Source organism: Platalea leucorodia (genome assembly GCF_965183815.1).
Source record: "Platalea leucorodia genome assembly, chromosome: 5".
NCBI classification, from domain to species: Eukaryota; Metazoa; Chordata; class Aves; order Pelecaniformes; family Threskiornithidae; genus Platalea; species Platalea leucorodia.
Genome location: NC_138827.1, coordinates 9,836,904 through 9,980,382, shown reverse-complemented (window position 1 = coordinate 9,980,382; position 143,479 = coordinate 9,836,904). Strand labels below are relative to the sequence as shown.

Sequence of the window (143,479 nt, the reverse complement as noted above, 5' to 3'; positions counted from 1 at the left end):
TGCTCATTTGAACAAGGCTCAAGGACTGATATAGTACCTGTTGCAGCCTCGGCATGGAAAGCAATCCTGCAAGCTGCCAATATTCATATGTTTTAAGTTGTTATTTAAGAATGCGACCGAGACAGGGGAGCTGGAGGGAGGCTTCTTGAGCCAAGAACAAAAGCAGCATCTTTTCCCAGCTATTTCAGTTATGGTGTCTAAAGACTTTCAAGTGCAAGGCCAAGTCCTGCCTGATGCAGAGCTCCCACTGAAGCTGTTCTGCAAGGTTTGGAGTGATTACAGCCTTCAGATTCCTTCTTAATCGATAAAGATTCTCAGTTATCCCCCATGTTCAGGCCTTTAGGGATTAACATATAAAGCCTCAACCTCAGATTTTCTCCTGACGGATTATGCCATCCTATTGCAGATTTGCCATTTAATTGTTAAAAAACTTTGTGAAAGAAATCCATTAAATCCCCAACAGCAGTAAAAACATAGATCAGCTTGGACTAAGGCTTTTAAATATTTACCTTATTTAAAGTAGCTTAACTTCTCTTCCTTGACACTCAAAAACCAGCATCCCAGCAATGCTGAGAGTAGAAAATGAGAGAAGAGATGTACAGGAAGGCTGAAAATGCATTTCTTTTAATTTCTCTCATTTTCAGATGTTGGCATGTGGTCTCAGCCACGTACCACAACCTTTTTACTTCTATATTAGGCACTTAATGCAGCCTTACTGAACGTGAGAGCAGACTTCCTTGCATGGTGAACATGAACACAAGCACAATGTGGTCAGTGGCAACAGCAGCTTCTCAGTAACTGCAAATAAAAAGCAGCCCGGTGCTAGTACTGCGTTTGTGCCTGTGCCCATCTCCATTGCCAGTAGGGAGCTCGTGGTGACCAAACATAGCGAGGTCTCCTGAGAAAGGATCCAGTCAATCCCGCTTTGGTGGGATCTGAGGGCTGAAAACATCTCTCAAACCCATAGATGGCTCAGCTTTGGTGCATTTTCCCTAAGAAACACCAAGTCTGCACAAGTCCTGCTGAGGACAACAGCCTGGTTCCCTTCTGCCACAAAGGTTGCATTTGCACACTGACTTATGCTGGTGTCCTGCAAGAGCAAAACCCACGCCAAATCTGAGCACGCCTTCCCCAGGAGGGAACAGCAGCAGAAGGCACAAGCCATGAAGACCAGGACCCCAGGCAAAGGCCGGTCACATGTGGAGGGGCTTTCTCAGGAGAGATTGAGGCTACTCAGGTCAGTCGGGAGCGGCGGAGGCGGGATGCCCAGTGAGCTTGCACCACCTGGTCCTCTCCCACCAGCAGAGCCGTCGGGCTGCACGATCTAGCCAGCAGCAAGAGCTGCTGGGCACTTCTCTGTGAGGTGCTGAAGCACCCCATGGACCATGCTGGTTAGAGCAAGGAGCGGGGCACATCTGGGGGGGGAAGCTGAGAGCAAAAGCTGACCCTTCCCACCCTCACCTGCCGAGGGGATGCTACCCACCTAAATCTCCCCAGGTTCAAAGGGAAATGAGGAGCCCCCTCATCCTGCAGGCTGTTTGTCCCTGTGATCTCAACAAAACTTCACACTTACTTGCAATAATAAAGCGTAAAAGGGATGCTCAGCCTTGCTGTATTTGTCACAGCAAGGTTAAAAATTATTGCTCCCTTTACCAGTGTTTTACAGGATTAAGTTTTGCGGCCATGCCTTCTACCCTCCTCTCAGAAACCTCTCTCTGGTCTTTGTCAGTTGATAGTAACCAAAGTTACCTTATGAAAAAGGTACTGTATGTTTCATTTTGGGAAAACACTGTATTTATAACTTATTTTTATTCTAAATTTGTTATGAGGAATGCTTGTCTGAGTTACATGTGAATGAGTCTGAAGTGCAATATCTATATAGGTAAGTGGTTCATTTTTGAGAATGTATCTACTGAAAAAATTATTTATACAAGAAATTCACTATTCTACTTAATATAATAGTAAACTTACAGAAAATAGTGAATGTTTAGGGCTTTTATTTATTAAAAAATTTCAATTAAGTGCATGGCATATGCTGCCATTCACATGGTGTGATTTATTAGTTTTTGTAACAATGTTTATCCTGCAAACTAGCAGTGTCATCTGATTTTTTTTCCTGTCCTGATGATGTATTTTTGTAAATTACCATATTTTAAAAAAATCTTTCTGCGTGAATATTTTATTTCCCACTAAAAATAACCCATTAAATTGTTGTAACTTCATCTGAAAAAAGCTCACAACCCTCTTCCGTATCATTTTAGAAATGATGAGGTGCAATTTTCATGTATAGTGAATGGGTCATTTCATTTCTGATAATTTAGGGCTTTAAGAGCTTACTTCCAAAGCCCCTTGAAGTCAAAGGGAAAGTTGCTTGTGGGTTTTGTGGTTGGTTTTTCCAATCCCCATCAATTTTGGAGGGCTTTGCATCAAGCCGTATCTTGTTGACAGACATTTGAAGCCTTCTTAGAGTCTCGTTTGGATAATAAAGCCTTGACTTTTTGGTCTGCCATATGGGAGCTGCTGTTGATAATACTTGCCTTATTTTTGGTTGTGTGAAGCATCTTGCAATGACTGTTGCTAACTAGCCAATGTCTTGCTGTATTATTCGTACCTCCTAATTTTCCAATAGTAAAAACTAAACCAAGCACATATAGTGTCATTATTTAGGGAAAAAGAGAATTCTGGAGACAAAACCATCTTTGTTGTGGAGATGGTCTTTTGTACTCTATTTAATTTATATTTCAAATATCTACAATTAGAAAAAATAAGCTGTGAATGGACAGTTTTACAATTACTTATAGGTATATGTCCTTGAAGACCACAGCTAGGAACAAAATACTTTTTAGATGAGTTGCTGGTATATAAAATTATGGGACCTATCACCTATTTAAATTGTGAATATTGATATTTTCATAAGTAGACAATATATTGTGTTTGACAAACTTGTTTGTATTATAATAAATTACGAGATGGTGCATAACTTACTGCTGTGTTTGGAGCTATCATTTGGTTTATAGATTCTTATGATATACTTCTGATTTATAGGTATTTATGATATACCACAAATAAGACCAGTCCTTGGCAACCACTACTCAGTAAAACATGGCCTTGGATTATGAGTGTTCATTCATTTGTTGAAAAAAAATCTGAAATGATGTTTAAATTATTACTGACCCAATTCTTCATTTTGAACCAATGTCCCAGGTGTTGTAAGTTTAGCTGTTAAAGTCAATGCATCTCCATCCCAAATACCAGTGGGAAGTTGGACCTGAGGCAGTTGACACCTGTGGAAAGCAGGCGTGGTGCCAGGCAATCAGGCTGCCGCCCCCCGTCATTGCAAGTGATGAGATACCCAGTCAGGCCCAGGAGAGCAAAACATGTAACCCTAATTCCCACCATTGATCAATGACAGAATTGATGGCATAAGCTCCCCTGCAAATAGGCTCTACTCAGTCACAGGAAGCGGGGCAAATGGGATAAATGGCAGTCTGATTCAAATTTGAGAACAACATGGGGCATTAAAAAGGAAATCCTCCCAATCCACTCTCCCTGTGGATGCACAGGGTCCATATATTTTACAAGCTGCTCCTCTTCTGTCTTTGCAAGTGCTCACATTTTGCAAAGACAGAAGGGGACCAGAATTTCAACAGAATGCTCGTCTGGAGATGAGCATCCAGAGCCCCTGCTCCATCATCAGCTGGTCCCAAACATTTTGGATTTCATACATTCCTGTAGGGTATTTCAGTCTGTTGAAGAGAAAAGGATCCCTCATGAAACACTGCACTTAGAGATCTATATATTGTTAAATAGCTGAACATGATAAATACATTATACCTGTTGCCGGAAATAGAAAGAATAGAAAGTGCAAAAAAAAAAAAGAACTGAGAAAATACAAAATACTAGAGATAGAAAGTGGGTTCAGGACCTCAGGGGACTGCACATGGAAGAAGCCCAACATTTCTTCAAATGAAAAATACTAGCGCTACGCAGAATTCATACCCCAGTCAAATGTAAAACTTCATGGGATCAAGCTCCTAGCTTCTCTGGAGAAGTAGTAGGACATTAAAAGAATATTAAACAATTATTTAAAGCAAGCAGAGTGTGGAGTAGAGAAGGAACTAATCAGAAAAGTCCACTGTCTCAGAGATCAAGAAATGGAGGGTTAAACGCAGGAGAGGAGAGGGTGACCCAGGTAGTGCCAGACCTGCTCCTCAGATCTCCCTGGTGTGAAAGGCTTGGGAACAGATTTTAAAGGACAACATCAGGGAGACAAACAAGGGGGAAAGGGGCACTGCTGAAAGGGGCAGTGTCAGATTTGATGGAGCTTATCAGAGTTGTTCCTTACGGAGGGAGCCTGGGATCTGCCTGTCTCAGTACTTTCATTAACAGCTGCGGCATGAGAAGTACCGATGAAGTGTACAGATTATTAAAAAAGGCATTGTACTGCCGGTGGAGGACTGAAGAAAAGGTATTTCATGTAAGAACCAGATGACCTTGAAGATTCAAGTGATAAAAATGGGATGAATTCAATAGTAATAAACACAAGGCTTTCCACTTGTCTGCCTGTAACAATACATTTGCTATAAAACCTCAGTAGTCAGAAACAACTGAGAACCCAGTTGTGCCAGCTGGGCTTGAATGATGATGAGTCACCAACAGAAAGCAGCTGAGGAAAATCTCAGAATTCAATCACAGACATTTCTAAAGATACAGCATAATATTAATTGCATTTTGCAAGACTTCATGTGCATATGCACATATATATATATATATATCTCAAGGGATAAATAGCAGTAGTTAGAGAAGAACTTGATAAAGAAACAGAGCTGGAACGAGAATAAGTGGTTATGAACTTTCCTTGGGTAAATTTACCATGGAAGTTAGAAGACAGTCTCTAACTACCAAAGCAGGGAGGCTCTGCGAAAGCCTTTCCAGCAGCCCAGATCTCCCCACTGGTTTTAAATGGAGCTCAGCGTGCTCATGGACAGGATTATGAGACAAGGCAGGCAGCAGGGTGGACTGGGACTGTGCATCCTCGGAGCTGGCAGTCCCACAACCTTAATCTGCACCAGCCCCGTGCACTCTCCAGGCAGCTTGGCAGGTCCCTAACTCAGCTCGAAGGACAGCAGATGTGACCCTCGAGTCTGTTCACCCCACTGGGGCTGCTTCAAGGGAGACGGCCAGCATGAGAGCCACCAGCTGCTCAAGGCAATTCCTGCGTGCAGCCACGATTAACTCAGCAGCACTCGCTGAGGATGCTACAGACAGGACCACTGCTAATGCAGTCCCCATTGAACTCGCACTGACTTCTGCCTCAGCTGTTCAGTTCTTTAAAAACCTTTTCAAACCCACCAAGCAGAGTAGAATAAAAAGCAGCCTCACAGTCTTGAACTGTTAAATAATAATCCCATTATTAGCAGGCTGGGGCTGGATTTGCGAGATCTGCCTTTCTGACAGCATGCAATTAATTCCCAGGAGCTGCCAGACACAACAAGGGGGTTGAAAGGCTCCAGCCTTTTGTAATAAATAGGCATCACAAATGAATTTACTATTAGCTTGCTACAGTGGACCAAAGACACATAAATATTTATTACAATTACAAAATTGTGTAAAAAAATTAAAGACTCATGTTTTCCTGCCTTACCAACAGGCTAGAAACCCTGTTCCACCTATTTCTCACTCAGCACCTTCTTTTAGTAGACTAAATGGACAAGACAAACCACAGGCAAAAATATGATATTGAATATTACAGTCAGAAGATTAATTTGCTGTAACACAGCAGTACCAAAGCCCTTCAGCTGAGCACGGCACCTCGTGTTGGCTGGTGCTGTACAGCAGCATAATTAAACAGCCACTGGCCTGAGGACTTTGCAGGGACCTACAGCATCCAGGCAAACAGCTTAGTGCTCCAGCAGGTCGATCAGGTGCAGGTTAGCCTTGGAAACAGGTCATGGGAAAAGCAATAAAGTAACATGGAAGAGAGAGGCACCCTATGATGCTGACCTCACCATGGCAAGGAGAAAGACCCCAGGATGGGTCCTGCCACCAGAGCCTGACTCCTAACAGGGCAGTGACCCCCAGGTATGGGCACAGCACTGCAGATGGATGATTTGATGAACAATGGCCTTCACATCCCCCAACAAAAAGCAGCAAAGGGTTAGTGTCACAGAATGGATCAGCTTCTGGTGGTTTAAAACATCAGTGGCTCCCACCCTCAGTGTCACAGCACAGCGAGGCAGCCCAGCCACGGGACAAGTGCCCAGTCCCTTTGCCATCCCCACAGATCTGCCTCACAGGTGGGGTTCACCTCATGAGATGGAGATACCTGTTGTGTAGACAGCTCCCCATCAGCCATTCATCCTGACCAGCAGAGAGAAATTCATCTCAGCTGCTGGAAGTGCTCAAAGCACAGCAGAGGAGTGCCATGTGCCACAGCCCCGAGTCGCTGCCTTCGTTGCATGAGTGAGGCCAAACAAGCCCTGCCTCCACTAGCCATGCTGCCCACTTGGAAAAGGGCTTAGAAAAAGGGTGCAGAATTTAAATGAGTCGAGACTTCTCCCTGCTGGGTTTTATAACTGAGTTTGCAGCCCAGCCTCAGGACAGCCAAGCCTTCCAGCAACAGGATTAGAGACATTCAACCTTGTGAATTAAATATCGCTATGAACCTGGTGATGGGCTGTGGTTTCCAGCAGTACCTTCTATTCGTTTGTCACAGTCATCTTTGTAAATGTAGCTGATTCTGCTGGACTGGGAGCTCTCAGGTTTCTGTCCTGCAGGTACAGACCTTCAGCATTGCTATGTTTCTGGAATAAAAAAAAAAAGTAAAATAAGCGTCTAAATCTGAGATGTTGTGTTCACGAGGAAATCCATCAGAGCCTCCAGCTGACTACCACACATCTCAGGTATTGGGGTAACTTGGGACCACACGACACTAAAATCACACAGGGGTACAACCAAACCAAATCATGCATTTTAGCAAATGTTGCTTAAAATGGCCCTTAGCAGAGATGCCTTTCCTTGATTTTCTTCTATATGTTTTTAAGGGACACCGTGTGTCCCCCCCCCCCCCCCCCCCAATCCTTTAACGAAGAAAAAGAGCACACACTGTGGAGTTTTTCCTCCTTTTTATCTACTTAGGAGTTCCACAAAAAGCTACCTAATTGAACTGCAGACAGTTTCAAGGAAGGGATAATTATGCCCAATAACATGGGAGCAGTAGCAGAGGGATCGTTCATATTACCTCATCTTTTATCTCTGTCGCTGGGGGGTTCAATTTAAACAGAAACAACCCAACCCCCCGTGTCATGCTATGAATCCTAAACAGGCCCTACTGAACGGGGTTGACCGATGTTAGATAAATGCTTTGCTTGTGTTTGAGACATGAAATCCACGTTGGTGATGTTGAACTGTAACATGCAAAATGCTCCGGCTCCCCCAGCAGCTCCTGCTCTCTGAGCTACCAGCCCTGCTTCTGCTCCAGGCTGGCCCTTGGGCTCATCCACAGCCACCTGCTCTCCAGTCCTCCCCCTCCTCCCCTCGCCTGCACAGCCCCAGCACCCCCCCCCCCCACACTCCCCTTCCCTTCTCACCCCGTCCCCGGCTCAGAGCCAGGCAGGGCTGCTGCATTGCTGCTGGGCTCGTACACACCATGTCCTCCCGTCCGGCCACCGCCTGACTTTGCTGCATGACATGTTTTCATGTCGGGGGAAAATGGAGGCATTTGGGGAGGTGCTGCTACGAGCAACCCCTTGTCTCTAAACCAGAAAGCACAGAGCACTATACAGAGCCCTGGTGTACAGAAACCAAGACCAGAAGATGTTACTATTTTTATTTTAAATTGTAGATGTCAGATGAATCACATCTACATCTTCCTGATCAAATAGTCTCTTTAAAATAGCATCTGTTATTTATCACAATAATAGAGGTTATATGGCGAAAAATTAGCTGAAAGCTGCTTTATAGATTACACCTGACTCAAGTTAGAAAAGCACAGACTAAAAGAAACACAAGGTGCTTCTCATAGTTTTTGCTCCTGATAAATCCGGATAGAAAAAAAACATTTGAAATGGGAGTCCCCTTCAGTGTCCAGCAGAGGCCATGCACCCCAGCACTCAGACAAGTGAGCCAGAGGTGGTTCTTCCCCTTCTGATGCTCTGCGCACCAGCGGTGTGAATGACAAGCAGCCCTGTGCACGCTGGCAAGCAGCACTGTGCCCGACTGCAGTAAGTATCACGAGTCCAACTGAGCCAAATAGTTCAACTACAAGTCATCCAAACAGTCTTTTAAAGCTGCATGCATCCCAGAGGATCTCCAGCAGACACCTGGCCACAGCTGGCTGCTTAATCAGCTGCCTGCAGGAAGAGCCACATGCATAATAAACCAATTTTCATTTAAGCCAATATTGCACTGGTGTGACCTTTTCCAGGAGTGCATATGTGTAAACTCCAGCAATCAACAGCACTAAAGCGCAGCAGCTGCGTGCAGGAAAGCTCATGCCTGACAATTCACCACTCACAGCCAAACCCAGCATACCCAGCATACACCAAAGAGGAGAACAGCACTTTGTGTTTGCGTCTGCGAGCGCTGAGAGGGTAGCAGTGCTCACAGGGTGAAGATAAGGATACACACCTGCAGATTAGCTGAAGAAGAGACCTGCTTAACATGCAAACCCATCACGCTCTGTGTGAGCAACTGCACCAGTGATTCAGAGAGGAGAATGAATAGGGAAGGGATGAAATTTGCAGTTGAATTCAACTACTAGGAATTATCAAAGTGGGGAAAAACAAGAAACAGCACAGGGGAATCCATGGGCAGAAGGCAGTGGCTATTCTGCTAAGCTGTCATCTAATACAGGAGTACATGAGTATAAATAAATTAAATCTCAAAAGCATCAGAGAAACCCAGGAGATTTCTGGCAAGAATTAGGCCACCATGGTCCAGAGGAGCAGAAAGGCCAATGTTCCTCTGGATCACCAACTCAGAGGGGTCCTACCAGATCCCCACAGACACCGAGGGCGATGCAGCCTGCACAGAAGGCGCTTTCCTTCAGGAGCTGCCTCAACCTGCCTCGGAGCCAGAGAGGGGCTTGGAGAGTCTTTCCTTAACCAGGGCCAGAGCAGGTAGAAAAGCACCACGAAGGAAAGTGCTGCTTCCATATGTGTCCATGCAGCACCTGGAGGCATCTCAGCAGCTTCCCTCCCTCCGCAAGCTGCGCCCTGCAAGCCACTGGGATGCTACAGTGCTCAGCAGGGCCCTGCCTCTGCACCGAGGCAGTTACCTGCGCTATCGCAGGTTGGTAGCTATAGCAATGAATGAGTTGAAGAATCAATAGGTGTAGTTATAATGAATAAAACTGCTGGAGTTAACCAGTCCTAAGATTGGAGTGTGGTATTTGCTGCTGCTGTTCCTTTTGCTGCTTAGCAAAGCAGGTGTCCTGTTCATTTACTTATTTATTCATCTTTATTCTGACTTTAGCATCATTTACTTCCCTTCTGTCTGAACCAGCCCGTGCTCCCCAGACTCTGGGTATACACAAGCATAGCCAGTCTCTGGTTTAGACAACACTGGAAATAGTCACATCACTGGTTATCACAAATATCCTTGTACAACTCGAGATTTCAAGCTCTCACTTTATAGGGCCTCCCAGGACTACCATGGGATTTCTGTTCCATGTTCACCACTATGCTCCTTCCACTTTGCCAGTTCACATCTGCCAGCTCTGCCCCTGTGAAGGGGCACCAACGCTTGCTCAGCTCCCTGCCTCCCACCTGGGACAAAGTCCTCTGGTCCATCCTGGGCTGGCAGGGGGTCAGCCCATTAAATGCCCAACACAAACATGTCAGAAAACAGACATCCTAGAGAAGAGCAGGTACGCTAAAACACCTCGCCTGGAGCTCTGGAAAGTGAGCGATACAATCCATATTCAACTCACACAGCTATGGTCCTTCACTGCCTGTCCAGCCCCTTCTCAGCATCCTCTACGTAGGAGCCTTGTCTGGACTGAGAGTTGTTGGCAGCTTTCTCTTGGGAACAGCTTCTGGCACCTGCCATGCAACCTGTCCTGTCCAGGAAAGGCCACTCAATAGGCATCGGCCAAGGCCATCAGTCAGGCATGCGTTTGGGTGCAGTCCCTGCTGGAACAATCACTGAGCAACCCCAGCACCCAGCCAAAAAGGGGGCAATCAATGTAAAACTCTCCTCAGCTCTGTTGTCCTGGCCTGGGACCTCCACAGCAATGCCATGTGCCACAGCTCAGCCAGCACAGGCAGCAGGAGCTTAGGGAAGCCATTGAGAGGCATATCTACTTCTGTCCAGCAAAACCTGCCCCATTGTGGAGTAACCTGCAGCCAACAGCTCAAAGGAGCCTTTTCTTCCCCTGTATTTTCAGCGTTTCACTATTCGTTTTATTAACCATAAAAAGAAAAATAATCTGAACTGAAACATGTGCCAAAAGGAAAACGTTGGGCAACACCCATAAGTCTCCCTGAAGCAACAGCCAGCGGTAGATGTGCCAGAAGAGGCTTTGCTCTTCTTCAGGCCAGAAGCAACCTCGGGAAGGGACAGCAGTTTTGGAGACTAGCATAGCAAAAAGGGGCACGTGAGGGTGCCTTGATTCCCTGTCTCTGCATGTTGCTACTAACAGACTCCATGCCCACAAAACCAGACCTGAGCAAAGGCACCCCAAGCCTGCACAGCAGCAGCGCTACCCGTGTCTGCAGGGGAGCGAGAGAGGAGGTACAAGCACATCTCCTCCCTCTGCGCCCACCGAGGCCCACAGCCACCCAGCAGCACAGCCTCCCGTGGCCGTGGCCGTGGCCGCACTCCCCTGCTCCTCTCCCAAAGCAGAGGGAGCTGCCCATGTGGCACACCGCCTCCCTCAAGAAAAGCTCATCATCACATTAATGTTAAGGCTCTGTGTATAATCACAGACATTAACTACATCACTTAATAAAACGAGAGAAACTAGTGCTCATTCAGTAACCACCCCGTGTCTGCCAAATGGTACCATTACTGCATTGCACCAAGCTGACACACTGCAAGGTACCCCCTGAGCACAGATTCAGCCACAATCTAGCACGTAAAGGCAATGGCAGAGATGACAACTAATCAGTGCTGCTAATGTACATTAAGCAAAACAAAAAAAACCCAACACATTCTCCACTCAGGCCTCTCTGCACCAGTTACCCTCTTGAACTCCATATAGCAGCAAAGGAGAAATATCAAATAGACTCCCCCCCACCTTTTTTTTACAGCTAAGTTTGTCATCAGCTTCACCTGTCTGTTAAAGTCTTGGGGAGATATATGAGAACAAGTTATTATCTCTGCAGCAAGTCATCCCTAGTCATGTCCACTTAGAGAGTTTTGATTTATATCAAGGAGAGAAAGCCCCAGATGGTGGAAGATGCTACCCACCAACACCCGCACTGTGCCCCCTTTCAGCAATGCAGGACCTGCCTGCAGAGACCCAGGATGAGATTTCTGAACACCAAGAAATTGGTCTCTGCTCCCATCGGAGCCTGTGGGTAAACTCCAGCAGAGGTAAGTGTGGCTACGGCTGTAGCAGCAGTTTGTTGCCCTGTGCAGGTGAGCACCAGCAGGCACCAAAGCACTGCACTAACACTCACCATAAAAGCAAGCCCAGCACAAGATGTGTTTGCTTTCCGATCCAACTGCAGATTGAGAACTCTTGGCATTTTCCCCTCAAGCAAGTCTTTGACTCAGGAACATCAGTGGAAGGTTTGATCTGTACCACATGTCCAGGGCTTGTCAAGAAAAAACCCAAAACTGGGTGAGATTCCCTCCTCTCAGGTTCCGACAGGGTGGAAACACTGCTGATTCAGCAAATATTTGCTCCTGCATCTGGGTGTGATGATGCTCCCACTCCCAAACGTTCATAAACCTAACTGCGAAGGGAAATTGCTTTCCCAGCCCCACTCACAGTCAGGTGCCTGTAGGAAGTCAGTCACATATAATGGCTAGACTGAGGGGCAGCTGGAGAATTTTAATGCTTCTTTCATGCCGAAAAGTATATAAAAACTTCATATAAGAGATTGTCTCCCCTATCTGCCCTTTATAGGCTGCTCACCTCATGTTTATAAGCTTCTAAAATCCACGCCCCTGTCCTAACACACCAGCACTTTTTGTTTGTGCAGCAGACTGCCAAAAGCCCTCCTCTTTTCAGAATCAGCACATGCACCTGCATCACCTTCAAACTGGTGTGGGTCCAGACCTGCTTCGAGTCTCTGTGTCTTCCTTTGATGGGACCCTCAAGCATGAGGTGCAGGGCCCACCCAGGCGCTGCCGCAGGGCATCAGCATGGTGAGGAGGTGATCACAGCCTTGATTTTGTAGCTGCCACTGAACAACAGAAAACAATACAAGACCTCACAGGAAAAAAAAATTTAGACAAACCATCCTTGACTGTATACGTTGCCTGTGAAAGGGCTCAGTGTTTACACAAATTATTATTTTAATGTCTGCCAACATCTAGGCTTCTATGCTTACAAGGGAACCACCAGGACTGTATTGAATTATCACTAAGATCTTTCTCCTTTTCTGTGTTGAATACATTCAGGTGAATAACTCCTTTCCAAAGATGAAATTGCAAGTTGGGCTTGAACATAAAGCAGTTTTCCTGCTTCTGTCCCACTATTTACAATGTCCAATACCAGGTTCTAAAGCTTTAAATGTTCCAGGAGATGAAAGTATTAACTACTAAATGGACTCAACAAAACTCATCTTCACATGCTCAGAAGAGACTGAGCATTTAAAATTTACATTGCACACATTTTTAGTAATTTTCTGGAAAACAAACTAATAAATTCTAAGTTAGGACACTACTATTCCTTCCTTTGTCTAACAGACAAAGCTCAGCGTGCAGCTAGTTTCCACCGTATAATCCTCCTGCGTCTGCAGCCATCGTTCCTCCTCCCCAGGCCATCGGACATCCTTCTTGGTTGATGAGCCACACACCTACCCACAGCACGTTCCCTCCACATCCATTTCTCTGATGCATCAGTGGTTCACAAAGAAGAACACAAACCCCTTTCTGGTTAATCAATCACTTGTGGCAGTAGGTATCAGATAAGGAAAATCCAGCTTTTGCACTCTTACAGAAGATATTCTGACCTTGTCCTTAAGAGCCAATTTCTACATCAGCACCTCCACGAGCAGCTACCACCCTCAGTTGGAGCCACACCAGCCTTTTGTAGCAAACTTCCACAGAATCAACACGAATCTCGCCGGCCATGAGAATTTGGCAGTCTCAAACACAGCTCTCACATTATGGGGAAAGCAGGTGGAGAAATGAATGCTGCCAGGGGTTGTCAAACCAGCATACCAGCCTCTTGCCAGTTATAAGTGCCACCACCCCGACCTCGCCTCCCGGCAAAGCCATTTCCTGCACCTGCAAAGCCCCATCTCGTCAGTCAGCACGAGCCCGTTCCCACCGGCCACGCGATGCTCATTGATGAAGTTTGTGACGCAGCTCAAACACGCAGGGGCTCAGAAATCTGAGCTGCTAATGTCCAGTGAGCTCCCAGCTAAGCAATGGATGATCAGAAAAACTATCCATCAAAATGATATTTCAGAAGCAGCTCATCCAGATCAGCCTTTTAAATCACATTGTCCTCACCAAGGCATCTCAATTTTATAATTCCTAAACCCAACCTTTCCTTCCCATAAATAAACAAGCAGGAGCTGAAGGCAGAGTTTGTACAGAGTTAGACAAAGGACACGCCGATATCTGCAGGCACACTAACGCTTTCTGAATACAGTTTATAATGAACTATGCATACTATTAAGGCTTCGCTGGCCAGGCTGGCCACTCAGCAGGTATGGAGATTTGCTTCAAGACCTGGGGTTAGGACAGACAGCTGCTTTCCAGGACTGTGGGGATACTCCCCAGGAGCACAGCCTTGATTTTTTTTTTTTTATAAATACTTTGAACTGCACTGATGCAGAAACCTGCTGTAAGGATTACTGCAAATAGATGATCCAACATTAAAAAGCCACTTTAAAGCCCATGTATGATTTCCAGAAGAACCCTGCCCTCCATCCGGAAACCATGATGTATGCCCTGGATGCAGGGACAGCTGTGGCAAAGCCAGTGTTATCTGACAAAGCTGTACCAAGTTGAACATGGCTCCATCAATACCAAATGCTGCTAGCACCATGTCTCGTCACATGGAACAAGTTTCTGTGGCAAACACACTTGACTTCATAGCTTCACTGTAGAGAAAAAGCTGGGGTTTTTTTAATGGTTTAAAGATTCAGGAACAAGCAATCTACATATTTCCAGGGAACGTGTACCAACATCCAGGTCAGCAATTTAGGTCACATTGGCCTTGTTACGTTGCCATCTTCTGCTCTGTAACAAGCAGCAAGCTCCAGAGGACAGGGCCTTAATATGCATCAAACCAGGTCATTAAGAGGGGGAGGCCAAGAACTTCACGCTACGCTTTTTGCACTGAATGCATGTGAAAGATGAAGATGAAACACTAAGAAGTTACAAATGGACAGGAGGCTACCAACTGTGAAAACGGAGCCAGGGCTGTAAAATCCAGGAGACCAGGATACAGTATACTTTTCCAAGATGGCTATTAACACATTTTAGCAATTTCTACCATCTTGAAATCCCTGGGGGGACAGTGGGGTAGAACAACCTTGCACATCCTGAACAAAATTAACATTCAAGCACAAAAATAAGGTCTACCATTGCTTGCCATCTTAAAACATCACTATGCTTATAAGGAAAGCCAAGGAAACCAACTGTGGTTTTAAATGTTAATAGGGTAATTATAAATTCTCACATGTTAAAAAGGAGTGCTTGAGCTTTATTTCATATCAAATAAGAGCTGTAGCCCCCCCTCTGTTGCTGCACCCCACCAGAGGCAACAATGGTAAAAATGGCAGGTGAACAAGGAAGACCAGTTGTCCTTAGAGGACCATCTACCACCAAAAGCATGTGACTTGAGTATTCAAGTCCCACTTTTACTCTTGGGGGGGGGGGAAGAAGACCCAACAAAAAACCCCCACACACTTGTTTCTGGGCACAACATAAGTTTGTTCAATTCCAAGAACCAATGCTTCATCTTAGTGTAATTACACTGTGAACAACTCACATGGAGAAAAGCTGCCTGCTGCATTGAGTTTGGCAGGTGTCAGTAACTGGAGCAAATTCCCTGTAGCATTGCTACATGTAAAATGATGAAAGAATATGAGCTTAAAGGTGCCAATGAGGATTTAAGTCTCCAGTCACAGTTCTCAGCTCTGCCACTGACTTCTCAGATAACCTTGAACATGTCCCTTAAGCTCTTTCCCGCCACAGAATCGTTTTAGGACACAGAATCTTTTCAGGACACTACAGTTTTCTGCACACACTCAAGTATTTCACTTTTGAGAGATAAGTACCCTAGACATGAAAGAGAGGCAGGAAATTATGCTGAATTAAGTCTCTCAATCATCAGTGACTTCGCTTCCTGGCTTCTCAGGACCTTTAAGGCACTCCAGTGTTGTTACTTATCACTGACATCCCTGGATGTGTTTTCTCAGCAGACTTCCCCATAAGTTATAATATTTTGATAACCTACCTATGGAACAGAGTCTGCTTCCCAACATAGGAACTCATTGACGTACTGCTGATGAGATATATACAAATTTTCAAAGATTGCTTCTAGAGGTGTTTCAACAAACACATGCTGGAAATCCTCTTCTGGACAAAATACAAGTCTTATTTTTCATTACGTTTCTGTTGCCAGTCTGAAACCACTACCAGGCTATTTGGAAATACTTTAACACCTGCTGAAATGAACCTGATCGTTCCCCAAAAATAAATGGCCTAAAACCAAAGTGATGGACTTGCTGTTTAAGTACTCAGGAGTAACAGCAATAGGAGAAGCAAAAACATGAGAAGGTCAGACCAGCTCAGAAACAGAGGACAGCATGGTGGTTCCCACCAGCATCTGGGACCACGTGCTCTGGGACCAGCACTGGATGCCTTTTGTGCTCCTGCTGACCTTTAAAGTGTCAGCTGGGATTTCCAAACCTCCACCAAGACCTCTGCCTGTCCCACCACACTGCACATACATCTTACCAAAAACCAATTTTCAATCCCAAGACGAGACTGTGCTGGCCTGTCTTGCGGCCCAGCACAAGGTGGGAGATCCACAAGCAAGCATGGGACATCTCAGCCACCCAGCAGCAAAGCAGTGACACTGATGGCAGCTCTCAGCCTGGACTGTGTCCCAGACCTGGCACCTCACCCAGCTCTTGGGACACAGGCAGTCAGATAATCTTGTAATCACACATCACCAGAAGTTGTGATAACTCCACTGTCCTGGAAATAGCCACAGCTAGAGCAGATATTCCCCCACACCTGCATTGCATTTGCTAGCTACCTGCCTGCAGTATGTTGCACATGCAGAAGGTTACCGCTATGCTTTATGTATGTATAGGTGCATATATATGTATGTGCTTGTGTGTGTACATACACATCTGGAAAGGACATGGTGCCAAGTGCACTGTCAGTGACTGCTACAGTAATGAAGTCCAATGAGACGGTCACATTGCAGATCTGATCCTCCACATGGCTGTCGGAGCCGGGTGCTCCTGAGAGCCTCCAGATGGTACTTCTGGCACTGCTTTATTTTATTTGCCAGGGCCACCCCAGAAAACAGTATGCAGGCATTGAGTTAATAAAACTAGCTGCTAGGCATGAAGGGTTAACAGTTCATCTAGAAAGATTAATTTATGCTCAAAACCCATTCTGTTGTCACTTACCAAGAGAAAAAAGTTAAGCACTGTACAATGGGCAGCAATAATTGCATTTCCTTAAGGACGTGCCTGGCAGGAGGTCGCTATCTGTTCCATGAAGTACGTGACCATGATACTGTCATTTTGACAGCATCAATGTATGTAGCCATTAATCTTACAAGTTAAAAACCCATAAATCTCTGTTAAACCCACTGTCATTGATTAAGAATTACATTACCACAATACACAGAAGCCTTTTAATTTTGTTTTTCCTCCAAAATGAATAAACAGGTCTGTTTGGTTTATCTTCTCCTATGCTGGAGTGATAAAGGGCAAAGCCATTTCATGGCTATGCATCATTGTTTTGGAACAAAATCATACCTAAGAAGCTTGGGAGAGGTGGAAATAAGAAGAAAAATAGGTTTCCAGGGATGTAATTTAGCCCAACTACTTACTATCACTTTTCAAGAGTATCAAACACTGAGGCAGAATTTGTCAAACCTTGAATCTTGTAAATTTGGTTGATATAAACCCAGTGAATAATCCAACAGGTGTCCTAGTGAGAAAGATAAGCACATTTGTTGTGTTGGATCTTTATCTGCTTGCCTATTTTTTTTAATGCTCCCAGCTATTGGAAATATTCCAGATTGATCAGTTGTCCAGTGAATCAGCCTTCCAAGGCAACGTAGATAATTACTCCTCATTACAGTAATGACTCAATAATTCACAGAAATGACTAGGAAATCCACTGCTTTCTACTGAATTTTGACATCTGGGTGCTGCTCCAAAATGCAAAAGCGGATGTGAACTTCAGCATAGAGATAATTCCATTAGGGTCAGGGATTGACGTGCTGAGAGTTCAACACACAAATGCTCTACTAGACCAGCCTGACTCCATCTTCACTGCAAAACCCCTGCAGTTTTGGTGTGATCAGGTCACCACTTCATCTTCTTCAAGTGTTTGATGAGTGTGGGAGGAGGGAGGGAGGGAAGCAAAGCAAGGTCTTTTTGATAATGAACTATAAAATTGGGAACTACTGTTCAGATTTAACCATCTGTCAGTTTTATTGATGAGAGGGTACATATAAAAGAAAACTTCTGAGAATAAGGACTCATTGACAAGAGCTTTCTGGATGATGTTTTTGTGACCAGCCAGTGGGTACAAGAATGGGAGAGCAAGCACCCATGGGTACACTCCCACAGCAAAACCCAACATCCCAGCTGCATTCTAGTAGTTCCAGCAGGAAATAAAAAGGGGTAAAGGACTGAAACTTGTTCAACTTTTCTACCTTCTTCACTCATCTTTTCTCGCAATGCCCATCTCCTTTAACTATCCATTGCTTCAAACAAGGGGAAAAGAAACTCAACCAGCTTGTCAGAGTTTGGATACAAGCACCTCAATGGAGGGTAATTAAATATAGCATATGTTCTCTTTTAGTAGTTGTTTACAGCTGGAAGATCAAATGGTTTTCTCAGACTTTGATCTTGATGCTTCTCCTTGAAAAAACACACAGGCAAGTTCAATGGACCCTAGTTGCAACTTCTTAGGGATGATGTTGATTGGATGCAGTTCCCCATAACAGAGCTGCACGTCTTCAGGATGGGAAAACAAAGTCAGTTTTTCCAGTCTAAGGGGAACATACTACCAGTTAAGCTACAAGGGAGTGGAAGTTCAGGGTGCAAACCCCAAAATGGCAGCTTAGGAGCAGAAGTTAAAGCAACAGCCATTCCACATCTCATCCAAACCTCAGGGCTGTTCTCACTGGTGTGCCAAGAACTGCTTCTGCCAGTTCCTGCTCTGAAGTGCTGGCTGATCTGGGAAAGGACCAACCACACCATCATCACTACAACTGCCACTAAGTGCAGTAGCACTTTTTTTTTATAGAAAAGGACAGATATTTTGTGTAACCTTTTATTGGCACAAATAAGCTTTATGTAAGAATTTTGTAATAGTTTTATATAATTACCATCAGGAAGTTTTTCCTGATTTTCTGGCTAGGCTCTTGCTCTAAGGACACAAGGCAGGTTGCGTTACTTAAATAGTCCCCAGGACCCAGCCCGGCCAAAGGAAACTATGGGAGACTGACAAGAGTCAACAATTTAATTTGCCTGAGGGCTAGAAAGTCAGAGAGTAGTACAAGATCCTCTGAACACCAAGTGGCCTTAATAAATAGCCCCCTTCAGAATCATTACAGCTGAATCTTGCTTTTCACTGTATTACCCAGACACCAGGAGTCACTTAGGAGCTTGCCAGCTCTCAAATTGGCCAGTAAACCAAAGTCAATCCAATTGGAATTGGAATAGAAACATTTGCCAGAGTGAACCAGACCACACGAGATCAATACTATAGATCATGGGACAAGGGAAAATTACTGTGTCTGAAGAAGGAAACAAATGAGAAAAAAAGTCCCAAATCAATTATTGCCAGGATCTGGGGAAAAATGAACTAGAACATGGAATAGCAAAATATTAGCTGTGTGTGTATGTGTGAAATGAGTAGACATGGGGAAAAACGCGTATTTACTATTTACATGCAGAAGACTAACTCCCACTCCACATTCACACAGCTCCTTCCATGGCTGTACATGTGTAGAGAGAACACATGCATTGGATTCAAAGGGAAAACAGTAAAAACCATGATAAAAGATGGGAAGGTTCATTCCTGCAAATACACCTTTCCAAAGAGCACAGAATGAGTAACACCTGAGCAATCACCACAGGGCTTTGAAGAGAAACACTGCATCCATTTGCTGAGTCCACTTCAAATGCTAAATACAGGATTTGATAACCTATTCCTTGCAAAAATATACAGGTGACAGGTAATAAAAGCAGCAGCTGACTCTTAACCACCTACTAGCTAGTGACAGAAACAGGTTGCCCAAAGATGGGCTTTTGGTATGGTTCAATACAGCAATCCCTACAAAAAATGGGATATGATATGCAACTCCATGATGAGGCCAGGTAGATTTTCAGGGATACACACACATTCAGGATAACACCTTAATCACCCAGCTATGATTTATAGTGCTTAAGGTGGCGTCTAGAGTCTACAGGATCAAATTTCAATAGTTTGCCTTTCTAAACACCTAAAGATGACACCTCTCAGATGCCAGAGGAGAAGAGGGGATGGAAATTCCATTTTGAACACTGTTCAGTTTAGATCAAAATAATTATGCATTTTATGCCTTATTTCAATGTGTTCAGCAGTTTTTCTATAGGTATCATCTCAGAGACCTGCCCTTCCAGTCATAGCAACAAGTAAAAGGTTTCATTTTCTCTCTCCATGGTCTTGAGTTAAACTTATTGAAGTGATGGGGTATCTTATCAAAGATTGCAATACAGTTTAGAATGGACCCTGGCAAACGAATGTTTTGCCAGTGACTAAAGCCAGAGTTTCTTTCTGTTTGTGGATTAGTCAGCTGCTAAAGATAATTCCTCTATGAAGCTTAGATTGCCAAGGACCCCATCATTTGTAAGTCACCAGACCAATCTGCTATCTTTCTATAGCCAGATTTCTAATGATTGCAACTTCAAGAAATCCTGTGAACAATCCCTTCCTATTCAGACAATTCCCAGGATCACCCGTGTGCCAAATTCAAGTCTTTGCAGTCTTGTTCACATCAGAATACAGATTACAAGCCAACAGCTATCAGCTGGCACAGCCCGCACTGCATACAGTGCACTCCTATTTCCTTGTACATGTTCACTGAGGCAACAGGATTAATGGATGCTTTTCCCACACCAAATACGATTTCCATGCACAAGGCGCATGTTTAGCAAGCATTCTGGTAATGCCTATTCATCATCGGTAGTGTCAGTGCAGAGACGAGCGTCCTTCAGACACACTCACTGAAACCATGCTGACGACAGCAAGACTGTGGTTTTGTCCATAGCCATTTGCTGAGCTCCTAATTTCATTTACATGAAGTTCAAAAATTTCACCACTTTTTTATATAACAGGATTTACTAGAGCATAAAGTGGCTGCTAAAAAAAAACCCCAATGTAGTAAGAGTTGGAACTAACGGGTGCCTCTGAAATAGAATACCAACTAGTAAGTTAGCCTGTGTACAGTCAACTAGCAATAAAGATGGGTCTGTGACATGAGACACCAGATCATTTGCTGGCACAAATCACAGCAGCTCTATGGAAGAAGCTCTAACGCAGCTGATTAAAGGCAGTTGAACATTTGAAGCAAAACTTGTGTCTAGGGACAGCTTTCAAAGGTGGAGAAAGACTCGTGGTAGAATTAAGAGCTTATGCTATTTTAGAATTACAAAAGAAAAATTATTTTAGAGTAGTGGCCCACATAAAAAGTTGTACTACATTGCATTTCTATGTATCTATTAGTACTGATTTGATGTTAATATAATTATTTAGACAAATAAGGACTATTTCAAGTCCCTGAAATCAGAAAAGAATAAGGCTGAACCCTTAGATAACAGGCATGAAGCTAGTACAAGTTACCCGAAATGGAGACCCTGCCCTGGAGAAGGTGCAGTGCACCTGAGACATGATTTAGTACCTCTCAGGCAGTGTCACTAGCAGTCCCCTGTGCTCTCAGCAGAGCAAGCAAGCTGCCTCCTGAGCCGAGCCCTTCCAGGGAGGGCAGCATCAGCCTCTCCCCTGTCCTGGGAAAGGACTTCTCTGCCAGGACACTGCAAGGAGACAAACAAGACACCTCCTCTAACATGCACCACTGTTCCCTAGCGTAATCTGAGGATACATCCACACCCCCTCAACCTTACAACCACTCCACAGACTCCCCAGAGGTGCAGCCAGCCAGGCATACTGCTGCCCTGGGCTCCTCTGACAGCAGGAGCAGCACTGGGACACGCTGAGGGCTTACAGCATCCACCCCGTTCTGTCTCAGAAGGAACCTGGAAAGGACACAGGGAGCCAGATAGCCCGGCTGGTTGAGGGAGGGGTGGTACAGGGCAGTGCTAGGGAAGAGAGGAAGCCAGTACCCAAATCAAGACTTCTGAACCAGAATAAGAGCTCTGCCTTCAACCCACCCTGTATCAAGGGGGGAGAGGGATGCAGGGACAACCTTGCAAGTTTACGGCATCATCTTTGGTGACATGGATATAATTTAAAACAAAACCTTCCCATGTGTCTCAAACCCCCCTCTCTCCGAATACTGAACCTGAAAGCCTCAATCCCTCTCTCCTCCCGTCAGGGCTCCTTCTTTACACTGCAGATCCACACCCTATCTTGGGAGTCCCTCTGCAGCACATTTTACCATGATGTGCTCCTGCTCTAATCCTGACTTATGCTAATGTTGTTCTGGGATTGATTATTAGAACAAACTGCTTATTGGTGTCTCTCCAAATCAATATTTCACTGCCTTCAAACCACTCAGTTGTCCTTCCCCAGAGCAAAAGCCCATGGGAAGTGCCTAGTAACTTTAGCAGCATTTCAGTAAAGGCCAGCAGTGCAGATCCTCCAACATGGTCAGTCAATCAATCTTTATGGATTTCAGTGGAGTTGCACTGATTTGCACTAGCTGAAGATTTGGACCAGCGTCTTTCCCCAGTAGGAGCCTAAAGAAGCTGTTATATTTTTTTCGTGTCACCTGTAAAGCAAGATCTGGTGACATCTGCAGCGAGCAGATCTGCAGCGGTTCATTTTGAGTAGTTAACAGCCCACACAGCAGCAAATCACCACTAATGTCTGGTTCTCACACCACACAGGGCTGTAAAATTAAACTGCGTCTTGATTAAGAGAGTTGCATTCAGAAATGTTGTAGCTGGCACTTCAGCCATGTCCACAGAGGTCAACTCAATACTGCCTCCAAATCCTTCCTTGCCTCCCCTTCGAGGTTCTCCTTCGGAGCAGGAGCAGGTGCTCTTTCTCAGCACGGGGGCTGTGGTGGTGGCGGTAGTCACACAAGCAGGACAGGAGAGTATTTCCCACATCTGTTTGTGGGGTGGAGAGCCTGTGGCTTTACAGGTATTTCCACTCACACCAGTGCCTGGGATGGGCAGGAGGTATCGAGCAGCTCTGGACCTCCTGCATCCCTGTGCCATCACGTGGAACAGAAAAACATAACTCTGCCTTTACCACTCTTGTTTAAAACATGTGTAGAAGAGAACCTCTTGTCTACTCAAAACAGACATTTGTAGGGTTGAATAAAAAGGTTAAACAATGACCTAAAGGTAATTTTGGTCAAAAAATAGAAACATCTAGGACATTATTTTTCGTCTGGTTTGGCAAGTCTTGTCTTCCAGTGGTTACCCTGGCAGACAGCACATAATACCTCTGTCATAGCCAGGTGATTTCCAGCAAATTGGACCTTGGCACTTTGAGCTTTAAGCTGGGAATACATATATCATTTCTCCACTGCAGTTCTCTATGGATTTTATAGCTCTGTGGAGACTGGTTGAGAAAGTCTAAGGATTTGTGAGCTTCTGGCTAGCAGCTTCGATGCATTTAATTCTTTTTTTTCAGGCTGTCAAACTGACTTGAGTGAGCATTTTAGGAAACGGACACAGTTATTTCTTCCTATCCAAAAAGAAACAGCTATGGGAAATCCAAGCACCTGTCAGAGCTAGCAACGGGTGGCCAAGAGAGCCAGCCTGCATGAGTCCTGGGCTGCAGTCACCGGTGCCATCCCCTCTGTGCACCACCCACATCCACCTGTGACTACACCATGTGGTCAGACCATGGGACACATTCCCCACACACCATGTCACCTTGCTACTGATCTCCAGCAGCTCTGCCAGGTCAGTCTTCAAAGGAGACCATCCATCCCATTGCCCACACAGGGGTTTAAAGACAGCCTAAGGTACCCCACAGAAGAGGAAAACTATCAAAGTCAGAGAGACCATCCACAATTAAGCAGCCATTACACCCTTCTGCATCACCTCAAGCTTTTTGCAGCCACTCCAGCCCTCTGCATAAGGACTCTCTTGCCCCAAGGTACAAACATTTCACAGGCTTTTTTATAGACAAAGTAATAGCATATCTACAGGTAGTCCATCCTGGCCAACATCTCCACCCAAAGGAGTGGGGACAGCCAGCCATGCTAGGCCAGTTTAATGTATAGAAGTAATATTCAGTCACTGTAAGCCAAAACTTCCATAGTCCAGCACACCTCTGTCTGGCTGAAGCATTACTCTACAGTCTGAGCATTCATCATGGCAAAAAAACAAACCTCTCCCCAACAGAAGTGCAGAAGGAGCTGTATTCTCCAATGGAGGTTTGCAACCAGGCAGATTTTTAATTAAGTGGAAAGGGCAGAATCCACAAAGTGATTAAACATCTGCCAGGTGCTCACCCACTTGCCTGCAATTCCCTGCAGATGGCCAGCTTTTAACCATGACTGGCTCTGAAGGCAGGGGACCAGCTTTGTCACTTTAGCTGACACTTAAAAGACATTACTGAAACACACCCAAGCTTGTTTTCTCTCCTACTACCCATCATCAGATAGCCTTATGAGCATTCATACTTTTTAAAAAGTTAATTGCAAAGTGGACAAATACACTGGAAGACTGCAGTACCCAGCTGCAGCACCAGCCCTGCCTGGCTTTGCTGGGGGTGCCCATGGGTGCAACTCCCAGCTCACACCCTCACATCTGTAGTGTCATCTGGCTGTGCCCAAATACAAAAGTTGTCCCCAGCCTCATTAAAAACCAGCTCACTTTAGGCCAACAAACCCATCCACGTGCTGAACACCAGTGTACTACAGGTCAGAGCCAGGGTCCCATCTTAGCCTGTTCACAGCTGCGGAGGAAGCAGCAGGAGGTCCCCCGAGTGGCAGGTCTGGCCACGGTGCAGCCAGAAACACAAACCATTGCTGTACCCAGGACAAAGCCGTTCACCCTGACGTGGGCATCAGCAGAGCAAATTAAGGGTTCAGGCTGCATCCCCTTCATACTTACCCAGTGCTCCAGCCAAATCCACACAGCACTGGGCAGCAGAGCTGGATTCAAGTTACATCAGGGACCTCCGAGGACTACACCATGCTTTTGAACATCATAAATACTCAGAGCATACCCACCTCAGGGCAGCAAACCAATAGGTTTGTTCTCCTCTATTTGTCCAAGTCATTTGTCTGCCCTGTCTCCAAAATAGCAGGAGGCATCACAGACCCCTCTGCAGGTCTGTGTTTGCTCCTAAGCACGGACTGTACCAGAGCACTCCCTGTACTGCGCTAACGCTCATCACAATATTTGCCTTTAGCACCCTAGCCTGTCTTAAACCACGCTGGCTGTGCCTCCGTCTGTCTCGTTACACATTATTCTGTTTACACACAAGCTGTTAGTTCTTTGTGCTTCTCGGTGCTGTCTTTGCAGAGTGTCTTCCCTGGGGATTGAGGCGTACCATAAGAACTGCTTTTGGTTTATATCACCTCTGCTTTTTGCATTCAGTATCACACACTGCCCTATGATCTGCCAAGGAAGGACTTATTCAAGCCAAGATGCCCTTATCACACCAACTGTACACCAACACACAGCAGCATTTACCACTCTCTGTTTGCACCAGACCCAAGGTTTTGACTTCAGGCAAAACCACCACAGCAGGAGCTCAGAAACAGGGTCCAGAAGGATGTCTTTGTCAAGGCTGGCACAAGCTTCACAGCTAGATAACTTTGCTATTTAGATGACTGCCACACCTCCCCCCAGAAATGGGCAGTGCCAGTGCAGACCTGGCTCTACACCAAAACCCTGTTTCCTCCCCACACCATATTCCTCAGAGCTTTTCAAGGAGTCAAGAATTTAGCACCAAATACTCATTTAAACATAAAGCCTTTTGAACATTCAAGGGCTCCTTTGTACTCCAGTTTTTAATCCTAATTTCTCACATCCTGCAGTTGACAAAAGCGACGTGATCTGCTGCCCAAGCACACTGGCACATCACCACTTACCCAAAGGGTCTGGACGAAGGGCCATGAAGGAGGACAGCAGCATTTCTGGGTGTAGCTGTGGTTAGTATTTTCCCTTCCCTCTGCTCCCAAGACACAAAAAAGCCCTGACCTCTGTCCCCCTGCAGGGTAGCCAGCCTGGGCAAAGGACAGCAACTTCTCCCTAGTTTTTGTGCTCCGAGCCTGAACATTTACTGTCCATAAATGGATTCATTCATTCTTCCCTTTCACCAAGCAATAAGATAAGAGAACTGGTCAGTGTCAAGTACTCCTGAATAACAAATGCAGTTGGCATTGGGATTGCTAAAGCTGGTGAAGAAGAATTTTTTCACTTGGCAAATGTACTAATCAGCACAGGTCAAGCACTGGAAAACATTTCCAAAGGGGAATGCTTTTGCTGTTCAGGCCTTATTATTTCTTCACACAGAGATAACCAGAGGATCCCATCAAGAGTCTTCAAAAGCATAGAAGAGGCTCTTAAGCAGTGTTCTCTGCTATTTGCTTTAGAAGGGAAAGGGATAATTAAAGCTTCTCCCAGACATGCTCTGAGCCTCAGAAGGTGAGCTGTAATAAATACCCCATCAGAGACAGGGGATCTGCTGAGCACCCCATTCCTCTCCCTGGCAGCCCCAAGCGGGGCTGTGCAGCAGGAGCTCACCTCCCCACTCACTGCTCGGCTCACACCGGGGACGGGGAAACAGTGCAGGGTCACACACCCAACATTTTTGTCCCAGCTAAGACCTGGATGCTCTCTCATCTGTGTCAGCCTGTCCCCAAGGTTTGGAGCAAGAGAGCATTAAGTGAGAAAGAACCAAGTGCTGAGCAGTGCCAGGGATCCCTTTGCCAGGCATCCCTTTGCCAGGCTATACTAGCTGAAGCCCATATGCACAGCTACAGCTTTTGAAGGGAGTCTGTTGGGCAACCGAACAGCTCTGGAAACAATCACCACATTTTACACATCCCTCTCAGCCAGGAAAATATTCTAGTGAAAACAAATATTGCTGTGATCCCCATGTAACATCCACAGTGACCATGGGTTTTCAAGGGATATGTGTATTTCCCCAGTCAGCATGAGACACGGCCCTCTCCTTTGTAAGGGACTTTGGTTGGAAGCTGCACCCTAAAACTGTTGCTGAAGAGAGGATAGAACTTATGTATTGCAGAGAAGGACTGCTGCTGCTTCTTTTATTGGCTTTAATTCAGTAAAGTACTTGGATATGCACCTAAATACTGTCCTGATTTAGGTCGTTATGAAGAATGTGATTCACAGACCTAAATGTGAGTGAATTGAGTTCAAGGATCTGCCCTAACCAACAGATGTAGAAGGTGCTAAGGTGTGGGTCCTAAAGCAAGTTTATTTCTCCCATACAGAATGTGTCTGGTCCTGAAGCCAGCTACTTTAGTGTATATATCATGCCAATATTTAGGTCAGAAGCAATCAAATGACACAAATTCAAACTCCATTTGAATTTTTAGTCTTTATTGTGGTTGTATATTTGCCTTAGAAGTCTGGTTCTCAGGAACTCCCAGGCACCTACTCAATAAATTGGGGCACTTACAGTCTCAAGCTGGGCACCCAAAAAAAGTGAGAAGGAAGCCATGAGCACTGCTGCTGAGCAGAGGTCTGGTAAAAGAACAAATGCTTCCCAGCTGCCAAACTGTACTGAATTTGGGTAGAGTTCCTTATTTTGTAAAAGTGAATTTATTTTAATTAAAATCATTTGGCATTATTTCAGCTATACACAGCATTCATGTTATATGCCTTGCTTAAATTATTTTGGCCAAACTATTAGATCTGATCATTCAGGACTGGATATAACCAATTAGATGTACTGTATGATACACCATAATCTGATCAAGCAGTCTCAAAGGATTTGACTTCTTAGCATTTCAAAAGCATAGGAGGTTTTTGAATAATTTATTACATTTCTTTCAAGCTCATCTTTGTTAATTAATTATGTAAAGATAAGGCAGATGTTTTACAGAGACTTGTGCCATATCTATTTTAACTTGTATTAATCTGTTTCCAAAGACCCACCTTTGACAGACAGCTCAGCTGAAAGTAACAGGTACTGAAAAAGCTTTAGAAGGAGCTGAGGGTTGTGGCTTTCAAAATTCAGGTCCAGAGATACAGGGATTTCCCCCACCCTCCACTTTCTGAGAAAGAAGTTCTTGTCGTTTACTTCTCCCTGGTCTCCTGTCTCTAGCCTGTCTATAAACTCACCTAAGTTTAGTTTTTACACATCCACTCATGCTTCTGCTAGGAGCTACATTTCTTGCATCAAAATCTCTGGAAATAGAAATATTAGCTGGATTAAACAAATCCACACAACCATAGTTCAATCTGATAGAGGCATTTTTCACCCTGCCCACTAACGTGATTTGTGAGCTGGCATTTGCTCGCCCTGTTAAACACCAGACTGCACAACCCGCCTTGCTACAACAGCAGTAGTTTCCAGGGAGGTGGCTTGCTCCCTCACCTGCATCCCAGCAGGGCGCCTTCCACAGGTTATTTTTGCTTTGTTCTCCTTCTGCTCAGGAACAAGTTAGTCACCAGAGGTTTGAATTCCGGTGAACAAACTTTACTGAGTTCATCTGGAAAAGGGCACACATTCATTACCTGATCTTTTTTCTGGGAGCTCAAGGCAGAAGGGTAACTCCCAAGGGCTGCAAAACCACATCTTTCAACACAGGTCCCTCTTCTCCCACTCTGAACCAAGCAACGGCACCAGAGTGGCCCTGTGCCCAAAGGTACCATCTTTAGGGATGCAAAACTGAAGCATAACCTTCTCTTCCTTCACTGAGTAGGGATGCCAGCTTTCACAACTCACACAAATCTGACCACTCAGTGTAAAACACACTTACTTTGATTCCTTTTGCAGCTTAAGCCAGATACAAAGGGTATTTTTGTCTCACTAAACTGTTATTAAGCACTCTTACCAAAAATGCAATTATATTTGGGGTAATAGGTTATTTCTTTTTGTAATGACCTTTCTCCAGGAGAACGTGCCCATAGTATCAACCTCCACATACACCTGCATTATAACTCCCTATATATTATTTTTTATATATGCTGCTATTCTGACTTTACTCCAAAGAACCAGCTACAGCTGGGTGCTGCACACACTGAGACTGACTGTAAATTAGGTCTCAGCACGGAAAAGGAGGTCAGCACCAGGAACCAACCCAATGCAACTCACAACATGATCCTCAGTGAGAGGCGCTGTGTCCCATGTGGCCAACTGAACTTACTTGGTGCATGAAAGGAGGATTAAGAGTCAGATATACTCATATCAGGAAACAGATATGAGCATCCTTCTGAAATACCTGTTCTACCTGAAGAAAAGCTTCGAGAAAATTCAGGAACATTTCTCATGCTAGGAGCCCATCTCAGTGTTCAGGATTTCCTGACTAGCTAAGCTGACAATCGCTGAAATAAGTGTGCGGAGTCACTCTGAAAATACAGAGCTGCAATTGTCAAGACAGACTAACAAGCAATCTGCTTTCAAGGACAATGTCTGTAGAGTCCTGTCTATCTAGAGTGCTTCTCAGTGTTTCCTTACTGGAAACACCCAAATCTCCTAACAGCAGGCTTCCTCACCTTTGTTGGCTGGCACAGAGTAACAGAGAAGACCAGGTAACACAGGATTTCTCTTCCCATCCCTTTACACCCCCCCCCCCCCCCCAAAGAAAAGCATCATTAGCTTCTCATAGAAACTCAAAGTTCACCACTGTAGTATAGTAACCAAAACAGAGCCAGGTTATTTAATATCTTTGTTTAGATACCAACTAGTCACCAACTGTTGTCACCTGGAAATCTAGGGTGAAATTCATCCCGCCTAACTAAGTGGCAAATAGTTATCACAGTCTAAGCAAGCAGCTGCAATTTAGACACTTCTCTTGGGATACGATAGATCTGGAGCTGTTTCTCTCTACTAGCTGTTGGAGTGTAGACAACTACCTTAAACTACGCAGATGTCTAAACTTAGGGTGATATGAAACTTCAGCTAGAATAGTGACTAAATTCTGCAAATTCTGCACATTCACACTGCAGTTGTCTACAAATAGCACTACTGATGTATGCAAGCAAGATTATGGTCTTGCCCATGGGGTGGAAAAGGGAAAGAAGACATTACTTGGATATTTCCTAGAAGACAGAGCACTTCTGCTGCAAAAGATGCCCAAGTATGCCAGGTCAAGAGATTTAGGCACGACTTGAAGAGATGCTAGCTGGAACTAAAGGCTACTTGAAAGCAAAATTGTATTAGCAAAAGCTACAGACATGTAAATGAGAACACTGTGACCCAGCAAGCATACTTCATGAATAAGCATTACTTCTTTAAGTGAGGGTTGGGCCCATCTGAGGAAGTTCCTGTCATTTCCAGTTCAATACTGCACTACCTGACAACCCTTCATGGGAAAACAGCTATTTAAGCATCCTTTGAACCAAGGCTTATAGCACTTACTATCACAGGTCATGCCAAATGACTTCTCCATTATAAGTCATTGGTAACTTTTGAGGGTCAGCAGTTCAAGTTTGGCAAGGCTACATGGTGAGCATCTGCACCAAGCAGAAATATTTCTGTATGCAGGCACATAGTAAGATGGCATTAAAACACATACTGCGGCAGTGCTCGTGCAATATTGACCTAAAAAAGAAATCCAGTGATAAAGCTGGAATGATCCCAAAATTTAATACTATTCCTTAGTAATCTAGAATAATTTTTTTGAAATGATAATGAGCTTTGAATTAACTCATTAACTAGAAAGCAAATTCTGATCCAGGAAGCTGTATTTTATCTTGATTCCATTTTCAAAACCATCTGGACATAAATCACACAGATAAACTAGTATCAAAAATACATGGCTATTACTAATTATGGTATGCTGTGCTGTCTCTCCCACCACCTGCTAGTGATGACACAACATTACTCAAGAATAAAGCTTGATAAGCTTGATGAATAATTTTTAGACTATTTTCTTCAGCCTGCAAATGATCTCTGAGCAGATTTTTCTCCCCCCATATCTAACTTGTTATTTAAAATTAGTCACAATGGTTTTGGTGACTAATTCCTGATCTGTAACTTGTTTATGAGCACTGAATTGCAAGTGTTTGAGATCTGAAATTCAAATCTTTGGTGCACAGCTCAGATTTGACACGTAACTCAATAGTGGTTTACTCCCTGACTAGATAGATACCAACACAATCACCATCCCAGGATGAGCATTTGCATTTGTAGATTCAAAGCTCACTTTCTACCAACTTGCAATGGTTCCTTACAGCTTGCTGCACCCTCATAGATCATTCAAAGAACGCAGAAACAGTGCAAACATCAAGGAAGCTTGTGGGTTGGAGGAAAAGGTGGGAGAGGTAAGGAATTGCCCGAGATTACTGCTATTTTTGAAGCCATTCCTGTAAAGCCAGAAACAGAGTCAGCTATTCTTAGCGATGCTCCTAAACAATATGTTCACCACTGGATCAACATAATATGAGACTTCACAAGCACCTGCAGACAAAGGCAGAGACCTTCTGAAAACAACTGTTCTCAGCACTGCTCATCTCACAGCCCATCTTCCTGCATAGGTAAGAATGGCCTCATTAAGAAAGAGCACTAACCCCATGAGAAGTCACACGTGTGCACTGTTCACTGGATGAGGGCTTCAGCTTCCTCACATCTCCCATCTTTTAACCTCTGTGACATGCACCAGTTTCATTTTGAAGGTGGATGTATTTGAAAGCACAACATATATAAGCAGGGCATGTTCCACATGGGAGACAGCCCGCTGAAGTGAAGCAGGAGTATTTCTACAATCCCCCCAGCTGTTTAGACCCAAGCCTACATTTTGGGAGAGAGGTTATCACACCGTGTGTCAAAGGAGACACCACCTCCCCCTTCCTCTGTAAGCCCCTTCCAGTGCAGCACAGGAAGTCTCCCAGTTACCATCCCCTTCAGTTCCATCCAGCCCTGTGCAACCAGAACTACAGCCCTCACCTCCTGAGTTTCTAGACATCCTAAGATCAATCTTTTTCCTCTTGGTTTATCTTTTTTAAAAAAGACATTTGCTTCCTCTCAGTCAGGGTCCCATGGAAGAGTTTCAAGTCAGCACAGCCAAGAGAGCAAACACCACTACAACTTCTGCAGTTTCAGAGTCATCCCTTGCTAGCCGGCCAAATCCCTAACCCATGCTTTTGAGATGGCATGCTCCATTGCCAAGGAGCAGTCAGCACAGGGCTGGTCCCCAAGGGAAGGATAAGCTGGGAGCCGAGGGTGACCCCAGGGCAGCAGTGTTCTCACCCACCATCAGGCAGTCTCACTGGCTCCAAACACAGTGAGCAGTGCTGGTATCAACATCCATCAGCAGTCCCAGCAGATAGCAGCCATCAAATAGGCTTCATTGTCACTAATAGACTTAATTCTCCTTAGTAACGAGTGATAGGACAAGAGGAAACAGCCTCAAGCTGCGCCAGGGGAGGTTTAGGTTGGATATTAGGAAAAACTTCTTCACCGAAAGGGTGGTCAAGCATTGGCACAGGCTGCCCAGGGAAGTGGTTGAGTCTCCATCCCTGGAGATATTTAAAGAACGGATAGATGTGGTGCTCGAGGACATGGTATAGATGGACTTGGCAGTGACAGGTTAACGGTTGGACTCGATCTTAAGGGTCTTTTCCAACCTTGACAATTCTATGATTCTGTGATTCCATGATTCTATAATATCAGTCAGCCCAACTATGCAGCATCAGAGCTTTGGAGCAGAGGCCTTAGAAATAAAAGTTGCCATCGTCTAAGTGCTTTTCCCTGCCAGGCCATCAGCTTTGCCCACGGGCTTCCCAACCACCCTCAGATGGTATTGCAGAACTTGGTCATTACAACACCCAGTGCTACAGACCTGCTTGTAACTTCTGGGCACCCGTCAACTTTAGGTACATCTTCACATGCTCCTCTTGTTTCCCGGGTACATTCTGAAGGAAGCTTAAACGCAAGACATGCACCTCCAGGAGAAGTACTTTCAACCTATTCACATGGAGCAGAAAGCTGGGAGAAATAAGTGCTCTGCCTGGGATCAGGGAGTTGAGCATTGGGAAAAAGCACCACCACTGCAAACCATGGGTGATCACGCCTGCTGCCACCCAGCCTCCACAGGCAGTGACACTATCTTGCAATCAAATATTTCTGGAAACTAGCCTGTAGCTCAAGGTGGATAAAAAAAATCACCAGACAGCATCCCCTGGCCTTCATTTTGCAGGAGGTCTGCACTCTGAAGGGATGATAAATGAAACTTATGAGAAAGAGCTTGCACCTTCAATACAAAACAGACTGGCCAAACAGTAGAAGAAATAGCCTGTCAAGCAGCTGTAGCATCTGCCTCATCAGACTGTTAACTACACCTTCTATAACAACGCACTGCGCCTGAATGCTCCGTGCCATGTTACATCTCAGTCCACTGATCTTATAGGACTGGTTACTTACACAGGATGGCACAAGCAGATCATAAAAGTCCCTCCAGCCTAAAGTTTATGAATGTATCATCATATAAGTTTCTAGAACTATGTTCTCCTGACTGCCCTGCCACAGGTCCTTTGCCATGCAAAGATGTGCCATAACCAATATTAAACTTAATTATTAATTAAAACACCAGAGAAGAGTTAAAGTTCAGTTTTAATTTTATCCTATTAATTATGATTAAAGTACTTTTCACAACTTGCAAGTAGCATTTTCTTCATTAATGCAGTAATTCCACTCATTAGTTTTCATCTGCAAGTCAGCCTCACTTGGGCTTGCCTTGTAAAAATAAATGAATAAAAAAGAGCACCCAAAGCCACCCTTTCCAATGAAAAGTTATCCTGTGATTCTACTCAGGGGGTTAATTTAGTCATATGCTCCCAATCTGCAGTTCTGTCCTAGGGAGATGAAATGCATGGTCAAATTTTTTACAAGTTTAATTGAATAAGACAGGAGCACTTTGATGGACTGATAAAGAGGGGGAAAAACCCTAAAAGATAGCTTAACACTCCAGTGGTTGCTTCAGCTTTACTCACATGTTCTGCCTGTGTCTCAGCTATGTAAAATAGTTGTGTGCTTGCAAGTTGCTTGGAAAAAAAAATCCAGAAAGTTTTTTGTCCTGGTGTTCCTGGGGTGAAGTGCTCAGGTTTCCACCTTCATGGTGATGTTTCCCAGCAGTGCACTAGATCTTTAGCTATCCGTCAGGGTGACTCACACATTTAGACTTCTGGAGCCCATCTCACAGCCCAGGGAAGCTTTCAGGATGGCAGGTCTAGGGCAACATTGTCCATCCCATCTGTTAACCCACTCAAAGGGCCCGGCAGAGGCAGCTGGGCACAGCAGGGAAAATACAGCTCTCCTTAAAACACTGCAGGCTAGGAGTCCTCCAGGCTCATCTCATTAAACCCAAAGTTTAGAGTGGGGGAAATACCACAGATCAACAAAAACTAGATCAAAAGAAGTCATGTTGATCTGATGTCTAGGCAAGAGACCAAGGTAACATGGGACTTACTGAGACTGACTGCTAGTCCTGTGATGGCACAGCAGGAATACAGAGGGCACTGGGCTAGCTCCCGTTTGATGTTACTCATCAGGAAACTCCAAGCTTCTGCTTTCCTTTGTATGACCTCTTTATCCCCAGATGATAGTTTATTGACTCCTCCTTACCAAGGAAAATTTTCTTTAATAGAGAATGAAACAAACTAGGTTTTAAAATAATTTTGGAAATAAAATGCTACATCTGGCACAGTTAGGCACTGGCAACATGCACTTTACTGGCAGCAGCAAGTGGCTAAAGCAAGGATAACAAATGGGAAAGGACAAAACCCAAAAGGTGGAGGAAGGACCTCGGCAGTAGGACCACGGGCTGTAAATCTGTTTCCTGTTGCTGTGTTTAACCCCAAGAGAAAGGTGAAAGTGAAGAACTTGGGTGGCTCTGTGGGACTCCAAATAGGACACAAACTGTTGCCTGCAGATAAAGACTTGCCCTGCAACACCAGGGCAGCAGTCACAGGTTTTACTCCTTGCAGTGCTGGGGGAACAGAAGTCAGAGGGCATTTCTGGTCCCAGCTCAGTTTCTTGCTTACACACCTGTCACCAACACTGCTGCTGTTAGGGGATACTGGGACCAGCTCTGTACCTTCCCAGACAGCCCTTGCCACCCACTGCCTGTCCCCAGGGGAATGAGGACCCAGACAGCAAGGCATTAACTGCTTTAAATAAACACTGCATTAGTTTAAATCATTAGGGAGGGGCTGGGTTTCAATTGCTTTTTTATTTCCTTTCCTACTTGTCCCTGCCACCCTTTTTTTTTTTTTTTTTTTTTTTTTTGCTCCATTTTGCTCTCTTTATGCTGGTATGAAACATGTTTTATTGTCTCATTTGCTAGTTTCCATTTCTCTGGGAAAACTGAACATTTTGCTGTAATATGTCCCCATTCTCATGGTCTGTTTCATACAGTAAAAACAGCCAGATGACAAAGCACACAGGGTACCATACATCTTGGGCAAAGACGTCCTCACGAGGCACAAGGTGAAAGGCTCTGGTCTTCACTATAAATTGCAAACTACTGTTAAGGGCCTGAGGAGGGGAAGGAAAGAGGAGAGACTCATCTAATTGGTTAGACCTCTGCTGCAGCTGCCTAACTATTATCGGCTTGGGAAATTACTGTCAACACGCCCAGCTCTCCAGCCAACTCATTCAGTGACGTTACTCCACTTGCAGTGTTTCTCACAGAGCTCAGGAAGAAAGCCTGTGCTTAGACCACCGAGCCACATACCTACCACCAGCATCTGGCCTGCAAGAAAGACTGGTTACTTCAGCAAGCTAAAGGCAGAGCAGAGCATCACTGACTATCAGCAAATAAAAATTAACAAGTGATGGCTTAAGAAGAAATCCTTCACCATCCAGAGCCAGTAGCTCAACAGTAACAACAGCCTAAAGGAGATGCTGCAGTTCCAGCACAGGACACATCAGAGCAGGAGGTCAGACTAGGTGCCCCTTCTGTTCTCAGCAGAGCAAGGATCCACCAAGGGACAGAACTGGACCCGATCTTTGTGTGACACCATCTTCAGCTCCATAAATTCCTCCTTTTGCACTGGCCATGTGAAGCACAAAAGTCCCCTGCAGCTCAGACCCTGCCACCAGTTAGTCTTAACCTGCAGAACTGCTGAAACTGATGGGAAGACAGTTCCACACAAGAGCTATGGCAAGCCTAGGACAAAAAAATGAAAATAAGTTCTTAAAAGTACTTTGGCTCCAGTTGCCAGAGCAACAAAAGCCCACCTCTTCACAAAGTAGCTTATGGAATTAAATTGAAAGCCAGGAGAGAAGGGAAAGTAAAAAGCTGCAGAGAACAGCAGCTGAGTTTGGAAAAGGCAGATGAGAAAGCAGGTCTTTAGCAAAGGAGGTCTCAGCTTATCTCTGCATGAGCCAGTTCCTGCTGATGGCCTAAAAAACCTGTGTATTGGAGAGAGGAGGGGATGGGAGAAGCAGGAGGCCACAGATCATGCAACAGAAATCCTTAGTGAGGCCAGAAGCCTTGTTAATGCCCCCAGCTTCAAGGGCAACTAACCCACAGGACACGAAACGTTGCAAAGTGATACCTGCAGATCCACCCACCAACATCCAGCCTATGCTTCCCCCTCCTATTACTTGTCTCCCTCCAAGCTGAAAATGGCCACTTCTAATGAGCTGACACGTATCAACAAACTAGATTGAATGCATACAATGTTTTCCATGTGATGGTGAACTAGTAATCATGTACAAGATGTATGCTCTTAGGTTGCACACGGAGCACATACAATACACCACAAATAAAGTGACATGTCTATTCTACCTGCACGTCATGTATCTTAAACTGTATGAAAATTGTCCCGTACCAGAGACACCAACTGTGATCGCTTGCATGTCAAGGCTATAGAAACAGGGTCTTTCCCTCAAAAGCATATGCTCAAAACCAACCTAATTAAAGTGTCTCATTTTCAAAGTAGTTGAGTCCAGACACACACACCCCTTTAAATATGAACCTGGACTTCTCCAGGGCTTTACACACAGAGGGCTTCTGAAGAGCCAGAAAGTCAGAACGCTTTGTTCTTGGGGAGAACAGCCCTGATGCCATAGGAGCATCCAGATTTAGCACAACTCCCTTTAAGAGCACCACTGGCCACCAATCTATAAACCACACGTCCATGCTCTAAAGACAGTAACAAAGCTTGTAGTGCTTACAAGCCACAAACATTAAATTATGTGGATTGTTTATTTAAAAGCATCTCAAGGTTCTCATTAGTGTGATTAACTACCTGCTCAGTGCTATAATCAAATGAAAAGCCCGGATCTCTGCTGACCCCAAAACACTTAAAACAATCAGTAAGAGCTAAATAAGAACTGCCCTCCATTTTACTTTCCCGTTTTACCTTTCCATATAGTTTACTCCCCTACACAGCCCCCAGTGCCCCAGCAAGATGACATAAGTCTTTCCAGGTCCTTAAAAGCATTTTCACAGACCTATTTTTAAGTTTACTAAAGTCACCTTGTTAATTGTGTCTTCTCGGCTTCCTCAGATGACCACTACTGAGGATGACTTCACTTCGAGGAGGGATTTGACTGTTTATGTGGATATTCACACAGCACAAAAAAGATTAGCAGAATGAACATCTCCAAACTGAGTCTTGATGCTTTATTACACATGGCATTAACATCAGCAAGGATATATTTTTGACGTTCAGGACTCGGTGAGCACCTGTGTTGATAAGGAAGGCTAAACAAACAGCACATGCTCAAGGTGATATTGCAAACATGGCATCTTAACCTCCTTACCATCTTCCCCAACAGCCAGGAAAATGCCATGCATGACTCGGGTGTAAGAGTCAAGTATTGCACCTGAGCTAATTTTAAACTAGCTTGAGCTGGAATTAATACAAGCCAGCCAAAGCAGGAGGGAGCCTGGCTGGCAAAGCCCACGTGGGGAGCAGGGCCTGTACCCAACAAGTTCCCTTATGGTGGTCTTTGCTGCTGCAGCCATGCTGCTGGCAATAAATTAGTTGGCCCCGACAGAGCCCACTCAGGGAGGGCAGCACGAGCCGCACTCGCTCCTCTGATGACAGCCTCAGCAGGTCCTGCGATGGCACCGTTTCTTATTTGCCCTCAGACCCACCATCCTGATTCATCGTGTCAGCTCTCCATTCATCAAGGCAGCAGGACAGGAGACTGTATTAGCTCTGTTTACTTGCTCTCATCTTACCTACTCCTCTGGGAAAGTTTCGAGCCTCCTAAATCTTGCCATCAGCTGTCAAGATAATTAGAGTTATTGTTTATTGCAGCAAAGCACTTTGATTGACATCCTTGTAAGAGCACAGAGCTAATGTCCTGTGGCAGAACTGGAGAAAAGCATATAGTGCCATTAGTTTTGAGACAGGTAGAGAAGAGCAGGGATGTTATTCCTCCTTTGGCTTCCCCTTTACAGTTCTTATTTAACAAATGACAATGCATTTTCTTGAGTTAACTTTATCTTAAGTGGGTCAGACAGTCGCCGACCGCTGTTTCTTGATGCGGTGTTACATCCGGAGAGGGAAGAACAAAGCCAAGCAAAGCTTGGCAGGAAGATGCATTTAGCACACTTTCAGAAAGGGCCCCAGTACCAGTTTTGGGAAGCGTCACCAGAGCTTTTCTGACTCCAGTCTCAGGAGTTTTGCTAGGTCATTGCTTCTCACTCATGCATATTACAAAGCAATAACAGACAGGAATGGCTTAAAAATACCTTTCCACAGGTCAGCATTGCTCCTTCCCCTGGGTTACATCTGAGCTTTCCTGCTCTTTATCTGTATGAATCTACTCCCGAACTAATGTTTTGCTATGGCACAAACCCCCCAAGAATAAAATAAGAACAAGTCTGCAGTAATGAGGACAGACCTGCTTACATAAGAAAATGCAAGAGAACAAAACTTGCCTTTTCAGCTAAGAAAATAACATTCAGAAAGACTGCGTTTGGAACCAAAGTTGTACCTGCTATAGTTTAAAGAAGGCTTAAGGTGATGTGAGATACCATCAGGTGGTTGTGTTCATTCAGGACAGGCATGATTTTACTTTGATCTCAGTTCTTTCTCCTCCACGCAGAAAATTAATACCTTTCCCAACATGCAAAGGTGACATGGAAAGTTTCACCTGAAATGGCTCAGCTCTTATAAAGTTACAATGAACCCAAACCCTACCCAATAAAGCAGCAAGTGTTTGGTAACCCCATAGAGTTCCATTTTTCAATAGATGTCATGGCATGCAATGTCTGACCCCTGAGCCCAGGATCAGGCTCGGACAAACACCCATCCTGAAAAAGTCACAACCCTTCTCTGCTCTGTATTTCCAATATGCATTAACAGGAAAACAATGCACAGCATTTGGCCTCTCCAGATAAATTATTCTAATTTGAATGACTATGAACCTCCAGCTTGGATGCATTCAGCCTATAGGCCTGTCTTAAACAGCTGCTCCCCTACCACCTTTTCTCTCACTCAGTACAAGGCTGGTGGAAGTGCATCTCCTAAGTATTTTTTACCCTAGCAAGATATAGAGGAAAAAGCAGATCTCATTTTAAGAGGCATCCTCATCAGCAACAGAGACATCTATGTTCAATGGATATTTACTGTTTATAAAGAAAAAGTAATTGGCTGGTCTGTGCTGTGCAGATTAGAGATTTTTCAAAGGTTTAAAACTGAAGTTGGCACAAGCCCAAAGACACTGTAATTAGTTAAAAGGCAAGAAGGAGGAAGAATTTTAATAACAGGGGCACACTAGTCCATTCCTAATTAACAACATTATGGGGTTCACACTACAGCAGGGTGACTTTGGGTAGGGAAAACATTATGTAGGGAAAACATTTGCATAGCAAAGCACACCCAGAAAATACAAAGGAAACACCAGAGTTCATTACTGCTCCAGCAGTTTTTGCGCTCCCCATTTTCTCCTATTCCTCTGCAAGGAAACTCAAACCTCTCTGATGTGGCACTGTCGGCCATAAGCTCTACACCTCCCCAGGGTTTCAGATGGACCATGGAGCTGAACCACCTGGTGGCTCTGTGAGCGGCCTACTTCCCAACCACAGCGCCAGAAGCATCCAAGCCCTCTCTACATTTGCACTGAACTCCTCCTATAATAAAAATAAAGTAAGTCACATTACAGCTAGCAACAGCCAAAGCTCCTCCAACACTTTTTGCTAAGCAAGAAGAACAGGCATGCAGAAACCTTCTGCTTAGTTGCATGTCCATGCTGTAGTGACCTGCCATGCCCTACCTGCGTTGAAGGCAGTGGGGTGGTGTGATCCCTTAAAAGATATTGGCTCTCAGTGCAAGATGAGTGTCTGCAATTAGCAGCACATATCTGTTTCATCCATCTCCAGTGCCCAGGGGAGCCGACTGCCAGAATAGCTCCAGCTGTTTTAATAAAGCTCAAACCTTCTGTCTAAAGGTTAGTCCCCTTCTAAACCACACTTAAACACTTCAGGTGGCCTGGCTTTGTGGGCCACTTGCACAAAGGACTCTGCTCCTCTCATCCCTTTGTGATTTGGTGGCACAAAGTGAATAGAGAAAGAGGCAGAGCTGGTGGGGGCAGCCCCACAGCCCTCAGAGGGGAGGGCAAGGAGCACCACTGCCAAAAGCCCTCCAGCAGCCTGGGAACACATGTGGTAAGTGCTCTGATGCAGTATACAGAGAGCAGGATTGATAATACACTAAAGGGCAGCTTACAGGCTGCAGAGGGAGGTGGAAACATGAAGGAGGCAACCTGCACACGACAGCAAGAGCTGCTGAACACCTCCATGCACCTCCAGCAGAGTGGCTCTCCAGGCCACCTTCCCTCTGCCTCCCTCCTGAGCAGGCCAATCCCAGCTCCCACATCCCACTCAGTCCTCCAGTTCCGTGCTGCAACATCCACAGACCTGGGGAGAACGGTTTGCCTCAGGACCAGCACTTGCATTGCCACAAGTCTGTGAACCCACTCAGGGCCAGCTCCCCGCTCGGCTCTTCCATTTGTGACCAAGCAGAGAAGCAAGCATCAGTAGGGTTAGATGGCTGCATAGCTGTGCTAGACCTGGCCTGGAGAGCTCAGAGCGAGGGACTCAGACTGCGTTCCTAGAGCTAAGTCACCTATTGACCTTGACGTGTCTGTCTGCAGGAGGTCAGTTCACAGCAGCACAGGCAGGAGTAGTCATGTGTGTGCCCCCCCCGCCTTTCCAGAAGGCAGCAGGTTCTTGTTCTATCAAGAAACTTCATTAGCATAACATTGTGCCACTTCATTAATGTATGATGCAATGCCGTCAAAATCAGCCTTTAATGATTTCTGCCAGCAACTGCCTTCCAGCACACAATCTCTTCAACAGGATCCTTTGCCATCCTCCCTCTAGACATTTCCTCACCACTCTTCTAGTCATTGACATCTTTAGGTAAGTTTATAGTTTGTTACTAGCCCTGAATAAAATACCCACCTGAATGAAGCTTGAAGAAAACACCCTTGCTTTGTGCTCTAAGGGAAGGCCCATCAGCCACAAACAGCCACCATTCATTCTCTGGAAGCAGTTCATGGCAGTGCAGGGTAACCCTTGAAGCACCACACTTGGCCCCAGGTTTGTAGGAACAGGGCAGGTTAACACAGCTACAGGGAAGGCTGAACTGGGAAGCCCGTTTGCACTTGCTAATTATTGACCCAGCATCACAGCAGGAAAAGAGTACAGACACTTGAGGCTGGCACTCTCAGTACCGGGACCAAACCCAGCAGTGTCAAAAACTGCTCTCGTTCAGAATATTTCTTGCATATATACATTGGCTTGGGGCAACAAAGCTTCCACCGACTTCTGAATAGAGGGTCAGGGCTGAATTTTAAAAAGCACAATCAAATCACTTGCACTGCAGCATCCTATAAAGAATATCCCAGCGGATAAAAAAAATCAGAAGACTGCAGTTAATACCAGTCTAATGATGGACTGTACAACACAGAACAATACTTGGCAAATTGGTGCGCACTGTAACAATGGAAAGTCTAATCAAGTTAGATTAGAAAAGGGGGGTGCTAGTCATAAGACAACACCAGAATTAGGTGCAGCCTCTCAATGAGTTGCCATCCTCCCCAAAATGGGCAGCCCATCTCACATGTCAAGCACAGAGCATCCATCCTAGTTTAGACCAGACTGACAGGCCTTAGTGCAGCCTTTGCACTTCTCAAGGCCTTTTCACCCATTTCCCAATCTTTCTGATCTGAAAACAGGCACTATTCAAAAGGAAAAGAGGCAAAAATGGGACAGCATTTTAATGCAGAGAATGGGGAACATTTACATAAAATGAGATTGGACAGGCTTTCAGCAGCACAGGCTGTTTCTGGGTAGATGAGAGTGGCTGCTGAGGGAGGCTGGCTGATTTCAGTGCATCAGAGCCTAAGTGGAGCAAGACTGGATGTTTTTGAGACAGTGGCCTTGACAAGACCATTATTTCTTTTTCCTTTACCCTGAAACACTGGGACATACGTGCTGTGCAACATCCTGCTGAGGCTAATGCAGCTGCCAGACACCAACACCAGCAGTCCATGGGGAAGCTGAGCTATTTGTGCTCTCCTTAGAGCCTCCATTGCCACACTGGGACAAGCACCTGGTGCTTTGCATGGTTTTGGTAAAGTACCACCTACTGTCAAACCTGCTACCCTCAAGCAAGTCCCAGGGACCTCAGGCTCAGCTTGTTTAACTCAAGCCTCTTTTGTACAGACCACTGCAGCGCACCTCTCCGGCAACACAAACCACAGTGTCCACCACCATACGCTGGCTTCTTAAGTGACGTTCAAGAACAGTATCTTTCATATGCTCCATACCTCACCATGCTAAAAAGGTCACCTTCCACTCCTTGATGAAGGCTGAGATGGGGAGATATGTTTCCTTGGTCTATAGAACTGGCAGAAAGCTTTTCATTCAAGGGGATCCAAGGAGTCAGGGCTTTCCTGGACTTTGCCTCTGCTAATGAAGGATGATTGCCTTAAGAACCAACAGCAGCTTACCATTGGAAGACACTCACTGCCCATGCTTCTCCTGAGGAACAGATGAAGGGAAACTGGCCCATGAGTGATGTTAGCCATGTTAATGCCTGGAAGACTCCGAAACTAAAGATATGCATCCACGCAGCACAGGTACCTGCATGGAGGAGGACAGGTTACAGGACCATCCTCTGGTAAGCTCACCCTGCTTCTCAGAAAACACAGCAACAAGGAAGCATTCCCAAGTTTTTCACCTGAGGTCTCATTTGAACACTAGTTTCCCTAAAGCTAAGGTTCATAGCCAGCAATGCATTTGCAAAGAGCGGAACTGCACAGCAGACAGGAGAGCTCAGGCAAGCTTGGACAAGGAGGCAACACCCAGCAAGCTGAAATTCCCTTGGAAAGCAGCAGCTACAGAAAGCAGCGTTATGATCACAGACTCACCAGCCAGCACCACTGACACCAGGCAGCACTAAATACTGCCACCAGCATGCAAAAGTGAACAGAGTTCTGATTTCAGTGTCTCTTCTGCACTTTTTAGATGAAATATCCTTTTGGTATAAGGCTGGGTCAGTCTGTCTAATCAATTAGGGGTTAGGCAAAGAGCAAAATGGGAAGAAAGAATGAACAAACAGTGCCAATTATTTTTTCAGCTCATTTCAGATTCTCTCCATCCCCACCTGAGTCTCTAGCTCTATCCCTTGCAGCTTCTAGCTTTTTTCCCCACCATCATGCACCACTTTTTATCACTCCTACCATTTGGTTTCTCAAGTCCTCCTCGTCTAATCAGTGAAAACTTTATCTGTCTCTCCCCAAAACAAAGTCTCAGTGAACTATTTTGGAAGAGATGCCAAGAGCATATCTTTCTGCTGACAGGCAAAGTCTGAGAAACTGCCTTATCATTGTCCTGATACCCTATATGACGATCTATTCATATATATTAACTGATACTTTAAGGCATTAAAGAGATAACATAAATTTTTAAAAAGCTCGTGCCTACTCATCCATTATTATTCCCTGTCACACGTTTTCTGAATGGGAAGTCAAAAAGCTGAACACATTTTAACCTAAATAATTATGCACTGACATCAACAGCAGCAACTGCTCTAAATCACTCACGTTTTATATTTTAGGGGTAAATGAGTTCTTTTGCACTGTATTTCAGCCAGTGCCCTTCCCAGGGAGAGGAACCAGTCAGGCAAGGCCAGGGTGAGTGCTGGGCAGGCAGGAGCAGACAGCAGGCACACCAGGAGGGAAGAGCTCAAAGTGATTTTCCATAGAGGGATAAGCTTGAATCAGACGTAGAAAAACTTACCTAAGCATATGACATATTATTAGTATATACTTACAGTATTATAATGGGTAATAGGATAATGTTTTTATACAATAAATGTAATAACCACCTAAGCTTTGAGTAATACATTAGCAGTAACTATAGGGTTTTCACACTGCATTCTCTGAGTCATCCCAAGGTCCGCCCTGGGCAGCCCTGGGGCTGGTCCAGCTCGGGCTGCAGCCAGCAGCCTAGAAGGGGAAGATGGATAGAGTCTCGCTTCAGGTCACCTTGGGTTTCCCAGCTCGATGACCGCTCAGCACTGCTGCAGAGAGTATCTATGGGAGCAGCTAGGCTGCAAGCACAGACTTCTAGATCCATCAGGGAAACACCTAATTCTGCCATCGCTGCACTCCTGTCTGCCACGTGGCCTCGGTGGGTCCCCTTTGCTGGAGCCCCTCCTGCCACCAGCATGCTGGGAGCAGCTGGCAGACTCCCCAGGGTTTAGAAACCCTGAATATCCACCGTAAGGAAATTATTCCCAGCTGAGACAGTCTGACAGGTCCTGTAACACTGGGCACCAGCACTTCATATCAGGCACCACGCTCTGCTAGGTGGAGCACACTGCACAGATCAACAGCAATACTTGTTGAAACACAGACGCATGAGTGAAGATTTGGTCCTCATCCAAACCAGAATACCAACTTGGACAAACCCAGACACTGGGAAAAGCTCAGCCCTGAACTTTGCAGCTCATTTCCACCTGGGTTGTCAGTGTAGAGCTCCTCTGCACTCCAGGGGCACTTGGGTACTCACTAGCTTAGAGGCCACCACCTACCTTTGAGTCAGCCCACAAGCACTCCCAAGCTTGACTGCAAACAACATGACAGCAGGACAGACTCACTGGCTATTAGCCCCCACACAAGCTGCTTGCTCACCCACCCTTCTTAGGCTGGGACTATATCCAGGCCTAGAAAGTTGTTCTTGGTTTCCACTAGTACAAATCAGAGGACATTGAGCCCCACCACCTGACAGGACCCTCATCAGCACGATCTTTGATGAGCCAGCACTGAAGAGCAGCACTTTTAAGATGTGTACAGCAACAAAAGCCGCAGCTGACTCCCAAATAAGGATGCTCATCAATGTGCAGAGCTGCAAGGCCACACTGCCCCACATGCTGCTGCTGCCACCAGCCCCAGGACTCACTGTAGGCTGCGTGCACTTCCCAAGGAGTTACAACTAATCCTACCCCCTGCACTAGCATCCTCCAGAAACAGGGGCCCCATTCCCCTCCCGCAGCAGGCTGGCACAGCGCCACTCCGCTGGGATTGCTCCTGATCATCACGGTGTTAGCGAGGGGGAACAAGTGGGCAACAATCATTTTTCCTGCAACAAAAGAATGTTTTATGTATTACATTCTCATAACATAATAGCAAATTTTAATCAATCACTATTCAGTTATAGCAACTTCTTATTTTAATTAGTTTTGATAATTAGTCTCAAATTTTCTGTGCGTAGTCTATTATCCCTTCCTACTCCCAGCACTATTTTTTCCATTACTTTACACTTGGGTTCTACAGCAGAAGTGTGATGTTAAATATTTACAACCAAAATACCCCCAGAAAGTATTGATTTCCAATTTCAAAAACTAGATATTCCAGTGAATGCTTTGATTAAAATTATATTTAATAAAAATCTAGGAAAAAAAATCTTTTTGGAGTAGCTCTTCCTGCAGTTATTGCTTGCATAACTGTCGGTATGCCCACAGCAAGTTCTCTCGGTACAGGTTGGCTTTGAGCAAAGCACTAGTTTCTAGCAAAGACCCTGTAATGCTGGATAAGAACAAGATAAAAAGCCAGAAATTGAAAGACGATAAAGTGAAACAGGTAAGAGGAAAACCTCTCCTTCCCACTGCCACAAGTTGCTGACAGAAGAGCTAATTACCCAGCAAGACCGCAGGGGTGCTGGTGAGGGACGAAGAGGCAGCAGCGATATTCAGCAGTCGTGTTTTACTCCTGCTCAGATGAACTCACAGCTCCTCCAGCCCTGCTGGGGCCTGTCCCCACACTGCTTGGCAGGGAAGAGGGGAGAAGCTCCAAGGGCCAACAGCACAGAGAGGCCAGGGCGAAAGGCAGCTCTGGTGTTCAATTATTCTGAGCATGAGGGGTGCACATACCCTCAGCGCTAGGAAAAGGCACACAGACTAAAGCTGTGGCAGAAGAGGACACCCCTGAGCAGCTCTCCCTCTCCCTGGGTCCCTTGGGAGACAACTGCTGGCTCCCGAGTCCTGCGTGTCCCTTCTCCTCGCTCCTAATTCAATGGTGCCACCTAGTGCCACCAGCCCTGGCATGGGACAACCCGGGTCTCACTGCAAAGTGATGCTTCACTTGCATCCTCTTGGGCAAACTCACTTCTCCCTGGGGCCCAGCCCAGGCCAGTTGTTAGCATGGTTCTTCTGCAGAGAGTCCACGGTGGGATGGGGTTTGTCACCCACTGTCACACTGGTGAAGGTGGTGCTCAAGAGAGGGAGCCATCAGGAGCAAAAGTCCTCCTGAGCTTTAGGGTCCGGGGTGGCAGGGACATGCCCTGGAGAGGGCAGCTGTGGAGGTGCTCCTGCTCACTGCGAGGGCTGACTGTAACCTGACTTCCCATTGCCTGCCTTCACCATGCTTTTCCCAGAGGAGAAAGGGATCATGGCCCATCACTACAACTCGGCCAAGCTTCCCCCCCTACAGACCCCCACATTCCCAGGAGGGCCAGCCACCACTCACAGCCTTCCAGGAGGACTGCAACTCAAGAGTAGCCAGAAATCAGATCAGACACAAGCAACAGGCTAAAATCGTACCTTACAAGCCTGAAAACCTGCAGAATGTAATTTAGCTGTCAGACCTCCCTGAATCAGAGGTTTAACATCTCTAACAGGGGCTGCAGGGCTGGAATTTCACAGCCTGTGCAGACATGCTGGGCCAAAAGGAGATGAGTTCATGGTGACACCAGCAGAGATGAGAATCTCCAAGAGGCCCATCCGTGGGAGGTCCACGAGTGACAAATAGTCATCTGCACAGACGACTGCAGCAGCAGAGCCACATGAATAATGACGCAGTTGCTCCAGGATTGCAAACATCAATCCTGGATGCATTAGCCAAGATCCCAAACACCAAAGTCTGCACAGAGCACTGGGTGTGCAAGCAAGCCCCAAAGCTTTGGTGCTTTATGTGAGCAAGACCCTGTGCAGAGACCTGCCAGATTTCAGTGTTTCCCTGTGCAGGCAGGGGCCAAAATCCTGAAAACCAGGAGGCAGAGCGAAACCTCAGCCCCACCGAGACCAGAGCCATGGTGCACCAATGCTGCTGTAAGGGCAGGATACAAGAAACAAGTTAAGATGAGGCAGCCTGCTTCTCCTGAAAGCTGTGGTATGTGACATAGGCTGGCTTAGGCATAAGTTACTGCTCTATACCCTGCTGAGCAGATATTTTCCTCTGGTCTCATTGTGCTACGAGCCGGAGCTCAAAGGCCAAAGGCAGAAGAACAGAAGAAAGGAGACTGGCTGCCTTGCTGAGCTTTTCACCTGCCACACAAAAGTACAATAAAACCATGACTGCTACCAGGGCTTTCCCTCCAGGATGGTACTTCAGCCCAAGAAATTAAGGATAATTTTAACAGACATTTGTTTAAAGGGATACAGTATTCAAAAGTGTTTTTTTCCTGAATGCAATGAGACTGCATCCACTGGGAAAATATTCATGCAAGAATACAGCCAAAAAGTTCTTACTATTCCAAAGTGGAACCATGCATACATCCAGGTAATTTCAACTAAATTAGGGTGAATTGATCTCAGCATCATTTCCTCTACATGGAGGTGGGGATCAAATTTTACTGTCAGCATTAATTAGGGGAACCGGTCTCTTGATTGTGCATTTATTCAAGGGTTCCCCTGGGTTTCTGGAAAATCAACCCTGTCTCTGCTTTTCAGGGGTGCACATGACCTGAAAAGGAATCACTTAATTTCAGAGCCTTGAGGTACAAAAGGGCAATTGCAGTTTTTGGCAAGAGAATGAAGTTGGATCTGAAAGATGGGGCGTTCATTTAGATCAAAGTCCTGGCCAACTAGCACAGTGTTGTCAGCTCACAGATTGATGCCCAAGCTGCTTTTTGGATCTCTTAATAATTAGATTTGATTGATGCTTGGAGAGGCTGTTCATGGCTCCAGCATACCTCATCTCAGCAATGCTTGCTGGTGATGGGAGCCCTGCAGGCTTTGCAAGAGGCTGAGTAGCGACATAATGAACTACTGTAACGTGAATTTACATGTTCAATTCTTTATTTGGATTATTTTCATATTTTCCCTATTGTCTTCTTTAAGCATTATTACTATTCAACAACAGCAAATTCATCATGCAGTGCAGGCAGACAGCAAGGACACAGTGCCCAGATAAACTGGCACGCAGGGAGCACGAGGAAGCCATGTGAGCGGGTTAGAGTGTTTGTGCAGCTCTGCGCTCAGGCAAACAGCAACCCCAGCAAGGCAGAAAACATCCCTCTGCTGCTGCTCCCAGCACCACCCCCTTAACACCCCTGCCACATCTGCCGTCTCTGCGTTACCACCTCTCCAGGATTAATGTCACCATAACTCAGCATCACACCACAGCGAGACCAGACACCAGGATGCTCCTGATGTGTTTGGGGCTAGAGAGCGGGGAATGGACCTGTCAATCCCACCCACGGAAGGACCAGGAGTACTTTAGGGAGAAGTGGGTGCCACAGCACACCCCTGGCCAGCAGCTCCTGACCCTGCCAGACACAGGCTTTGCCCAAATCACATGCAGCATGTCTACAGCATGCTCCCTGGGCAGACACCTTCCTCTCCACCTCCCTGAGGCATCGCCAGGCTGCAAATACTCCTGAGCAAGGCTGTACCAAAAGCAGGCGTGATTTCAGTGTGTGTCCTCTTCTCTCCAAGCTAAGGCGAGGGAGCACCTCGCTGCCAGGGCAGGCTGAAGGCAGCAAGGCCAGGAAGGTCCATGCACACCCTCCTAGACCAGAGCCAGCTTTACCTGGCCACGCTGCAGTCTCGGTGCTTCGGTGTTACACACAAAGTGACCGCATATTCCCCAGGATGTCGCCATTTAACTGCACTCTTGAGGACCCGTTGTCCCCTCTGCCACCGAGGCCAAGTGCCACTGGGTGGCTGCTCCAGCCTGCAGTCCCTCACCCTGCACCCCCAGCAACACTTCGCTGCAGACTTCACAGCAAAACCTCCCTTATTACTTAAGGTTTACCAACTTCTTTTGTTATTTACATAGCTCTTCCTCTTGAGCAAGCCCTGTGAAGCACACACTGCTAAGCCCTCTGTGGGCTGCCCTGCAGGATCGCTTTCCCCAGACCCTTCTGCAGCCAAGCCATGAGGTCAGGGCTGGTGAGGTACAGAGCATTGATAGCATCTCACACGACTGCGTGTCTCTGGGTTCAAGCATAGGCTCTGTGCAAGACTGTGGGGATTAACAGGTACTTACTTGTTTATGCTAAAGCCAGCAGGAGCTCTCAGTGCAGCCACAAAAATCCCGCTAGCCAAAGCTGCGGAAACATTACGCAGCAGTGTTAAAGCACTACTGGCTTTACCTGTGTGCTCTACCTGTGCACTCACTGAGACTGAGGCAAGAAGCAGAGTCTCCAGCCCTTATCAAAAAAGCTCAGTTTCAGTTCAGTTTCCCAGGATCATTCTTTGGCAGCCCATAAAGATTACTTGATTTGTTTGCAAAGTGCTTTGAAAGTATCAAATCTTTCAGAGGAAGGGGAATAGAAGAAGGATATCAGTTTTAAATGAATTAGATAAGAAGCACAGTTACACATGTTGACCCCAACAGTCTTTCAAAATCATGAACGGCTGATGTTGCACCAAAGCTTGCATGTGGGGCCCCAGCAACTGCTGGTGCTCAGCCCAGAGCACATCCCCACAGCAATTCCCCCACTGTCAAGGGGGAAGCTCTCCACCACTCACAAATTCTTTGTGAGCTTTACTCCCTGGCACAAATTTTTCAGATCACAGAGGGAAACTGAGTTTCTAAAGTCATGAAGAAACAGGAGCAGGTTCAGAGAGGGGCAGCAGACGGGCACCCTGCACCTCCAACAAGGCCAACAGCAAGGAGACACTAAGCTGCTCACGCACAGCTCCCCTGAGTAACAACAGCAGGGAGCAGGCAGGTACGTACTAACAGCACACACATGGATGTGCTTTTCTCCCCTTCCCCAAGCACTGATAAAATCAAACCACCTCCTCCCCACATAAATAGCTTCTTCCCTTGCCCAAAGCTTTTGCAGCATCTCTTGGGTTCAGAAATAGAGCACAAGCAGTGGCAGGGCACAGCGAGGGCCACCTGCACCCTCAGGACCAAGCACGATGAGAGCCAGCAGGGCAGGGGGACCGTCCCGCAGTACCTGAGCGCGGCAAGCAGGGCAGGCGCAGAGACTGTGGCCAGGTTGCAGCAAGAGTTGAGATCACCAGGCAAGTTCATAACAATGAAGCAGCCTCTTGGCTGGGCAGGACATGGCTGTGGCTCAACTGGAGACTACCACCTTTACAACATAGCTTGAGAAGGGGCTAAACCCCCTGGGCTGAGCTCAAATAGAGCTCCCAGCCCACAGCTGGGGGAAGGGGAGGCCCCAGGTGGGGCTGATCAGGGCCAATGAAGACCTATTAGGGTGCTCAGGCCCTGACAAGCAGCTGGCAGGAGCGGCAGCCTTCCCCCCGGCTGCAGGTGGTATGTGACCTTTATTGCTCCTCAGTGGCTGTGGAGCTAGGGAAGTGCCTCCTCGGGAAAGTCCAGGCAACAGGATCTTACCACCCCTCCAGTATGAGCAGGTGGGCAGAAGATTTGAAGGAGTCAGGAAAGAAAAGCTAGGACACAAGAAACATCCCTCCATGAGCCAAACCATCCAGGCAAGGATGGCTCCCTTGCCAACATAACTGCTCATCACAGCTTGACATGAAGACCCCACTGCTAAACCCTAAAACCTAACTCAACCCTAAAACCCATGAGTCTTCAAAGCCCCGGGACATCAAAAGCTCTGCCACTATCTCAAGAAAGAAAAGACTCAACAACGTAAATAACATTTAGACAGAAGGAGGGGTGGCAATGCCAAAACACAGCCATGCAGCGTGGCAAGGGGCTGGCTGAAGCCCCTATGCTGATGGCACGTGGCATAGCTGCTCCTGCATCACGGGATGCGGACTGTAGCAGTGATGTCCACATCAAGCTCGCCATAAGTCTGGGGTTGGTCACGGCTCATCTGCAAAAGCAGGTGGATTAAATGGAGTGACCAGAAAGGTGGAAGATCTGCAGGCTGGCTCCTGCTAGGCAGTGTCCTGTTGGGCTGTTAGGGATAAACACTGAAGCCAGGGAAAGTCTGTGCAGATTGTTGTGGGGAAAACAAAAACCACTGCAACTGGGAAACTGGGGGAAAGCATGGGGAACAGGGAACCGTCTCTAAAACCTCTCCTCCGTGCATGCACTTAGCTTTCGGTGGCATCACAGCACCATCTGTTGGAAATGCATTAAAATTGGCCAGCCCACACTTCACGTTCTCGGCTGGTGCTGAGACAGACACAGACAGTGTCATGCTTTCGTGCACGAGCAGGCACTTTGGGGACAGAAACCCCAATGCCCCAGTTCACCCCGGTGGTTACCAACCAAAAGCTGGTAAACGTGTGTTTCCTCAGGGAAGGCAACCTCCTGAAGCCCCACCAAATCTGACGTCCACCCCCCCCACGGGTGTTCCTTACTGCTGCTGAGCCTGGTGCCTGTAGCAATATGAAGACATAAACGTGGTCCTCAGCAGCAAACTGCGAAACTAAGGAGTCTCATGAAGAAGAGCTGTGTCACAGAGAGGTCACTATGCCCCAAGCCCATGCTGCAAGCTGCACAGACAGCATGGCTCGTTGGAAACTGCACAGCGGGCAATGATATATTTGCTCTAGGGACAAAATTTAGCCCTTTGTGACCCTTTGGTTGGTCATAGTGCTGGACTTTACACCTGGAAAGGTTGACATAGGTTAAAACACATGAAGTATATACGCATTATGGCTTTCTCATGGGAGATGTCTGATTTCTTGTCTGCAATACAGGCCAAGTGGCACAAACCTCCATCCTCTCTCCCTTCCCGCCAGCAGGCACAGTGCCATTCCACCAGTGAGGCAGCAGTGATGCCAGAGCAAGAGTGTTACCTATAGAGAAAAGTAAGCATGCTCTAGCAGTGAAGCCCTCCTTGTATGCTGAGAAGAGTCCACGTTTGGATTTGGGCTGATTGCCTACCGCCTGCCCAGACAAGTCTGAACTTCATTTTCACTGAGAAAAACTTTCCTCAACCCCATGTGCCTGCTTCGGGGATTTCAGAGCTGTGGATCCTACCCTGGGGGCTGAGCTCCCGCAGCCTGAGCATATGCTTCACTGGCCATTCCTGCGTATGTCCTCTCTGCTGTGCACACGCTAGAACATTAAACAAGCACTAGTACTTCTCCCCCTCCTACCGCTGCAGTGGCAGAACCAGCTGTGCCATGTGTCCTGCAGCTCGGTGAGGACCTTTCTGTTAAAAATATAACAAAAGAAACAGCTTTCCAAAGATTGCATCTTATTAACTGGGATGCTTCATGGCCTTATTCCTCCCCGGTGCTTACAGAGGCATTACCATGTGGTTGCCAATGGCCATTCAATGCAGGGGCTGCAGCAGGAGGATTCCTGCTTCGCTTGCTGAAAGTCAGCAGCACCTGGCGATTACTGGACAGACAGAACCACGATCAACCTGGTGACCCTTCTTCCGCTTCATTCCCATCACCTGCGGTGACACAGGCTCTACAGATTCCTTCTCTGCATTCATTTGCTGCCTTCCTTTCCAGTATTATAATTTTATGTAATTGGCCATGTCAAAAGAGCCCTTATATAACCACAGCCACCCCAGGCACATGTCTTGAAACACATGCATGCCTCCCCTCTCTGTCAATGGCAATATTTTGCACATGGATGGATTAAACCCTTCTCCAGAAAATACTAAAAATAAAGAAAACACACTTGCAAGCATCAGGGACTCACTGAGCTTGGCATAACAGTTTTTCATGTCTCTCACAGTCAGTATCTGTATATTACAGCTCAAAGAGACATAGAAACAACACATGCCAGTGGGATAATAATAACTTCCTTTTCTCATAGTCACCTTCTCTGCATTCAAGCAGAGCAAGTTCTCTTAATGAAAAAGTATTTTTCTAATCTTCACAAGTGCACAGATCTGCGTACAAGCCATCCATACAGACCAAGGACCTGTACAGAGGCTAGAAACACTTTGGACAATGTAATTTTAATCATCTAAGTGATTCCATTGATTTTCCTGGGCTACTTGCCTATCTAAATGAATCTGAACATTTGCATGACTGCTGCCCAAAAGTTTACTGGCTAAAAGCATTGGCACAACAACTTCCCGTGAGATCAGCTTTATCATTGGCACCGGGAACCATACTGACTTGCTCACCACTCCGCTCACACGGATCGTTTGCAAGGGGCAGAGTATCACTCACGGACAAAACAAGCTGGAGCCTGTTGTGCGATGGTGAATCAAGGAGCACTTTGGCACTGACTTCAGGGAAAGCAAGATCAGGGCATAGATAACTAAGGTCACGGTTTGTTTGCAAAGCAAAGAAACACTTATTCCACCTGATTAATCATTGCAACCTTACTCCTGCCTGACAGCAATACTTTGTCATTTCTTTTTCTCTTCATCTCCTTACTCTGCTACCAATTCCCATGCATCCTAGGCAGGTGCCCCTACCACCAGTATCTGCAAAGGTACTCACTCCAGGGACATGCTAAAAGGAGTACGGATCAGATCACATCTGTTAAGCTGATTTTGGCTAAGAGCCCTCGTACATGTTCCTGAATGCTGAAGGCAACCACTTGTTTCCTCCATTTTATAGTCAGCGTTTTATTTTCATTACGACAGCCCTTCAATGCCCACGTAGACTGCTGAAGTGTTGTCTGGCCTGAAAATCTTCCTAATTTATGAGATGATGTCAAAGCCTTGGAGTTGTGAGGCTGTGCTGACATCAGTCCAGCTAATGATGGTCTTTTTGGAAGGAAATTGTTTTACTTTTCTCTTGGGCTATGACCACAGATTGTGTTAGGGTTATTGATGGTGACCATGGAGTCACCAGACAGAGGCCAATCATTTACTAATCATTTACTTACATGAATGACTTTTCCAGCCCAGCTACTCAGCTGGCACAGCAATGACAGTGGCTTTCTCCTGCCTGGATTTGGGTAGAGCTGGGCTTTGGCCAGGCCTGGACATCAGCTCAGTGTCAGCCCCTGAGGCATGATTTCCACTTGACCAGCAGCAAGGCTGCAGTGCCCAGCAGGTCACACTGTCCGGGCCAGTGGAGCTACCCGGCACTTACACCAGCAGAAATGCCAGGAGAGCAGGGAATCTGAAGACAGGAGATGCACTGTTCCGTGCAGAGATGCTTTATTTTGTTATTTTTACTTTTTAAATTAAATGGATGTGATTTGAGTAGAACAAAGTCAAAATATTTAATTTAGATTGTCCACACCAGAAAAGTCACCACATTTGGACAAAACTGTTGTGTTCCTGTTGGAAAAATTCAGCCAACCATGTGTTCAACACCCTACCTCGCCCACGCAGATACCCAGCTTGGCACCTGTGGCTGATCCCTGGCTCCTGACCATGCGGACACGACAATACTCCACTTCTTTGGGGTAATAAATGGCTGAAAGGAGGAGTGCCTAACCCCAGCCCTGGCTCTGAGAGAAACCACACCAGTCAGTATTTTGACAGAAAGTTTTCAGCTAGCCATAATGAAAAATCAGAAATCCCCACGAGCCGCACTTGACTGTCATCTCCCCACCCCCTCCCGGCTTTCCCAGGAGAGCTCACTGTCTTACAAACATTAATTAATTAAGCTTCTCACACACTTCAAATGCTTGCTGTGAGGTAAGTAAGAGATTTCTGGATCACTTCACTCACGCTGAAGCGCAGTCAGCCATCCGGAGAGGAGCGCGGTGGCCGCACATCAGCTGCAGAACTGCCCCTGGCAGGAGGCAGCCGTCGGATACCATCTGCTCCTGCTGCAGCAACCCGAAACACCTTGCTGAAGCCATGGCAGTCACACCAGCAGGAATGACGGGAAAATGTGGGTCTGCACCCAACTGCACGTGCTGGGGAATTTGGAGACAGGTGATGCAGCCACTAGAGTTTGCATAAGTCCAGTACCTTCCTCCTGTTGAGAAAAGTGGACAGGCTTTTCCTAAACTAGCTGAACTTCCCAGCGCATATTTCATCTGCACATCTCTGCAACATGTTGGTGGGCTGAGATGAGAAATTTGCTGGAAGCTTTAAAAGCTCATTGCTCAGGCCCAGCAGTAAGTTTGTCTGATAATATAATTCTGACAAAGTTATTTTTGCTTAAAAAGTTAAACTTTCTGGAGAGAGATTTCCTCATTCTGAAGGACTGGCAGGCAAAGCACTGATCTAAGCATTTTCTTCTACTGTTAACATTGAGAGAAGATACTGCATATAATTTACTTTAACATTTTTCCAAAGACATAATTTGCTCACACTAGGTCTCGGTTAAAGCAAAGCAAACATTGGGCAGGGCTCGGGAAGAACAACACAGTGCACACAAAGCAAAACTCGACACAAACTAAATCCCGCTTCTTTCAGAAAGTCCCCTGGCTTCCCACAGGTCCTCCACATCTCTGCTCCCAAATGCACACGTCTGCTATAGGAATGAGTGCATGAAGACTGCATGTCCTGAAACGTGGTGGGAGGTAGGACCATACAAGCAGAGCAAATGCCTTGCCATATTTACAGAAAAAAAAGGCATAGAATTGCTCATACAAGAGAAAGCAGGGCTCATTTAGTTTCAAATAGCATATAAGTGAGTTGATCTCCCCCTTCTTCCTGAGGCACAAGAACCTTGCCTGCCAAGCACGAGCTGCAAGCTCTGGTCTCAAATCTGGGTCCCTCTTCAGAGAGGACTTGCCTGCACAGGGGAGCTCCACCAGCACAGGTCCATGGAGACAGTGACCCCGCTCTAAGTCCTCCCTGGGGACGTTTGGTGACATATCAGCACATGAAAGCACCGAAGCTCTTTTTCTACCAGAGAGGGGACTTCTTTCAGAGGGGTTGCTATTTAAGAGATTTATTCATTTTGGACCCCACCACAGGAGAAGTTTCTAACCAACTGAATAATTCTTATAACATAATCTTGCTCATGTGGGACCTTCTCTACTGAAGTTTATAAAGATCAGATTAAGGCTCACAAACAGCTCTGGTGGGGAGCAGCATTGATCTCATTTCACAAAGGACAAGCAAGGAGCCGAGGTGCAAAGTGCTTTGTGCAGAGCTTGCCAAGCAGCAAGCAAAAAGGTACTGAGTTTTTGTTTTAGGTTAAAATGTTTAATTCACATCAGATTTTTTGTGTGTTTCAGTATGAAAAAGTCTCTTAGGGTTGAACAACAACAAAAAAAATTTATCAAACAAACAAACTAACCATCTTCTGTGGTCAGTCACCAGCTTCCCCATTTACCCTACAAACCCCAGCTGCTTACTCAACCCTGCTCTTAAACGTTGCTGTGGGATCTTTAAGTCTGCACTTGGGCATTTTATTTTAATATCTTTATTTCCCACCTTCCTTTCCTTTCTCGTGTAATTGATACCATTAGATCAAAGCATTGCAATGCTTTGTGGAGTTGCACTTTTGCGAAATCAAAAGCTGGCTGGTTTGAAGCCTTCCTCAGCAAGCTTTGTCAGCTTCCCCAATTCTGGGAAAGTAAAGCTGGGTCAAGCCAACAGCACAGCTTGTTACAGCACAAAGCATCCATCTCCGAGGATAAACAAGTTGTTTGCATGCTTTTTCACTCTTACAGCATCATACTCTCCAGCCAAATGTAACACTGTAAATAGTAAAACAAAGCAACACTTCATCCTGCTGGCTAAAGACCTTTATCTTCTGAGGTTACAATGGCAAACAACAGGCAAATGAAAACACCCTCCCAAACCCAAACAAAATAATGGTCAAACCCAGATGTTGTTTTTTTCTATATGGGTATACAAATCCACCTGGCAGATTAGAGAAGCATAAATATTATGCCTGTAGATAGCTGCCTGCAGCACCTGGAGCTGTATTTGTAGTACAGGTCCAGCTGGAAGCCCCTTGCTCAAAATAGGAGGGGGACTCTTCAGTTTACCAGGATGTAAAGGCAGAGTTTGAAAATACTTGAAGTGAAGTGCCATGACACCTAAGGGGCTTGCTAACTATACACAACGCTACTTGTATAAATATTTGCAAAATCAAGATATCTTAAATGCACTTAAAGATTCTGATCTACTGGTTTGTGGCAGCCCAGCTCCTGCCCTGCTGCAGAGCTCCTGGTCCTCCTGCCAGCTGAAAGCAGTCTGAGTTCGGGGCACACGGGCCAACAAATGCCTCCCTTCCAGGGATGCTACAGAGACAGCCTGTGTGCACACATCCGATTTAAACCAGAGACTTTCTGCATGTGCAACACCTATTTGGATAACATTCTTTAAGGCCAAGAAGTTCATGAAACTCAACTGCCAATATTTCTAAAACTAAGTTTACAATTTTCTTCCTGTTCAGTTCCTTCATCTCACATCCTAAAGAGGGAAAGGGCCTTTTATCCCTCCCTACTGCAATATAAAACCCAAAGGAGGCTAGAAACCAGAAGGAACCTGGAGGAATGTGGCCCTCTATGGCCAGGACTCTCAGGAACATCGGATGTCCTCCAAAGCCCCTTTGAGTGTTAGCCAGATTTGCAGCCTGAGCCTGAACCTTAACAAAATAGAATTCCTCTGTACCACGTAGGAGGAACACCAGCTGGCCAAAGGGAGGGGGAGGAAAAGAAAAAAGCCACATTTTCACAGCTGTATTTGACAGGTAGCTTTGCTAATAATAATGTAATAAATAGCCTCACCGCTCTGGCCGTGTCTGGTAGTACCGAGTGACCCTTCAGAAGCTGCTGTCTCCTTGCAGGCCTCAGACTCTTCACTTTACCGACTGGCTGCAGCAGAGGACAACCTGCCCTACCATAACTCCAGGGGAGGCAGAGGAAGGACCGCGAAGTCCTGCCCAGGAGGCAGGAGGGAGCACTCTGGGGCTGCCTCTTGTCAGCGGGGCTGTGGCTCCTCTAAAGACATCCTGCCAAATGAATGTCTCTGGCCTTTCACTGCCTCCGAGAGCGTGACAGCAGTGGCATCCTGCACTGAAAAAGGGGGTGGAAGGTCCAGAGCTTTGAATTAGGTACGCCTAAACCTCTCCCTCGTGGTGTGCTCCCTGAAGAAGATCAAAAAGCTTCTGACCTCAAACGGACAGTCTTTATCTGAAAAAAGATCAAAAAACTTAACTTTCTAAACAAATTCAAAGTCAAACTATCAGTGACTGAACATGCAGCTCTCTGCATACCCTATTTCAAGGCTTGGCTGCAAGTCAGTGACTTTTTGAGCTGCAGCCAGCTGTGCCTATCCAAGTGGATCCCTGGGGAGCGCTGAGCCCGGCTGCCTTCTGCCCACTGCTCTGCAGTTTCTTGGTCTCTGTGCCCAAGCTGTTCCTGCTCGTGGGCTCTGTTCCCTGTCTTCAGTCCCCTGCCCAGGTCGCAGATCTTCCCCCTGAATGGGCTCAGTAGCACCCCAGAGAAAGGGCAGCCTACCCCTTCTTCCAGAGGTAACACCAGATCCAGTCCTTGCCTTAAAGAACACAAACGTAACTGGGGTAAAAAAAAAAAAAAAAAAGACTGTTTATGACAAAGGGCATGAAAGATCCCCCTTTGAATCTCGTGGCTTCTCCTGCACTACACTGCAGTCCAGTCCCACTCATGATGTGAGATGGAGGTGACTTCTAACAACAGGGTGGATGCTCTGCTGCACATTCCTAGGCATGGCTGATTTTGCCCAGCAGACAGCACCTTCTTCCAAGCTGCACAGCTCAGCTTGCCTGGTTCTCACCTTGAGTGCTGTGTGCAGTTTTGGGCGCCACAGTACAAAAAGGATACCAAGCTACTAGAGAGTGTCCAGAGGAGATCCATGAAGATGGTGAAGGGTTTAGAGGGGAAGCTGTACGAGGAGCAGCTGAAGTCACTTCGTCTGTTCAGCCTGGAGAAGAGGAGACTGGGAGGAGACCTCATCGTGGTCTACAGCTTCCTCACAAGGGGAAGAGGAGGAGCAGGTGCTGATCTCTTCTCCCTGGCGACCAATGGTAGGACCCGAGGGAAGGGCAGGAAGATATGCCAGGGGAGGGTTAGGTTGGACATTAGGAAAAGGTTCTTCACCCAGAGGGTGGTGGAGCACTGGAACAGGCTCCCCCGGGAGGCAGTCACGGCGCCAAGCCTGACAACATTCAAGAAGCATTTGGACAACGCCCTCAGACATATGGTGTGAATTCTGGGGTTGTCCTATGCAGGGACAGGAGTTGGACTCGATGATCCTTGTGGGTCCCTTCCAACTCAGGACATTCTATGCTTCTATGACTCCCCCCTCTCCTCCCCAGCCAAAGGCAACACATCTAAGGGCATCTGCAAAGGCACCATCCTGCATCCCACAGAGGTGCTGCCATAGCACAAGAGCTTCTCTCTCCTTCCTCATCAACCTCAGTAAAAAATGCTTTGCCTTGAACAAGTCCCAACAACAACAATGGTGTCAGCCCCAAGCGGTGAGCAAATGTTCGTCATCATAACACTGAAATACAAGACCCAGGAGGGAGTCCTGTCAACCCCAGGACTGTTTTTTGCAGGGAGGGACAAGAGCAGGATTTGCCTTTCTCACTGTGATGGCCCTGTCACCAGAAATATCAACTAAGTCCAGACAAGCTTCAGATGATGAAAACTCTAATGCAGCACAAGGAATTTCTTTTTGACCTTCAGTTCTCCCTTTTGCTGAGATACCTCATTGCGTTTTCACAGCTTGAGCAGTCTCTCTTTGCTGGATCCATTTGAGACACGTAATGTTTTTGCCCAAACTCCATTTCCTTCCTTCCAAAGCAGTAAGATCTGCTTATGACTCAGCCTTCAATAAAACACACAGCAAGGACCATTAAAATGAATGCGCAGTGCAGGGATAAAATTCATAGGCTACATTTTTTAGGCTAGAATCTTCATTGCCCTTTATTTACCCTCCAAAAAAAAATTAACTCATGTTATGTCTCAGTTCAAAGTAAATCTACCAGCAAAAGAGCAGTTTTAAAGGGAATCTTTCTCCAGTGGTAAGAGAATATCTCGATGTGATAAATAAAGCGATAGACAGGACTGAAGAGGCTGCGTGAGGGCCCTGAAGAGCCCACGCTCCCAAGCCTCCACGGTACTTACAGAGACAACGCTCCTCAACCATCTTCTGCCTGAATAAAGATCCCACCAGCTCCAAAGAAATGACTTACTGAGAAGTGTGGGCGGATAGCAGAGAAGGAAGCCAGGGGGATTTTTTTCTCATTCTACATTCACAAATTTGAAAAGAGAGCATTTCAGGCAAAGACTCATATTCCCGATGAAGTCGGAAAGGCTGTGGTTCTTCCCTGGTGATGTTTGTGAGAGCTGGCCCCAGGGTCTACCAGGCTGTGAGACAGAGGTTTCCAAGTCCCTTGACACCAAATGGCCTTGAAGCATTCTGCTCTTTTACAACAGTGCACAAGTGAGTAGTAGGGTAACCTATAGGGGAGGTAAATAGCATTATCCTTCCTATACAGTGGGAGGGACTGAGACTCAGCATCCTATATTAATCCATCAGTCCAAAGCCTCTCATGAAATGCATTTGAAATCTGATCCTAAATTCTTTGAAAAGACCCTTTTCACTGAATTTAGTGGAATTTCACGCAGACTTCAATCTCCCTGGTTTTCTTTTTAACCAGCCACTTGCTTTCATAAGAGAGACATCCAGGCACCCAGTGCTCTCTGACAAGAATTAAAGCTCTTAAGTGTCCAAGCACAGGAATAAAGTGAAGGGAAATAAAGGGAAATGATGTACCCATTTCACAAAAAAATCTAATAAGAAATAAAAATATGGCCACTTTGCATAAATTCAGTGCTAGGGATTGACTCCAGACACGGTCAGAAAGTATTTCTAAAGAACATGAAATCTATTTTTTACAGATGTGAGCTAAGAGGCATATGAAAAACATCCATTAAAAAAACCCTCCTCTTTAAAGTTTCAGGACAACACACGGCAGTGAGCTTGAGGGTTACTTTAGACGTGCTTTCAGGCAGCAATACCCTTGTGTAACACCAAGTGAGCTGAGGATACTTGTCGTGAAACAGCTTTTATGGCACTAGCTTTCCTTTCTTGTCAGCAATCCTGCAGGATGCCCATAATACGGCTCAATCACATATAAGAAAAAAATACAGATTTTAAGAAGGGCTGTAGAGAGTGATGCTCCACTGGAATAACCAGTAAAGAGGCGGTTTTGCAGTTCGGCACCTGTTGTCCAGCTCAGCAACTCATTTCTGTATCTTAAACAGAAAAAGTCCCAGCTGAACAGTGCGTTTCAGGCAGTACGTTAACCTGCTCTCACTCGGGTCTGGGGAGGAACAGGGGGGCAGTCCTCGAAACTGGGAGAATAAACCACCCCTCGGTCCCATATTCTAGCTATGAATTCAGAGTTACTCTTGTTTACACCGGTTGAGGTTCTGGCTCAAAGACTGGCAGAAAATGAGTTAGCAGTGACAACAGATGTGAGGGCAGGACAAGGACAGGCCTAAAAGAGCTTTTTAGAGCAATTCTTCTCCTTTCCTGTAAAAGCTGTAGCGTAGATCTTCAGCAAAAGTCCTTTGATTCCTGTTGCTCTGCTGGTCAATACTAAAATGTGGCCCTTTCTTAAGGTCGTCTTGTATCCATGGTCTAACGTGACGAAAATCCACCAGAGACCAAATAGCTGGTCCTTTTTTATCTTTTTTTTTTTTTTTTTCCTTTCCCTTGAGCGTTGGTTATTTTGCTCCCATTAAGTTTACTGGAACTAGCATTTTAACCCCACATCTCCACTGGGATGAGATCCTGGTTTGCTTTGCATTAAAGCTCCATGAAATCTGGACATTTTATAAATGAGAATGCTTCCTGGATTCCTGATCTACCTCCATTTACAGAATTACCGCCCTGTTTACAGTTAGATATAACAGGAATATCTCAGTGGTGTAATTTCTAAAGGCAAAGCTGAATATTTAATTCATCAGCCTGACTTTGCTGCTGAGATCCTGGTGAGCTGCTCCGTGGCCAGTAGGTGACAGTCTCAGCAACAGAAAAACCTGGGCAGCTCACAGAGGAGGTTTGTTCAATATTCTGCCGGGATGTAAATGTTAGTTATTTGGTTTTAGACAGATAGACAGTCCACAACAGGGGGCAATATTTTTCACCAAACATGCCAATAAAAAGGAAGGCCAGCGAAGCTTCTGAGTGTGGTTTCCTACTTCCCCGAGGAGATATTACAGATGAGGGCATTAACGATACTGTGCTCAAGAGGCGCCAGGAGGGTTCTTAGCAGCATTCAGAAAAAAACCCTTTGCATCTCAGTGTAGGTGTGAAACTAGCAGATATAAATAAAAGCACTCATAAGCCCATTTGAAGCATAGGTACATTCAAGCATGGCACGGTTACACCAGCTGATACCTCTAACATCTCGAGGTGGGAACAGCATGTAGAAAATCTCTGTGTGCATTTTAGGTGATGGCAACACGTTCCTTGCAGCAGCCCCTGACAGGGCTTGTGCACAGCCTGGAGCACAATCGCCTCCTGTGAACACAGGCATGTGCTTACAGCATGACTGCTTGTGACGACCAAGACGACCTTTGTAGCAAAAGCTAAGAAAACATTTCTTTTGTTCATTTAGACACACACGTTACTTACCGGAATGGCTGCATCTTGGTTAAAATCTAAAGGAATACAAGAACTGCTTGAGTGGCTCAGTCAGAACGAGGATGTGTGATTTAAAGGGAAAATGAGAACCCATAGTGGGTAGCAGGAGGTTTTCCCTACTGTAGAGCTGTCGCTCTAAGAACCCCCAACACACCCACTGTCATCCACAACTCATCACTAGAAAGAAGCTCTAGGTTTTCAAGCAGAAGTTACCAGCCTTGGCCAGGGTCACTAGCTCCCCAACACATGCCATTTTAAGGCAATGTTCTCATGCCAGAAACAGAAAGCCACAAATCATTTGCCAGATCAAATTTACTTTAACCCAATTGGGACTTTGCCTGAGCAAAGGCCAAGTATAAACTTTTTAAATTGAAATGGTTTGGCCAATTTGAGAGGTATCTAGCTAGCTAGAGCCTCAGAGAATGTGTAACAGTAATTCAATAAACCAGAGATACGCTGATTTAAATATCTATCTTTGGCAGTTTTCCTTGTGAAAGGAGGATTTGAAGGTGTGCACATTCTCAGTCATAAGAATTTTAATCACATGTGCCTGGTGTCACAGACCATCTTGATCCAAATTGTGTTTTAATCGAATTCTACCAGTTGCGTTAGATCTTAACACTTGTCCATGTTTCTCTACAGTTTAAAGTACGCATTTATGCATGACTAGTGTGATAAAGAAATGTTGTTGAGAAAACAAACGAATATCACATTGACTGCGTTGTAAATCTTGCCTGCATTGCTACTCTCCTGTCCTGGTGTCGGGAGCTGTGACTGATGAGTGGGGAAGACACTGCCTTTCCATACGGCGGATGTCAAGACACATGATGGGGTGAACCGCAGGACAGGTTGCATTTATTACCAAACAATCAAAGAGTTATTAGCGGGTGCAATGCTATAAAAGGTGTGTTCTTACCTTGGTTTGTCTAACCCAAGTTGAAAAACAGGTATAATTTGGATCTGAACACAGACGTGACATCCAACACTATGGCCATTTACCTACACTATCCATCCTGAGAGCACCTTTCTTTTGTGCCATGGATATAAGTTCTTCGGGATTACATTTCTCCTTAATGTTTCAATAATTCTTTCTTTCTCTCTCCTCCATCCATCCATCTCCTTCCTGCCATCCATCTTTTGCTTCATATCGATTTCAAGACTCGTTCCTTCTTCCATTTCCCCTTTCCCCCTTCTCCTCACTAACCACATTTGGCCACTCAGACCCATTTAACAGAGTACTGTGGGGAGCGGTCTCTGCCTTTGGCAGCGCAAGGAGCAACGTGTGAAACCCTCTGCCGCTACAGAGAAATCATCTTGCAGTGGTCACTCCAATCTCGCCGTCTCCTTGATGCTGCCAACCAACGGGAGCACCAGGATTTGTATCCTGCCCTGAGAAAAAACAGGGCAAGTATTAGGCAAACTAATCACGCTGCGGGGATTTGTGCAATGAAAAGTACCTCTGCTTGTGGGTCAGAAACGGTGTAAACCGTGTGTAGTTACACAGCATTGGCTGGGGCAAATCCAGCCGGTAGCTCTTTATTCTCTTCTGCCATGTTCATTACTGGGACAGCTGAACACCCAGGAAGCAATACCACAGCCCGGTCGCCCTACGGTTAAGGCGCACGGCTTGTCTCAGGGTGTTCTTTCCGGGACTGCTGGAAAGCAAGCTGGTTTATCGACTGCACTGCACGCAGGAGGGCTGGCTTCATCTTGCACCGTGCAGTCCTGCCTCTGCCTGGGGCCTCTACGTGCTCCCTAATGCAAACAATAGTAACGCAGACTTAATGATCGCTGTCATTTCCATGTGCCTACTGCTGATCTCTTAATGAAATATGCTGTTTAAATTGCACTGGCACAAGCACAGTTCCATGCTGGCAGGAGCTGCAAGATCAGTCTACCAAGTGAAAAGGTTCTGCAGGACCTGCCGTACAACAGGAAAGCTGTTGGTGAAATACTGTTTGACAGTTTTTCTGCCTGCTTCTGCAGTAAGCGTAACACCTTCCTGGCGTCCTGAAGGGAAAGAAGAGAAGAGAGGATGGAAATTGCCTTTATCTCAGGTCGGGACACAGAAGGAATTCTGAAATGAGGATGACAGCCTGTGGCAATATGGATTTGGCATTCGTTGATGGGTGAGCGCTACCCACTCAGCACTGCTGTAACACTCGCTCTCTGCTGTCAAATCCTGCTAGGAGCGCTGCTGCAGGAGAGAAAAAATTGTGGACATGCAGCATCACACAGCCACTCTGTTTACCCACTGTCACAAGCAGGAAGCCAAATATTGAGGAAAAAAAGCTAAAAATCAGTTAAATTATCAAATGCATGTTGTTGAAATAGAGAGTAAAATTACTGAAAAGTGGTGGGTTTTTTAAGTTGAGCATACTATATGCCCAGTGTAAAATAAAGACAAATTGATGTATATGTATTCTTCGATCTTTCAGAGATGAACAAAAGCATTGAGCTTACATTTTTTTAAGTCCTTGGCTATGGGAAGTATTGCATAGCATATTGCATAGCATAAGTGGAGTTCTCTAAATTTCCCCTTTTCTTTGGCCTTGCACACCTCGCCCCTTCCCCAGTCTCCTCCGAGCAGTGCTTGTGTGCAGGCAGCCACTGGCTGCAGCCGCTGCAGGTCCCAGGCAGCGGTGTAGGAGCTGGGAGCACCATGTGAATGCAGGGAATTCAGACAGTCCCCCTGGGCCATAGCACCTACTCCATCCTTCCACCAGCTCTCTCGAGGCGAGGAAATGCTGAAGTTGCTGGTGAGTTAGTGGTTGATCGATGGAAATACTTTTCCCCTTAATAAAAGCATATTTTCAGAGCATATTTTCAAAGTTAACTACTAAGAAAAGTAATGCAACGGGAGCTGTAATTTAGTCCAGCTACTCTACAAAGTCCTCCTATACCTTCCTTGATGATTCTGTGTTTTATCCTACACATTTTCATGGAAGCTAACACTAAAAACTGTGTCAGCAGGACAGAAATCAGCCTTATTCGCTAATGATCCACTAGTAATGGTTGAGAGGGGCATTATCTTCCCTGTTCCGTGATAAATGGAGGAGCCATTTCCTTCACTGGTACCGCTGGTTGTGTTAGAGACACGCAGAAAGAAGGGAACAATGACCAAGATTTGCATTTGCTGAAGGGCTCGGTACATTGCTCCGTTGTGAGCGGACCAAGACCTTCAGCACATGAGTTCTTGTGATTCATCCTTCCCTCTGGTCTACCTCGCTATATCCAGCGTGGTACAGAGAACTCTGTGGGGTTATTTATACAAAAAAAGGCCTTTGCTTGTTACTGTTGTACTTGGGTGCTTGGCTCAGGCTCCCAAGCCGGAGGGGGGTACCGACTGGTCTGGTGAATCAGTATTTTTTACACTCCTGCCATTCTACGGAGTGACCTTGGGCAGTTTACAGCTGCTTCACCTCTCACCACCTCAGTTTCTGTAAAATTATCCTCTTTTACTTTGAATAGCACATAGATATCGACTGATGCAGGGCCAGGGTATTATCGTTTACCGGTGACTCAAATAAAGCCAATGCCTAAAATCCAGAATCAGCAAGGCAGAGAAACTGAAAGAGAAAAGAGCAGAAACGTGAAATTGCTCCACTGCTTCAGCTGTTCTCCCCCCGCTGCCCTGCCTAAACACAGGCAATTACAGCCCAGCCGCACCATCCGATTTACTCCATGTCAGCCCCGCCGAGAAGTTCAGGTAAGCCCCCAAGGCATAATAAGTGACATCTAAATAAGCCCACGCAGGTTAGGATGAGTCTGTTTAAAGGTTACAGCTCTTCTGTGCTGAGGAATGCACGTTTCAGAGCAGGCGTTTCCCTTTGGAAGGCTCTGGATACGGAAACCTGGCAAGAAGGGTGGCGTGCTGCCCGTGTTCGGGAAGGACAGGCGTCAGTTGCTCCCCACCGATAACCCATGTCAACTGTAGCTGCTCAGTTTGTCATTAGTGGTTTAAGTGAAAGCGTAAAACCATGGATGCACAATACAGCGTGGCTGGCAGTCACGGCGGCGTCCCACAAATGTACTCTAACCAGTTGAAAAGGCAAGCAAGTTTCTGCTGTTCATGAGCATCATCGGCTGAAGCTGACTGTCTTTCCCTGCTACAGCAACTCCTCCTGAAGTTCGCAGGGAGCCCTGCCCTGTGCAAAGGGTTACAACTGTCTCAGAACTGAACTGTGGAGAAGCTGTAAAGCGGGATATCAGCTGCACGTGCGGAGGTGGGAGGCAGATACCGAACGGTTCCCAGCATCGCCTTTGCAGGGCCTCACACGCTCCCAGGGCCTGCTCCTGAATTTTGCTGCATAAGCAGGCTGTAAAATATCACTTGCACAATAAAGATGCATTAACATTTTTCTCTTCCAAATGTTTAGCTGCTAAGGTAGCAGCAGGTTGGATGCACGCATTTGGGGCAGATTTGGCGAATGCATCCAGCCCATTGCAAAATCCTTATCGTCACAGGGCTGCAAAACTTCCCCCCGCTGAAGTCCCCGAACTGGCCATAGGTGCGCACAGGCAGCTAACGGGCCTGGCAGGCGCTGCCTAACCACACCGCCCGCGCTTCTACCGCACTCGCTTGTGCAGCCCAGGGGCACACGGAGCGCCTGCACGCACCCGTGCCTGCTCACGCCTCGCTGCGTGTCCTGCGCTCACGCCACCCTGTAGGAGCACGTAGAGCTGCGACCGTACGCGCGTCCGACTGTGCAAGTCTACGCGTAGAGAGGCGTGTACGTGCCAGGCTGCACAGGCAGCTCCGCGCGTGTGTGCGCACCCCTGCCCGGTGGATGCCCGCCGCCCCTTCCCCCGGGGGTGCGGAGCAGCCCCGCTGCCAGGACGCCCCGGCGCCGGGGGGGTGCGCTGCCCCGCGGTACGCCCGGCCGCACCGCGCCGCGCCGCGCCGAGCCCGGCCCCGCCGAGCCGAGCCGAGCCGCGCCGAGCCGAGCCGAGCCGGGGCGGGGCGGGGCGGGGCGGTGGGAGGGGGCTGGCCGCGGGGCCGTAGCGCAGCGGGGCGGCGGGCGCAGAGCGCGGCGGGCAGGGCACCGCTCCGCTCCGCGCCGCACCGCACCGCACGCCGCGCACCGGGGCCGGGCGCTCCATGAGCCGCCGCCGCCGCGGGGGGGGCTCGGCGCTGCGCTCGCTCCCCGCCGCGCCGCCGGGGCCGGGATGTGACTTGCGGCGGGCTGGCGGACAGGGCTGCCCCGCCGCCCCCGGCCGCAGCAGCCAGCGGGTGAGTGAGTGAGTGAGCGAGCGGGCGGGCGGGCGGGCGGGGGGAACGGCGCGGCCCCCGGTCCCGGCTCCGCGGGGCTGGCCCGGGGGCGCGGCGCAGCCGGGGCAGCACAATGGAGCCGCTGGCCCGGCTGGGCGCCGTCCGCTGCCCGCGGAATTAGCCCGGTGGCGGCGAGCAGGCAAGAGGCTGGATGGAGGAGCCCGGGAGGGGGATTAGACGGGATATAGGGCAGGACGGGGGGGAGCCGGAGCAGGGGGCTGCGCACCGCGGCGGGGAGCCGGGAAGGACGGGGGAGGAGGGTAGAGGAGTTGGGAGACGGGATGGGGAAGGAGCGCGGGGACGGGCGGGGGAGGGAGAGACTGGAAAAGAGACCGAAGGGACAAAAGAGCGGAGGCAGGAGCGGGACAGACATCGTGCGGGAGGAGGAGGAGGAGGAGGTTGCAGGCGGATTAAGGGGAGGCCGGAGGGGAGGCGGCCGCGTACCGGCCCGCGGGAGGGGGCCGCTCGGCCGCGCTCCCGGGCGGGCACGGGGGAGTTGCGGCAAAGCCGGGCACCTTCGCGCCGTTCTCCGGCTCCCTTCTGGGCGGGAGCCCAAGGGCAGCGGCAGCGGGCTCCGGGCCGAGGGGCAAGGAGAAGCCTTTCGCCGGCCCCTGGCTGCCGTTGCCTGGCCCCGGGGCCGGTGGGAGCCCCGGCCGGGGCGGTGGGTGCAGTGCAGCCCGCAGGAGGGCTGCGCAGCCCCAGCAGCTTTCTGCCTAGTTAATCAAAAGCCCTGTCTCTAGGTCAGCTCTCCCCAAAGCCAAATAGCCGTCGGATTTAGCACTTATGTGAACCCTTTGTTTACACCTGACCTAATGTTTATCCCAAGGCTAACAAGATTTCCTGCCTGCTGAACCTAAACGCCTAGGTTGGTTCTCATCGCTGTAGTACTGAGTATCTGTGTCGGTGATCTGCTTGCTACTTACCGGCAGTGAGTATCGGTGTTGAGGTGTTCTCTCACTGCATCACAAGAAATCAGGTGAAGGAAACCCATCTGTCGTGAGGCTGTGACATGAACAGAAACAGTCTGAGAATTAGCAAAGAAAAGAAAAACATTGATTGCTGTCAGTAGTATAATGAACGTCAGGCGTTACAGTCAGAAGTATCTAGGCACAGGCGATATACAGAATCCGACCGAAGGGAATTGTGAGCACCTAGAACATTAGAAAGATCATTTCATATTATATTGAGCATTGCAAAGTATTTCTAAATGAAAACACTACTTTTTCTATGTGTCCTTTTTGGAGTGGGGTCTTGCTCTCTGTAACTGTGAGGCTGTGCGTAGCATGACGTGTATTATTCTAACGCAGGGGATGTCTAAATCACTGCTGTATTTTTGCATACAAAGCACAATTGCACTATTAATTATTATTCTGGAAATACGTCTCTTGAGTAGTCTGATCTCGGCTTGGCTGTTGCTGCTCTGGTATCAGTCCTGAAGCTCGTTCTTCAGATCTGATCCAAAGGAGCTGGCAGAGATCCCGTGCTGTGATTAATTCCTCACTCACTAGCATCTCTCCACAACACTTTGTGGTGGGGGCGGTTTTCTTTCGGAAATTGTACAGTGAACGAGTCTTCTGCCTGTGCGTGGCAGAGCAGGTTACTATTTGTGCTACTATTGCTTTTATTTACTAGATTGTTTTTCTTCTCTGTGATTGGATGCGTTTTCCTGTATCAGTTGATTAACATTAGGACTCTAAAAAGGGGAAGAGATAATACATCTAACCATGAATAGCCTAACCTTAAATCTTTGCATGGTTACAGATTTATTCTTTATATGTATTCTCTAGCAGCATACAGCAGTATCTTTTTGACCAGGTAAGGCTTATTTGCAATCTTTGGTCAGAAGAATTCAGTTATTTTTCAATTGATTCATTGATTTTTAACTGTGACAACTTTTTGATGACAGCTGTGAGATTTTCTGTTTCTGCTTAGTTGCTTGTAATTGTACTTCGTACCCGCTGGGGCAGCGCTGTGTCTGCCGCTTCTGTAGTGATTCTACACCAGATAACGTAGGGGACTGAAAACAGTGGAGTTATTACTGTTGTCATTGAGAGCAGATTTTGGACGAAAAATTGAGGACTGGATTTGCAAGCTGTCCTGCTAGTTGTTTGCTGCTTTTGCCTGAAATGTCTAAGGCTTATTGATTCATTTTAAGTGCTCGTGATTGCTCTGGGTTCAGGTATGTTGCCTTAACTACTTGTAATGAGATATAATTTTGGAGGGAGATCTGGGAACAGCAACAAAAAAATCTCAAGCTGATTTCCTTCTGTATGAACAGTTCCATTCAGCCACGCGGGGAATACGTTGGTGCCGCTTACTATATCTGTGCTGGAATGTTTCTGTGACATTTCTGTATTACTCGTGCTGTAGCTCTCTGGTAATGGTAGAAGTGAAGTGCCAGTCAAATAGAGCGTTATTGTTACTACATGAGGTTGCATAACTTTGCTAAGAGCTAATCTAGACATAAATTAGCGGTATTCCCTTGCTAACCTTGCATGTTGTAGTGCAGCGTTTTCCCTTGCCTGTACAGCTGCCTGAGCTCAGTGCTGAGTACCAGTGCTAGAGAGAGGATTTTGGCTGGTATCGGTCATGGGGGTTGATCATTAACGTTGCCAGTTTTTACCTAGTCAGGCAGAAATACGTAGTAAACAGGTTGCAAACATGGCTATATTGATAGCAGCGGTGAGGAAAAGATTCCTCGTTTGGAGATTTCCAGCCCTGCTTGCAAGCTTCGGTGTGGACAGGATCCACTGTTTAGCCAGACTTACTGACATTCGGTAGGAATATGATTTCACGTCAAGACCACCTGTCAGCAGTCCTAGAGATTTCTTGATCAATACTATAGCTATCTAGGAGATTTCTAAGAGAACCACTATTTATTTCCATCAGCTCTCCCAGAAGTAATTTCACAAATGGAAGTAACTTGGGAAAACTCCTCTTGAGTTGAACGTGTCAGCATTTCTGAATATATATTTTCTCTGAATTCTCAGTGTATTTTGTCACAGCTTAATTTCCCCTTCCAAAAGAAACTACTTCTTTGTACTCAAAATTCATTAACCCTCCCTTCCCCCCTCCCAAACACTTCCAAATAGGAAGAGGAAACAAATGATGGGCTGACAATATGACTGCTTACCCATGCAGCACAATCTCCATGGAAACAGACTGTCCTAGAATAGCTCAATCACATGAGGGTTACATGACATGAATAAAGTAACCAGAAAACTGGAAAATATCTTAGAACTGGAGATACTTGCACTTAATTCATTACCCCCCAGGTCTTTGGAGAGTAGCTCATAAACAAAGCTAGTATTGAAACCAATTTAGTACACGCATATCATAATTTGTAAGTGATGGGATAGTGGAAAATTAACAGGATCCTCACTTAAGGGCTGTTTATTGTTTCCAGTTTGGGAGACATTTAGAATGAATTTTGAATAATTTTCCACATGACCTCCTGCTTCTTGAAATTGGTACCAGTGGTTTGCAGCATTGCCTTAGTAGATCCTTGTGGGTTTCCTCCCTTTGTGTCAGCAGGCACTGACCATTTCCCACTTTTTAGGACATTTTGGGTATTCCAAAGAGCAAATGCACTAGTTGAAGTAGGAACAGCCTGTGCATAGAAGGAATTGCAAAATTACCTTCAGAGTGTTTCCTTCTAGTTAATTATGTACTCGTAGGGCAAGGAGAATCATTGAGTGTGACCATATTCAATACAAAAATGAATATATTTCACTGACGATTAGTTTTCTGTCTGTAAAGTCAGTGTTTTTAATGTGAGTGTTGTGACAGAGTCATTGAGAAACCTGTTATATCAATCAGATATAAACAAGTAAATATTTTACCAATTCACCGTAAAGTAAATTACAGCTAGGTAGGAAAAAAAAAATCATTAGTCATTAGCTGCAGGTCATTGCATCATTAGAACATTGTAGCCCTTTCAGCAGCGCAAGCATACTGTAATTTCTATGAGCAGGCAAAGATATCGATTACCCTGTTTGTCCAATCCCAGATCACATTATTTGTCACAGTTTCCACTTCTGAGATGAAGTTTTGTAATAAGCTTGTTTTGTCTGTTGTACGAATGAAGGCCATAAAGTCATTACGCATTTATATTAGCACATTTGCTGTCTTGGTGCCTCTAATAGGCAACAGCATAATTTCCATCATTTGTCTCCTGGCAGAGGCCGAAAACGGGTATTGGTCATTACTCAGTGAAAGGGGAATGAACATTAGTTTGATATTGAGATCCTCAAGATTTAACTCTGATCATGACAGGACTGTAATGTGCAGGAAGAAAACCCATAGTTCTCAGCTGTGAGACCGTACGGTTTCGGACAGTCTATGTAAATAGCTTTTGTATTGGTTATGACTGATAACATTCAGCGCAACATTGCACCCTTATGTTAAACCATTTTAAATTCTCATTAAAGTTTTCAGTGTTTTCATTAAATGCATTTCTGATCTATGAAATGTCTTTAGATGGGCCATCATTTAGGGCTGTGTGTGTAACTTACAAAAAAGCTACTGATAGTTTCTCTGCTTCTCGCTTTATGCCTTAAACACGTCACGTGAGCTATGCGACGAACGTTATTGCCTGCTTATGGTGCTTTTCTTCCATACGGTCGTACCATACAAATGGAAGCCTTGCTCTGAACATTTCCACCTTGGCACGTTGCTCACGTCAACCTGCAGCGAAGGTGAACAGCGTCAGGTTTCAGATCTGGTGCATGTAGCGTTGGCTTCAGACTGCCTTACAGGGCAGCTATCGCTGGGGCAGCTTGTTCATTTAAAGGTTACATTTTTAACAATCTCCTTTGCCCTGCTTTGTTTAATAAAAGCAAATGCCATAACGTAGGTATTTTTAAAGCACCTAACCCATGTCCTTCCTAAAACTAAGTTGGAATTTGTCCAGGCCTTTGGTCCTGATGGTCGAGTGGAAAGTGTTGCGTTCCTAGAGAGTTTACCATTGTTCACTCTCTGGGTTGGGGAAAGCGATGCTCTGGTTTTTGTTGTTTGTTTCCTTTGAATGGCTTTCGACTTGCTGAGCAGCACAGTGAGTCATTATTTTTGATTAGTTGATTGATGACACTGCATGTGTGCACCATTGTTACAGAATACGGGATTTCTCTAGCCAACCGTTCCTATTTGCAAATGCAATCTAATGCCTGGGCTTTGGAAGAGGATGAAAGGAGTGAATATTATAGCAGCCTATTGACCGAGCATGAAAACAAGATTTTCCTTTTAAAAAAAAGCACAATGTTTATTTTCCTGGGACTGCTCTATCCTTAAAAAAAAAAAAAAAAGTGTTTTTGACTCAGCCTTTATTCCAGTAAAAGGAGCAAGGCTGTGAAACAGTCTAATGCTGATACAACTTACACTTGCATCAGGCCCAGTGCAATCTACACATACTTTAAGCACCTGAATTTGAACAATAAAGTACTGTAGATAATTTATTATTTTGCAACAGGATACATAATTTCTTCTGGTTGTGTTTTAGGATACTTGCAGGGGCAGTGTTTGGAAATGTTGTTTTCAATCTGTGCAAACACAGAAATGAGTCACTTTGCATTCTGAGTACAACAGGCAAAAGCAGCTTTCCGGGAGGGCAGCAAAGGGCACTGGGGGTAGGCTATGCCAGCTGCAAACCCAGTGCAAAAAAACACTAAACCATGGGCTATTGAAACAAGCTGGGCTTCCAATTGCTGTGATATCCTCCAAAGTGAACTGTAGCTAAACAAACAAATATTTTGTTGTCTCAGCCAGAAAAATGAAAACCTACCCAGCCATTGGTTTCTTCCTCCTCTTCGTGATCAGCTATGGCTCTTCTGAAAACTCAAGTACGTCGAGAGGGTGCGGACTGGATCTCCTCCCTCAGTACGTTTACCTGTGCGACCTGGATGCCATTTGGGGAATAGTTGTGGAGGCAGTTGCGGGGGCCGGTGTGCTGACGACGTTATTGCTGATGCTGATTTTGCTGGTGAGGCTGCCCTTCATCAAGGACAAGGAGAAGAAGAGCCCCCTGGGAATGCATTTCCTCTTTCTTTTTGGGACTCTGGGACTGTTTGGGCTGACGTTTGCTTTCATCATACAGGAAGATGAAACGGTGTGCTCTACCCGAAGATTTCTATGGGGAGTTATCTTTGCTTTGTGCTTCTCGTGCTTGCTAGCTCAAGCCTGGAGACTTCGTAGACTAGTTCGACATGGGAAGAGTCCATCTGGCTGGCATCTAGCTGGTGTGGCGATCTGCCTGATGCTCGTTCAGGTCATTATTGCAACCGAGTGGTTAATACTGACCATTGTCAGAGATAACAAGTTGGCCTGCAGCTATGAACCAATGGATTTTGCTATGGCTTTGATTTATGTTATGTTCCTGATGGTATTTACCATGGGATTTTCTCTTTTCACTCTCTGTGGAAAGTTTAAGAAATGGAAGAAAAATGGAGTATGCCTCATTATAACGCTTTTTTTTTCCATTCTGATTTGGGTAGCCTGGATGACTATGTACCTCTTTGGTAATGCTGAGCTAAAGAGAAGAGACAAATGGAGTGATCCCACTCTTGCTATTGCACTGGTGTCCAGTGGTTGGGTGTTTATTATTTTTCACGCCATCCCAGAGGTCCACTGTACCATCCTTCCATCGCAGCAGGAAAACACTCCCAATTATTTTGATACTTCACAGCCAAGGATGCGTGAAACTGCTTTTGAGGAAGATATACAGCTTCCTCGGAGCTACATGGAAAATAAAGCCTTTTCAATGGATGAGCATAATGCAGGTAAGAATTTATTATAGAGGACTATATTTTTCTGTAGTAGCCAAGAAAATCATCTGTATGAGACATTTTTCAGGTGTTCAAAACAAGGGTCATTATAAATGCCATATTTTCCACACTACATATTGTTCCCTTTTACAGTTTTCATTAAGATAGCACCTGGGGGGTTTGGGGGGCAGAAATGAAAAAAACCGAATATAGAAAAAACATCTTTGGTTAAAATTATTCTTCTGCATCTTGTTTTTTCATTGAAAAACTGAACAATTTCAAATGCAAAGCCAACACTGAAAGCCAAAACAATTCACTCTGGAAAAAACAGCCTCTGTTTTAAAATAGTTTAAATGACATTTTTTTGTTATTGTCAATTAACAATATTTAATATGAAATTTTTTTTTTCTTGAGTTTTTGGAAAATGCCAAGTGCTCTATGTTACAAAATGCTCAGCCTCTTGAGCAACAAAATTATTATTAATTATATTTCCATTAAAATAGGATTTAGGGCCACTTTGTGACACTGTGGGGGGGGAAAAAAATGCAAAAAGTGGCGTATAGACAGGTTCAAAGACAGTCTTTGTTCTGACAGCTTTCACGTCTGAACAGAGCATGCACAGAGAGGGGTTTCCAGGTAATGGTTGCTTCCCTTGTCATAGCTGTTTGGTGACATAGAACAAAGTGGGATGACACATCATTAAAATCTGCAATGAAAATGTTTTTGAGCGATTACTGAAAGGGCCAGTGACAACTGGTAGCTTAAGAGATCCAAACCATTGCTGAACGCTTCACCCATATCAGAAAATACACAGGGATGCTTACCTGACTGGCACTGGGCAGCAGGAGCCCGATGGCGTTCTGTAGTGCAGGTTGGGGTCTGGTGCTGCCCCACAGCTGGATAAAGGATTTCAGTACTAGTCACGCTGCTTTTTATTCACGCGAATTGAGAAGAGGACTTTGGTAGCCCAGCCAATAGTTGCCACGTGGCTCTGGCAGCCCCCAAAAGAAGGCTCGGGGCACGTTGTCCAGGCACTTCACCTTCCTGTTCATCTTTATGTATCTTTGATTTCCTCAGGGTTTGATTTTCCTCTGGATATAGACCAGCCATGGAGGAAAACAGCACTCTTGTTTGGCACAGTGTTGGGTCAGGAAGGCGTTTTTCCTCTAAGTGTTTTAGCAGGAACTTTAAAGGTCTCCTTCCGGTATGGAAGCTTTGAACAGAAAGGAGTTAAGGTCTGTGAGTATATACCAAGGGCAGTGGTAAAACAAACCAAAAATCACATGGATAAAAGAATGGCTGTTTATTACTAATGTTTCAGAGCCGCAGAGGCAGCTTCACGATGGACTGTAAAAGCACTCTTTTTTTTTTTTTTTTTTTTTTAACTGTCCTCCATCCCTCATTAAATTAATTTCATAGTAAGGTAACTGCAGTGGCTTCAGTGGAGCTGTTTCTGACTAAGGCAGCTCTAAGAACAAAATTGGATCTTTCACTTTGTATTATTTCCATTCATGCATACATTTTAAAAAAGAACTGGAAGCTCCTTTTTGATCTAACCATTCAGTGATTAAGATTTTTAGCGACATGGGTAGACGTACGATAGCTATATAATCATTATAGTGTCTGTTATAGTGCAATTTATGTTCTGTTTTAATCTATCTGAATCTTACGCGGTACAATACAAAATAGATTTCCCTATCTGATGCCCTTATTAATATTTATCGTAATAAATGCATGTCATTCCTATTCCTATGGCATGTGGGAGAAGGATACATACATTTTTAATAAGTCAAAACAGATTCATTATTCCCTTGCAGCGGTTCTTTAAGTACAGACTTACGACAACAGGGTTTGGAGACAAAACTTGCTAGTATGGTAGAGACTGAAAGTAAATACAGGTAATAATATTCAGGCCACATATTTTGGCTGCTGAAGTGTTAATTGAAGTCAGATCACTCTACTGATGGTTGTCAGTGGCTAAGCACCTGGAATCTATTAGCAATTGGCTCTCTGCAGGTATGTAGGGAATGTTCTCTTCTCTTACTCATTTAATTAACCTCCATTCAAGAATTCATCATTAAGAGCTTAGAAATTAAAGGAAGGGTACTTTCTTCAATTATACTTAAGAACGATGTTTAAGAATATGAGATCTACTAGTTGTAAAATTTTGGAAGACACGATAACCAGAAAACACCTCTTAGTTCCCTGACAGTAATATTTGTTTTAGTAAGTAGTTAGCTTTAAATAGAAAACATGCTTGGACACACATATTTTCCATTAATTCTTGTTATTTCCATTCATACTTGTATAAAGTAATTTAGTAATTTTGCTCTTTTTTTCTTTAAGATTTTAAAGCAGCATTTTAAGAATCTGAACAACCTTTAAACTATAGGTTCGAACAAGCATCGTGTTCTCCTAGTTCCTCTCCTTCTTAGCAAAATGTAGCTCTAACACACAACAAGAAGCCAAACTACAAAGAAAGACTACTACTGCCCCTGAGATGGTTAAATATAAAATAAAAAATACATAATTCTAGTTCAGGCATTTTCATCTTTTGTTTTCCCAGTGTTCTGCAAAATTATCTAATTTAAAAATATAGAGCAAGTGGGGGTCTGTGTGTATCTGAAATCAACAACTGAGCATTTGCAGGGCTGGATTTCTGAATTCCTGTGCTAAATCAATACTGTTCTTTGTCTCTGTGCACAGCTCCCAAAGAGAGGAGTAGCAGTGGATAGAGGACAGCATATGGCAGGAGGATCCATTTAAATCTTGTTCCACACAGTGCAACTATATTAAATCTTGGCTTCATTAAAGTCTGTGCTGAAATTCTGATGAACTTCAGCTCACTCACGATTTCAGCCAGAGAAGGTAGAATTGTAATTTGAATTAAATGTAAGAGAAATCCTTGCCCCAGGTGCCTGAACTAGGCGTGTGTCTATTTACCAGCTCCCAGATGAGCATTGCCCATTGTAACCACGCAAGTCGCATGGATAAATGAGCTCTGTTCCCTGGCCACATCTGAATTCAGTGAAGCCATTATTTACCCCTGAAGTAAAAAGAGAGTTTGTATGTGCCAATCCCCGGACTGGTTTAGAGAGAAAGAAGCGTATCCCTAACTATGCATATCTCTCATTCAGAATATACATCTTGAATCCAAACTTGTGCTGAAATTAATGGAGACTGATGTATTTCTGGTATAAACATTCAGAAGGACAATCAGTATCTTCTCTTTTGCTTCAGTCATTTGCCATGTTTAAGCTATTTGAAAGCAATATTTACTTCATATTTCTAGTTTCTCAGAGTAAATATAATCTGAAACATCTGGAAAATCCTTATACGCTAGTCACGCTGAAGTAATGCTCAGGGGGGTTGTGAGCACACTTACTGGCTCGAGCACTGTTTTGGATCCCTGTCCTCTGCATTTGATAGAAAGCAAAATGTAGTATCATTTTACTTAACCCCGCAGTATCCAGACCAATACCATAAGCACTTTGCAAAATACCTTGCGCAACATACATCAGAGGTTCGGTGATTGAAGACGTTTAGCTCCTATTGAAATGAGACTAAGCAAACTGCAAAAATTTGGTTCCAATAGATTTTTTTCCCATTCCACAGCGAACAGTTAATTTTCTGTAAAACTGATTCTTCTGAGATCCATCCCCAACTATAGAAGAAAAACTGCTGTTCAAAAGCCATGTGAAAACTGGTATGGCAGCATGAAAGTTAAAATCAATGGCAAAGTTCCCAATAACTAAACTGGAAGCAAGACACTTTTATGATTTGAAAGGAGATGCACAGCATTAATTGTGTTCCTAAGAACGATCTCTCTTTTCTAAACACAGCGCTAAGAACGGCAGGATTTCGAAATGGCAGTTTGGGAAGCCGACCTAGTGCTCCTTTTAGAAGCAATGTTTATCAGCCAACTGAGATGGCAGTTGTGCTAAATGGTGGGACTGTAAGTATCAAAATGTGATGATTTAAGAAATCTTTGATATGCACTGATATATACAACCACTATTAATTGAAAAACCTGCTTTTAGCTTATTCACAGCAGGGGAGGAAGCTATAAATGAAAATTCAGGCAGCAAGTAATGCTTCCCTTCCCTCTAGAAAAGATGTAATTACCAAGTATTTTGCATTTCTTTACTTGGCCGTTCACATTTTGCAGTGTAGCTTGAGTGAACCAAGTTCTTTGGTGAGACTGCATATTCAATGGCCCTTTCAAATTACATTTGTGTTAAGGTATTTAACATAACTATTAAGTGACACGATTTCTAACCTGATTTTTTTTTCAAGATGATGTGAGTCACACAAATGTTTACAGGCCAGTATGTTACTTTAAATAAGAATCATTGTTGCAGATAGCGGTGGTCTCTCACATATCTTCCATTTTCTTGTAAAATGTATGTAATTCTTTGTAAGTACGTTACAGATGTGTATGTCTCTGGGAAAGGGATTCATAAAAGAGGAATATAGAATATTTTCATGTTAATAGCATTGATTTTTCTTTCTTAGACAATAGTTTGGCATGCCATTCTTTGATAGACCTGTTTTTCTGCAGCCTGGTTGTTGTAAGAATGGCTTAGTGATCTGATGCCAAACAGACTTTCTGAATGTTTTTCACATGATGTGCAATTTGCACTTGAAGGCATTTCATATAGCAGGCATACTGCTGAAAAAGAAGAATTTTCATCCCCATATTTTTCATGCATACCTACATGCTTCTTAAAAATCTACCCATGAGCCAGTTTATACTCATGTGAGTTGGGTTTTCTTTATTTTGAATCATGAGCTGATTCCATAACTCAACCTCTACATTTAAAACCAAATAATGTGACCTGATGGCAGGTGTCTTTTTGTTTTTAAACAAGTAAAGTTTTGGTTGATTTTAGTGAACAAGAGGAACTAGATACAAGGATACTCCTGTGTGGGTCAGAGAGTGGGAAACATATCGACTTGAATAAAACGAAAAGGCTTGTCCTTTGCTGTCAGTAATGAATAGCATCCGCCTGATGCCTGGACTCATCTATGCCTGATGCTTGGATCCATCTATGCCTATGTTTTCCGATACCAGAATATGCAGCTCAGGGAAAAGGCAGTTTAAGGATGAGAAGCTAGAGAATTTGGTTTGGGTTTTTTTGTTTGTTTGTTTTGCTTTGTTTTGAGGTGGATACAAAGCTTACTGGAGAACATCAGATAGTAAAATGAGAGATTAATGTGTATATACAGTCATGGTTTTTACAGAGAGGTAAATGTACTGTATGGGTGGAAGATGAGTTTGTTTGTATCGTTACTTTGCTCTGGAACGACTGCCTGGAAAGCTGTCTTGTACGTGTAGCATGATAACACTGATTTTTGAACAGACTAGATCTCTCAGCTATGGGTTTATTATCCTTATTTCCAGATACCAACTGCTCCGCCAAGTTACACTGGACGACACCTCTGGTGAAAGGCTGTAGGCTGTAGAGAATAAGAATCCTTGTTGCAGATGTTGTTCCCTGGCAGTGTGTCTTTGAGGGAGGAATCCATAACAGTACCAGAACAAAGCAACAAAACATCCAGGAGCTTTTGAAATCCTACAGAGGATTTTGTCTAAACGCGAACACCATTGAACTGATAATTGCAAAAACAAAATTGTAAAACTGAAGCTGAATCTAATTGAAAATAGAAGTAGGCACACCTTAAATTGGAAGAGAGGGATGTTGTATTCTGAAATGTAAGATATTGTCTGTAACTAGTGTGCGAGGCAAGCCTGTTTTTGCTGGTTGCCAGTTGCTTGCAAAATACCCTCCTCTCACCTAAACTTAATTCATGTTGCCACAAGAGATTGCCACTACAGTGTGAAAACATGCAGGATTTCTTTCCATTTTGCTCCTTTTCCCTTCATCTCAAACGTCATGAAAAGTACCTTGTTTGCTTCATTATCTAGCTGTCCTGTACAGTCACGTAGCGTCATGTGTAGTCAAGCATTGTCACTCAGTGGCAACTAAATCACCATTACACTGTAGGCTGATACTCTTCTCTTTAAAAGCTGGTGTGGGAAATGCAGTTCTGGAGGGACGAAAGGTCTATGCATGTTTCATGCGAGTTATGGAGCTTCTCGAGGCAGAGAGAAAAAGCGTAGGTCCAGCGCAGAGGCAGCTCTCCTCGGCCGTGTGGGATCGATCCCCCGTTATTCCAGCCTCAACCCTGGCTGCGAGCAAAGAGCCGCGCGCTCTCACGTCTCCTACAGACGAAGCCGTTACGTGGAACTTTGAAGGGGTATACTTTTGCAAAGGCTTAGCTGGGGAGAGGACGTGACTCGAGTTTGCCAGGAGGTCGTTGTGATGGTGGGTTAAAGGCAAGCCGCTGTGCTGAGCCAGCCTGGTCTGTTGGGCTGCTCCTGCCACGCCGGGAAGCGCTGGCAGCTGGGAAGCACTGACCACCTTTCAGGAGAAACTCGGCGGCAGATGGGGTCGAGACCTCCCTTCCTAATCCCCGTTCATATGAGTAGTCCCCTTGACTGCAGTTGTTTGTGCATTTAAATGTGGTTGTGCATTTTAGTGCCTAGCTAGTAGAATCTCCGTGCTGGAGGTGGTTTGTTGTTGTTTTTGTTTTCTTAAGGTGGTTTCTTCCCTACTCCTCCCCTTCCCCTCCGCTCTTTTGAGTTGATAGAAAGCAGACTTTCTTAAAGCTTTTTATCTTTGTTTTCTCCAGGTTATTGAAAAGGTTCCCATTGCCCATTGTTTGTGCCATGGTTTTTCATTATGTTTAAGCAATCATTCCTTTATTTAACATTTAATACATATCGGACATTGAAAACATCATTGTATCCTCACTGTTTGGCCAATGTTAATCTTAGCTTTCCTCGATACTAAAAGCTAATTGTTTTTACTTGAGGGCATAGGAAACGTATAACAATTAAACTTTGCATATGCTGTAATAAAAATATATATTTTCAAACTAAAAAAATATAATGTACAAATAACTGAATAGCTTAGTAGCTTCACAGGACGAAGTTACTTGCTGTATACTGCAAAAGAGAGACAAGCTTTTTATTTTTCAAGAGTCTTCCTGATTCTTCATGTACCTCCATTTCTACTGAATTAGGAATCTAGTCCTGCAGACCTGTACTCCCACGAGTAGTCCCATCGACACCAGTAGGCCTACGTACAGGTACAGAGGCTGCAAGACCAGTCCCTAAGTGTTGCACACAGATATATATGTGTATATATATATGGAAAAAATATATATTGCCATTCTTGCCATGATCATCTTATGGGGTTTTATTTCAAAGCCCGTCTCTTCCAGAAGCAATGTTTTTCTGTCATGCATGAGTAAAGGAGCATGTTAGCTCCCCCCTGCCCTTCCCTCGAGGCAAAAAAAGCATGTGCTTGTTTTAGGGATTGCTTATTTTATTTTGTAATTAACTAGATGGCCTTAGTAACCAAGTAGGGTAGGGGTGGATATTGCATGCTATCCAGCGACTTAGAAATACAACTTGCTTGTTTTAAGCAAAGCTTTGATCAAATAAGATAGTATTTAAGATAATCATAGTTACCCAGAAGATGCATCATTTGGAACAATAAAAAACCTATTACTATCACTCGCCTGCAGAATTTTGCTTTTAAAAACCAATTAAAAAAACCCCTTATAAAACTGTATCGTAAAAACATGTAAGATGACCATGGCATAAATGGTAGGACAGCTTTCTTTTAAAAAGTTTATCATGCTACAACCAAGATTTATGAATTATAATACACATTTTACAGACCTTGGACAAAATCTGTACAAGATATAGTTATCTTAAGAAACGTGTTTTTTTCTTTTTCTAGATGTGACTGAATTGATAAATAGAGTTCCCAATCCTGCTCCTGATGAAGTTGTTTGGAATTTGAGGCCTTATGCAAAGATATGGCCAGATCCTACAAACTGCTACTCACGTGACTAGTCTCATTGGGTTAGTCATGTGGACTATTCACAAAATTAAACATTAGCAGGATTGGGTTTAATTTGTGGTGATGAAGGTGTGGCAATAGATTAGGAGGGTCTTTATTTTTCAACTTTATACAATTAGTAATAAGCAACTTTTTTTTGTAAGTCACTAGTCTGTGATGTAAAATGCCCCAAATAAAACTGTAATTGAAGAAAGGCACCTTTATGTTAACTTATATTTTTGTTACAGTAAACAAATTGTTTACTTTTGCCTTTTATGAAAGTTACCTAGAATGTAGAGCATCTGTGAACAACATAATAAGTAAGTAAGCACAAGCCTTTCACAGTTCAGTTAATTATAATTTTCTTTTATACTATAAAAGCTACTATGGCGTCCCTTGATGGTTATGGGCTCATGGTGTTTCCATGCAGAAAAATGAAATTGTAAAGCATCTGAAAAAACTATTACCGAAACAAGATTTATAATAACTGGCTTTTGATCAATGGCTGGGAAAAAAGCTCAAACCCATACTTTACAGATCCTGTCCTGCTTTCCGATGAGTTGAGGGTGTTCGACACTTGCCAGAAAACACGTAGCATCTTCAGAAGAACACTCTCAATGCATACAGTTGTTTCTATAAACAAGGTACATGAAGTACTATAGAACTAGCTGTTTCTGGTTTTAGTGTAAACACGGGCATCTGGTTGGCTTTGTTTGAGCTTGATGCCTTGGGTCTAAGCGAAGGCCATGAAAAGGGAGCATTGTAGCTTTTATAATAAAACAATTGGACTATTCTGCCAACTTACAGGATTACAAAGCAGGTGCTTTTTATTAATTGATGAGAGCTAAAGCTCATTTTTGATAGATAATATATATTTATTAAATGTATTAATGTGTGTTTTATAACGTACCCTTTTTTCCGCTGATTGTTGCATACTGGTATCTTATTAAGTACATCTTTACAGGATTTTCAAGACAATCAATGCGTACCATGATGACTGTACATAAATATACAAAACTACAAAGGTTGTAAAGCATGGGCAAATGTTTTATTTTCAAAATGCTGTTCTTAACGAGAATAAAGGCTTTACTATTTACTTACAATGGTTGTGTTAACTTGGTGTTAAAATCCACCTAAAATTTTTCCATTACAGTAAACTGATGGTGCTACAGACAGCATTGTCTTGTGGTGATACCGTGGGTGCAATTCTGCAACATAAGCTAAGTTAAACTAAAGGAAACCGGCTCCTAGAGGCTAGGGCCATGTTCCTCCACCTTTGGCTACATTCCCACATTTACCCTTAGCTCTGGCACCTATCAAACCCACAGTGAGCCAGTCAAGGAGCTGAGCAGCCAAACTCTTAATACAATAAGTGATTCCCCCCGCCCCAGTTTGCTCAGCAGTTTCCTGTACTGGCTCAATTGCTAGTGCTTGTGAAGAGGAGGGGCTAGGGGTTGAAGAATGCAGGTTGAGAGTTTTTTCTCCAAATGGTTTGATTTTCCTGATCTGGTGCAACAACCAGCATAGCAAACCAGGAAAAAAATGAGGGGTGGGTACTGGTGTAACAGCAAAAACAATGTCTGTGTAAGTGATGGAAGAAATCCATGTTGAACCACAGCAAGAGCTAGAGAGTATCCATGCTTTATCACGCTTTCATTCAAAACAGCTAGACCTTTGTTTGACTTGTATGGAATTAGTAGTAGAACTGCGAATATCTTCTCTAATTAATTGTGAAATTATAACGGCCTAAATAGGGCTACGCTTGACAAAATAAAGTTAAAAAAATGAGGGCTCCTTAGCAAGGGGCCCAATCTGATTTTTATTCTGCTTGCACCTTATGTAAGTACACATACACAAGATCGCTGAAAATGCTATCACTGTGATCTTAATTTTACACTTTCTCAGCACATGTGCTAAGTGATAACAAAAGGGCCTTTGACTTTTTCCCCCTGCAGAAATGCAGAGCAACTCTAGCTCTCAATGCCTTCAGTTGGAATTACAGAGGCACAGCATTTCTGAAAATCAGACCGCTATGAACAGAGCCTGGATTTGTGTAAATTGTCACAGCTCTGTAGAAGTCAGTGAAGCTACTCTGGTTTATACTAAATGAAGATTTTTCCCTTAGTTTTAACACTTGCCTACATGTGGGTGTAATCCTATTTATTTCATCCAGAGTTTTGTCCCTGTCAGAAAAGCTTGCAAGTGAGCATTCAGGAACACAAGATAAACACAGACTCAAAATTTTTGGCTAAATGTGCACAATTCCATCTGTTTTAATGGAATTGTGCTCACTTACACTAGGACTGAATTTTGTCTTGGCATGCTGGGTCCCTACATAATCTCCCTTTGATTTACAACACCTCACGTGTAAAAGTAAAACTGTAATGCTAATAGTGTTTCTAAATCAGTACCATCAAGTTTAGTCCATGAGCTCCGTGTTTTGTGATATAGGTGAGAAAACTAAAATTGAGATGTTGAATGATTTTGTGTATGTTCTTCTGAGTCTTCCAGTTTGCTTCCCACTGCAACCATACAAAATAAAACATTAAATACTTAACTTTCCAAAACATCCACAGAAACCAAAAAAATAAACATCCATACTTCCACAGCGAATACTCTGTTGTTCAATAAATAAATAAATAAATGAAAATCCCCCACCCAACCCAAAAGACCTATTTCTTCTATGCATGGCATTTTTTTGTTTTGACACAGCTTCAGCAGTCAGATACTTGTCCACAGTTCTCAGTGCCATCTGTGGGAGTCGTGCATGTGTAGCCGAGGGCAGAGCTGTTTGCTAGTAAGAAGTTATTGGATTGTTCAAAAAAAATGAAAGCAGCTCTTTGAGGTTTTTGCTTTGAAGAATTTTCAATTAAAAAATCAGTGATGAAGTCATACAGTTCACCTAGTATATAAATATATTTTTGTCAGTTAGGACAACAGGCAAGGTCAATAAAGAATAGTTTTTCTATGTCTCAGTGGAAAGAAGAATGTTATCCATGTGATTGCGAAGGGTCTGCCAAATGGGAAAAATCAGTCAAACAAAGAGCACAGGGTTGCTTGCTGGAGTAAACAATTCAAAATGAACAAAAGCTCTACATAAAAGTAAAATGTCCCACCCCCTAGTGAAAGCTGTTTTCAAAGCTCTGTATTCTTTCAGAGTGCTGTAATACAGATTAACCTAATGTTTTTCTTCTGCTGATACAACAGTTCGGTTCCTCAGTCTACGTCTGTGATTTCAGCTGTCATATTCTGTTCTTAATATTTTAATATTTTACAAACTGCTTTCTAACTTACTTACAAAGATAAAAATCTGCTTTTCCGCTCTCTATGCTTCAGAAGATGCATCTGTACCGTACACCTTTCACATCAAGCAGGTTTGTTGGGAGATTTATACATAAAAGTTATGCTAGAAGCAAAGAAGGGCAAATAAACCCAAAAAATCCCCTTTTGTACATACAGTTTCAGGAGAGCTTAGTTACCCTTCCAAGGCATGCAACTGAAAACCAGCAAACAAAATCCTCTTGGTACGTACCCGGAATTCTGGGCTGCAACGGGCCCGTGTGCTAATTTAAGGTGCTCAGTGTGCTACCAACCTGGAAGATCTCAGCTCACAGGGAACACGCAGGAAAAGTGACGTATGATGATAAGGAACACAGTACCTTAGAAACCCAAACTATGGCTGCAGGGCAGGATACGCCCTGTGTTCTACAATGGTCAAGGCAATATGTGCCCAGTGCCTTGCTGGCACAAGGTCCTTCTGGATTTTAGGGTTTTTGTTTATACAGCTGGTAAGGAGAAAAATCATAGCGGATTAAATATCCCACGTGACTATGAATGCCCCATACATGAAATACTAACTATTGCGTTGAATTTTATCTAATATGCCTTGATGTGATGAGGCTGGCCTTCGCAAATATTTCATAAAAATTGCAACAAGTTCAGACACCTCCAGGGCTCACACACAGTGTTTCACATTAAAATAAGCAGGTGTTTTAGGTAGCTGCTAGCAGTGCTTTTAGTCAGGACTGTCCATGTCTTATCATAACCTGTGTTACTTAAGCATAACAATTTCAAATCACATCACACTAACCAGGAAGCACAGGTTGTCAGCATGAATCTGGATTTCAGGCAGTTATTTAAATAGTTTTCGACATATACTTGCTTCCTATGCAGATAGAAAAGTGAGATGTCGTCAGGATTCAGATAAACTGGAAAGATGGGGAAAGAAGCTGCCTGGCTAAGTCTTTTCACTAGAAATTTCCATTGGAAAAATGTATTTTTCAGGCTGTGACACCTCCAGCTGAACTAACTTGCTTAAAATAATTTGAAACACCTAAGGAAGAGGTTTAGTTTGTATATTAGCATAGCTCCCATGAAGTTTAAAACAACTTATACTAGCTGATAATCCAGCGCATTTCTTTCAGACAACACATACCTAAAAGCAACAAATAGTGAATGTCAATAGGAACAACTAGCTTACAACCATGCCATTCATATGCTGAATTTTAACCACTTCAGTCTTAGGAGTCCTATCATTCATTCAACAGAGCAAGAGAAAGACCCATTTCTATTTTCAGTTGCATTAAAAAAAAATAATAAAAGCTGAACTTTAACAGCACAGTTCCCATTTTATCCCTCTATGTCCCTCGTCACTGTGTGCAGTTACGCTGGCAGATTCCTGCTGTTGCAGAACTGCGATTCCCCTGCAATGGAGACCATCTCTGTTTCTTTACAGAGATTTCCTGCATGCTGGGGAAAGGCGTACGGACATAACTGGGCAGAACAAACCGCCCGAGGATGCCAGTTACGCAGTGGCGATTGCAACTGTGCGCTGCTGCCAGTCTCAGGGCAGTGCCAAGAAAACCATTCTCACAGGAGGCTGGATTCAGCTCCCATGAAAATTACAGACACCTTAACTCCCAAGATGTTTGTGTAACAGAATGTGTGAAAATTACCTACAGAGAATGCATAATCACTAATTTAAGGAGGTGCAACATAAGATTTAAATAGAAGTAACACAATCACAATCATTGGTGGCACGATCACGGTATTTCATATAGTTTTAAAACATGAGCTCCTGTTTTAAGTCCTAAGACATAGAGCAACTAAGGCCCTTAAGTGCTATACAGTGTTAAGTTAAAAAAAAAAATCTCACCTCTCAGTTATTTCCAGTATTATGGTTTCTATCTATATACGTCATATGGTTTCTACTGTCAGGACAGTAGCACTATGTTTCAGTCTCATTACTCTTATTTTTTAATACAGAGCGAACCTGATTAAACTGTGCTTTAGTCACATGCATGTTCTACATCACAGGACACTACAACCGTCACTGCAATAACAAGCAGTAGTGGAGACTGTGATGAATTTCCTTGGAAGTGAGGTGGGGGTTGCTCTGAAGAGGTTAGCACAACTGTTAACTATTATTTTTGACTTGCTACTACTATAATAAAGTTATCTATTAGTTTGTCTGCCGTGTTCCTTGGAAATGCAGCTCATTTGACACAGTTTATCACCTATGTGTTGCAATGCTGAGGCGCAGATAATGGCTAAAGGAACCACTGGCTGTGAATGTGTTTGGATTTGCTGTTTTGGTCAGCTCCTGGAAGTGGAATACTCAAAAATCTGCAAAACTCCTATTAGACATCTGAGGATTGGCCTTTGTCCTATTTATATATGGATTAAGTTCAAACATCTTTACCATCCATTTTGGATAACAGAGGCAATTTTCCCTCTTCTTAATGCACTAATACAGAATCAGGACTGACGTTCTGGTTTGAGACTTGGTTCTTTCAGCATAACAGCAAACAAACTGTGACCTACTTTATACACTACTGTATAATACAACTGGTTTGTGACAGTAGCTTATGAAAGGTTTATACACCCACACTATTTTTTTTTGTTTAAATCATAAGAACTATGAGAATTACATTTAGTAATTTAAACAGTTGAAAACAGTAATGAAAAATACCGTAGACTCAGACTATAAGAAGATGAAAATCCATTAAAGAAAATCTATTGGAATAACTTATTAGCAGGGGCTTAGAGTAAAATATATATATAGAAAGGAGTTTCACCCTAGCCTCCCAATGAAATGCCAAAGAAGCCTGAACATGAAATTGGAGCCACCAGCAATCTGTCTGAAATAAGACCTGACTTTTAAAGAGACAGTTCTTTATAAAGTGTGTATAATTTTAGCCTCTTACTCTTGGAAGTCGACACGTAGGCAATTATTAGTGAAACCTTTCACTTCAGGAAATCTTCAGTCACTAGTGACAGGAAAATGACATAGTGAAAAAAGATATATTAAACAAACAAACAAAAAATAAACTGGAAATTATGCCCATAGACATGCCTGCTACTCATGAATCTGAGATGGAGCTGTCAGAGGGTCACTCGTCAGAAGAGGCTTCTGCAAAATGGATATATACAAGGGACAGGACAAACCTAATTCTCCAAATCCGCAACAGAGTTTGTAAAATGCTTAGTCTTGCCTCTGTGAGGTTAGAGAACAAACAGTTTCAGGGCATTTTTTCATTCACTTAGGATTAGATTAGGGAAGCAAGAGCTGACATACGGGAGACTCCCAAACACCAACATCCAGTAATGGAGATGGGAAAAAAGGGCTGAAAGATCTCTAGCAGAATTTGTTTGTGCAATGCACCATGCTTTCCTAATATTTTGACAGAAAGATGAAGAATTCATTTGGATATATCTGGATGGCATTTTTACAATTCAAGGTGTACAAAGAGAAAAGGAATACTGGAAGATACAAGCGTTAGACTAGGTGAACAACTGACATGAACACCTGAGCTTAGGAGAGAACAAACTACACAGAATTGGATATACTGGAGACTGCGTTGCTACTGATTATCCAAGTGTCCTCCAAATCATTCCGTGACCTGAGATTCCTGAAGGGACAGCCACAGAAACACAACAGTTTAGGGAAGAAGGCCCTGGACTGAGAAAAAAAGTCCAGAATGAAGGCAACCAGGGCATCCTCAGTGCATCTGATTAATGCATTTTTTTTCCCATGGAAATAGTCAAGATAGAAAAAGAGAATGGTTAAAACAGAAAGAACTGACCAGAAATAGAGAGAAATCATTCTGGAGTGGCACGTCCCCAGCAAAAAGTATTTTGGGATTTACAGGCAGAAGCCAACGTGGGCAGAAAACGGGAATGCCAGATTGCCTGGGCAGCTTCATGAAAACTGCAGTTTCACCCATGAGCCCCTCTTATTTCTGAAATGTTTCCTACTTACAAAATACGATAGGTTCTGTAAAGTCACCAAATTTAAACTCTTACACAGACTAAAACAAATGATCAGGTTAAAAAAAAAAAAAAAAAAAAGAGTTACATCAAAAAAAGATGTCCAAGTTACTAATACCACAGTCTGGGTTTAAAGGTAAGTCTGGGGCAAGGAGCCCCTCTGAATCGTATTTTAAGACTCCACTAACAGTTCGTGGTCTTTCTTTCCCTGCCCCCTCCCCCCTCGCCTGCCATTTTTTTAATCAAAACAGTCTCAAGTCTAGTTTTGCTGCAGGACTACGGAGGTTTTAGTTTTTAACTGGTGACAGCCTTTTCTCCAGACTTTTAATGCATCTCATAGTTATAAATAGAAACTTTGGTTTTGCGTATCTAAATGACTAACAAAAAACACCAACAGAATTTTCAATAAAAATGCTCCCATTTTTTCACTATTACCTTGAAAAAGGTTAAAAGAAGAAAAAGAAAAAAAAAAAGACTGCAAAACCCATGGAGAACTTCTCCTCTCCTTTAAAACAGAAAAACAAACAAACAAAAAAATTATGTTTATATAATCACAGGAAAATCGCCAAATTGCAATTGTCTTTTTTCCGTTACAAATCACTACAAACAACTGCAGAGCGATGGGTAAAAATACAGCTTTGGTACTGGAGGATTAGTTCAGGCTTGTCCTAGCAGATACACTGCTCTGCCTGTGTAAGCACAGTTCAGAAGATCACATATTTTGTAGCTTATCTAAATGATCATCTTTCCTTTTTTTTTTTTCCAAACATTGCCAACGTAGTTTCAGAAATTAAATGTTACTGTAATCTTTATAACTTTTCAAAGACGTCTGAGTCCAGGGTGTGGACCAATAAAGTGGAATCTGCATCATGAGTCTTATGACTTTTATCACTACATTCTCAGCTGTTAGTGCCAAGATTAAACTTTCAGAAACATCTCAAGCATCTTGAATTAGGCTTGATGAAAACCACCACATACTCAGCTATTGGCACTGTTTTGTTCTTGGATTTTCTTTAAAAAAAAAAAAAAAAATTAAGGTCTTTTGTGTAACTGAAACCTTATACGTGTGCTTTTAAATCAAAAGCAATCACATATATGAACCCATTTTAAACCATTTTGACTGCAGCACTCTTGTTTTCAGAAAGAAACAACTGACTACCTGTAAATACAGTAATATTTAAAAAACAAGCAGAATCAAATTCTTTTAAGTGCAGTGTCCTACTGACAGCAAGTAGCCTCCCATTTTAAACCTGTTTATACAGCTCAGTTTGAAATAAAATAATTTGAGGAAATACCTTCAACATGTCAGATCTTAACATATATGTGTGTGTGTGTGTATATATATATGTTATATAATATAACAGATATATTAAAAGTGTAAAACCATGGAATATGGGGAGGTCACCACACAAGAGCTTCATAATGAGATTAATTAAAGAATTACAGTTACAGCAAAAGGAGAGCAGATGAAATTAGAAACAAATTATTTTGTTTAAAATTTCCTAAAACATGACTACATTTCAACCCCCCTTGGGGGGGGAGAAACTCTCACATAAAACTGATGAATTCCTCACAGTTTACTGAGCTGAATTTTCCTAAATAAAGCACAGAGATGCAGTCTTTAAGAAATCCATTAGCTATTCAGACTATGTCTTTTCCTAATCCAGCATTACAAGCTGCAGTACATTTTAAATATTTTTTTAAGCCTAGTGTAAGATGTCCCATTTATATATATCCTGTTTTCAGTATTTTCCTTGGGAAACTACTCAGTCCTGCAAACATCCATGCAATTGTAACTTCATTTATGGCCCCGTTAATAAGGGTCCGTTAAAGCACATGACTATACTCATATGTTTGTTTGTTTATGGAATGAATTCCAAGAAGTTTCACAGTGTAGCCATTTTTTTCTGGGTAGTGAATTTAACATTTTTCCCCTCCTCAATTAACTCTGCTTTGATGTGACATGGTTATTTACTTTGATAGGATTACATACAGCCATCCTTCAAAAGTATGCAGACTAGACTTCCCCTGTGCAACTTAACTTGGTATGTGTATTTAGCTTTCGAATCCTTCCTCAAAATTCAGGTAGAGATGTATCAATCAATCACAGCTGTACAGGAGTGACTGACTGCATTTCCTTGCTTCTTGACAGTATGCATCTGTTCCTGCTCTAGCGCTCCTAAAATATGCAGCCTGTTCTCCCCTTTATCCACAATCTCATTCATAGTTTCAAGGATTTTCCAGTGACAGAACACCTACATTTGGAGGTCTTCAGCATGTTGCTGGTTGCCTCTTCCCAAGGGAAAAGATTCTTTCCATGAAAGAAGTATTTTTAAAATCTCTCAGTATAGGTCAGTAATAACTTCTACTGCCAAAGCAGAAATACAGCTTGAAAATCGAATGGAATGTAAAGGAATATTCCCTCCTGTATCTGGAAATCAACCCCCCACCTGCTGTGAAGATTACTTTCTGTCTCAGTTTGGTTTAACTAGATTTTCCACACACTGTGTACATTCACTGTTACAGAAGTGCCTTACAAAGCCAAGGCTATGGTTGATCTGTAAGAACTGCTAGCTAATAGGGTCACAATTGTTTTTGCCATAAAACCAGGAATATTTATTTCTTTTACTATTTTCCCTAAGAAGAACAATGTTTTTTAAAAATAAAATTTTACAAATTTTACACAACTAAGAAAAAGAAAAGAAAGCCCTTCAGAAATGAAACAGCTGAAAGTACTAGACAGTGTATACAGAACCAATTGTCTTTCCAACAGCACACCGGCAGAGAACTAACCATTGTAACAGGCAGTGTCAGTAGAGTGTTTTGTTCACGTAAGTGATGAATGAAGATTGAGGTATTTTCATTAAAAAGGTCAAATATTTTCAAATTCCTTTCATTGTAGGACAGATAGATAGATACTTTTTCGTTTCCAGTGATGTCTCATCAGTACTGCTTCTGCATAACGCACTGCTCAGAATCATGACTAGATGGGGTTTGTCCACTGCATGGAAGCACAAATCAAATCAACCAGGTTGTTAACCAAAAAGCGAAGCCTATTTCTTCTTGGAAACGTTAAAGCAAAAATATGACTGGAGCTATGTGGGATACCAGCTAGAATACAAGAAGATGCAGCAAACTATGTCCAGTTTCAAATGGATGTTTTAGGCTGCAGATATTGATGAAGTTGATATGGACAGCCCTAGATAAATGCACACTGGGAAAAGAAGTTCTCCGAAACAGACAATCTCATGGTAGATCATCAGCCTCGTGAAACCAAGAGCAGGTCTTGCTATGTGTGTGCCACTGTGTCACATCCTGCCAAACATGATTTCAAATATCATGCATGTTATTAAATCACCTATTTAAATACATTTACATTAAAATAATTTCAGCAAATTGGAATAATAAAATCAGAAAGGACATAATCTTCCCCCCCCCCAAAAAAAAAAAAACCAGCTCATCTGCTATTCACTCACATCCTCTGGAGGTTGTTTTTTTATTAGCTGTATTTTCTGTAGAAGGTAATACTTTTTAAAAATTCTGTAAAATATTCTGGAACAAATTGACCCCATCAGCTGTGCTATATTAGGGAGAATTCTCTTCCTCCCTGCAAGTCTAAAGCTGTGAGCCACTGAACTGAGTCTTGAGTGCTATGCTTCTCTCTACATTTTCAGTCTGAAAGTAGAAACTGTTAAGAGTAAGGACTATCACACCTTAAATATAGATCATTTTGTGGAATGTAATGTTTCAGCAGTAGAGCAGTATAGCAGACAAAATGTCAGCTAAGAATGCTGTAGCTTTATGATCTTAGGTAAAGGCTGAAACACACACGTATTTTTCTTTGCACTGAAAAAGAAATTTGGCAGGCATATGCATTAAAGAGGTCAACAGTCCTGCAAGATGCTATTAATTTATAAAGTAATTTTCATGCAAAGTTTTCACACTTTCTATCCCAGAACACTTTTCAAAACTAGTAATAAATAGTATAAAAGACAGTGAAAGAAGAATAAAGAATTTTACAAACAAAGAAAAAAAAAAAAGAGACACTTTAATCATGCTGTGAAGCAGGGAGAGAATCAGTGGTTTATATGAGGCTACATTATACCCTGGCCTACCAAACCAAGTAGACATACCATGCAGAGTATGGTTTCACATGACACAGCAGGCACAGGACAGATTAGCTGATCTAAAAGTGAGCGGCCACCACTAATGGGCAGTTTTCCTTCCTTCTATTACTGTTGTACCATTTCCCTTCTACTGGGTGTAAGGATTGTGTTATTACCGGGCAAGTCAGGTTATCGGGCTGGTCCAGCAGAACACTAACGCGAGGGGCAGCGGAACAGGACTGAAGAGCAGTTCCTTGTCAGATCTGCCAGCTGAACCAACTCACCATGAAGCCATGACTGCTAGAGCCAAGAAAAGGAAAGGATGGCAGAATCCCTGGTCGAGGAAGGACGGGACTGCCTTTTTAATGGGGAAGTTGTTGGATCACCTTAGCTGCCCCATAAAAATCATACTTTTGGTGTCTACTTGAAAAAAAACCCTCGAAGTGTTTCATTCTGGTTATGTTCTAATGAAAACTAAAACTTCACCATTTGTTTCAATAATAATGAACATGTTCTAACACACTTTCTGAAACCAGAAAATAAATAAAGAATGCCTTTGGCTTTGTTAACTACAATCAGTTTACATTTCTAACTTTCTCTTAATATCCTTTTTAAATATCACACTGGTCAAGATTATACACACATACTTTCATAAAATTATACATCTTTGCCTAAAACATACCCATGAAATAAGGTATACATAGCACTGTGCTGAAAGCCACAACAAAGCGGAATCGGACTGTTAGCTCACCTCAACTGAGTCTTTGGCTGATATTTTCATGGAAGGTATGCTGATCTTTCTAGTAGTGTCAATAGAATCACATTACTGCTCGAGTCAGCATTTTCTAAAAGCTATTTGGCAGCTCACCATTCATCCCCTACAGTTAGATTCAACACTGTTTACAGCATCTAATAAACAGGGTTACAGTCATATACAAATTTAAGAGACGCTACATTGTTATTCTTAATGTAGTTAACTTTGTAATAAATTGCTGTATCTATTTAAAAATGTTTTTCTTCTTTCGATCATGAATCTTAATGCTTTATTTGTGACACTGAGTTTTTAGTAACAATAAATGCTTTGTCCTGCTTGATGTGAAGACCTCAGTGGTTTAATCAAAGGGGATTAATTGAATTAACTGAATCAATTAATTCAGTGAAACCACATGCACAGAAAAACAAGGTTAAGAAGTAGTTGTGCTATGCTATTCATTATTGTATAAGCGCTCACAATCCACTTCAGTGCAAAGTCAGCTGGGTTAGACTGAATCACTGGTAAAAGCAGTTTAAACTAACCTTGCTGACTTTACCATGAAATAGGGTTTAACGACATTAATAAACAGCAGAATAATAATAGCAGAAATGAAAGCAGCTGGAGCACTAACAAAATTAATTATGGCATCACAGCTGAGATTGATAATGAAAACCCCTGGACAGTAACTTCTCAAACTAGTACAGCTGTTTCCAAATAGCCATCTGTCTGGGCCCCAAGGCTATTTTATGTATGGATACTCTTAAATTAACTTAGCAGAGCTCAGTTAAGGAATTACAGAAACAATGTGATAATATAGAAACCTAATGTGATATAGGCAATATGAACTTGCACTGGTTTAAGAAAAAAATTGAAAAGGGGCAATTTTACAACTTTCTTTGAAGTGTGTCTGTGAAGTTTCTTCAAAGTTGTGTGTCCTAGAGTCCTAAAATAATTGATTTGATGACAGGAAAGCTCTATGAGAGTGATTAAAAGGAAATATGTTTTTCCTTTCGAAACAATTGGCGAAGAAGGCAAAGGAAATCTTATTACTACATTACTCTCCAAACCAACATAAATATAGTTTATGGAAAGATTAAATTTCTTCAGAGACAGGAGTTTTTTGAATCAATTCAACTGCCAAATGACACCCTTAGCCCCTACCTTTCTTGGTTGCAACATTTTGAAAACAGTTTCATCTTGTCCTCTGAAAATGCACTTGTGATTTTCTCCTTTAAGATTTTACATGCGTGAAGACTGTAAACTGTCATCCTCTAATATCATATAATCATCTAATATCATCTAATATCGCATACATCCTTTTTTACAGTGGTATGTTGTAAATACATAGGTTTATTTCTTAGAAATAAGTGGGAAACATATGCATAACTCTTACTGGTATCGTGGACAATGGAACATGTGAAAAAACGTGCCTTGATGAGATGATGTAAATGCTAACAAACTGAAAACAGAGAGTCCAAAACACAAACATTAAACTTCAGTCATTTCAAATGAATTAGCAAGCCTGCTAAGTCAACTTCTATCACCACCTTCAGGAATGCAATTTTTCAACAATTAACACTGCCAGAATTAAATATGTATTACAAAGAGAAGAATTTGGCTTTTATTTTTTAAACTTCTAATGAGACAAATTTTATCATAGTAAATTTGAATCCACTGTTTTCCGATCTTCAAAAACAGATCTATTTATGTCTTCTTTAAAAAAAAAAAAAAAGATGCCTACTTTTTTTTTTTTCAAAGTAAACTCTTAATAAACCATAGTAAATAGGCTATGAAACCCCACAAAGACTTGAAGAAAACCTTGGTTGCTCTGCCGAAGTTTTCTTTACATGTCAGTCAGGTCTGCTGGTAGACAACTTATGTCTTATGGATTTTATTTTTCATCATTTTTGTACACTGTTACTAGTTACTACTTTGTTTAATCTTCTAGCTCTAAGCTACTAAAGCCAAGAATTCTACTTCACTTACTGCATACAAACACCCATATATATACACGCATATAAATGCAGTTTTTCCCTGTTGTGATGTATGATTTTGCTCCTCAGAATGAATTCTCTTCAGCTATAAAATATCCCTTAGGCAATTGCATGGGTTGGTAAATAAAACCTGACCTTTTGTGGATTAAAATTGCAATATAAATATGAATAAATGTTTGGAAAATCTATGCAGCCCTTGTAACAAACTGCTATCACAAAAAAAATCATGACAGCCTTCCAGTTTTGGTATTTGTACTATGATGTATAGTACAAAATTCTTTTTGTTCTGAACATTTCATAATGAAGCGAAGCAGTGATCAAAAGGTCCTGCACGTAGCACAGTGCAGACACAGAAAAGCGTGTCAGCTCGTAACACCTTGCAATATATAATACTGTAATAGCCAGGCAACTGAGGAGGCATGATACATAAAGGAAGGTTTTGAAAACAGTGTCTTTTGAAAAATTATTCTTTTATGACAGCTTTGATATCAGCTGATACTTAACTATCATTATAATTTCAAAAATTCTACCCTGACAATTCTGCAGACTGAATTCACACTTAAGCCTTCCCAGCTGAAATACAACCTGCAGGAATAGCTTCCATTGTGGTCCTGCTGGTGGTGTAGACATGCAGAACTCCTTTTGAGGTTGTCATTCCTTACTGTCTTTCTTAATTATAAGCCTGCCTCTCAATGTATCTAAATATCTACTCAAAGAAATCTATTGCTATTTGTATAGCACTGGTATCAATGCAGACTCCTTCTTATGACAAGAACTCCTAACACTGGGAAGAAACATTGGAAGAATGTCAAGCATTTTGAAGTGTACGCAGGACACCACCTAATTCTGCAATTGGAATTGGAAAAGTAGATTTCTCCACTGGATATTTTCTAAGGAACTCAGGGTGTAATACATATAGTATAAACCTTGCAATATTACAATGGAAGTAGATTTTACTGGACACATTCTATGAAATAGAATCATAGAATCGTTTAGATTGGAAAAAAAACTTTAAGATCATGGAGTCCAACCGTTAACCTAGTGCTGCCAAGTCCACCACTAAACCATGTCCCCAGGCACCACATCTACCCATCTTTTAAATACCTCCAGGGATGGGGACTCAACCACTTCCCTGGGCAGCCTGTGCCAGTGCCTGACCACCCTTTCAGTGAAGAAATTTTTCCTAATATCCAACCTAAACCTCCCCTGGAGCAACTTGAGGCCATTTCCTCTAGTCCTAAATAGCATGATGCAGCTGAAGCTAGCCGGCAGGAGCTTCAATCCAGCTCACACATTTTCCCTGGAGATCACAAAGAATGGCTGTTTGGGCAGGAAAAGTACCTCCAACAGGAAAATGCTTTTCCTTGCACTTGCAAACATGCAAACCACAGAACTATCCAGTAGCTGCTGCTGCAGTCACCATCTCTCATCACAGGGAAAGCAGCAGAACTGGAGACACCTCCCTCTGTGCAAGAGCTCTGCGTAGCGTAGGTAAGCCAGGAGGAGTTGCTGAGGTTGTCCAGGCCCTGGGGAACATGGTGGATGCAGTACTTGACTGCGATTCTCTCAGTTGCAAACATTAAATCACCCTGTGGTACCATCTTGTGCATGTGACTGGCGGGTGAGCACTGCAGAGGATTAAGGGAGGAGGCAAGCAGAGGCAGCTCTTTAACAGTGAACACTGTCCTAGAGGACAAGAGTTGCCACTGATTCACTTCATGTTATGTGACAAAATGTGGATTACTTCAGAAATCCAGAGCAGCAATTTAAAATGTTTGCTCCCAGTACAGCCTGGCGTTTGCTGCACAGCTGTGGTGTGAGAGTGGGTTTAAATACTCTTCCACTTTACACAATAGAGGAGAAATTGTGTTAAAATAGCACCATGTATTAAGATATTTACTGGAAAGATTTATACTATGACTACTGAACCCTGTGTTCATTAGAAAATACCCACTGGAAATACCTACTTATCCAATTCTGATTGCAGAATTAGTTGGTGTTCGGCATACACTTCAGAAGGCTTGATGGACAAACTTAACACCGTATAACTACAACATTACCCCGACTACATGTCCTAAAAACTAGTGCTATCCAACAGATATGCAAGTACAAACAGGAAATAATAATAGAAAAGACGTTTAGGGAATCAAAGGTTTGCCAGTGGGGAAGCTTGAAAACATGGAGAACTTACCAATAAATGTTTGTGTTTGCTGGTATTATAATAAGTAGCCCATCTGAAAGTGCTGGGATTTCACACAAGAAAGAGTCCAGCGTTTGTTTAAAATGTTATTATTAGCCCCAAGTGCCTATTACATTTATTTTGTGTGAAGGAAAAAACATCAAAATAAGGAAAACTGAAAACAAGAGGCTATTTTGTAATCCCAGTTGTTATAATGATCATTACTAGTGACAGATTTCTCCTTTTGCATACGTGAAAGGCGAAACTTCTTTCACCTTTAGGCAAAAATTTCAAAAGAAGATGGCAAGCAGAAAAGGAAATGTGTGGAACTTTCATGTCATCCGTTTAGCCTGATCTACTTGTAACTAATGATAGATAGAATGGATGCACAATAAAAAGTGAAAGAATAATTGCAGTGCATCAGGTTAATGACCTGACTGCTGTTAATTCCTTTCACATTTACAGAGCATGGACTGTTTTATAATTAAAATGCTTCATAGGGAAGTTTTAGTTGTATCATCTATTAACAAGCAGGACAGTTTTGACATTAACAATAGCCACAAAAGATTTGATGACTAGAGTTACTGAAGAATTGCAAGGTTCTAGTCACTTACAACAAGCTCCAACTGCTACAGCAGTGATGTTAATAAGTACTATTTATTTATGGACAGTCTTACTGTAGTTTCTAAAATAAAGCATACTGTGAGGATGTCAAACACTTAATTCCAGAATACCCTATTTCATATACGTGCATGAGTACAATAACTCTATTTAATTAAAAAGAACAGTTAAGTTGCATAGAGAGTAAGGAAAGAAAAAAACATATGAGTGAAGACCCAGCAGGACATATTCAATGTCTCAGCTTAGACTTTAAATGTGTAGAAACTGGGCACCTGAAGGTGAACCAGCGAAACAATGGCATGGTCTATAGAGGCAGCAAAGATAAAGAGCTCCAAATGGTGACCCACAAATATTCAATGCTGAGTGAAAAGCTACCTAGGTCATTCAGCAACACAGAGGACAGAGGCCTCCTGTTAAGCTGCCTAATTCCAGATTACACATCAGCAATTTTCTGTCACTTGAAATCCAGAGTTGTAGATTTTTCTGGATAGTAGGTATCGCACTGACCAGTTCTCAGCCCTTAAAAACCTTTCACAGAAACCTGATTCTAAACTCTCTCACCCTGCAGGGATTCAAATGTAAGTTTTTCCCTTTCTCAGTGAAGTTTCACAAAAACCAGGCTCAGAATTAGGGAGGGCATCGACAGATGTGCTTTTGTGTACTGACCTGATGAGTTCTAAGCCATGACTTGCCCCTCACTGTTAACTCCTGCCAGTCACCTGGAGATTGGCACTTTCTCAGCCATGAACAGTAACCAGGTATGAGAATACCATCTCATATTCTGCTCAGTTTAACCGAACTGTGGGCTGCTGAAAGTCATTATCCCTCTCTCTCCCCAGTTCACTTTTTCCTTTGTGTTAGGTACAGGAATTGTGTGGCAACAACATTGTGGAAAACTAACCTGCCCCATACCAAAACCCCTCACTGATCCAAACCCATGGTGCAGTTACACAATCACTAAAATTGATGCAAGAGCTACAGAGTGGGATCAACCCTTTTGGCAGCTACCAGTTTGATCCAATTGACTGCGTGAAACTGCACCCCGAATGCTCTTATGTAGTTCAGGGCAAAGATCAGCCATCTGAGAACACATCTGCGACAGTGCTATCAGACTGAAGGACCACACAACGGTGACTGGTACAACGTAATTTTCCCTCTCTTCAACACAGGAACAACATAGCTGAACAACCTCTTCTCACCTCCATCTACTGGTGTGCAGTTCACATCCCTACATGTATCATGTTTGAGTCCAGCCCACAGAGGCTGATAAAATGTAGAATGGTTGAGGAGCTAGTGAATCCTCCTGCATTAGTAGACAAAGAGGCTGGGCGAATAATCATAATTACACCTCTGTGCCTGAGTAAGTGAATGATAACTTTGGCCTTGTCAGTAAAACCTTGTCCACAATCAGGGCAAAAAGGAAACGTGTTACAGTGTCGGTTCTTAAAGCAATCTGGCCTCATTTCCCTTGGCAATTATATGGGGTTGTTTGGGTTTGTTTTCTTTTTTTAGAACTGTACAGGCCAACTTCTGCTATAAATAACTACAGGAAAATGCCAGTAGAACATTTACCAAATAGAAATCCCACAGTTCAGAACAACTGTACAACAACCCGTCTCGTAAAAATCGGTATTCATATGTTGTGTAGCTGGCAGGGGTCTGATCCTGCCCTAGGAAATACTGTGCCAGCACATTATCATAGTCCTCTGAAATTATTGAGCTTTGGCCCTGTACTGTATTTTTAATTGCCACTTTCAGCTATACAGGCAACTAACTTAAAGTAGTGACTGTAAAGAAACATCCAGGCATTTCCAACAGACATTGCCTTTTCGCTCGTGATTCGTGTCTTACGGTGTGTCCCATTTCTTAATACAACTTGAAATATAAAAATTAAACACTTAATGTAAAAAGAAAAATCATTAAAATATACAGTTTAATTCACCTACCTTTGGCTTCCTGCTTAGCCCAGAATTCTTTCACTTTTTTAATAATGTTTTTGTCCTCTCTCAGCTGCTTTTGCCACTGACGTAGCTCTTGTATTTCACTATCACAGCGGACCTGGGAAAGGGAAAACAGAAAATGCAACTAAAATTATATACGTTCATGTTACCCAAGACAATGAGACAATTTTTTTCATGGGGCTGTGGCTGGGCAAATACATGACATCCATCCTTTTTGCAAGGCCTGATATAAAATCACAATCCCAGAGGTTTACAGTTTTCAACTTATACAGAAATAAAACTCACATAACTGACAAACCACATTGAAAACATAAATATGCCAATTAGGGGATCGTTTTGATTACCAAGGACTCCTGAGAATGTGATTGCAGTGAGACGCTTATTCTTTGAGTTAATTAAAATTTAAAGCATTATGCTGAAGGGTATTAGTGCCTTTAGAAAACCACACCACTATAAAAACCAACCCATTGACCAACATAATAGAGCAGAAGAGGAGCATGAAGGGTCATACAGCAGGAAATTTATTCCAGCAAACTGATTCACACCTGCTACCAGCTGCAAATAGGCTTACTGACAATCCCAGCCATACAATTTTCACAAACAGGAGAGCCATTAATCTGTTATTTAAAGTAATTGGAATGCATTACATGATATCTATTCTTTGTCCGTCAGTCACCCCTATGAAGGGCGTAATTCTGCTTCCACATAAAATGACAATAGTCACAGGCCTTGACTCCATTTAAGAGCTAAGTTGAATTCTTCTATTATTGCTTTTGTACTGGTGTAGATCCTACTAATATAAGAAAGAGCTAGCTTTGCATCAACAGCTTTTACCACTCTGCTACTTGCACTTGTTCTAAGCAGGATTTGATTAATTATAGCAGTATGTTGCCAGTTGTCTACCTTGGCATTCACACAATTACTACCTCCAGTGCTACCGTCCCTCTGACAATAGTGGGAAGGGGACACGCTAGTATTAGCTTAGACATTGGTAAGTGACTATTCTCTTAGAGTCATATTCAAATTATAATAGAATTATTAAAAATGCAGTTTCTGTTTTTTCTAAATGTTACATATATAAAATGTCATTATGTTTTAGGACTTAATGTCCTAGTAATTCAGGCTGAAATTGAATAACATGGTAGAAACAAGCAGCAATAAGCTTGCTTTCTCCTCGCACACTTTTGCTTTCAGGAAGCCGAACACTTAGTTTTCTAGAAAATTTCTTATATTTATTTTATTCTTACATGATATGGTAATGAGTTTGCTCTGTGATTTGAACTCTGTTACTCTATTCCATTACACTCTGGTTTTCTCCGACTTTCCTGAGATACATACAGAGCAAAAGAGCAGGACTTAGTTTTCCACTAGTTAAAAGAAAAAAACTAAACCCTTAAAGAAAACAATATAAATTATTTATCAAAAGTATTCTTTCCATACGGAATTTCTCCTTTGTGGTGCAGCTAAGACTGCAATAGACAGTAGCTGAACTCCCACAGCACTTTTCAATCCACTTAGAAGATAACTTGCTATATTTCAGATACTGCACTAGCAGAGCAGAAATACAGTACAAGGTTACATGATCAATACAGACAGGCAAGACTTTTACTCAGTGACTTGACATCGGATACCTCTTAGGCCTCTAATAATATCGCATTATACTAATATAGTTCTGTATTATCTTCTATAAAAGTTATATGAAGTTCTTACAAGGTTGAGATGAAATTTTAAAAATTAAAAAAAAAATTACTAGTGATCTTCTTTTCAGCTATACAAAAAAATCAAAATTATTTTCTATTAAATCCATCAACTACTGTTTCAAAAAATACAATATCATCCCAAACACGGGATAGTTTCTTTAGGCTTGCAAGAGACATTTTTTTCTTTTATACGGTCATGTACGCTTTTATAGAATCCATAATTCCCTATTACATGGAGTCAGGTTATCTGCACAGGAAAGGGTTAAGGGAATGCTTATGGGACGTATAAATGACAGTAGCAGAAAAGAGGCAGGATGATAGAGAAATTACTACCTCTATTTCTAACTATAAAATTTTTGAAAATTTTTGTCCATTTATAACTGCAGCTATGCAAGACCTGTATTTTGGCCCGTGACAGGGCCGCAGTGATCTCTGTATACTGAAAATGAAGACAGTAACTCTTAACAGTTAAAAGATAAAAGGCAAGTGTAGTAGATTCTGTATACTCTCCCTAGATAAATAAAATACTAGAAGTATAGTGAAATACATAGCAAAATACAGGGCTCTGAGATAAAGGCATAGTCAGATAGACTCAAATACTCCAGAGTCCAACATTAAATCCAAGCAGTGAACATGAGCTCCCAGAACAAAGTGATTATTTGGAAAAGTGAAAGAAAAGAAAAAGGAACACAGATACATCCCCTGCAGTAAAACAGGTAACAGGAACTTAACAAAATACTATCAACATGTTCTAAATATGCTTAATAGATTATAATTTAGCATAGTTGTGATAATGCCTCAGAAAGTAGTCTCTATTTTGTAATCAGAGGGCAATTCTACCATGATTAAAAAGCACGCAAATCTCCAGGCAGATAATTAAAGGTCAAGAGTCTTGTCCAAACAACTGATGTGTATCTCCTGCAGACCAGCAATGCATGAAGCACTGAAGGAGTCTTAACTTTGAAGAGAGAGTTCACTCTTACCCAAGTCACTTGTATTGAATCTACACTTGCTGTAAAGAACTGTGAATATTTGTGTGACCTTCTGGGTTTGAGCCTTTGCTAGTAGCCACAACTTGCTGGAAAGGAATATAAATTATGATAGCAAAAGCACAACACCACTTTGTAAGATACAAAGATCATAACAACACTTTGTAAGATATAAAAATAAACCTGCTTCAGTTTTGATTTAACTTTTGCTCAAGCAATATTTATGTATAAAATAGAATATTTACATAATGCTGTCCAATTTAAACTCCATGATATTACAAGATTTAGTCAAAATAAACTGCTTTCAATGCTAGGTGAGAACACGTTGGACAACAGTGGAAGGATAACACTAAAGCTTTGACCAGAGACATTAGAGGAAACTGTATTAATGAAAAATCCCTTCAGTCTAGAGTAGTTATGCAAATTGTAAAGATTAAAAAGACCCCATAAAACAAATGGCACTAAGCACGGATTCTGCAGTAGAGGGGTGAAGGAATATATCTTCTTTTATTGGAAAAGTGCTTGGAAAATTGATACCTACCAATCAAGGGTTTTCATCAGATACTGAATACTGCCTTGGCCCACGACAGATGAATGGAACCTCAACAGAAGAGGACAGTGAGAAGCGAAGAGAAAGAATTCTGATGACAGAGCTGTCTCAAGCCTTATTTGGGTGCTCCTCCTTGCCCTCAAAGAGACCTCTCAAGATGACATCTTCCTTTCTGATCTCCTTAGAGTACTCAGCAGTTGTAGCTTCCACGGCTGTTTGTTCTGGATTTTAATTCTTTATTAAACTTGAAATAATTTTCAGAGTGCTCATCAATGGCTTTGTATGAAAGATTGTAGAAAGGACTTTGTTGATGGCAGCCATTAATTCTTACTACCAAACCAAGTATTTTTCTGAAATTTGCTTCAGATAAGGATGAATGTACTGCTTGGATCATGCCTTATTATCAAAAAGTTCTCAATATTCTGTACCTATAGCTTTTTTTCCCCCTTTACATAGAAAAACCTTTACTGTCTGATCCATTTTTGCTGATTTCCATGTGTTTTTGATACAGGCACACTCAGCTAGATGTGGCAGAAACAAGTGAAGTGTCATGAGAAGACACGATGCTCAGTCAGCTATATAACTAGATAAACTCTACTGCCTAGATCAATATGGTTAACAAAATACTTCAAAAATGGTCTGAGTCCATAGAAGATGTGTCCAAGAAAAAAAACTTGCTGTGGTTTCTCACACTTTATATGACATTGTTTAATAATAAAAAACCTACAAGGTTTGCATTTGGGATTGTTGTTTGTTAAACAATCTTAACTGTTAAACAATCTAAACTTGTCTTAACAAGTTGTTAAAGACAAAACTATCCTGCCCAGATTTCTGAGTCTTTTACTTTTTCTGAAATCCAACAGTGAGTCCAGAATCCTTCTCCACCCATCTTCAAACAAGCACCTATGGCATGTGATTTTATGTCCTTTAAAGTGTATCTTGAGAAGACCAATGATGTACACTGTTTATCACAGCACTCTGTAAAATATGTATGTGTGCTTGTGTTTAATTATTCAATGTTATCACAATATTTAAATTTTTATTTCAATAATAGTGTTTAAAAGCTCCAAGTTCTGTGAATTATAAAACAAGGTTTAATGAGAAACATCAAAGAGTTTAAAATACTGACACAATAGTATCCTTAGAATGCAAAAGGGCATTATTTGTAAGCATTCAGTTATTGCCACAATAAATCAGTGTTAGCTGACAGAGCTATTTATTTTAAAAGCAAATCATCTGAATTCTTTGGTAAATTTTATAACATACTTTATCATTAATCTGATGAAATCCCATTTAAGCTTAGTGTTCTCTTAATTTACAAGCCTAAGGATAACACATTGCCCTATGTAGTAACTTGTTACTAATGATTTTTATTTTATATTCTGATTTTAATTTAAATTTTAATTTTTAAAAACTCAAGTTCTTTCAGATCTAATAAGCTAAAACCTGTAACAACTAATTTTATAGTCTGAATTATTTTTGATGTCTCCTACTTTTTATAGCTACAGTTTCTCTCTCATGTCTGGGAACTGATTTAGAATGACAAATACTACTGTGACAATTTTGAAGTTAATATACATAGCAAGGAAGGATAGTGCCCTTCAGAAGCTTTTGTAGAAGCCCAAGGTATCTGAGCAACCTTGCGCTGTTCAGCAAACATAACTGTTACTGGATAATGGCTGCCTTTGCAATACTCCACTGTAAGGATGCCTGCAGTGATATTGTCGGTGCTAATTAATGTTAGTGTCAATGCCATCTCTGTTTAAAAAAAGAAAAATAAAGGAAAACGAACAAGCAGAAAGCATGACAAAAATCTATCAGTCAAGAAGATCATTTCAAGGTATTTCATCATCTTAGGCTGCACAGCACATTATAGTAGCCACTCATATATTCATGCTTGTTACAAGTAGTAAAGAAGAACTTAGCAGAGATTGTTTTATACTGATTGTTATTTAAACACCTGACATACAAACAGAAGATGTCTCACTGTCCATCACAACAAAATTACTGCTATATCTGGAGACTATTTACAAGCTTAAATTTTGATAAAGGCAGTCAAACACATTTCTTCCTTTGTCACCAAAGTCACCTGAATTTCAAGTCCATTTCTTTCCAAGACATGAAGGTGTTAGAGCCTTTCAAAGAAATATTTGGCAGAATCTGTTCGGGATTTACAAAATAATTTATTTCATACCCTAGGCTTAGCATGGCTGTTACCCTCCAAAATAATAGTATTAGCCAATTTTCTTTGTATTTATTTTATGCACCTTGCTCTTCCCCCTTAAATTGGGGATTGCATTAGAGTTGTATTACTAGCATGGCTTGCAACATCTGCTCGCCATTTTGTTTTCCCTTTCCTTGAATAACAGCCTTCATGCCTCTCCTACATCTCTCTCTCGTTCTTGGTCCCAGTTTTTTCTCCTTTGTTTCTGTATGCTTTAATTTCTTAACACCAATCCTTCTTGTGCATCTCCACACTCACTCACATATCCCTGCACAAAGCAAAATAACACTTCATCCCTCAGCAACTAGCCAAAGATCAATTAAAAAAAAAAAAATTGTTCAGTGTTAATTGTACGTTTGAAAATGGAATTTCTGCAGCTTTTCTGTTGTTGAGGAAAACAGTGAGATTACATCAGCATAAATGCCTGTGAAAAAATTGTAGTCACTAGGCATAAGGCAGAGCGACATCCAAAGCCAATGAACCATGGGGGTCTCAGCAGCTATTTATAGTATCCCCTACTTAAAATTTATGTAAGGATTTTCCCTGGGGCCTTCACAGTCCTATGGTTTCCAACATCAAGCAAAATAATTATAGATTACTCTTACCCGATAACCTCTCCAGAAGGACTGAATTACTATGCTTGCTTCTTCTTCTGATAGAAGGAGAGAGAGAGGAATTGGTGGCCTAGGACTTAAAAAAAAATAATGTTTTTTAAACAGCCTATAAATGTAAAATACTTTCTTCCCTAATAGTATATTTTATAAAAAAGAAACAGGTTGTTCAGGAGTTTGAAAGATACAATTTCTTATTGCTTCAAAGATAAAATGTGCAAAGAATATCTCCTTTTAAAATATATTGTTATGTATGCTACAATAATTTCTTCTTTAAAACAATAATATACAAATTGCACATCAAACACAGCAATCTTTCTTATTCTTCTACGCAGATTTCAAATTCCTACCATTATGGCAGGGTTTGAGGTGGTGGTGGGAGGGGAGCAAGAGAAGCAGGCGTGCCATTTGTAAAGCAGAGGTTTTAGTGTGCATGCAACAATGAACAGACTTATGACATAAATGTTTCTAACAACTACTAAATACACAGAAAGTAAATATATTTTAGTACATTAATTTATATTATGATTTCATGTAAAAGTAAAATGTACTGAAAAAAGTAATGATTATCATATCTGCATAAGCATGGATCCATGTTTAGAAATGTCTAAACAAGTTCTTAAAATGCTGAAATTTTACTTTTGATAGCATATACACATTGTTTGGTGATAAAAGAAAGTAACACATATGTGAAGTCAACAATTTTCAGCCAAAATATACAGTAATTTGAAAGCATTTTTGGTGATTCTGTTGCTACCAATTTTAATGGGAAACACTCTAAACTATAATTACAATTCAGCCATCACTAACAAAAACTCAAATTACTGTATCAAATCTTGCTTCCCAAAAGCCATTTTCTATGGATGTTCATTTATTTCTCAGACACAAAGATCAGAAAGCATCCATTGAAAAGGAGAAGACAAAATTCATTTGTATAGTTTCTTTTATAATAAATGCAATTTAAAGCTAATGAACTATAGGGCAATAATGTTGCAACTCATGAAAATACCAGTTATAAACAGTCGACTTGGCACAGCGTTAGAATGGCTGCTAAGAGCCACTCTCCCTGCATGGGACACAGACTGAACACAGCTTTGACTTGGAAAACCACAGCATTATGAATCTGGATGCAGCAATCATTTAGATTTAACTATATCAAATATGTTTTTGTCTATACCAGTTGTAAACTATTTTACCAAAACTACAGACACATGCAACCCATGCAGGAACATTATTTATAGTATTTATACTATCAAGACACATATATTGCAAAGACCATCAATTAACAAGCTATTTATGCAGTCTTACATTTTCTGGCTAAAACATTACATCTGCCCTTTCTTTTGGAAATTTATTTTACAGTATATTACAGCTCAAGCTGGAAGGCTTGACAGCTTACATTTTCTTTTCACTTAATTTCATTCATATTAGTCTCTGCCCTAGTAAGCTTCCTGTGCTCTCTGATGTCGTCCTCTTAGGGCTTGTTTTCACTGAAGGAGCATTTCAACTTAGAGCACAATCTTAACTATTATCTAATGCTACACTGACTACACCGTTTCAGTCTCTGTACTCAGCTAAATTGGTCTCATCATCATGTCAGCTGGGTTTTGGCCTACATTTATTTTAATGTGAAAGAAAACCTTGGTCTGTTTGGAAGAGTAGAAATAAGACAAAAATAAAAAGAAGTTTCTCCATTAAGATAAACAGTTTTAGCTCTGTGAATATTAATTAGCATTTCTACCACTCGAGGGAAATTTTAAGTGCTGGACAAGCAAGGCTTCCTGAGCAAACTGCTTCTTATAATCAGATTTAAAAATATGAAGTTGGGCTGTGCTGGTTTGGCTGATAGGCTTTCATCCTCTGTTCTATTTTTGATCTTTTTTGAAAACCAAAACTTAGAGGGGGAAAATCACAGAAAGACCTACATATTTTACAGCAGTTATATCAAAGACATTGAACTTTCTCTAAGAGTGAGTACATCTCTAAGAAACAAACCGAGATTTCTCCTAGCCTGCAAGGCTGGCTCTAGCATTCATTTGCTTTCATTTTCAAATTATAAAAATGTCTAGTTTATAATCCAACACTAAATTTGAGAAACCAATATAAGATCAAGCAAGAAATTTTCAGTATGACAGTCACTGGCAAATATCAATCATTTCAGCAGGGCAGTGATGAAGAACAGAAGTCATGCCAGGTCCAGTTTTGTCTGAGAGAATATACGCAATTGGCTTCGGGTCAAATAAAAATAGAATCTGAGCAGAGGCAATCAGCCCTCAGCAGTGAACTACGAAAAGAGGGAATATGTCATTTGTGGCAGAAGACAGCTGTATGCCTCCAAGAAGATTAAAACTGACAGCAAAACGTACACTAGCTATATTCTGCTTATTTAGTCTTCGGTTATGCACAATCTTAAAAGCCCACACATTAAACATGTTGATATCTACTTTGATATATATCTCAGATATATTGTTTAACATAAGTTGCACCTGTAAAAGAGCATCAGTAAAATGATTTTTCTTAAGTATTGTATTTTACCACATCTGAATAAAGCAGACACTGACCAGAGGAAAGTTAAAACCCAGAAACGTTTCTTGCTTTCTGAGCAAATTTTTAAGATCCTGATTACGTGAGATACTTACTAATTATATTACATTATGCAGGTGGAATTTGGCACCCAGAAGATATAAAGCAGACTTGCATTAAATAAATGTATGAGGTATTGAAAAAGGTTCTTACTGAAGACGTGTATCTGATTTCCTCATGGACAGAAGCTGGGTTTCCCAATGAACTCTCAAGAAGGGGGTAAAAAAGGCCCTCCTTTATCTTGTCACCAAAATAGACAAGCTAACCTATGGGTGTCCTATGATGGACACTGTATACAGTCAGTATTTTTGCACAGTAATGTTCAGAAACCCCAATTGTCATTAAGTTCCCAATCTGTCCTACAAATAGAAGGTCTGATTCCTTCCTTGAAAAGGAAATATAAGAAAAAATTTAATCAAGCAAAATTTTCACTATGTATAATTCAGGATTTTGTAATTGCTCTTTTTATTAAAATCTGTTCCCTACCAGTAACAGACAACCACCAAATTGAACCAGCAGCCTGACAGCTAGCTGCCTGCAGGACCGCCGTGCTAGCTGCAGAGAGCATCATTCCCCGGGGCGGCTGGTGTGCAGGTGGCAGTGGAACGCCCAGGTGCAGCCAGTGAGCGCTCAGGGTTTCTCTCTGGTTTTAGGAAGCTCAGCAACCCCAACAAGAAGAAGCAGGTCTTCTGGAGGTCTGTGAGTTTCAGTACGACAGCCACTGCCATATTAAACAGCCACAACCACTTCACCTTTAATTTGACTGTGATGGTTATTGTTTTTGAATATTTATATCACGTGTGAACACAGGCAATGACAGAGTCACTGCAAAATTCATAATCTAAAAGACAAAAGAACAGACCAAAGAATAGGGGAATGTAAGACATGCAAGTATATGACCATGGTGATCTGCATAACTCTTAAAAAAAGGATTCTGAGAAAGTCTTTGGTTTGGAAAGTACTCCAAAAATTCATATGCTGGTCTGAACAATCAAAGAAATTATTCTGGAAATTTTTCAAACTAGTTTTCTTTTATATTTTCAGTATTTTTTATTCCTTCTCAGAGAATCTAGAAATATTACAGCATATTAAGTCCTTCTTCTTACATACCTCTCCAGAGCTGCAATAGTGTGCAACCATGAAAAAGTATTGTTTTGATTCAAAATAAATGTCTCAAAAATCTCTGATTATAGATACGATTAAGATCATTTACCCAAAAAGCAGGAAAAAGATTTTTCATAAACAATCAGACATCGAAGTACTGATTTATCTGACCTGGTATTTAAAACCAATTCGATATACTAATCATATATTACACTATCACTGTACAAGCCTCAGAGATTTACAGGGAAATATTCCCACAGACACTTGACAAAAATACCCTGGAACATTTTCACAGGTCAAACTGAGTGTGAACGGAGACCTTTCTTTGTAACATTGTTAGTATTAATACAACTATTCAACACCCAGAAAGAAACTACTAACTACTGGCTTTCTTTTGCAGTAATCTAAATGCACTAGAATAAGAGAAAAGTATCTGGAGAAAAAAATCCTTACAATATATAAGAAAACACTTTTGTGCATTATATGAGGGGTACATTTTTGAAGGACTGTGAATGTGGGAATAACCAAATTTAATCTTCTGAAGAAAGGAAGTGCAAATGAGCAGACATTTTGAAGGGTGACTCCTGCTAACTGTCTGAACTCTTCTTCTCTATCACCTTCTCCAATTAAAAACTCCTTGATACTGTCAATAGCTAAGTGAAGAATAAAAAAATACATATATATTTTGACCCCTTTCGCCCCTCTCCATTCTCTGCATCTTCCACTGCTTTGCTGGTCTTTTGAATGCACTTTGGTCTTTTGAATACTCTCAAATATAAAGGCTATAGGTTGTGAACAAACAAAACATTTCACTTTTAAATCTCCTCTTTCATTTCTGTCTCAGCCATAATTCTAACAAAACAAAACCAAAAAAGATGCAACATATTACAGTATAATGAAACTATAAAATACACTCAGAAGTATTATTAAAGTGGTCAAAGTGATAATATGCATACAATGTTAACACATACAAACTATTTATATACTTATTTACCTATTTATAATGAAGAAAAGATGTGGTAAAAAATAGTGTGGAACCAACATGAGAAAGTTGGGAAGTGGGGAGGCAGAGTCATATAACAGACAGGAGAATGAGGCAGAACAGGTGAACGGTAACGAGAATGCGAGAGGAATTAGAGAAAGCACAGCAAGAACTCTTAGTGGCGAGAACATGTCAAAATAACAACGGAGCGAGAATCTTTTAAGTTCAGTCTGAAAATTATAGTGGCCTTCTTGCCTCTTAATATGCTCTCTACTTGGGGAGGACTTAGCCATTTTAGTGATAAAACTCAGTCTTTCTTCTGTGCTTGCATACTTGCTACACATTTTGCAAGTCACAATGTGTTGCCTCAGTTTTCTCTTTTGTAGGACCAATATTTATGTACTCTGTAAGAATGTTTGTGGTCCGGGACTGAAGGAAACCAAACATGGACCTATTCCAAAGTCCACTCATGCCAACGGGGAAATTTCCACCTATGTTTGTGCACTTTAGATCAGACCGTGTATCCTGTAAACACAAAAAACTAACAAACAGCAGCAAATATAATCTCCAATTAGTGCTCTAACAGCAACATTAGGAAGATGTCACAAACCCCTAATATGTTTTCAATTTTCCATTGCCATTTTGACAATATTTACATAATTAAGACAAGTTGCAACACTGCATCAGGATTTGTAGCCATAAAACCTCAACCTTATAAAACACCATTATACAACATAAGTCTTGTATACATAAACTTTGTGCAATTTTCCAACACACAGTTGTAGTTTTTTAAGTCAAAATTTTCTCCTTCATTAATTTGAATTCTGCCACATTACTGGAATGGCACTTCTTTACTTGGATCCACACAGAATAACATCCATACAGACATATTTGTTGGACTTTTCTGTTATTACAATTAAATGTGCTGCTCATCATAAACTGCCGCCCCCCAAAAAAAACTTAAAGCTCAAATTGTTAAAGAAAATGAAAGAAAAAACATGATGCAAATTAAATATGCTCTAAACATGGCTGGTTTAGAGACAAACCAGTGAAATACAGCAGTGTGCAGAAAGCAGAGCCTGTAGAAACCGGGCACATTATGGAAAGAAAGAAATCAGTCACCCGTGTAAAATTACCCCTATTGGCCATCTGAGAACTGACAATGAAGTCAACTGTAAAGGCAGCTGAGACCAGCAGACTTCACCTAATTAAAATATTGGGGGGGGGGGGAGGGAGAAAAAAAAAATCAATGTATATATATGTATATACAGATATTTGGCAAAAAGCCACTACTTCAGATTTAGTAATCATTTATAGACATATATATATTTATCTTAGCTGTCCACTTCATTAAAGCCATGATAAATTTATTTTCGCTGTATCTGCACATTTGTTTTGGCACACACAGATAGATTAAACCAGGAAATGTGTCCTTTTGAACTGAGTATCAAGTAAATACCTCTATATAGAAAATGTGAAAATGAAGATAAATAAATTCTTGTGAATGAATGCTTATTTATAAAATACACTTTCAGTTCCTGTAAGCCCTGTAAAATATGCATACAAAGACTGATCTTCAACAGCCAGGAAAATACTTACACTTATTCCTAACCTAGATCCATATACTATTCTCTTTCATTGAATGTAAGGGTTGAAGGTGAACTTGAACAATACTGTCATATTATTAAATTCATGTGACAGTAGACTTTTATGATATCAGTATTTTTCAGAGCAGTGGAACTATTTTTTATTGTTTTCTTCGTATTTCTTTCATTGATATGCTAAAGAAGGTTGGGTAATGATACTCCCATGATGATACTCAGAATAAAGACTCAGCCTATCTATGCCAGAAAAGTAAAATTTAAGGGGGATCAGGACATAAACACAGATCACACTCTTTCCCTGTCCCTGATTCAGTACTGAGAGCTTGGTTACTTGCGATTGAGCTTCACTGCTATTCAACCAGAAACACCACTGGAAAATGCTGACAAAAGGCAACTGTGTTGCTCATTAGCATATTTATAGGAGTACAAAACATTCAGGGCTCTAATTCTATTTACTTTACTTGGCTATATCAGCAGTCTTGAATGTAGGAATAGGGACACCAGTAAGTATCTCAGCAAGTTTCCAAAAACTTTTGTTAGTTTCTTGTTAAAACTCCAGTTTCCTGTCCTCTGAAAGGTACAGCTGTCCTTTAAGGCAACAGAAATGTTTTGTGTTCTCCTGGACATGAAATGTAGATTACCAGTCAGTCCTGAGGCTGCTGCTTCTATTGCTTTTGAAATCTGCTTCGGGAACCAAGGATTCCCAAGGGATATAATATTTTGTCAGTGCTACTGGTAATATACAGAACCCAGTGGAAGATAAGGTAACTATACTGAGGCTTTTATTTACTGAGGTCATAGCAATTATTATACATACTAAAGCTGGAAACAAATTCAAATTTTACAAGCTCCTTCACCTGCAGCAACCAGCTTTTGAAGGCACAACGTCTGCATTTAAAATTCTGGAAACCGATGCAGCATTTGGGTCTCCTTATACAGGAAAAGTAGGCTGCAAGATCTCATTTAGAAACACATCATACAGAGAGTAAGGCTCATAAGACTGTGGCTTTGACTATTCTGAAAAAAACCTGAGCTTCAAAGAAAAAACTGGAGGCACTGGAGGAGAGCCAAAAAAGTCATACTCAGGTATGGAATATATTAAAAAAAGCTGGATCTCCAACAGAACAAAAATTTATCCCTCTGGGTTTTCTTGGGTTTGGTTTGTTGTTTTTTTTTTTTTTTTTTTAAGCATGAAGACCGCTTTGCACTGATAAACCCTATTTTAACACAGTGTAGAAATGTATTCCTATGTCACAGACCTTTCAGAACGCTTTCCAAGTTTAGACAAGTAACTGAAAAAGCAACACAAGAATTTACCCCTTAAATTTGCAGCAACGCTTTTTACTACTTTTTCTTTATTACTGCCATGTAAACAGTTGGAATAAGGACGCTTCCCATCAAAATTGATCAGCACTTTTTAGCATATTGTTTCTTACATATTCATAAATCCTGTTAAAAAATGAAAAGTCCTTTACAAATAAAAACGGAATTGACAATAAAAAGCATAGAATCAATTACATTTTAAATGTGATACCTGGAAGGATATAATAATAAACTATTTATGACATATCCAGAAGGACATAACAATAAATTCTCTCATTTATATTCTTATTTAATATTGCAGTCTTTCACTTCACTCTAATAATACTTACTTCATAAGCAATATTTGTTAAGAAATCTGTAATTTTAAGGTAAGTTCACAAAAAGTTGGTTTTTAATAATAATTTTAATAATAATTCTTTTTAAAGGCCTACTGGTTTTTAGGATTTAAGATCAAGTGTGTATCAATTTAAGTAGGACTTTGACACTTCAGTGTCCTTGCGGAGCTGTCACTACATTATTTAGGAGCACAAGAACTAACAGAAGCTATGAGTCATTCAGGCTGTGATTCCACAGTGTATTTCTCTTGTTGGCAAAGCTGACATAAGCAGTTCCTGCCACCACCTCTATATCTTACCAGCTCATTTGTTCTCTTCACCTTGTCCTGAGCCCTTCATTTTAATCCTTCGTTTGTGCCAATACAAAGGTTTGTCAGGCTCCCAGGTGAACCAGATTGGAGAAATTATCTATATTTTAAATAGCTATACAAATCCTCCTCACACATTTTGGCAGAGAGATTTCTAACTCAGAGGAGGTCCCTGACTGGAATAACCAAGCATCCTACCAAACAGGGTGATATTAGGTTGCCTACAAGCGGGCTGGGGTGAAGAACGGGAGAGAGCAGGGAACCATTTAGGTCAGCTTTACTTCCAAGAGAAATGTTTGTGAAACTGTGATCTTAGATACTTATCTTAGGTACAAATATCCATCCTCACGATTCAGTGGTATCAAAACTGCCTTACTAATCGATGGCTCTTCAGTATGCTTAAGAAATAAGTATGACAACCTCACTGCAGTCCATAATCAGCTTCCAAAATACAAAATTCACTGCCTTAAACGAGAATCTTGTTCACCAGACCTAGTCTACAGAATGAAACTGTTGTTAGAAGTGTCCCACCAGTGGTAGGTTTGAACAACAGCGGCTGGGCAGTATGATGCAGTAGCAGGTACCTGAAGGTATCAGAGTTGAGATGAAATGGGTCACTCTCCAAAGATGTCCATCTCTTGCCGCAGGAACTTCTTACACAACTTTGACCACATGACTACCTTTAAGATAGTCAATGTTAATTGTTCATGCCACAATCACCAGCTTTTCTCCGAAGACCTATGAATGCCAAGGAGCTTTCCTCTTGCTGGATCAGTAACTCAAGGGTCTAAGTTTCATGTGACAAGAGTTCAAGAAAGCTCAATTTCCACTTACATAGTGTAATGAAGTAAACATACCTACAAAGATATTAATCTCTAAGTTTTCACCAACCTAGCCTCCAATTTAGTTTTCAAATTGAAAATTTTCTTTAAAATCTGACCTCTGTAATTTTCTTATTCACTCACTATGGACTATTGCTTTACTTTTCTTCTTTTCTCATACAACAGCTACTTTTTAAAACAAAATGCAGTCTCAAGGACAGTAACATTTCTTTCAAAACTACTGTCTAGCTTGGTTCTACAGGAATATTGAGGAATATACAATTGAGGCTGCCAAAACAAGTGTTCATTTCTCAGATGCAAAGTCATAAATGTCTGCAGAAATGCATCCTGACGCCAAGGATTATTACAGGTATTTTTAAAACAGCTGCTTACAGTTAGAGGCAGAATTTCTAGACTGTATATCCTCAAAGATTTCCATAGTAGGAAGCAGCATTAAAAACACTGCTTTGCTTCTTAGTACAAAGATATTCATAATACTGCCAGACTATTTGAATGCCCTGCACTCTACAATTAAAATGTTTAAGAATTCTAAACTAATTTCTCTGTGAACAATTCTGGTACAAAACACTTTGTAACTAATACACTACCAAGTTAGAAAGCATCACATAGTTCTTTGTTGCATGCAGTAAAGGGCATTTAGAGGGCACAATTGTAACGCATCGAAGCTCTATTACTTTTTTGGAATTGCAGGGGAAAAAGAATTAAAGCAGAAAAGGTTACTCTCAGTACTGCAATAACTTACTGGTCCTTTATCCAGTCGGTAACAAAAGGAATGGAAAAGAATTCTGTGAATGACTCATCTTTCCTCTTTGGGTTCTTACTGATAACAAAAAAAAAAGAAAACAACTCATATTAATTTAAATTGTAGCTATTCTATTGCAAATTAATGCCTTTGAATCATTGAGCATAATTAATAGCAAAAGCCACGATCAACTTACTTGTACAACCACTCCGTTAGGAAATCACAGGCAATAAATTTGGTCCTTTTTCTCTAAAGACAGAAGATGATACGTTCAAATTATTTATTATCTTTGGATTGGTCACATGTTTTTACTACTGGAGAGGAACAGAAGCTAAATTGACTGCTTTTATTAAATAAAATATACAGTACATTACTCTGTCTACTTTAACATTGCTACTGCCAACAGTCAGTGGCCTAGCCAAAATTTTAGAAATTTTGTGGAATGCTTTCAAGTCAAGTCAAAAAACTAGTGAGAAAATTCTACATATACTATCTGGATATTTGCTGCAGCATAGCTGTAACAAATATCTCAGAATGGTGTTCTTTCTAAGTCACAATCTCATTGCAAAGAAATTAACAGAACTCATATATGAAAATACATTGTAAGTTACTTGCCATTTTGTTCAAAGTTCTTTATCAAACTTAAAATACTTCATTGCTTCCAAGGCACAGAAGGAACATTGATGGAATATCCTTTCCTCCTGCACGGAACCAGCTTGAAGTCATTGTGAATATTTAAGACACACACAGAGCAGATTATTGTATGGCTGCTCAAAGTCATCTGTTGGGTAGTCCAGAAAGGAAGGCACAAACAAGGCGTATGTATAGCCACAACCACAGATACCATGCACGTTACAGAGAATCAGATAAAACGTTCAAAACCTGGAGCTTTGGAGCAAACCATTTGTGCCCTTTGCTCCCGCTTGCAAGACTTCTTCACCACCAAAGAGAATTTTGCCAGATGCTTTGCAGTGGGTTATCCTTAGCGACTCATGCAGCCAGTACTTGTTTAGGTGGACAGCACTGCATGCTGCAAAATACGTTTTGAGTTCAAAATTCAAAGCATGAATTTTGATCAAGACAGAATTGATTAGGGCCTTCCTTTTCTTAGAGATTTCCTCGCCACATTCCATCTTTACAGACTGAATGTATAAATGAGTACAGGTGCTTATTCTGCTTATCACAAACCAGAGTAACCATGATGTGGAGAATATAATGTAGACTTCTGGTCAGAATAACAAAAAAGCTTGACTGGTATCATCTGAACCCCTCTTACATGAGATGTGTTATCACACAGCCAGCCAGAGTGAACACGAAAAGACATTAAGCCCCTGCAGAACAGAGACACTGAGTGCTTTATCAAAATAGCAGCCATTTAGCTAAGAGAAAGCCTAGGTCCCATCCAGTAATACTTACCCTGTCAAATGGGAGATTCAACTGCAATTATTACTTTTTAGGAAAACAATTCACACTGGTCAAACACACTTGTGAAACTGCTAAATGTCATGAAAGAGGCTGGAGTCTTGATTAAAATGTGAGAAATGAAGGTAATACTACCACTTGCTAAGAAAAATACAATAAATATGTAACTGGAAATTTAATGCATGACAAATGACTTTATTCTATGCTTTATCCTCACCATCTGTGTTTCTCCCTGTGCTACAAGAATATGATGCAAAAAGGACTGGGGCATGTGAACAGAGAGACAGAAAAAAAGTGCTCTACATGGCATAATTCTTTCACTTTGGGGTATTAGCACATGGCAAAATTTGGGGGTCAGTGTATTATTTCAGCCACAGGTGAAGTGGAAGAGGAGCATTAGGTGAGGTGCTGACTGCACAGTGAAGAATACAGGGTAGCCATGTAGCTAGGGGATGACAAATGTGAAGTTTAGAGCTAGACTGCGCGGCATTCCTAGATGATACCCAGGGAAGCTTTCACTTTTCTAAGTGAATCTTATCCTTGGTAGACAAACAGTCTGACTCCACAGAAAAGAAAGAGAACTTCTTTAAAAAAAAAAAAAAAGGCAGAAGAACAGAAAAAGAGAACATTGCAAAACAATTATCAGTCCTGAACCCCACGTGCCTTTATGATCTGTTTCATGACAACAAAAGCTTTGGGGTTCATGTAGTGCTCCATTAGAGTGCTTGGCTGCAAAGAAACACATCTCCTTCAGGAATTTTCACACTTGTCATGCTAATTATCAGATACTGTTCTGAGAACCCAAATGCCTAAGCTTTAGGAGACCACCACCTTCACTGGAGAGCTTTCTACAGATCATTTTAGATGTTAGATGGACAAATTTTTACTTGAACAGAATCTGAAAACAAATAGCAGAGTCTGATTGTGTTTGTACAGCTATTCTCAATCACAGTATGAAACTGGGTGCCATTACTTAGTGAATTGTTTCAGAGAAGAAATTCTATACTTTGACAACAAAATTCAATTTAGTCTAGCAGTTGTAATTTAATCTGTTTTAAGTAAATTACTTTTCCTTTGCAATGGGAAAAAACCGATCAGAACAGTGTTGTCAAAACAGTCATCACCAAAGGAATCAAATTCATCTTGCTTTATCCTTGTTAGATCCAGTGAACTTATCAGGGAGGAATTTGGTCAAGCTGAATATTTTTTTATTTTGTTATTTTTTTGCCAGGAAACAGTTCACTTTGCTACTGAATTAAATCATTAGTTGCACAGCAGTCAACATTTATAGAAGGGAAAATGACATAAATTGACCTGCCTTTGACACATTCCTCCTATGCTACGTGAATCAGGATAAACACAGGAAATATCTGCACAATGTGCATTGTTAACCTGCAGATGTGTTTATAAACTATTTATACTCAGAATTCATTTCCCATTTTTCAGTTTAAATATGATGTGCTTGGTGATAATCATGCAAAAATACTAGTGATCAGGAGATGGCAAACTCATTAGGAAACCTTCTTCCATTCACTTTCCCTGATCTATCATACTTTAAGATATAATATATTCCATTACAGAGTCTGATACAGCATTCTCTTCCTGTGATCACTAACCAGAAAGAAAAAAGAGTTATGCTAATAAAAACATTTAAACATTGTTCAGTTTTAATGCTGAAAAATGAATGCATTAGTCAGTCTCATGAGAGAAAAGATTTAAGAAAATAGTCTTTCCCCTGGAGACATTTGACAGCAGATACAATAAAGCACAGGAGAACTTATGGTAGGGAAAAAAAATTAGCAAGGGAATACACTGGGCAACCCAATAGGTTTCTTTCATCTCTAATTTAAAAACGAAGCCTCTGCAGACTGTTCTCATATTTATGTCAGTTTGAAGTCTGCAAATATATTTAGCAGCTGGTGGTTTTTCTAGGTTTTTGCTTTTCAGATTTTTCGTATGCACTACATAATGCAAGAGAGCCTATTTTAAATAAAATGTTTAAGTTGTTATGTTTCTATACCACCTTCCAAATAAGATCTTGCAGATTTCTCTCCTACACAAATGACTACTTTCAGCATAACCATCTCCCTTTCCTGACTTTCCCATCTGATTCTACAATTCTTCCTTTCCAGACATGGATGCATCTTTTCTGGTCTCTTCCTTGAACTCCTCTGTTGGGCCCATGATCTGCTCTCCCTTACCACAATTTCAATTGCTAAACAAGTCTCCTACTTAATTTTTCATTCTCTTCTCATTCATCTTCATTCCCCTTCAAAATATGAAAACCTTTAGTCCCTCTCATCAAAAACCCACTCTTCATTCTCCCTCACAATTCCCTCTCTCTTCTCCCAGGCTCATTCAACGTTGATGGCAGTCAGTTCGATTATTCCTCTCTTTCTTCCAGTGCTTCTTCCATTTATCTTCCACTGGTTTATTCTATATAGATGCCCTTTACAGGCATTAATGACTCATGTCTAGCCAAAATTCAAACCCAGTATTCTGTTCTCATCCTTCATGATTTCAGTTAGCTTAATCACAATTAATCATGTTTCTCTCCTGTTCTCTCATGAATTCCATGAATCTTTCTACTCTTTGTTCTCCTCCTATTTTTCTGTCTTCTGGTGTGTTTATCACAAGATCCTTTCTCCCTCTCCCTAACTTTCTCTGGATTTCTAAGGGCTCAGTTTTTGATCCTAATAATCAGTTCCAGTAATTGCACTAACCATTTTATACAAATTATAGCATGTTTTTTTCTCCAAATCCATATGGAACAACACATTTCTATGAAAACAAAAGTATAATTAGAAATTACGTATTTGAGTCAGATAGGGAAACACAAAATCCAAGTACAGGCACCTGGACAGTAATGAAAAAGAACACAAATATCCAGTTATATGGCAAGCATAAAGAGCTATTGTTTTACTAGTTATTGTTCAAAAGGAGGAAGACATGATCTCACTGTGGAAAATGATCATCTGACATAAGCTTGCTTTCCTAAACTTGGTTCCCCAATAGCAGGACATCTCTTCATATAGCAACAAAAATCACTTAGTGTCTTTTTGATAACGTGCTGATTTTTATGAAGTTTCTATACATTAGAAAAAAAATTGTTTTTATTAGTTTACTATAAAGCATCACGCAGACCCATACAAAATCCATTTTCAGAACAGATACTTTCTAATCTATGTACCACTGAAGCGCTGCAAAATTTCTCAGATTAAAAATAGACAAAGTAACTTAGATTTGTCCTGAGTTTGAAACTGAACTATTTCTAATAATTCTCATATTTTTGTATTAAGTGCTCTTTTAGCGCCTTCAGAAATATGTAACATCTATCAAGGACTGTATTTTAAGCCAGCTGTAAGACATGCCTTTTTCCTGTTAAAGGATATGTGCTTCCTTTAAAAAAAAAAACGAATTAATATAGATTTAATTAGAAGTGTGATGAATAATATATATGTTCAATCTGCTCTTGGCTAGGTAATGTAAATATGATGGCAGGAATGATGTACAGAGATGTCATGCCATAACGACATGTAAATGAACCATTTTCCTATTTCACCTGCATTAATCGTGTTATAAATACATATACACACATCTATAAATCAATCAGTTTATAGACACACACAAATCTTGTGAAGACTGAGCAAAAACTGAAATAACTTACTGTTACTAAATGTACAGATTTGGATTTGAAATGCAAGTTTGGGGTGTCCATTCAAGCATGGTAAGCTTTGTGTATTTTTGGCTGTGCCAGGCATGTATCGGTCAGTGGCAAATAGCACACATGTAATTTTTACAAATTGTTCCACAACGTCTGTTATCATATATACACATGCCTATAACAGGAAGTCAATGTCAGTAGTTGGAGAGGAGGTAGTCAAGACCTAAGATGATTAATAACTCACTAGTAACACAAAGTCCTCCTCACTTTGCTATCATTTTAATTTATAACCCCAAGAGCACAGACTGTATTCCTCAGATGTGTATCGTGTAGAAAAAGGGAGATATTTTCATTATCATTTATATTAATTGCTCTTTATATTATGAAGCTGCAATTAAGGAGGCTCAGCTGCAGGCATAAAAATGTAGAGAAGTTTTACATTAGAAAGTGTGGATGACAGGCAGAGAGTAGGAAAGAAATAGTAAAAAAATTACTTCCATGGTTGGAGAAAATAGGAGAAATGATGGAAAACCCCACAACTCCCAGTACCTAATCTGTTGCTGGGGGTCTGTGAGTTAGGCTATCGTGATACAATGAATCATAGAACAGTTTGGGTTGGAAGGGACCTTAAAGATCACCAGTTCCAACCCCCCTGCCGTGGGCAGGGACACCTTTCACTAGACCAGGTTGCTCAAAGCCCCATCCAGCCTGGCCTTGAACACTTCCAGGGACGGGGCATCCACAGCTTCTCTGGGCAACCTGTTCCAGTGCCTCACCAGCCTCAGAGTGAAAAATTGCTTCCTTATATCTCATCTAAATCTACCCTCTTTCAGTTTGCAGCCATTACCCCTTGTCCTACCACTATGCTCCCTTGTAAAAAGTCCCTCTCCAGCTTTCTTGTAGGCCCCCTTCAGGTACTGGAAGGCTGCTATAAGGTCTCCCTGGAGCCTTCTCTTCTCCAGGCTAAACAACCCTGACTCTCTCAGCCTGTCCCCATAGGAGAGGGGCTCCAGCCCTCTGATCACCTTCATGGCCCTCCTGTGGACTTGCTCCAACAGGTCCATGTCCTTCTTATGTTGGAGGCCCCAGAGCTGAATGCAGTACTCCAGGTGGGGCCTCACGAGAGGGGAGTAGAGGTGGAGAATCACCTCCCTCGACCTGCTGCTCACGCTTCTTTTGGTCACGCTTCTTTTGGTCATGCTTCTTTTGGTCATGCTTCTTTTGGTGCAGCCCAGGAAACGGTTGGCTTCATGGCCTGCAAGTGCACATTGCCTGGTCGTGTTGAGCTTCTCATCAACAAACACCCCCAAGTCCTTCTACTCAGAGCTGCTCTCTGTCCATTCTCCGCCCAGCCTGTATTTGTGCTTGAGATTGCCCCAAACAATGTGCAGGACCTTGCAGTTGGCCTTGTTGAACTTCATGAGGTTTGCACAGGCCCACCTCTCCAGCCTGTCAAGGTCCCTCTGGATGGCATCCCTACCCTCCAGCGTGTCAACCACACCACACAGCTTGGTGTCATCGGCAGACTTGCTGAGGGTGTGCTCAATCCCACCGTCCATGTTGCCAACAAAGATGTTAAACAGTGCTGGTCCCAATACCGACCCCTGAGGAACACCACTTTTCACTGGTCTGCACTTGGACATTGAGCCGTTGACTGCAACTCTTTGAGCGCGACCATCCAGCCAATTCCTTATCCACTGAGTGGTCCATCCATCGAATCCATGTCTCCCCAATTTAGAGACAAGGATGTCATGTAGGACAGTGTCAAATGCTTTGCACAAGTCCAGGTAGGTGACATCTGTTGCTCTTCCCTTATCCATCAATGCTGTAACCCCATTGTAGAAGGCCACCAAATTTGTCAGGCATGATTTGCCCTTAGTGAAGCCATGTTGGCTGTCACCAATCACCTCCTTGTTTTCCATGTGTCTTAGCATAGTTTCCAGGAGAATCTGCTCCATGATCTTGACAGGCACAGAGGTGAGGCTGACCGGCCTGTAGTTCCCCGGGTCTTCCTTTTTTCCCTTTTTAAAAATGGGGGTTATGTTTCCCCTTTTCCAGTCAGTGGGAACTTCACCAGACTGCCACGACTTCTCAAATATGATGGATAGTGGCTTAGCAATTTCAAGTGCCAGTGCATCTCATCAGCTCCCATGGACTTGTGCACCTTCCGGTTCCTTAGATGGTCTCAAACCTGATCTCCTACAGTGGGCGGTTCTTCATTTTCCCAGTCCATGCCTTTACATTCTGTGACTTGGGTGGTGTGGCTAGAGCACTTGCCGGTGAAGACTGAGGCAAAAAAGTTGTTGAGTACCTCAGCATTCTCCATATCCCGGGTAACCAGCTCTCCTGTTTCCTTCCGGAGGGGGCCCACATTTTCCCTAGTCTTCCTTTTATCACTGACATCCTTATAGAAGCTTTTTTTATTGCCCTTGACATCCCTGGCCAGATTTAGTTCTATCAGGGCATTAGCCTTCCTAACCTGATCCCTGGCCGCTTGGACAATTTGTCTGTATTCCTCCAAGGCTACCTGTCCTTGCTTCCACCCTCTGCAGGCTTCCTTTTTGAGTCTGAGTTTGCCCAGGAGCTCCTTGTTTATCCATGCAGGACTCCTGGCATTTTTGCCTGACTTCCTCTTTGCTGGGATGTGTTGCTCCTGAGCTTGGAGGAGGTGATCCTTGAATATTAACGAGCTTTCTTGGGCCCCTCTTCCCTCCAGGGCTTTCTCCCATGGTACTCTACTGAGCGGATCCCTGAGGAGGTCAAAGTCTGCTCTCCTGAAGTCCAGGGTAGTGAGCTTGCTGCGCACCCTCCTCAGTGCCCAAAGGATCTCGAACTCCACCATTTATGGTCACTGCAGCCAAGGCTGCCCTTGAGCTTCACATTCCCCACCAGCCCCTCCTTGTTGGTGAGAACAAGGTCCAGCATAGCACCTCTCCTTGTTGGCTCCTCTATCACTTGGAGAAGGAATTTATCATCAATGCATTCCAGGAACCTCCCAGATTGCTTATGCCTTGCTGTGTTGCCCTTCCAACAGATGTTGGGGTGGTTGAAGTCCCCCATGAGGACCAGGGCTCGTGAATGTGAGGATGCTCCTATCTGTCTATAGAAGGCTTCATCCACTCGGTCTTCTTGGTTGGGTGGCCTGTAGCAGACCCTCACTATAATGTCACCTGTCCCTGCCCTCCCTTTAATCCTGACCCATAAGCTCTTGGTCGGCTCCTCATCCATCCCCAGGCTGAGCTCCATACACTCCAGCTGGTCATTGACACAGCAGGCAACACCCCCTCCTCGTCTCCCCTGCCTGTCTTTCCTAAAGAGCCTGTATCCTTCCATTCCAACACTCCAGTCAGAGGAGCCATCCCACCACGTCTCTGTGATGCCGATAAGATCATAACCCTGCAGGCATGCGCATGTGTCTAATTCCTCTTGTTTATTCCCCATGCTGTGTGCATTTGCATAGAGGCATTTAAGTTGGGCCCCCAATGAAGCTGACTTACTGGCTGGAATTCCTTTGTGCTGCTCTTCAGGTGCTCTCCTGCTGACCTGTGATCCTTCTCCAGGCTCTGAGCATCTGTTGCTGGCACTGGCATCTAACTGGTAGGAGTGGGATGGATTGAGGCTCCCCTCCCCCAGCAACTTTATTTTAAAGCCCTCTTCACCAGCTTGGCAACCCTATGACCGAAGATGCTCTTCCCCTTCTCTGACAAGTGGACCCCATCAGCCCCCAGCAGACCAGGTTTCTCAAAGCGAGTCCCATGGTCTAAGTAGCCGAACCCCTGGCTGTGCCACCTGTCCTGTAACCACTTGTTGATCCGCCAGATTCCACTGGCCCTTTCAAACCCCCTTCCTTTGACTGAGAGAATTGATGAAAAAACTACCCGCGCTCCAGAGTCCCCTACTGCCGCTCACAGGGCTCTGTAATCCTTCTTAATACTCCTCAGACCGCTCTTGGCTGTATCATTGGTGCCCACGTGAAACAACAGCAGTGGATAATAATCAGTGGATTGTACGAGGCTTGGTAGTCTCTCGGTTACATCCCTTCATTCAATGAGCTTTAGTTTGCACCAGTTCTAATGCTTTTTTAAGCACTTGCTATATACAATGAGGAGTGTCTCCCTAGATATGCTTACGCACACATACACTGAAAACAAATTTATAAAAATATATGTAGCAAACAATGATTTTTAAAATGTGCAATTTTTATAGGCTCATTAATGTTGAATACCCTGCTTTCCAATTAAATGGAATTTACACAGAATGTTAAAAAGCTGAAATATAAAATGTACCTCTATTAGGATGCCAGACCAGCAAAAATAATTGAGTAATGAAGTAAAATTCAAGTTCTTTACGTCACCCTCAAATGGGTGATGTGTATTAATCTGAAAGGAAGCCTGTTTCTCTAAAATACAATGCTATTTAGGCTAGATACAACTGGATATTTAAGGAGGATTTGTTGTGAGTTAGAGATTGTCATAACGATCAAGTGTGTGTAGCATGCAATCTGTTCTGAATTACTGGAGAGAACAACATTCAAGACCAGATCCAAAACAACTCATGATATGTTATTTCATGTTATTGTGGTTGTTTTTTTTGCAGAAGACCAAATAAAGAAATACTGCCTGTGAAATAAAAGACTGTAACTCTGTGCCAATGATTTGAACTGAAAACTAAAAACTAACCTCAAAACACTTTTCCTTCTCTGCTCGATGGAGAAGTTCAGCCATTCCGGGTAAGAGTACTGGAAATATGTAATACTCTAAGTATTCTCGAGTAGAACCTGAGCAAAACAGTACAGTCTTCACTTACAGGTAAGCACTTAGATTTCACAAAAAGACAAACATTAGATATCATAAACTAGGTATCAGTCATTTTATCAACACCATCACAGCTTGAACTAAACAGATTCATTCAGTTCAGGTACAGCCACGGATCTGTCTTCACTTCTCTTCAGCTAAGACAACATAAACTTGAGTAAATTTCAAACTAAAGGTGCTTCAACACTGCGAACTACAGTGTGCCTCAGAGATGTCAGACTTAGTTTTAAATGAGTAAACTCAGATACCAGAAGCAGTTTAGCCACAGAAATGAAAAGCAGTGTGGACTAATTTACCCTGACAGAAAGAAAAGTAAATTAGCCTGCACTGAACTCAGTGCTGTTACACGTAGACCACTTTTGGTATCTATACTCATGTCCTTTTACAATCTGCAGTAACAGAATTGGTCATAAAACTGAATTTCTAGACAGAGGAAAAAGCAAAGCTTACATTTCAGTGGTGCTGTGATTTCTTTCTCATAATTACTTCCTACTTGCCAGATCCTTCAGAAATTTGAACATGACTCCATATACCAAATTTTTGCACCTTGAGAAGGTTGTGTGTGTTGGCATCTCTCTCTTATGTTTGACTGCACTGCACTTACGTGAGGTCTACTTACCATACTTCCCATGTGCTCACCCACACTGGCATCACTGAGTTCCACGCAGAAGAAAGCAGCTGCAGTCAGCATCACCAAAAAACAGCGGTGCGATTGCCCATGCTCTACATATAGCCTAATGGCTACATGCTTGCTCAACTGAGAGACTCAAGCTGTTTCCTTCTCAGCTTTTCCTCACATCTCCATCTTCCCTAATGGAACCTTTCACCATCAACTTATAAACTGGGCTAAGTGGAGGAGCCTTCTATGTCTTCTGATGAAGACACTTCACATGGAGAAACTCAAATTCACTGGGCCAGAGGGAAGAGGGAGCATGATCCTGTATGAAGCCGCAAGAGCACTTCCCTCAGAAAGGTGAACAAAACAAAACGGGTTAGGATCCCAGGCAAGCAGAGGTGGCTTATCGGCTGAAGTGCTGTCCTTGATTTAAAGTCAGATTGCCTGCCATTCAGTAAGTATTCAGGTTTCGGTGTGGTCAGTAAAGATTAAGTCATAGAAATGTTCTCTTCTGGCAAGACAGCTGAAACGCTGAATTTATTCTCTGCTTTATACCTTTAATTGGTTCACATGCTGCCAGAAAATGTTCATAATTGGAAGGACACTATATATATAAAAGTCAAGGGTAACACTGCTTCTGACTAGTAACCGGAATTCCTAATGAGTAAGAATGAATGGAAGAGAAGACAAAAAGGAGGGCTAAAATGCATAATAAAAATACATTGCTACTTGGTAAATTTTATAAAGTATAGAAATTGATAAAAATGGAAGAACAAAACTTTAGAGCTGTTTCCATTCTAATTTGTAATCAGACGGGCAAAGATAATATTTTAAAAGTAGTTTTCAAACTCAATTGTGTATTTAGTCTATTGATCCTCGTTTCGCATTATTAAATTAGAGGAAGAAATGCTTGCCTTTCTCTGATTTAAGTGGCTAAATAAAAAGTCATTTAGTCAGAAGAGAACAGAAGTACCTAAACAGCTAGACAATGCTACTGATTTGTAATGCATCATTTGAGCTTTCTTCCATTGACCAAGTGGCCAAGCCGGCTCCCTCTTTACAGACCAGGGGACTAATCATGCAAATTCCACTTAAGAAAAGGTGTCATAGCTGTTAACACTTTAAATTCAACAAATGACAAACCCTTGCCAAATGCAAGAAAAATAATCACAGCAGCGTTCAGGATAATGTGCCCCTACTTACATGTTTTTGGATCAGGTGGTTCTCGAAAGGGGGCTGCCTCGGGTATGGGAAGCAACTGTTGGACAACAGTATCAGCTGCAGCGGCTGAATAAAATTGTTCTATACATAATGGCTGCAATATTCCTGCTTCCAAAGACACCTGTTTGAGATAAATGTAACCTATATAAAAACCCTAATCAGACTGTAAAAAAACATAGAAGCCAATTCAACAGGAAAAATTTTAAGGTCAGTTAAAAAATATGGAATTATAACTTCTAATTCAAATATTAAATTATTTCCATATTTTCTGAGTACTTTAAAAGAAAGAATTACACTTTAAAAAATTCTTCAGTTTCCAGCACAATAAAAACATCCAAACCTAACAGAAGGTATATGACTGCTTTTAAGAGAATATGGTAAGATATCACAATTTAAAAAATATTTTAGCCATTGTAAGAAATAGTAATTCTTTGAAAATTAAAACAGGCAACATTTTCTGAATAAGTATTTTTCTACTCAGAAGCCTATATATTTGTTTCTGTGTTGTTCAGAAGTCCTGACACTCACCTTTTAAAGAAAAGGAACTTTCCTTCTAAACAAAGCACAGACAGGCAAATTCAGAGTAGATGCAAATCCAAATCTTAAGTTTGCCCATACAGAAACAATTATGGATACCATGAAAAAAATAGTCCACAATTTTACATATAGTTTTTACGAGTGCAGGAACTGTTACAGTGAGCCAGCAGAATAATCCTAACAGAGACTGAGCTACACCTGTCATAGACAGGCAGATATCTCCTATTATCCCCAAGAATGCACCACCGTTACAGTTTGCTATAAAAACATGTTATGAAAACTATGTCATCTGAACAGTTTCACTTTAAAATTCAGTTGGATTTATGAGCTACTGAAAAGCAGGTGGTGGGATCAGGCCACTACACTTGTAATACACTGCATGTCAATGACCGCAGAGATTTTCCTTTTTAACATATGCAAGATTCAAAAAATGATCTTTCTGGAAATTTAAAAAAAGAAAAAAGTTCATCAACATAAAAAGGTATATTATTTCATTTTAATGCTCAAATATATCAATATATTATGCCCAGATTAATGCCCCAAGCAGAGTTCACTATTCAAATTTAATAACAGCCTGTAACAAAGCCAGTTTCATTTGGGGAAACAGGATAGGCCTAAACAGACCAACTGTCAGACAATTTAAACTACAACGTCTTAAAATTGTTTTAAAATAACAAAGTAACCTAAATATACAGAATAATAACACAAAATGTCTACAGAAATGCCTAATTTAAATGAAAGTTAACTCTGTATGTGATGCCCAAAAGAATTAATTTTGCTGCTCCTAGAACTGCTGGGGATAAAGATTTAAAGTGGTTTGTCTTTCTTAAGTTTTTAAGTCTGCCAAACAAGTCTTCATAGACTAAATTTATTTGGTCAAAATTAGACTTCAAACAACTTTGATCAGGTTTAATTCCACTAATTTCAATGGCTACATCTAAGTGACCTATCACATATGTGAAATTGCGACATAACCCCTTCGCTGCACTTGCTCGCCTCTCCTGCATATTTCAGCGCTCCGTCTGCTTGCAACACCCCCCAAAGGAGAGCCTTGCATACTTCAGACTCCTGCCTATGAAGCAGACAGTCACAGAAAAAAAGACGGCGAGATGTACAAACCAAACACAGCTGGTAATCTAATTTTAGCATAGCGCTACCCAAGTTGCTTTAAAGAAAAGCAATGATTTGGAATATTACATTTGTTGATTCACAAAAGTTGTTTGCAAAATGTAGTTTTGTTTTCATTTTATGAATGAGTCTACTCTGCGGGTACCTAATTTTCCCATTTAATTATTTAAAATCTTTAAAAACTAGCCTTTTGCAGATTTTTTTTACTTAAACTATACTCACAGATCCATGTTTTGATTCAGGAACATCTGGAAATTGAGGCTGTTCGGCTTCATACTCTAAAAGTAAAAAGTACAACATTTATCCAGAAGACTTTAAAAACATATTTATTTTTCTCCTAAACAAACATTAGTTTCTAAAGGTACTTATTCTGGTTTGAAACAATAAAAATTAGTATACAACAAATATTTACTTAACATGAAATCTAATGTTTTAAAACAAGTGAGAACTTTAGAGCCTCTTGTCTTGGCTTTAAGTCAAGTTCAAGGTTCTCAGTGATAAAAGAACCCTTTATTGGGAAAAAATTTTTTAACCAAAATAATTTTAAATAATGTAAATAAAATGCAGATGCTTGCATGGAATTAACTGTTGTCTTTACTAGTATATAATAGTGCTTTTCAACTTGAATTCCTCTATAAGCAATTAAATCCACAGGACATTGCTAAGTATTACTGTCTCCACTTTCAAAAAAAAAAAAAAAAAAGAAAAAAGAAAAGCAAAGGCAGTACATGACCCACAGAGATGACCGAGTGAATCAGGGTAAGAAAGGAGGAGGACAATGGACTCAGTATGAAAAAAACTTACAGATTACACAATACAGAGAATTCTTACAGTCAAACTCAGCAGGTTTACCCTTCTACCATTGTAACTAGGAGATTTACTGGCATCACTACTTCCACGTGTACTACAGATGCCTCGGCTGAGTTATCTTAGAAGAAGCGATTTTATTCCTACATTTAAAATGGCCGTTTTAATGCAAAATACCTACTTTAAGGCATGGTAAAGTACTAAATGACAAGAACCCCATTCGGGCACTGCAGAACTATGGGGCTTGTCTCTCAGCTCCCCTGGTCAGCCTCAGCGCTCTCAGGCTTTGGGAAAAGACCAAGGCTTTTGCTATTAGAATCGGACTCTGGTAACAGAATTTTTGTACTCATTGAACTTCCACGATAGCAATAACATTGTCGCCTCTCTGCTTTCCCAAGGCAATCGTCTTAACTCCCTTACCAGCGCAACCCACAAAGCTGCGCCCGCGCAGGGCGCAGGTTACTGCATGGCAAACCAGAGGCCATGACACTATTGCAGTAAGCTGGATACTTTTGGCCCTGCTGGCAGCAGGAACACACACAAAGGTATGTTTCTGTCAGGAGATGGTAATAAAAAGTAACGTAAGGCTCGCGAGCGGTAACCCTTTCGGACTTGCTCTCAGGGGTGCCAAGGGCGGCTTTTTAGCACCCTGCCCGAGGCGGGCACGGCCGACGCCTCCGCAGGGCCGGCTTTGCTCCCCGGCCCCACAGCACCGACACGGGACCGGGCGCCCCAGCCCCAGCGGTGGGGCGGGAGCCCGGCGCCGGCCTTGGCCCAGGCCCTGAAGCGCCCCGCGTGACCGAGGCGGCGAGGGACGGCGGCCCTCCCCGGGGCTCTGTCCCCGCGCGGGTGCAGGGCCGGGGCCGCCCTCAGGGGCCCGCAGCCCGCTCGGGGCCGGGCCCTTCCCCCGGCGGCGGCGGCAGCGGCGGGGGAGCCGCTCCCACCTGCGCACACCCGCTCCCAGAGGCTCGGCGGCCGCCCGCCCGCCGCCATGCCGCGCCGCGTTGCCGCGGCAACCGCGCCGCCAGTCCGCGTCGCGGGGCGGGCGCGGCCCCCTTCCCCTTCCGGGTCGGCGGGGCGGCGGGAGCTGCACGTGGGCCGCGGCAGGTAAGCGGCGGCGGGGCGGCCTGAGGGGACGGTCGGTCTGTCGGTCTGTCTGTCCGCCCCAGGCCGCGGCCTGCCCGGCGGAGGCGCTCCCGGAGCTCCCGCCGGCGGGGGCGCGGCGGGCGGTGTCGGTGCGGGGCGGTAGCGGGCAGCCGCCGCACTCCGCTCCTTCCATCTGACGGCGGCAGAAGCGGAGCGGGATGTGGGGTGGCTCCGCCTCGCCTCGCTGCGTGGCCCCCCTGAAATCGGGCTCGGCCGGCGGGTCCGGCCCCTTGCCGGGGCGCGGGGGCTGCCGGTGGGCAGGCCGGGGCAGCCCCGGGCCCGGCGGCGCGGCTGCCGCGGGGCGCAGCCTGGCCGCACCCACGGCGGGGGGCGGGGGGCGGCCGCACGCATCTGCCGGCTTTACTCGAAAGCCCTGAGAAGCATGCGGAGAACAGGTATCGGTATACTGTGGTATGCTTACTTGTTTTTTAAAGGATTTTGGCAGGGTGCCTTACGAGAGTCACCGAAAGAAATCCTGTGGATAAGTTATTAAAAGATGGGAAACCAAGTGGGAATAAATAGGTTTCTCAGAAAAGACAGGGAATGACACCAGATGGGTCCCAAAGGCCTCTCTGCTGTAACCTGCTCATAGGCATAAATGTCCCGAGAAAGGAAACGGAGAGCAAGGATGAGAAATCACAAAGAGAAGCAAATTCAAGGTAATGACTCAGGTGCCTTAAAAGGGTCTTGTAATGCTAAGTGGGCGATAAAGTGAAGCTCAGTGTTAAATAAGTGAAAAGTCTAACTATACTTCTCTAACTATACTTACCGATTTATATGTATGTATACGTCTTGTCGTTTGGGAAACATTTTTAGAGGGTAGATATTTCTGTGAAAGTGTCATGCTCAGCAGCTGTCAAAAAGACAAACAAAGTTGCAAACTAAGGAGGACAGCAATAAAGAACAAATTTTCAGTGCTGCATGCAGTTCTGGTTCCCTCCTATCACAGAAAGCAGATTGTGAAATGGGAAAAAGAGAGATGAAAAATGAGAGATATGGAATGGTTTCAGAATAAAGGAAGACCAAATAGGCTAGGACTTGCATCATCTTGTTGAAGTGGTGCGCTAACGTCTTCATTTCATTTTTTAGAATGATAATAAAGAAAAAAAGAAAAGAAGTTCATGAGGAACCTGTACAGAAAAAGAAAAAGGTGAAAAGTAGTAGCAGCCAGACTATCATTAAAGTTGAGAAAGATGTTCAAACTGTCATTAAAACTGAGGATGACGACCAGCTCGAGACAAAAACAAAGGTAAGGAAAAAGGAAAACTTAGAAGAAGATGAATGTTTAGACCAATTAGAACTGAAGAAGAAGAAAAAGAAAAACAAGAAAAAGAAAGTTGGCTCTGAATTACTGGAAGAAGCACATTCAGAAAGCTTTGTGAATGTAGAAGGCCATCTGGATTCAGAACCTCAAGAAGAATCAGAGAAACAAATTAAAATTCTCAAAAAGAAGAAAAAAAAAGACCAATGTCATTCCTCCTTATCATTGGAGAATAATCAGAGTAGTGATACAGAGTTTTCAAGTCATCATACAGATGGTACTAGGGAAGATGAATTTTCTTTTAAAAAAAGCACAAAGAATACTGCTTTGAAGTTGGAATTGGATGGTGAAGTAGCTAAGAAAAAAAAGAAGAAAGACATTTTTTCTTTAGCATTAGAAGACATCCAGGACAGTGAACATATACAGTCTGAAAAAGTTCATAAAAAACCACACAAATACATTTCACAAGAAAAAATTTCTACTGGCGAAAACCATGGAACAGGTATTATCCAGAGTGATGAGGAGAGTTATGTGAGAAGAAAGAAGAGGAAGAAAAAGAAAGATAAGTCTGATTCCTTTTCACCACTAGCAGATAATCAGGACAACGTCTATGGAGTTCCTGATAGCCCCACTGCATTAAGTGACTTCAGAAAAAGGCAAAGAAAAAATTTCCAGGAAATTACATTGACAAATAGAGAGGAAGAGAACATTAATGAGAACTCTGGAAATATCAGAGAGACCAAGAGGAAGAAGAAGAGAAGCAAAGATGTTTCCTCCTTAACATGTGAAGATGATCAAGACTACAGTCACAGCGTTCCTGATAAGCATCTCCCTGCACAGCAAGGAGTTGAGTCTGAGGATGAAGAGCTTTCTGGAAAAAAATGCAGGAAGAATACCAAGGATAATAATGAAGTGATCAAGAAGAAAAAGAAAAAGAAGAGTCAGAAAGAGGAGGAGGAAACAACATATTCAAAACTCTCTTTAAACAATGACAGCACATCTAAAAGCCAAAAAGTAACACTAGTAGAAAGCAATACAAAGAACAAAGAGAGTGAAATGAAGCGAGCTGAATGTGTCACAGGGGATGTTGTAGATAGGGTATTATGCAATAGTAATCATACGCTCTGTGACAGAAAAAGGAAAAAAAGAAAAAAAGAAGTACCACAGGACTCTGCTGAAGAACCAGGTTCAAAAGCAAATGCAAAAAAGAAAAAGATCAAAAGAGAAGACATGGGAGATGAGGCACTGGTAAGTTGTAAAGGAGAGGGTATCTTTGCAGCCTCCTGCTAAGGAACTGAAAGCTTTTTAGGTAGGCAGTTTCCTGTTTTGCAGGCTGTTCTGCCTGTTCAGACCCTTAGGGTACGTTTAGGTCAACAGGGGCCTGCTCTGGCTTTTGAGAAGCAGGATCAGCTGATCTACTGATTTCAGCACGTAATAGTTGTGAAACACAGGAAAGTATTTTTTTAATGCCTACTGCTGTAGTCATCTAGCGTTTCAATTGTAAAAATGTAAATATTACAACTAACAGCACGTATTGGCACAAAAAGAAAACTAGTATGTACAGTCATAAAAGTTCTTCTATCCCTCCTTCAGTTGCTCTTAGCAAAGTGGCAACACTCCTATAAAATAGGATTTTAATACCATGTCATTTAACCTGAGCAGGTTGGTAACACTGGCAGCATGAGTGCATGCAACTGTGCTTCTTAGACTTTCCCTTAGTCTTTTGCTGCTGGAATTGCATAGTGTTAGAAACAAGGGGGAAATTTAGCCAAAACCTGTCGTCTAACTTGGACAAAACTTTAGAGAAAATCCTAAGAATCCTAAGTGTAGACTAGGACTAGAGCATTAATGTATAAATTCTGATGGAAAAATACTAGAGAACAACCTAAACACAAATTCTTAATTTAAAAAATAAATCTATTCACGAAAATAAATAGATATAAGAGCTGTGTAAATTATAACTGCAGGTAACTGAAATTGTGTCAAGACTGACTGTTAAAGGAAATCCCATCCCAGAGTCTTGCAGTACTACCATTTCTGAGGTGAAACAAATGTGGAGAGGAACTGATGAAAGACTTGAAATACAGAGGTTTCTTTGACTTTTTTTTTTGTTTCAAAAATTAGACTATTAAGATATGGTTTTATTGCTTTAACTTTTTTTTTTTTAACTTTCTGCTTTTTTATCTGATTAGGGTCATATTTTAAAGCTATTTAGGTGCCTCAAGTTAGTATCTATGTGCCTAACCTCTGTTGTTATCATTGGGAATTAAGCTGTTAGATGCTCAGAAATTCAATAGGTATCTATCTGTATTTTTAGCTGCTTAAACAACTTTGAAAACAGCTCATTGCAAGTCATTAGGAGCTTGTTTTTATATTCATATAAACTGCACTCCAGTTGTTTTTTATCAAGAACTTTGAATGCCTGGCTTGTTTAAAAGTCAAGCGCTAGTTAATAAAGCATCATTGAAGATTTTTGTAAACTAGGGATGGAGCGGGCCATAGCACTAGCTGCCTCTCAAGCACACTTCATGGTGTGCTTTGCTTTCTTATGCACTCATATATGCAGTTTCTTCACGTTCTGTGGAAACCTGGCAGCTTTCTGGGGCCCAGTGCTAATAATTAAATATAGATTTATATAAGCAGGTTCTTCAGCCTTCATGGAGACCCAGATACAGGCTTTTTCCACAAAGGTTTGTGTTGGGAGTGTGTATGCTTATCAGTCATTAGGTGAGCAGATGTTTGGGGCTTTTTACTTAGATTTTTCCTTTTGACCTTTCAAAGGACAAGGTGGTTTTATTGCTGGGATATATTTTCTAATTAAATTGGCATTGAGAGTGTTGGACATTATTTGGATTCTTGCAGCTGCTCACATTCTGTGGAGGCAAGATAAGCCTAACAATGACAAGTAAACTTGCGTGACCAATTACAAGGGAAAACACAGAAATACCTTGCAAACAACTGAGGAGAAGGGTGTAGGGTGATGCATGTTTTGTCTTTCTCATATTCAGCTCTGTCCTTTAATAATAATAAGTACTTCAGAGAAATTCTCCTGAGGATTGAGAAGTCTGGGTAAATCAGTTCTAGAGAAATCCAGCTCCTGGAAGGCCAAAAGATACTGCTGTAATAAATGGCTGATAACGTCGGTCTTGCATTTAACTGTGCCATAGTCCCAAACCATTTTCTAGTGTCACGCACACTGCTGCATGCCTTGAAAAAATCCTCTGTTGGGCTTGTGCAGCAAGCAAAAGAGTAAGTTTTTAAAGACAATGTGGAGTGATACCCACTTAATATCAATAATCAATATTTTTCCCATTGGATGCAATTACAGTCAGCTTGGGCAGAGTGAGGAGGAGTGAGGACTCAGTTTACTTCTTTGAAATTGTTTGCCTGCAGATAGCATAATCCTACCAGGTGTGAACGTCCTCCCCTTCCATGAAGCTGGGGGAAGACTGGCACACCTCCAGAGGGGTCAGTTCTTGCCACGCAGTAGCCTTCAGCACGTCAGCGACATGCTGTGAATTAGCAGGGATGGGGGTGCACCCTTCCTCCTTCCTTGTCTGCCACTTAACCTTCCAGCTAAAAAAAAAAAAAAAAAAAAAAAAAAGTTTCAGCTCTTTGCAGAATCCTGTCACAACAGTTTTCCTGCTTGTTTTAATAGATCTGAAAAGACAGTACCAGGCCATCTAGAAGTAAATTGGTTTTTTGTTTTTGGTTTTTTCTTTCAATCCAAGAGAATGAGCTCTCCTTATTGCAGACAGTGTTCTCACATTTTTAATGGTGCATGTACTTGTGTGTGTGTGAAATCAATGTATAAAAGGGAGCTTTAGAAAATGAGCTAAATCATTCATGGCTTTAAATAAAACTGTAAACCCTCAAAAAATAAAAGCAGCTTCTGCTGACAGAAGTATGTTACAAATCTTTTCCTTGTCTTAGTGTTCCCTGACTATTTCATGCTTGGATTATGATGTTAGCTGTATTAATAGATCTTTCCTTTGGCCACCTTTTCCAAGCTGGTCTAAAGCTTATGGCTCTAATTTACCACTATCCTGGACTTATTACTTATCCTGTTACACTGGATGCCCCAAAATCTTATTACAAATTTGGAAAAGAAAGGCTCAGGGCAATGATCTGGAAATGCCAGTCAATGGGAGCAAATGCTGCTGAAGGGCTGCACTTTGTGGAAGCGTTATCAGTATCTGACTGCTTGTGGACTCTGCCACTGATTTACCTCCTGCCATCCTGCGCATCCATCCCTGCTGTAGCTGCTCTGCCTCTTCCCATCAGCTCCCTGTTCCTCGCTCTCAAACGTGGAACTAACGTGCTGCTGGCTGCCATTGGAGGAGGTGCTTTATGTATGTGTCACGCCTCTTCTCGTGCACCTTCCAGACTGGAAGCGCCTTGGAGACCATCATCATCTCTGCGTTTGTACAGGAGCACAATGCAGCTGCTTCTTGATTGGGTTGTTTGGTTGGGTTTTTTAAGCGGCTGTTGGGATCAACGTGCTTCAAGCTTGTCCTGTGCATTCAGAGGGGCCGTTATCTTACCATCATTTTTTAAATTTAATTTTTTTTACTTTCACTCTTTCTGTCCCTCATCTCAAGTATAAATTTCCACTCTTGTGAAACTGTTTAATTTGAAATGACCCTGCCTGCAAATGTTACTGTATGTGCCAATGATGTTGGCAGGTCTATTTTAATGTGTGAATTAAAAAAAAAAAAAATCCCTTATCCTCTTTGTTATAAAAAGGATAATATCTCCTCAAATTTCTGTTGTGCAAGCCTCGGGGAGAAAGTCTCTCCAAAGAAATGCACAGGTTTAATTGGCATTTCCAGCTTAGATATGACTATTTCTTCTTGCCCCCAAATAGTACTACTGTATTGCTTAGTGTTTTTACTGCTTTTGTGGTCAGAGCTGTGTAAATTCTAATTAACCAGAATGGATAAAAATATTGATACAACCTTTTTCCTGTTTTACAGGAACATGTGGATGATGTAACTGTTGTGCAGGAAAAAAAAGGAAACTGTGATGAAGTTAACATAGACAAGGTATGCTTTGCCTTAACTGCGTAAGATTTAAAGCAAGTCAACATTTAAGGTATGCATAGAATAAAAAAACCTGCTTGGTTGCTCATCTGTGCTAAGATTTCTCTAAATAGAGCTCTGCTTAAAATGTGCTTTACCTTCCATGGGTTAAGTCCAAAATGTACAGCTCCAGTCAATGTCAGAAGCTTCTAAGTAGCTTATTAGGTTAAATACAGGTTTCTTTGCCTCTCATCAATGTTGACAGCTTCAGTGTAGCTGTTACCTGCAGTTAGAAGATTAAACATATCTGATACAGCAAAATGTTCATTTAAAATACTCCTAGAAAATCATAGTTCTCAGGTTGAGTGTGTAAAAGGATCTCATGCAACTTTCTAATTATCCTTGCAAAATTCTGAAGATAACGAATTATTTTATCTTTTCACTGTGCATTAAATTAACTGTCATTTAACACACAGAAGATAGTGTCTTGTGCTGTTTTTTCTGTGTGCTAGGTGAGGCGACAGGCTCTGCAAGAAGAAATCGATAGAGAATCTGGCAAAACTAAGGTTTTCAGTCCCAAAGTGCAACGGGTATGTATGAATTTAGACCTTGGTCTGATGGAAACATTGTGTCCCAGAGCAAGTTCCTGAAAAAAGCACTGCACTCTTTTTTGTATGTGACTCAGGTACGTGGCTTGGCACAACAGTCTTCCTTCTGACTGTAAATTTAAGGTCACGCTATAGAACAAGTTTGTACAATCCCAAGAGAGTCTGGGAGCTGACCAGTGAACTCCACCAGCAGCTGGCACTGTACAGAGCTCTAATTCCCATCATCAGTCCTCAAAAGCAACATTTTCTTTGGTTCCTCTGCAGAATGAGCCACAACAAATTGCTACAGAAGCATTTTCTGCTTACTATGAAACATAAATAATTCTAGGCTATGGATATAGCAGTCACTGAATTGTATCCGAATTGTTATCTGGAAGACTTTGCAGACATTCAGAAACAGGGGTGCACATGGAAGGGTAAAAGGGATGACAACCGATAATGCATGTGTGTGACATTCACGGTCAGTCCTCTCCTAACTTCCGCATCTTTCCTCCACCTCTTTGAAAGATGATTCTTTATTCTTTGCATTTGCATCCTACTCAGCCTGCCTCCTGACAGGTTTACAGTAAGGTAGTGGAAACTGTTGCAGTAATGTTTAGCAGGGTGAGTAAGATTCAGGAGGAGACAAAGCTTTGCTAGCAATTCAGGATTCTTAGTTGTTTCACAAGACTGCCAGTATGCCTAGAAAGTTAGAATATACCTCAAACAAATGCCAGATACAACTCCTGTAGGTTTTCACATAGGCAGACTGCAATAGCTCTGGAACTGCAACTATCTAATAGTCTCTGAAGTCATTTAAGAAAAATGACATCCTTGGCAGGGGATCTCAGTTCTTTGGTGCTGATCTGTCTCTGTTTAGTAGTATGCAGAAGAGTAGAAACTAGGAAAACTGATTCATCAGCTTCACACAGAGGGAGCTGGAAATGCTGCAGCAAAAGCTATGTGTGGTGCCTGCCAGCAATTCACTTAAAAAAAAATTACAGGGTTTGACAAGCCATAATTATTTTTGCATCTGTGCAGATGTCTCCCATTCCAAAGGGAGGACGTATATATATGTGTGTGTGTATATGTGCGCATGCGTCTGTGTCACAGACCTGGGCTTATACAGCAACTTGTCTTTGAGCAAGGTAAAAATACCAAAGTATTACGAATAGTTTTCTTTTAATAGCAGGTATTCTGGGCTGTGTTAGTGAATGATACAACAGCCTTGCATTTTTTTAACTTAAAAAACCTGCTACAGCTTGCCTGCAATATTGTATAGCATGTTGGCTGTCTAGTGGAGAGTGACTGTTTTATGCAAGCTACAACTGTTCAGTTGGAAGGATTTCAGGCTTACATAAACACACCACTAAATTAACATTTTTTCCTTTGATGTAGCCAGCTCAGTCTATTTAATGATCAAGCATTCTTCCATTTAATATCACCCCCAATTTTAAAGAAAAAATTGGGAGTAGCAGTCCTGCCAAAAATAGTTATAAATGATTGCACAGCTCCTAGCTATAGCTCAGGAGTCAAATAAGATTCTTAGATAATGAAGCCTGTTCGTAGGTAAGCCAAAAGTTCATAAACTTTGTAAATCATATGATGTATTTTGGGTTATCCACAAACAGTTGAATTCTGATTTTACTTGGACATTACTTACATTCTCAGAAGGGAGCCAGTATCTGCAGACAAAAGAAAAATGCTGAAGGAGTGAACTAGTTCAAAGAATACAGTGAAAGGCAGAGTTAAGGAATGGCAAACTGTGAGGGAGGGGAGGCTTGAGGAGTACTATATTTAGTCCTGTTGGATAAGGGTATGCCCTCAGTTTTTGCACCCTGGCAATATTAGTGGTAATTAGTGGGACGAGAATGCAAATATTACTTAAAGCATATGAGCCAGATTGAACACTGTCTCCAAAACTAACATCACAAAACACTGCTGAAAACAACAGCTACCTAATTAGGCAGTAGGAAAATGAAAAGATAACTGTATGAAGTGACAGAGTGAAAGAGGATTAAGTCTGACAATTGTCTTAGAATAAGAGAAATGATTGGGCAATGTCTGGCTCTTTGAGCTAGGTAAATATTATCCAGGGAGCAGAAAAGTCAAGATTCCTACAGACAGAGGGAAAGGAGATTCTGAAAGTGTATTAAGCCCTGTCTCCAGGTTAAATGAACTGAAATGCTAATGAAGATGCACTCATGCAGGGTTATGTCATTCTTTTATCACGTCCTTCAAGGGGTACTACCCGTGGAATGACTGCTTCCCAGCTTTGTCAGCCCTGTCAGGTTGTAGCTGGTTCTGTTCTCATGGTACACAGCCAGAAATTGTCTTCCTTGGCCTTGGTATTATTTAATTTTAGTGTTAACTTTGTTTTGCTTCACAGGATACAAAGTTTGGCCAGTGGAGTACAGCTGCTTTTCAAAGTTCTGAGGAAGAAATGAAGTTTTTTAGACTGATGGGTGGCTTTAAAAAGGGCTCTGTGCCTATCCAAAATCTCTCAGCAACTACAAACAAACCGAACATGGCTCTGAACAGGGAAGGGGAGGAGAAGTTACAGCAGGCTCTGAAGATGGAATTCGATAAAGCAATGGACTTGAAACAACATAGAGGAATTGGTCTTGGATTTCAACCTGCTGCCAACAAAAAAGTACACATAGACAAATATGCATCTAGATCTATAAAATTTGAAGATTAAAACTCTGAAGTAATAAAAGGAATGAAAATTCGACAGGCAAATTTCTTCTCAGTTTCCACATCTTTTTACTTGAAATAAAATATAAAATGTTTAAGAAATTTGATTTATGAGGCACTTTTAGTACAAGTTTTCAACGGCATACGCCAGATTATGTGGAGCTGGGTCCTCACTTCAGCTAAACAGTAAGTTTTTGAAACCTTTACAATGTTTTCTACAAGGCAAGAGACAGCCTCCTTCAAAGATTGAAGATATGTGGGCAATGCCTGCAACAAGTTGAAACTTCACTAGTAAATTTTTTTAAAATGCTGATTTCATAAACTTATTTTTAGCTACATCTTATTGATTCAAAAGGATTTCAGTGTTCTGTAAAATCTTCGCATTGTTACACTCATTGAGTAGTACAAAGTTGAAGAAACACTACTGGCATGCCTACGAATTTGGTGAGGGGAGACTTTTAACTCAGAAAGCAGTTTCATAAATATTAGCATCTTCATTATAATAATGAATAGCGCTGAACATCCTCTGTATTTTAACTATGCTCTGGCAGTTAGATTTTCAAGCAGCAGCTGTTACCTGTAAATGAAGGTAAATGCTTTCTGGATAGCAGCACCAAATACATGGATCTAGACTTCCTAAATTATAGAAAGCAAGGTCATTTTAATAATGTGCTGATTGGGTTCATTATACGTCAACCTGAATGAAATTCCTAACCTTTGGATTTTCAGACAACTTGCACTTTCACTGGCTTTTTAATAAGAGTAAAAAATATGAGATTGTATTTGCGTATGTTGTGTTCAGAATTCCAGGGTCCAAAGCAGTCTATCAGTGTCTTGCTTGAAGTTCCAAAAAGACAGTGAAAAACTGTCATGTATTTTATTACTGGCTGTGCCATTTGTTATGGGAGACAGTGGTGTTACGTTTTAGTGTAGCTCTGGTTCTTAAGCAGAGGAAGGTGACCATCTCTTACATCCATGCCTGCTGTAGGGTAATAGTGGCTGACTTGCAGGGGAACCCCAGCCCCCCAGAATTA

The 143,479-nt window shown here is 42.5% G+C and overlaps 3 protein-coding genes across 4 annotated transcripts; 2 read left to right on the top strand and 1 right to left on the bottom strand.

Moving 5' to 3' along the window:
* Positions 1-73,827: 73,827 nt before the first annotated feature.
* GPRC5B (G protein-coupled receptor class C group 5 member B) lies at positions 73,828-80,513 on the top strand. The gene is made up of 3 exons (XM_082314501.1): positions 73,828-74,842; positions 78,670-78,782; positions 80,232-80,513. Exons 1-3 carry the CDS (start codon positions 73,837-73,839, stop codon positions 80,274-80,276), a joined length of 1,164 nt encoding a protein of 387 aa, XP_082170627.1. The 5' UTR covers positions 73,828-73,836; the 3' UTR covers positions 80,277-80,513.
* A 4,690-nt stretch (positions 80,514-85,203) lies between these two features.
* IQCK (IQ motif containing K) lies at positions 85,204-132,726 on the bottom strand (the record flags this gene model as incomplete). Its single annotated transcript, XM_082313950.1, has 8 exons — positions 85,204-85,265; positions 101,613-101,724; positions 107,696-107,780; positions 117,721-117,773; positions 127,290-127,387; positions 129,244-129,382; positions 131,149-131,204; positions 132,678-132,726. The coding sequence occupies 8 exons, from the start codon at positions 132,724-132,726 to the stop codon at positions 85,204-85,206; spliced, it is 654 nt and encodes a 217-aa protein (XP_082170076.1).
* On the top strand, positions 132,641-142,701 carry KNOP1 (lysine rich nucleolar protein 1). 2 transcript variants are annotated; one of them, XM_082311518.1, is made up of 5 exons: positions 132,641-132,840; positions 133,969-135,388; positions 139,117-139,185; positions 139,674-139,751; positions 142,138-142,701. In XM_082311518.1, the coding sequence occupies exons 1-5, from the start codon at positions 132,725-132,727 to the stop codon at positions 142,447-142,449; spliced, it is 1,995 nt and encodes a 664-aa protein (XP_082167644.1). In that variant the 5' UTR covers positions 132,641-132,724; the 3' UTR covers positions 142,450-142,701. The 2 variants fall into 2 exon arrangements, with proteins under 2 accessions (XP_082167644.1, XP_082167645.1); XM_082311519.1 differs by lacking the exon at positions 132,641-132,840 and adding an exon at positions 133,500-133,538.
* The last annotated feature ends 778 nt before the right edge of the window (positions 142,702-143,479 follow it).

Coding starts and splice junctions, on each gene's coding strand:
- GPRC5B (XM_082314501.1), top strand. CDS start 73,837: ATGAAAACCTACCCAGCCATTGGTTTCTTCCTCCTCTTCGTGATCAGC. Junction 74,843..78,669: donor AATGGATGAGCATAATGCAG/GTAAGAATTTAT, acceptor TTCTAAACACAG/CGCTAAGAACGGCAGGATTT. Junction 78,783..80,231: donor TTGTGCTAAATGGTGGGACT/GTAAGTATCAAA, acceptor CCTTATTTCCAG/ATACCAACTGCTCCGCCAAG.
- KNOP1 (XM_082311518.1), top strand. CDS start 132,725: ATGCCGCGCCGCGTTGCCGCGGCAACCGCGCCGCCAGTCCGCGTCGCG. Junction 132,841..133,968: donor CTGCACGTGGGCCGCGGCAG/GTAAGCGGCGGC, acceptor TTCATTTTTTAG/AATGATAATAAAGAAAAAAA. Junction 139,186..139,673: donor ATGAAGTTAACATAGACAAG/GTATGCTTTGCC, acceptor TCTGTGTGCTAG/GTGAGGCGACAGGCTCTGCA.